This window comes from Phyllobates terribilis, unplaced genomic scaffold (assembly GCF_046119375.1).
Source record: "Phyllobates terribilis strain yellow unplaced genomic scaffold, ASM4611937v1 Scaffold_3__8_contigs__length_932513732, whole genome shotgun sequence".
In the NCBI taxonomy this organism is placed as follows: domain Eukaryota; kingdom Metazoa; phylum Chordata; class Amphibia; order Anura; family Dendrobatidae; genus Phyllobates; species Phyllobates terribilis.
The window spans coordinates 223307944-223452122 of NW_027362763.1; the positions used below are offsets into that span (position 1 = coordinate 223307944).

Below are 144179 nucleotides of genomic sequence, written 5' to 3' on the forward strand. Positions count from 1 at the left end.
ACATCTCCGAATGACATGATTCAGATGAATCTGAGAGATCCAATCACTATAATGAGGCAGCAGAGTTACTCTGGACTCCATCTGGCCTCTGTTCAGCGGTGTCCTTCTTTTCAGAGGTGCACAAAACTGTGGCAGACCGTGCTTTTATGCACGCCTAATAAAAAGATGGACACCGCTGGATCAAAGGCAAGAGAGCATCCACAGTGCCTCCATCTGCCTCATTACAGGGAATCTTCCGCCGGGGGTTCTGTCTGAATCATGTATTTCAGAGATTTACACGGAAACCCCGTGAGCTGAGCCTTACTGCAATCTTTGGGAGGCAGAATGAACAAATCAACAGCAGGTGAAGAATTGGTTTTATTTCTTTGTTACGCCATTTATCATGCGGTATAAGTGATTAGACGACTTTATTCTTCGGGTCAGTGTGATTACAGCGATGCTAGATTTATGTCTTGTTTTTATGTTTTGCTGCTTTTACACAATAAAAACAATTTAATAAAAAAAAATAATTGTTTTTGCATTGCTATATCCCGAGAGCTATAACTTTTTTATTTCTCCACTGAAGGAGATGTATGGTGGCTTGTTTTTTTGCTCGACAAGATGACATTTTTAGCTATACCATTTTTTTTTACATTCAATTTTTGATCGCGATTTATTCCACTTTTTGTTCGGCAGTATGATGAAAAAGCATTGGTTTTTGCCAGTCAGTGATACCAAATATGTGTACTTTTTTAGTGTTTTGCCGCTTTTACAAAATAATTTTTTTTTTTTGTAGAAAAGATAATTCTTTGCATCACTCTGTTCTGAGCTGTAGCTTTTTTATTTCTCTGCTGACAGCTGTATGGCAGCTTGGCTTTTGCGGGACACATGACATTTTCAGCGGTACCATTCTTATTTACATTTAACTTTTTGATTGTGTTATTCCTCTTTTTGTTCGGTGGTATGATGAAAAAGCTTTATTTTTTTTACATGTTTTTTTTTTAACGGCGTTCACAGAAGGGATTAACTAGTGGAACAGTTTTCTAGATTGGGTTGTTCCGGAGGCAGCGATACAAAATATGTCTACTTTGTTTATTTTTGTTTTTACATTAAATAAATATATTTATTGGTATAATATTTTTTTTCATTTTTTTATTCTTTATTTTATGATTTTTATATTTTTTAAATTTTTAAAAACGTTACTTTTTTACCTTGTCCCAGGATGGGACATCAGCTTTCCATTGTCTGATCGCTGATCTAAGGGTATGTGCCCATGATCCGGAGTAGCAGCGGTTTGGACGCAGCTCACCTGCGCTGCGTCCAAACCACTGTACAGTAGAAGCACAGAGGATCGAATTTATAGAAATCCCATGCCCACTGTCCTTATATTTGCGTAAACTCACCGGCGGCGGGCCTTTAGGAGCCGTAGCATGTCAATTTCTGTTGTGGAGACGCTAGTCTCCGTAACAGAAATTTCCAAAATAGAATGGATAGGGTGCGGTAACTCAGCATGGTTCAATGAACACATGCGGATTTACCTGCATGATCGGACATAGCGCTTTGGATGCAGCGAAAATATGCTGCGTCCAAAGCAGTGCTAATGGCCTGAACGTGGGCACGTAGCCTAATACTCTGCAATTAGATCAGTGCATCGCACACAGGCAGGAAGCGTGTCAGCTCATGATCTATGCAGTAACTTACAGGCCACCATACCTGGGTGACCACACGGCCATCTTTCGGCCTGGGGACACCACGGGGACCATCTTAACAACGCGATTGCAATCGGAGCAGAGCGGGAGACCCCTCCCTCTGCTATGTTGCTTGAAGTCGCTGTCACTATTGACAGCGGCATCAAAGGGGTTAAATGCCCTCGAGGGGTTAAATGCCCTCGATCGGCGCTAGCACCAATCATGGGCGTTTCTGCAGGGTGTCAGCTATAATATATCACTGATACCCGCTGATGATCGCACTGGTTCTGCGAGTGAGCCGACGAGATCATACCACCGGTTTGAGGGAACGCACCTCTCGTGGTGCGTACATGTATGGCAGATGTGGTAAAGGGTTTAAATGACCCACTAAAGGGTAGGGGAGTGCGTTAGCGAGTTCTGTTACCTTAGTCTCTGACCCATTCCTTTGCTTGGCGACAAGAGGGGGGGGCACCATTGGCTTCATCTGCCTAGGGCACCAAAATACCTTGTCCTGACCCTGCCTGTACATATACCTATATTATAAAGGTGGCAGCACTCCAAAATGAGGACATAGGGAACTTGCTGTAGCCCCCACATGTTTATATGGGATGTAGAGCTGAAATCCACTTTTCATCATGTCTTAGAGCTGCTATCTTGGTTTCTTTCCTCCTCGTGGATTGAGCCATGTCCTGATGATGTGAAGCCATTGAGTCTTAGTTTTGCTCTTTGTGTAGCTGTGTTTGTATGTTGTGTGTAACTTTCATGTCACACAACAGCCAGGAGAGAGAGGGCAATGGCTGGTGAAACTGCAGAAAGTGATCTCCAGGCAAACTCCTGCACGTTTTCACCCACACTTGTAACCCGAACTGTACGTGGGAGTGAAAGCCTGAGGCTCTCGCCCTCTAAGGTAAAGTCCCGGTCTGGAGGAGGAGGAGGGTGAGCAGGGCAGGGCACAGCTCATGCATTATTCAGGCCCAGAGACGCCTCTCCCTGTCCTGTGAGTTGACATTTTCTTACTTTGTTAGGGACACTGTGAAGACAGCGGCTGAGGATCTGGGAGCAGAGCCACCCACACACCAGGCTTTGGAGAGGACCTTAGGTTCCCAGAGGCTGCTCCAGGTCAGAGAGAGAAGAGAACTTTCAGGCTGTGACGTCACAATGCTCCACTTCTGGGGAACATTCACACTCTCTGCGTTCTAGGATTTGTCCACATCTCACAGTGTCTGGATCTCAGATCTTCTGGCTTTCGCTTTTTGCTTCTTGAGGCCATTGGTGAGAACCAGGGCAATCTGTGAACTTCCTCAGGCTTCTTGTACTTGTTTTTTTTTTGGTTCTACAAGGATGAACCAGAATCCAGGTCTCCCCCCACCAGGGCAGCAAGTGATCCATGTCACCCAGGATCTGGATACGGACTTGGAGAACTTGTTTAATTCTGTCATGAACCCAAAACCCAATTCCTGGAGAAAGAAAATCCTACCAGAGTCCTTCTTTAAGGAACCAGACTCAGGCTCCCACTCCAGGCAATCTAGCACAGATTCTGGAAGTCACCCCCCAAGGCTTGGGATCCAACACGTCCGATCTCATTCGTCTCCCGCTTCCCTACAGCTAGGTCCTGGTACCGGTACTGTCCCTAGCCCAGCTCAGCAGCATGCCCACCTCCGCCAGCAGTCCTACGATGTGACAGATGAGCTGCCCTTGCCACCAGGCTGGGAGATGGCATACACCCACACTGGCCAGAGGTATTTCTTGAAGTAAGTGGATATTCACATTTTGGGGGGTTACGTCGTTGTTTAGGGTTCAGACATGATAAATACCAATATGTAGGCTGGAGGATAAGAGAGGGAATTGCATTAACCCCTTTCCACCCACAGGACTCTGCTAAGGAATGTTGCTATTTCCTTTCCTGCCAGTGGATTATGCAATCCCATAAACCAGGGGTGTCTGTACAGTGAAGTTTTAACTCCTTAGCGGATGGACACAACTGAAGAACTGCAAGCCTTCACCATAAATCCGATCATGCACTGGATGAAACAGAATAATTATAAATTATGCATGCGGCATACAGTATACATGATGCAACCAAAGAATGCTATGGTTTGTTTTACTTAAAGTTGAGACATTGTTCTGGCTATTTTATGGGAAAACCATAGCTGAGCCATAGCATTTCTTGTGTCTCACTAAGAATGTGAATGTATCATATGTTTTACTAATATTTATGTGAGGTTTCAGCTACAAGTATAATATAGTACAAGGATTGGATACATACAGTTATCAGGCTGTGTAAGAAGATCCCGGATTGTTATGGCTAGTACTGGCTGAATATACTGAATGCAGATCTAGTGATTATTGTACATTGTGACCATGTCAGTGCAGGGTAAGCCATTATATCTGTATTCCTTTCATCCAGCACTGCAGTATAATCTGGGTCCTTATCCCTACTTATCAGTGTGTACTCACCAGTGCAAATCTTGTGCAAGAATTTGCTGCACACAAAGTCAAAAGTTAGGTACAAAAAGCAAAAAATTTAATTCTATCATAATTATAATGTATGTTTTTAGCAGGTTAATAACATTGTTATGACAAGGGCGGACATACGATATGTGCAATCTGTGCAGTACACAGGGGCCTATGAGCTAAGGGGCCACTTCCACCTCCAAGGCAGCAGGCAGTTTCTTTCCCAGACCTATCACCAGGTGCATGATGATGACCTATTGGACTGCAAAGGACCCGTATACTGTTATTGCACAGGGGCCTCTTCTGTCGGTGTCAAAGGCTTGGTATGTTTCTCCAGAACATGTCATGTTTGTATTCCATAGGGAGTAATAATATAGTGTTCATAGTTCATCAAGTATGAGGAGTGGAAGTAGGCAATTTAGATGTCTGGTCACAATGTCGCATTACAGACCCTGTCGCCTCTTAAGAAGTTGTACTTTAATCCAACAGATTCCTGGAAGTGGGAATTATATCAGCCAGATCTAAGTCTAGACTTAAGTCTAGATATGCAAACTGTATTAACATCATTGCCTTCTTTTAGAGACCGATTATTACCACCAGTGTCCTCTATGCCAGGAAAGTGTCATTGTGCTCCAGCCTGGCCCTAAAATAAGGTGCTTGAGTAACATATTTGACCGAACAGGTTATCAGGCTTTATGGTCATCTCATGGAGTGACTAGATTTGATTTTAGATTACTGTGACGTGTCAGCTGTTGTTCTCTTGTATCTCTCAACCTTTAGTTATATAGCACTGGGAAGTTGTACAATGTCAAACAACAGCTGAAAAGCTACAGGAGCCTACCTTATTCTCTTCTACAGATTATCAGACCATGAGTGGTGCAGTTGTGGAGCAGCACACAACTCTTGTGTGTTATCTGTCATTTTTATCTAGGACTGCAGCTAAATCTGCAACATTATCTTCGTTCTGAGAGTTCGGCCAGATTTTAGCATCTGTCATTTTTCTTGTATGTAAAAATATGTCCAATGGTAGGTCCGTGGGCGGACATACCATTGGTGCAACCTGTGCAGCCACACAGGGGCCCTAGAGGTAAGGGGGCCACTACCACTTCCAAAGCAGGTGGAATTGTGCATTATGATGAGCTATTGGACCCCAGAGGGCCCATATACTGTTCTTGCACAGGGACCTCTTCTTTGTGTCCGCTCCTGTGTTCATCAGTGTTTTGTATCCGAGTTTCATCAGTGTTTGGTCTGTGCTAGTTTTCACTGTCAGTGTTTCATCGGGGAGTTTTACTGATGAAAAAATAAATAAATGACAAAGCTTCTCCTCTCTATTACAATGTTAACCACTGCACAGACTGTACATGGACACCATCCGTGTGCTGTGATTTCATGGACCCATAGACTCAAATGGGTAATTTTGATCAGTGACTCGGACATGTCTCCATGATTTCACGGACCTATAGACTCGAATGGGTAATTTTGATCCATGACTCAGATATGTCTGCGTGATTTTTTGCGGTCTACACCATACACAAAAAAATACAGACATAAGCCACATTGTCTACAATGGGTACATGTCCTATATCAATAAAAAACACAGATAGAACACGTATATGACTCAAGGACGTCTCAATGAGGCGTTAAAGAGGTTGTCCACTACTTTTACATTGATGGCCTATCTTTAAGCTAGGTCATCAATGTCTGATCGCCGGAGTCCGACACCCGGCACCCCTGCCAATCAGTTGTTACTGGTGTCCATGACCGCCGGTCGAAAGTACTTACTTGCGGAGCTGGCCGTCTACTTGTAGTGGCCGGGGCTTGTTACTGCACATTCATCTCCTATTGGTTTAAACAAGCCCCGGCCACTAAAAGTAAGTACTTTCGACCGATGGCCGCCGACACCGATAACAGCTGATCAGCGGGGGTGCTGCGTAGGACCCCGACTGATCAGACATTGACGACCTATCCTAAAGATAGATCATCAATGTAAAAGTAGTGGACAACCTCTTTAATGAATGAAGAAACTTTACAGAACAACTGCCGATGTCGGCGCTACTACATGGGTAAATAAATGCTTGTAGCATGATGGGGCCGGCTCTGCCTACACTGCGGGGTGGAAGGATTTTCTGGTTTGCTGTCTGTCAGTGTTTACATGCAACAGCTGACAAAGTGGTCTATAGGGAGGTGAGGCGGCCATAACTGGCAGATTCTGCGCCAGCTCTGTATTCTCCGGAGCTTTACAGCAGCAAACACTTCACAGTGCAGTAGATGTGTGCCGACTTCTCTAACCTCTGACTCCTCACACATTCCTTCCCACCTCACCACCTGCGGTAACAGTACAGTATGACATGAGGAACCACCGTGTTCTCTGCATACTCTCTGCAAACCCGTACCTTAAGGCTATGTGCCCACGATGCAGAAATGAAGCAGAAAATTTCTGCAGCGTTTCTGCATGGTCTTGGCAGTCAAAAACGCTTGCGGATTTTACACGCTTTTTTGATGCGTTTTTGTAGCGTTTTTACATGCGGATTTGACTTGCGTTTTTCAAGTTCATTGGGACCTCAAATCCGCATGCAGAAACGTACAAATAATGGACATGCTGCGGATTTTTCCGCAAGGAAAATCCGCTGCAGAAAAATCCGCAGCATGGGCACAGAAAATGCAGATTTTCATTGGGGATCATGGGGCACGGATTACCAAGCGTTTTTAAAGGGTTTCTGCTGCGTAAATTCCGCATCAAAAACGCTTGAAAAACGCATCGTGGGCACATAGCCTTACACTTACTAGTCTCTATTTTTTATAGAAAGTCTACATCCCACCCTCCAAACATCCTGACAGCTGCCCAAGCTCCACCAACAGGGCACACGCAGGTAACGAAATAGGATCTTGTTGCGTGGACATGTAGTTCATATGTGCAAGCATGTTTTATTCATATAGTATATTAGAATACATATAATGGGAACAGAGACTTTACACAGTAATGTCATAATAGTAGTGAGGACACCAAATGTCCTGCAGAAGGCACAAGCAGCTGGTGTTCTGCTGACAGAGCCATAGGGCAACTACTCAAGACTATTGGGAAATTGCTTTTCATGCTTCAGAGCCTAGGTGCACTATTGGCACACCCAAATAAATCACCGAAAGCCTAATACCTTGAGTTATTAAATCATGTAAGCTATGTTGCTGTTCAGCTATTTCATAGGATCTGCCAAAGCTTGCCACCATAGCAGCTCAGCTGTCACCCTCATTTTCTACCGATAAGGATGAGTTTCTCACATGAAATCCGATTTGCTGGCAATCCTTGTTATTATTACTCCTGTGAAATTAATAGTGGGCCACATTATGGGTAAATAAACTCATCTTTCATTTTCTAATGCCATACATTGGGGTGTTTGCCATTGTACCTACCAATTGCATCAGGTTAGTGCATTCTGTGATTGCTTATATTTTTACACTTTAAAGGGAATCTGTCACCAGGTCTTCACTACCTAATCTGAGAGCAACATAATGTAGGGACTGAGATCCTAAATCCAGCAATGTGTCACTTACTGGGCTGCTTGCTGTACTTTTGTTAAAATCACAGATTTATCATCAGGAGATTATTCCTAGAAGACTACCAAACCTGCCACCAGGTTTTTCTCCTTATTTATGATCTCTATATAGCCTCGCCCCAATCACTGATTGGCAGCTTTCTGCCTATGAACAGTGAGCACACAAAGCTGCCAATCAGTGATGTGGGCGGGATTATACAGAGCTCAGCATTCAGAAAACTGCTAGATCTGCAGCAGAAAAAAACTGTGATTTTATCAAAACAAGTGATGCATAGTTAGAATCAGGGTCTCTGCCCTTACATCATGTGCTGCTCTCATATGGGGTAGCAAAAACTTGGTGACAGATTCCCTTTAAGTTACACTTATAAGCATTCTTCTCCTCTGATCTAGGCTTCTGGATGTCAAAGTTTGGGACAGTCAAATTTGCCATCATGTAGGTTTTGTTGACTTGTTGTAAAATGTGCTGTAAAGATGAAATACTCTCAGTAGGATAGACAACCTGTGACATGCTGTAAGCCATATTCACACCACAAGCCAACTGTTTTTGGCTGGCAATGTACATGGTGTTATCCAATGAGAGGTTGGCTTGAATACAAGCTATTTATACCTATTCATTTACTGTCTCTTTAAGCTTAGAAGGCGCCAGTCAGTGGTGTAATGAATGGAAAATCACATTGACTTCAAAGGGAGTTTCCATGCCATAGTGCCCTGTCCGGCAACAACAAGGCTTAATGAATAATCTGACAAGTATTTCATAGGAGTCAGTGAAATGCAAGTGTCCCAACCTACATCCCGTGCTTAGTTTTCTTGTATTTTATATCTCTGAGATTTCACTTAGAGCTACATTCAGACTAAAGACTACTTAGAACGTGTTTGATGTCTAGTCGAGAGGTAAAATATCTATGAGACAATACCAGCATGTGTTTGTAAGCTAATTCCACCCTAAAAAAAGAAGGTCAAAGCACATAAAGCTTACTCCACTCCATACACAAGAACCTCTGGACCATCCTTGATTGCCAGAACCCCTCTTATCTGAATCCCTTATTAGCACTAATGGAAATTCTAATTGTTTTTGGAGCTATTTTTTACTAGATTAATGCAGCATACAGAGTCTCCTTGCTTTCGTAATAAAAACCCATAAGCACGCTAAGTATTGTATAATTATGGAGCTTCCATGATTTGGCATTGACATATCCTTCCTAAGAAGTTTTGCTTCTAGGGCAAAATCTCCATGTAATATGACACAGAGAAAATATTCTCTAAAGGCCCTCATACATAATTAGACTGGAGGTGGCCAAGCCTGCCAATATCTGTCGACCATCTAATGTGTTTGGGGGCTTCCCAACTCTCTCTCGACAAATGATGTTGGGGGAGAGAAGGAACTGGCCTGTTGTATTTCAATGGCCGATTCTTCCGTTCTGCTGGGGGATGAGCCATTGCCAGAAAAGTCTTGCAGTGTCCCATTTATAGAGGACACATGAATGCTAGGACAAGTTAGCTATCTAATGTATATGGTGGTCTTGATAATACATTATCAAAAAACAACCTTTTACAATTTATACATTAAAGTTGGACATACCCATCAGTCGTGGATTTGGCCGTCCATCTAATGTTTGTAGAGAGGGATTGAGCAATTTGAAATTTAATGGCCAATCATTTTTTTCTTCCTTTATATAAGCTGCTGCTATAGATTAGAAGCGGCAACTCTCTTCTCCCCATAGCCAAGCACAGCATCCATGTGTATGGGGGAAATAGTTGTGGCCCACAAGCATATATGGGCCACCTTTAAAGTTGATCTTCCACCAATACTCTCTCCAGGTCATCCAGAATTTCTGAAAACTTTACATATTAAAAATTGTTCATTGTGAACTAGTGTCTCCAAGTTAGTGACTTTATGTGAGCATGAACTCTCTGGACTAGGACATTAATATATCAGGTTTCTGATGATCATTAGTTAATGGATCAGACCCGCATTGTGCATATTCTGACAGGGTTGAAGAGGAAGAAGCTGGTCTCTCCTGTAATTGAAGACGATACAAATAGCAAAAATGACCAGCACATCCAAACTAGTGTGAACAGGAGCCATCTGAAAAAACTATTCAACTATAGAAAACTGTAAAGTTGCACCCTGAATTGCTAGGAATGATTGCTCTAAAGCATTGAAACTGGAAAAGTAGGAAAGCGCTACATAGTGTAAATAAGAAATATTTCCAAATTAATCTGTAATATTAATATGAAAAATTACAGTAAAAGGAAGATACTTAGCGCATAGATTGACCAATATATATGTGTGCCCAAGAGCCAGCGTCAAGGCATCCTTCAATGTTGGGTCCCTGTCCTGTTTTGTCACCTCTCCTGGGCTTATAGAAGCCTACAATTTATGGGGCAGGAGTGAACCAGCTATCTACCTAAAATCACCTCAGGCTGATGGGGGGAGGGAGTGCACATGCCAAAAGAGGATTAGATACAAATAGCAGAAATGACAATGAGAAGTCAATATGGTGGGGAGGATGTGCCCATTGGAGAAGCTGAGGCCACAGATAGCCTGTATGATCCATACATGTCTAATGTTATCAGGTTGTGCTATTCTTCTAACATAAATATGTATCTTGTATCCTTAGGAACATCTGAGTAACTGTCTAATAATCTACGCTATAAACAGTATGTGCTCAGCCGCGGCTCCTGGGTGGTAAGGATGGGTGATGTAGGGGCAATGCTCTGTGAGCAGACTGTTAATTCATTTATCATTTCTACAGAGATAAGAATCCAATATACTGGGTTCAGCCCACATATCCCCCCTGGCAGGAATGAACTATTATGAAATCAGCTGTAATATTTTTAGAGCTGGTTATATTTTCGTTATTCAAAGTTATTGTAACACATAGAGATAGTCCGAGCTTTTTCCATGGGAATCCATATCTAGCGAGGCCTGGAATGACTACTGTAGATTAATTTATTGGTTACACTGTCTCCTTCTGATCGGTTCTCCAATTATAACTTTCTGGTCAATTTATGATACAAAGGCTGTGACCACAGGAGAATAGATATATCATTCCTATAACCATTACTGCCATGTATATTGTATTGCCTTGGGTGAATTACTTTCAGGAACACAAGAACGCCTTGGGGAGGAATGCATCCCTGCAAGTGACAATAGCCATGCACTGACACGAGTGATTGATTAAGGGAAATATTATTACTGCTCTATGTAGGGGTCTTAAAGTGCTTTTGTTTTGCCTTCTAGATCAGCTAATTAAAGGGTTTCTTAACTTTCAGACAATCTCATGAAATGCCCTCATTAATAGGCATGAGATTTTCTGACTGTGGAGCTTGCTTGTTCATGACTGGGAAAAATGGGGTGAAACAGGTTGGATTTTAACATAGCAGAACCCTTTTTCTGTTTTGAATAAGTGATTAATATTTACGGTGTTTAACATGCTCTGCAATTTACCATCCATACTTTTTGAATGGGCAATTCTTTTTCATTGCTATTCTGCCAGCACTTTAGGTGCAGGACTAACTTTTCCCTCTGTATTGATTCTTCCACTGTCCAATGGCTCGCCTGCTCTGAAAGGTAACCTCTCTGTTATTCTTGCATGCAGTTTGATCGGCAGGTGAGCAGAAAGACAAAGGCTCGCACCCACTCCCTATATTGTGTCTCTGCATCTCTGCTGCCAGAGTCGGATAACACTTGACAACAGGCAGTGGGGAAGTAAATGTTTGGGACATAAGCTGGACATACAAATGAAATAGCTGAAATTGGTCGTGCCAAAATTGTCAGGTCCTACTGGCTTTTGTCTAATGGGTCTTAAGACAACATCATTTTAAAATAAAGTGATTTGCAGACTGATTTGTCGAGCGCAATATTTATCAAATGAGATCAAGTTGTGGGTGCAGCAGCCATGTACAGGGGTTGGCCGGTACAGAATAAGTGATAACTTTCTGATTGGTGGTTGTCCCTCCTCCGGGACTTGCGTTTTGGAAGCGTTTTGGAATTTTATTCCCAAAGGGGAACTTTTACAAGATGGCAAGGAAAATCAGACGTCCAACCACCACTCCGTTCATTCTTTATGGGGCTATTAAAGAAAAGCCGAGCTCAGGGAGTGGCAGCCCCATAGGAAATGATTGGAGCACAGGTCGAGAATGTGCACTAGCACTCCATGCCAACAGGGATAAGAGTTCCCCAGTTTGGTGTGTGTCCCTCCAGAGATCAATTAGTTACCACTTATCCTGTAGATAGGTGATAACTTGCTTTATCTGGACAACTCCTTTAAGGAATGTGTATATTGGGTAAATAGAAATTTCCTAACTAACTAAAAAAAAGAGCCAGCTCCAAAGTCCCCCAACACAAAGAAGTTCAACTGAAATGATTCAGTACCTACAAAGTTCTGAAGCTTTGAAGATAAAGGACAATGGTTCCCTAAACATGAAATAAACGCTAAAAGTAGATTATTTGGTCTTAAATTAAAAACCTCCAAAACAATGGCAGGAATGGTTTTCGATAGCACGATGTCATGCTTTTAAAAGGAGAAGTTGTGTCATGGATCACAAAGTAGAAGCTGCGCTAGCAATTTTTTTTAATACTAAACCAATATCACTGCAATCAATAAAATGGAGAATTAAAGATATTTATCTCCCTTTATATTTTCATTGATGATGTTGTCTATTGCCTTTCTGGGTGCAGTATCTCTGATCCGCATTGCAGGGTGGGAAAAACCAAATGCCCCAGACTGGCATTCTATAATTACACCAAAACTAACATTGGAGGCCAGGAAACAACTGCAATGCACAGTTGCTGAGGCTTCCAGGACTCACAGTTTTCTGTTTGAAGTAGAGAGGAATGTGATGAAGCCGCTCATCACGCAGCACATGTTGTCTCTCCGAGCACCAGGGGAGACATATAGGGGCAGTGGTCCATCCTAGTCTTTACTGCAGATTTTTGCCCTTATACATAGAGTGATCATACAGCTGAACAAGGCCTGTATGAAGCAGCCATACTGTAGAACATGTGTATTAGGCTTTCTGTGCACTCAGCCTGCAGTATACATCAGGAGCTAGTCCCCATAGGCCGTCATTCACCAGACGGAGGCCGAAAGTGTGTCCTTTCGGCCTTTATCTGGGGCTACTTTAAAGAAACATAACATGAGATTTACGTTTCTTTACAATGGGTATGAATGGTGGACTGATGCCTGACTGTGGCCACCATCAGGCGCATACCCTTCTGAGCATATGTGCCCAACAGAGGCAACCACATATTGTGGGCCTAGCCTAACCTACTAGGTCATATTGTCTGCATACCCTCAAATTGTCTAGCATGATACAACTGGTGGCTGAGTACTTGCAGGCCTTCAGTAAGATGATCACTACGCTCATTAAATACAGTTGTTTCTGAAATAAAATAATGACTAGACACATGGCTTGAAATGATTTGTTGGTATCTTCAGATTTAGGCCTCATTCACACATTAGTATTTAGTCAGTATTTTTGCATCAGTACTTGTATGTCAAAGCCAGGAGTGGGACTTACAGAGAAAAACTATAGTTGAACTCTTTCTGTGTTTTGAAGACACTCCTGGTTTTGGCATACAAATACTGATGAAATACTGATATGTGAATGAGGCTGTAAGGTGTAACAGCTAACCATGGAGTCTTATATTAAAACTTGGAATCGGAGCCCAGTCGACAATAATAACCAGATAAATAGGTCATCAAGGTCTTTATTGTTCCATGTATTTTCTTACCCTTAGTGTCATGCCCATGTTCATGTTATCATTGCCCATATGCCAGTTTTCTAGCGTAACAAAAGAATTGCTAATTTTTGTGACTCGCGTGTGCAAAAAGTTTGCAAATGGTTTGATTTTCCTCCAACATTTAAATGGACGGAGTGATGCCAACCAACAGATTAAATATAATTTATGCCAGAAATTGGTATATGTGATACAAGGAAGAGGTGCCAGCTACAGCTCAAGATGTCAGAAATTATTGGAAGGCTCGAGTGAATCTTAAAGGGAATCTGTCACCCCCATGCACTTATCTGACCTTTAATATGGGCATACAAGTGATAGAAATGTGAATCTATACTTACCTGTATGCCCCATATTAGAGGTCTTGTCACTATGAAATGTCTTTTTATTCAATCAGGTTTCTGATGCTTGCAGGCCTGGGGCCCTAAAGAAATCCCCACCTCCTGTGTGAATTATAATGTTTCCCCCCCTCCCCTGCACGTCACAGTACCATTTGATGTGCAGTTGTCACATCCAAACCCAGGCACTGTGACATGCAGGGGAGGGGGGGAAACATTATAATTCACACAGGAGGTGGGGATTTCTTTAGGGCCCCAGGCCTGCAAGCATCAGAAAGCTGATAGAAAAGACATTTCATAGCAACAAGACCTCTAATATGAGGCATACAGGTAGGCATGGATTTACATTTCTATTACCTGTATGACCATAATAGAGGTCAGGTAAGTGCCAGAGGGTGACAGATTCCCTTTAATAAATTTGGCGCACCTTACTCCAGCGGGCTCTTGTTCAAGACTGGCGTATGAAAGTGTAATCTCTATAAATTCCAGATATGTCTCCTCCTTCATCATCCTCAGTGATCAGTAACCAGCCCTCACCCCTCAGCTGCTAGTACATCTGCTATCTCCACAGCCCTGAAAGTTACACCCATATTGAGATATATAAAGGCAGAGATACACAGTATATATGTCTCATTCATGGCTCCATCAATCACTTTCGATTTCTTGGCTGTGATTCCTGTGACACATAGCAACATATTTACATTATTATTTACATCATATATACATTATTATATATATGTATGTCTTTGATATATACCGTATATATAAATATATATTTATATAGATATATATATATATATAAGTACACTGTATATATGTCACTAGAATCACAAAGACATTTTATAATTTTATATAAAAGTGCTATATTGTGAGTTCCTCAGTGTAAGGACCACAAATCCTTAGGATTAGGGGGGGAATATCCCGCACTTTATTCTTCTGATATTCTCTTGTGCTACATTACGTTCCCTAGTGAGAGTCAATGACTAAACTATCTGGGGAATGTTGTGATTTCAATAAAGCTCCAAGTGAGTCACAGCTTCATAATTATTTTGGACATTGATGGATTCAGTTTGCCTGAAAGCAATGATTTAATAATTAAATGTATGTAAAACTGTTGGAAACTGTGGTGAAGCGCTTCACCAGAAATATTAATCAGCATATTTGTAGAAATAAAGCAAATGTTTAACACTAAAATGAGGCATCAGATGAGCAGGACAATCAAGAGTAAACTATTTCTAAGCCAAGTGCTACCTACTCAGATAAATGACTTCGCCAAGGTATCTCCATGATCATACACAGTATGAGGACAGGGTTGAACATGGTTGAAAGCCAAAGTCCTAGCTGACTAGTATCAGAGAGAAATGGCATAAAAGTTATATTTTAAAGGCAGATTTTGATGGGGGAAGCTGCATAGGGAAAGCTACATGATAAGTAGATAAATTGCTATCCATGTAATATACGTTCTCAAGCCCACCACCTCAGGGGCTGCTCTTCATGAGACAACCCCTTTATGGCTTCTTAATAAGATTCGGCTTTGTTTCCAGTTGTGTTAAAGATTTTGTCACATTTAATGGAAAAAAATATCACAGCATACAGAGATATAGTCTGTAAAATGACAGACACCATGAAGGAACCGTTGTTCTCCGTCGTGACCGATCTGGTACACAGTCTTTTTCCGATGTCGATGAATGATACATTTCTTGAGCGTTTTCTTTATTATTAGAGGTCCTTTACGGTTTTATTTAGATTTGGTTTGCAGTTACATTTGGAAACATCTTTACATCAGTTATTAATATGATTCACGTTTATAAAGTTCTAAATGACATTAAAAGCGTTGTCCTGGTTCAGAAATGGGTAAAATTGCAAAGCTATGTACTTGTAAAACAAGCAACTTTGCAATTTATCTTTTATTAAAGTTCCTCTCCGTTTTGCAGTCAAACGGCTCGTGCAGACGACAGTAGAGTCGGTCCAGTTTTGCTAATCACACTCTGGTCAGAGTTTGATCAAAGTGTGATCATAGTGTGCTCTGATTTTCTCGGATGAGGAGAAGATGGAAAATTTTCTTTTTTCCATTTTGTGAATGTGCAGAAATCGGCCTGTACTCAGATATCATGCAAGTGCAGTCCAATGGTTTCCACGCACTCATTGACTTGCATGGCTGAGTGCTGTCTGAATATTGGATCAAACTCAGGCATGCAGCAATTTTTTTCCTCTAACACTCTGTCCGAGGAAAAAATTGTACATGTGCACGGCCCCATAGACTAACATTGGTCCGAGTGTGATCCGATCTTTTGTCAGATTGCACTCGGACTGATAATACGGCCATGTCCCAAGCCCTTAGAGTGGCTACTTACCTGGGCAAGGAGCGCATGGTGCGAGCAAGCTCTATTCTTTAGCGCCACCATATGACACTCTAAAGCTTGTCGGATTGCTGGAGCCGGGCAGCTTCAGTCCCCTGTGCAGAGCACTCAGTTCGGAGCAGTGTGACCATGCTGCTTGTCTGAACTGTCAGTCTTCAGGAGGAGGCCAGGGACTGGTGCACTCCTTCAGTTACAACTTGAGAACATCCCTTTAATAGAATTATACTGAAGTACTAATACTATGAAATAAAAGAGCTCTTTAGGGCATGTTCACATCTGCATTAGAAGGTATGATGTGTTCTGTTCTAGGATAAGGAAAGGGAATACATGAAGAAGATGGATCTGTCAAATGATGGACACAAATGGCGCCAAACTCCATTAGTCTGGGCTTTTATTGTGGTGTCTGTCATTATAACTTAGAAAATAGGGTTCTTCTTTCTGTTAGAAATGGAATCTCCTAATAGGAAGCGTTTTTGGTAGAGAAGGGGTTACAGAACAATAATAAACTTGTACACGAAGTGCTGGAAAAGTTGGAATTTAAAGCTCATGACTGGAGGACATAGAGAGCCGTGTACATAGAGCCCTCATTGTTCTTCCTATTTGTCTCTTGCTTAAATTTTAATAATTATTGAGTTGCTGGTGATTATTAACTGAGATTATATTTAACATTGAGGAAAGAGCTGCATTCCTGGGCTATAGAGGACAACACCATGCTGGCATCTGTTATCATAAGTTGGCAGGACATTTCCAGGTAGTCCGGGAAAGTTGTTTGCTTGGCATACACAACATCTACTTAGGTTTTCTCTAGCAGGGGCAGAGATTCAGTCTTATTTGGTAATGTCTTCTGATTGTCTCTGTAAATATAGAAAGGTGAGCTGTTGAGGAGCCATCTTTGAAGGGAGCTTACGGTATATCCACACATCTAGTAGTTGACATCAATTTCTACTATTTTTACTTGCATTGATCTTTTACATTTGAAGCTATTACGTGTCATACCAGGATGGGGGTTTGGGTCGATCTGTCATACTCGTGGGTTGTCCGGGAGAAGCAGGTGTTTCATATATTTTGTAAAACTTCACTAAGAAATAGTAGCAAAGGAGTAACTTGTCATTCCTGGCCTACAATGCAGAATGTGTAACGAGGTCACCTACTTTCTATGTGTCTTCTATAATACTGGTCTCTTAGGTTCCGGTGTGGCCTTTGTTCTCCCTCCATCAGCTGGGACTATGTGCAACTTCAGCTTCAGCACTTTCTTTAGCTAAGTCCCTGAATAGGAAAACAAGAGAATATTAAGAAAGTGTATTTTTTTTAGATCATTCTTCGACACCCTCAATTTTGTATCTGTGGACTCTGCAGTTCCATTTGAAGATGCAGCATCCTGGCTCCACGCATAGGAAATACTACGGAAGCTACACTTTCTGGGAAGTTTCTGGGGGCACCAAAAAGTTTTTCTAACACTTCCAAGAGACCAGAAGGTCTCTTTTTCTAGGAGATGCCAAAGTATTCCAGAACAGTTGTAAACTGCCATGGGTTCTCGAACCATGCACATGTACAGAGAAATTGCCCCTGTGCAAGAACAGTAAATGGGCCCTTTGCAGTCCAATAGTTCCTCCTGCTTTGAAGCTGAAGTGGACCCCCGGAAGTAATGGGCCCCTGTGCTGCCATCCAGCTGCACCAGTGGTATGACCACTCCTGCTTGTGCTGTACTTTCAATAGAAAGTACAGTATATGATCCAAACCCTAAGGCCATGTGCACACATTGAGTATTTGGTGAGTTTTTTACCACAGTATTTATCCAAAACCAGGAGTGGGTGATAAATACAGAAGTGGTGACGTGTTTCTATTATACTTTCCCTCTGATTGTTCCACTCCTGATTTTGGCTTACAAATACTGATGTAAAAAACTCACAAAATACTCAACGTGTGCACATGGCCGATGTGGTTGATGAGTGGTATTTGATTTGGTAGAAATGAGGAAAGTCAGACTTTTGTAGATAATGGTTTGGGCTGTCGTAGACTTAATTATGGATGTGTGTTACCACAGAGCGTATTTTATAGAATAACTCTCTGTCTAGTCTTTGGGGAGTGTTTTATAGAGGTATTCGGGAACAACTGCAGTGTCTGATCTTAGCGTTGCTTTAAGGGCCGTGCAGCCATTTTGCAGGGCACGTATATCTTGTTCTCCGGTGCTAGGGTTCTATTTTAGTCATGACTGTAAACTTGCTGTATAAAGAGGGGCCATGACCGCTCTCTGTTAACATGCTGTAACTTGACTCTAGCTGCTGAACTTAAAGTCACGGATTGGGTTTACTGACGCTGCCTAGAAATGCCTGCTTTAACAAAGTGAGCTTTGTGTTGTAAAAACAAGTTTTAGAGAGGCACGGAGCCTGCTTTTTTAGGATATGACACACAAAGCTGAGATTTTATTTATTTTTTCCTGCTCGTTGGGTTCTCACACATCTATGTGGTATTAACCTGCATGTTTTCTCTCATTCTGGTTCCTCCTCTTATACGGTGGCACTGTGCTAAAAAAAATATAAAGTTAACCAAAGCCTGAAAATCCCACCAATTTCAAGAAGATACTGAGAACAGTATAGTACTGAGAACTGTGATAATTGTTTTATATAATTTATTTATTTATTATGTTTGCTTATATAACGCAATCATATTTTACAGCGCTTGAAAAACAACACTGCCCCCATTGGGGCTCACAATCTAATTTCCCTTTCAGTATGTCTTTGGAGTGTGGGAGGAAACCGGAGAACCAAGAGGAAACCCACACAACCATGGGGAGAACATACAAACTCCTTGCAGATATTGTCCTTGGTGGGATTTGAACCCAGGACCCCAGTGGTGCAAAGCAACAGAGCTAACCACGGAGCCACCATGCTGCCCGATATAGCAGCAACAAATTTTTGAATACTGTACTCTTATCAAAGTGACACATTATATTGTTTATTTTAGGCTTTTTTTTTTTCTTACCACAAATCCTGAGCTACAGCTCATATAGTTCCTACAGATCTGTGCATCCATATACTGGCGCAATGTTCCTGTGAAGCCCTGTATTGTTCTCTAGTATCAATAACTGTGTAATATTGCATGCCGCTTCATACAATGATACAATAATATTCAATGGACCTATAGTGTGTATAAGGGGGCACCAGCCAACTGATCGTCGGGTGAGATGTCGATTGGGCATGTTTGATTTTGGACTGCCATAGCTTTGTTCTCCCAGAGATAAGCTGCTGGCAGAGATGTCTGTCGGCAGCTTTTTCTTAGAAAATACAGGTGGGGTCAGCCGAGCTCATTTGTATGTGAAAGATGATGGTGAGAATGACTGTCCAAATCTTCGGCTGACAGCCATCTAATGTGTTTGGTCGTCTTATTCCTCTTGACTGCTTCATAAATATGTACATTTGTATTTGCCGAACATGCACGTTTATTGGCATGGGGATAAGGGAGCGACTGGCAGGTTTACATGCTTTAGATAATGTACCTACCTGCCTGAGAACAATGATCAGCCAGCACCAAAATTACTCCAGGTTCTATATAAAATCCCAGACACATCCGTTTTATTATATCACGACGGCTCATTCTGAAACAGGATCTCCAGTTGGGCCAACTCTTGTTTCCTTCTATACATGATGATAATTCTTTCTAATTATTGGTAGACTTTTTCTCTATGATTCTACAACCTGAATGGTTTCCTTTTCGATGTCTTGAGTGTTTTCGCTGTTAATTCATCTATGTGCCATTCATAAATAGTCACATTGGGCTTTATACAGAAATGAATTGCCGGAAATAAGTGGTTATTGTCAAAGGCGAAAATCATGAAGCAATCTGTCATGACGATCATACCAGTGGCCTACAGCAATAATAAACTCACATGATATAAACTAGAAATGACACTGCATTTTTTTACCCTTACAATTTCTACTACCACTACGTGGCTTTAAGGAGACAAGAAGTTGTCCTACCACTTCTACATATACAGTCAGAATGGTGTAAAATAGAAAATAAAAAACCCTTACTGACCTCCGACGCTCCCGCTCCGATGCTTCCCGGGTGCCGAGTTGACCTCTGTACATCCTGCTTGGCCTAAATGTGTGACGGCAGCAGCGACAGCCTGTGACACTTGTCTATCAAGACAGAGCAGCAAGTATACAGGGACCCCAGAAGCATTGGAACGCAGGAGGCATGGGACCGCGTAGGTGAGTGTTACTTCTTTCATTATTTTACACTATTCTGTTGTAAATACTTTCATGCCCAAAAATGACAAAAGTATTCTCGGAGTGATACCTTTATTGGCTAACCAGAAAAAAATATATATATATATGCAAGCTTTCAGAGCACAGAGGCTCCTTCTTCAGGCATGACTACAAATGAATAGTATTTATTTTTTTATGTAAGTGATTGAACAACCCCTTTAAATTCTGTTAAAGGGGTATTTACATCTCAATCATTTATGTCACATGAATATGCCTTAATGTGACCGTCCTGCTCAGAAACATTGCACAATAAATGTATAATGGATAGTGGAGTACACAGACACTTCTGTCAGCTCACAGATCGTCCAGCAGAGAACAGGGGGATGTCTCAGACCTCCAAACTATAACGTGTACAAAGCAGCCAGAGAAGTTGGCAGTCATTTTATACAAACAAAGAGGGGACTGGGAATCAGGAACACCAGAAACATAAGGGGGCATATGGGACCTTACTAATGGATTATGCATTTATTGCAAATTTTTAATGTGAACTGCTGTGGTTACTGTGAATGCTTGATATGCTGTTCTTGGTGTTTCTCTGATCTGGCTCTATGATTTTCAGGTGCCCAAATAAGTCATATGAACTTGTCTACATGTATACCTGAAAATTGTGGACCTTTCATATCTTTGTCTAGTATGACCACTAATGAACCCCTAGTGATGCATTGTTATAATAGCAGTCACATTTGTAATGATTGCAAATAATACCAGTCGAATTTGAGATAATCGATTTTGCTATTTAGTTCTCAAAGGAACACTTCAATTACGGTAAATCTGATCTAATGCTTGATTTCTATTGTAGGAAATATGGGGGTTGTACATGACAGGAAATAAAAATCAACAAACCATAGAGCATTTGTTTTCTGCTGTCCCCCGCGGTTCATTCTCTATACATTATTATTATTATTTCTTTTTAGAGCACCACTGATTAAATCGTGCTGTACATGAGAAGGGATTAAATACAAATATAAAATACAGTGAACAAACTAACAATGACAGACTGCTACAGAGGGGAGAGGACCCTGCCCTTGCGGGTTTACAGTCTACCAGATAATGGGGAAGGAGACAGTAGGTTGGGGGGTTGCAGCAGCTCTGGTGGTGGTGAGGTGGCAGTGGGGTCAATGCAGGCTATAAGCTTTCAAGTTCCATCTGAAAGTTCAGAATGTGGTGAATAGTGTTGAGCCACCCCCGTAGTGTTCGAGTTCGGTTCGGTTCGTCGAACACCCGTGTGTTCGCCGAACTGTTCGTCGAACTGTTCGTCGAACACCTTCGAACACCATTAAAACCAATGGCAGGCAAACAAAAACACATAGAAACACATAGAAAACACCTTCAAAGGTGTCCAAAAGCTGACAAACTGCTCAGAAGACACAACTAACACATGGAAAAGTGACAAGTACATATAGTCATGCGAAAAGAAAAGAGGTGGAGGAGTAAAAGGAGGGGGAGACACAGATATAGGCATGTCATGCCCTTCTAAAATCCAAAAAGTGAGAAGCCGACACGTTCAGTCCGCTCCTGCCCGTGCCACCTCCGTGTCGCCGGGTTTGTGCCAGAGCCGCGGTGAACCCTGACGGCCAGCCCCCCTCTCCCAATACTGGTGCCTGTCCGCTGGTGGGTCGAGCGAGCCCCCCTGTGGTGGAGGCAGCTCTAAGCTTTTTAATTTAAATTGTCTCTCTAATTTGAATAAATACACTTTAAATCCATTTACAAGGATCTATTGGAGGGCAAGTCTCATGCCAGCAGCCGCGTAATTCCAGCTCCAGTAGCGTCCACTAAAGCTGCTGCAGTTAAAAAGCTTTTATAAGGATCGAGCTCGGCTGTCCACCGCAAGGCATCCTACTGCCAGTCCAAGCCCCTATGCCTTGGGGTGCCTCCTGATGCTCTTCACTGAGTATCCCGTGGTCCCGAAGCATTTCCTTTGAAAAAATGAAGTGTCCAAACTACAGGTGGTGTAGCTTGCTTAACAGCCGGGATAATCCGCTGACTAGCAGACCCTGCTACTAGGCACAAAGTATTTCCTGGGCTAGATGCAGTTAAAAATTTGTAATTAGATACTCTCGTTGGATGCTGAGAAAGCATTCCATAGCGTCTCCTGGCACGCCATATATGATTCTCTTAAAAAGCTTGGGGTAGGGGACCCTTTTATAGCCAAAATCACGGCCCTGTATCGCAATACGTCACCTAGGCTGAAGATAAATGAAACTGTAGCACCCTGAGGGCTCGGTTGCTACAGAGGTATTGCACCTCACCCAGAGGTGTGATATCTCACTCTCAGGTAAGGATGTAGTGTGGATCAGGACCCGACACCTGCATGCATTACACCACATTGCCGTGGGGCAGGGCGACCAATATGCCCCTGAGATGGGCACGACAGTCCCTGTCCCTGGCTGGAGTGGGGGGAGGGAACACTGAGGAAGGGGAACCCTGTAGTGCAGGAGCAGGGAGGAAGCAGTTCCTGGGTGCATTGAGAAGGGAGTATAAAAGGTGGGCACCATCTTAGTTCAGTGCTGAGAAGTCTGAGTAGAAGTGGCAGGGAGCAGGGGCTCTGCATGAGCTCTGCTCCGGAGGCGGGCCTAGTAACAGAGGCCCAGGCCTGGAAGAGGGAGAAGGAAGGAAGAGGAGCGGAGAAGGCTCCAGGAACGAGGAACGAAGGGATCTCAGGGGTGCAGACGGGCGAGTCGCCACCGCACGCCCGAATCCACCTGCGTGGAGGGGTCAGGCCAAAGGGGGTGACCGGTCCCCGAAACTAGTGGAGGCAGGAAACGACCCTCAGCTAGAAACAGGAGGCTGTGACATTTTATGTGGCGCAGCCCCTCGCTACACCCGCTAGGAAGGCACCACATAGGGTCAGGGAAACTGGCGCCAAGTTTACCAAGAGGAGGCCCGAGGCAGCCGGACAGAAGGGTTGGTAAGAAAGGCCAGACAAAGGACACACAAAGGGGGTCCTGTGAAGCACTCCAAAGTTATCTGGGAGTTGTCTGAGCCCCTCACCTGGTGAGCACAGTACGACGTGGGCAGCCGTTACCTGCAGACGTGGTCTGGATAATAAGAACTGTGAGTAAAGGCCCTGGACTGCATCACTGACTCCGTGTCATTACTGCTGCTGCCCTGCACCATCACACCCATCCTCCGCATACACTGCCCTGAGGCTATACTCCTCCCGTGGGGAGTTATGCTACGCTCTGCTGCACCCACAACACCAGCCTCAGCGGTCTGCCCTGGAGCGGCGGTTCACTCTGACCGCAATCCACGGGTGGCGTAGTCGGACATTTAAACTTCAAAACCACATAAATAGTTCCGCCACTGGTTTGACCGCCCTGAGCCACGGAACCGGGTTGCCGCCACGGAGACTACAACCACCAGCATCCACCAAAAAGGGTCCGGCTCCGGGTGTCCCAAGGCCCAGGGGGCGCGTCAGAACATTTTCATCACCTTTCACAATCACCAATGGGACAAGGCAGGGATGTTCTCTGTCCCCTCTCTTATACATCCTAGTGACGGAGCACCTGCTCTCATCAATTCGCCATAACCCCAATATTAGGTGGATTGAGGTGGGAGGCACCGAGTACAAGTGCTCTCTATTTGCTGATGATGTCCTAGTATATATCACTCAATCACATATATCCATCCATGCTGTTATGGCTGAAATTGATCACTTTGTTACATGGTCAAATTTTAAAATCAATGCAGCGAAGTCTGAGGCCCTCGATGTCTCCCTCCCCAAATCCATATAGGATTCCATCCAGTCCAACTTTCCCTTTGCGTGGCCCTCACAGGGTATCAAATACTTAGGAATTCCTATTCATAGAGACCTCTCCCATCTATGTTATCTTAATTTTGGGCCCTTTATTGAACAACTCCATACAGACCACGGTTGGCAAGTTAGAACTGTAAGATTCACTACGTGAACCACTGGTGTTTTGTGGAAAAGCACATGTACACTGTGTTCCAAATTATTATGCAAAAAGTGTTTAGGAGTGATAAGGGAAGAATTTGTTTGTTTGTCAGTTAAACTCATTGATGGTGATGTGTGTCAGGGCTCTTTATATCACTGTAAGCAATTGCAGACACCTGTGCTAATTAGTTTGGCAGGTGTGTCCAATGAAAGGCAAGACTACTTAAGAAGGCTGTCTCACATTATTAAGCAGCCTACATTTTCTGCCAAAATGGGAAAGAAAAAGGATGTGTCGGCTGCTGAGAAGCAACAAATTGTGGAGTGTTTAGGTCAAGGCATGACTACAATCAACATTGTGCGATGATCAGGATGAAGTGTCTTGGCAATCAAGAAGTATGTAGCTGATTCACAGTACACACGTGTGCGTGCTGATAAGGGCAAATTGAGGACTCTTTCCTACAGGCAATTACGTCAGGTTGAAAGAGCAGCGGCAAAAAAGCCTTGTCATAGCAGCAGACAAGTTTTTGAAGCTGCTTGTGCCTCCAACGTCCCCCGAACAACAAGATGCAGGGTCCTTCAGAGGTTTGCAGCTGTGCATACGCCATCCTGTCGACCTCCTCTATCCACTTCACACAAGCAGAAACGGCTCCAGTGGGCCAAACATTACATGAAGACTGATTTCAAAACTGTTTTGTTCACGGATGAGTGCCGTGCAGCGCTCGATGGTCCAGATGGATGGAGTGGAGGATGGCTGGTTGATGGACACCCCACGCAAACACGGCTACAGCGCCAACAAGGAGGAGGTGGAGTAATGTTTTGGGCTGGAATCATGGGGAGAGAGATTGTCGGCCCCTTTAGGATCCCTGAAGGCGCTAAAGATGAACTCCATAATGTATGTGGATTTTCTCAAACAGCACTTCCTGCCATGGTTCAAGAAGAAGAACCGTGTATTTCACAGCAAGATCATTTTTCTGCATGATAATGCACCATCTCATGCTGCACATAAAACATCTGCATCTCTGGCTGATATGGGCATAAAAGGGGACAAACTTATGGTGTGACCCCCATGCTCCCCTGACCTCTACCCCATTCAGAACCTTTGGAGCATCATTAAAAGGAGTGTCTATGATGGCGGGAGGCAGTTCACATCTAAGCAACAGCTCTGGAAGGGTATTCTGTCCTCATGCAAAACAATTGAAGCAGAAACCATCCAAAACCTGACAAATTCAATGGACGAGAGAGTTCAGAAGCTCCTTTCGAACAAGGGGTCCTATGTGAAAATGTAACATCACCTAGAATAAAGTTTTGAGTTGAAAACTGTTTGATTTCAGTTTCTAACAACCTGCTAATGCTTATAATTTCAAAAATGACCATTTTTTTGGTCTTTATTAAAATGAAAAGGTTGATCGAAAAGTTTGGGGGATCTAAGAGTGTGGCAACCCAGTAGTCATGATTACTTCGAATTCTGACAATATGAGGGTCATGCTGCAGGTAGTGCAGCAAGAAGGCACTTATGTGTCTTGCGCATCTCGGAGCCCCAAAATTATTTTCCGGGCTAGATGCAGCTAAATATTATTATTAATTTTAAATCTGGTGAAGCTTTAGTATAGATGGCCTAATAGGATCAGTGCTGCACACTGCTACAAAGCCCAAATTATTTTCCAGTCAAGATACAGATAAACATGATTAGTAATTTTAAATCTGGTGGAGCTTATTATAGATGGCCTAATAGAATCAGTGCTGCACACTGCTACAAAGCCCAAATTATTTTCCAACCAAGATACAGATAAACATGATTAGTAATTTGAAAGCTTAAAACGGTTGGTAGGGTGATTTTAACCAATCATCAAGCTTTTACTCTCCCCAGGATGACACAGGGGTAGAAAAGTCATTTCGGATCCATGATTTGTTCATCTTTATGAACGTGAGTCTGTCTACATTACCAGTGGAGAGCCGCGTGCGCTTATCTGTCAGCACACCACCAGCAGCGCTGAACACACGTTCAGACAGAACGCTGGCTGCGGGGCATGACAAGATCTCCAAGGCGTAAGTGGCTAGCTCCGGCCATTTATCCAGATTGGAAGCCCAAAAAGAGCAAGGGTCCAGTGACACAGTCGTGGCTTCAATGTTTACTTGGAGATACTCCTGTACCATCGTCTCTAGGCGTTGACTATGTGTCAGACTTCTTGTCTCCTGTGGCCTTGCAAAGGATGGGCTAAAAAAGTGGTGAAATGATTCCGCAAAATTGATGTTACCAGCAGATACTGTGGTTCTGTTACGGTTTGAGTGCTGAACACTTGACGGTCCCACGGTTGGCAAGTTGGAACTGTGAGATTCACTACGTGCACCACTGGTATTTTGTGGAAAAGCACATGTAAGATTCTGCAACAGTCTCTGCTGATACTCCTGCATGCGTGCATCCCTTTCTATGGCAGGAATAATTTCTGCGAATTTACTTTTGTACCGGGGATCTAACAGTGTGGCAACCCAGTAGTCAGGATTATTTCTAATTCTCACAATTCGAGGGTCATGTTGCAGGTAGTGCAGCAAGAAGGCACTCATGTGTGTTGCGCATCCAGGAGCACCAAGTCCCTGTTGTGTTGGTGGCGAGGTAACAATCATGCTTCCTTCCTCTGTCCTCTCCCCCCAACCTTGCACAACAGAAATGTGATCAAGGTCTCCCTCATCTGATGAGTCTTCCATCAGTTCGTCCTCCACTTCTTCCTGGGCTCCTGCACCTTCCTCACTAGTTTGGCTGCTACCATGCGCCCTGGTAAAACCATCTCCCCCACCCTCACATGCCTGCCGCCTTGGTGCTGCCGACCGTCTGGACCTTGCAGATGTTAGCCCTTCCGCATACAACTCCTCCTCCTCTACTTCCTCCACCTCCTCTTGTGCCACCACCTGACTCCGAATTCTGTTTAACATGTGCTCCAGGCTATACGTCAGAACGTATTGCACCAGGGCTTGTCGGTGCTGCCACAGTCGCTGCAACATGTGCAGAGTTGAATTCCACCGGGTAGGCACATCGCATTTTAGCCGGTGAAGTGGCAGGCCCAACGACTTCTGTAGAGATGTAAGTCGCTGAGCTGCGGGATGCGAACGGCGAAAGTGAGCACACAGCGACCGTGCCCTCTGCAGAAGGCCATCTAGTCTGGGATAGTGGGCTAAAAATTGCTGGACAACCAGGTTCAACACGTGAGCCATACAAGGCACGTGTGTGACATTGCCCCGGCGAAGGGCCGCACCCAGGTTTGCAGCATTGTCGCACACGGCCTTCCCTGGTTTCAGGTCCAGTGGAGACAACCATTCATGAAATTGGTTCTCCAGAGCTGACCACAACTCCTCAGCTGTGTGACTCACATTTCCCAGACATTTCAATGTAAAAACCGCCTGATGACGTTGAGCCCTACTGCCAGCATAGTAAGGAGGTGTGCAGGATCCCTTCTGCGCAGTTAGAAAGCTTGTGGCATGACCAGACAGGCTTTGGGTGCAGGTGGAAGACCGAGAGGAGGTTGAGGAGGCAGAAGCAGTGGAGGAACTTTGACATAAAGAGGATTGACGCACAACTCGTGGGGACGGCAAGACTTGGACAGCAGCCCCTTGTCCTGCTGTCACCATAGTTACCCAGTGCCCAGTCAGCGACATGTAACGCCCCTGTCCATGCCTACTCGTCGAAGTGTCTGTGGTGAAATGCACCCTGTCACACACAGAGTTTCTCAAAGAAGCGGTGATGTTGTGTGCGACATGCTGGTGGAGCGCAGGCACACCTTTCTTTGAGAAGTAGTGCCGACTGGGCATCTGGTACTGGGGCACTGCGACGGACATAAGGTCTCGAAAATCCTCTGTGTCCACCAGGCGGAAAGGCAGCATTTCTGTAGCCAAGAACTTGCAGATGGTGAAATTCAACCTCTTAGTTTTCTCATGGCTAGGAGGAAATGGTCTTTTACTTGTCCACATCTGAGGGACCGAGGGCTGGCTATTGTGGTTAGACGGGGTTGATAAGGGTGTCCCCGGCAAACTGCCGGTCTGTGAGAAAGATGCAGGCGGACATGTTAGGTTGCCTTGATCCAAAGGTGGTGCTATCGATGTCGGACAGCGCTCAACACCAGCTGGTGTTACCACCTCCAAAGAAAATGATGACCTGCCAATCACGCTGGCTGTTGCGGGTAAAGAGGTGGCAGGTCTGCGCCCCAAAACAGGTGTGACTGCTGTCCCCCCAGTCACAGAGGATGAAGAGGCCGCGGATGCACAAGATATGGCAGACGGTGGTTGGCCCGGCCGGCTAGGCCGCATTGTAGCACACTGAGCTTCCCACTGCAACTTATGCTTCATGTCCATGTGCCGGTTCATGCATGAAGTACTCAAACTATGTATTTTTTGGCCTCTACTTAGCTTTTGCTGACAAATGTTACAGATAACACGAGTTGGGTCATCTTTATCGATCTGAAAAAATGCCCAGGCTATGCAAGGCTTAGCACCCATGCGACCTGAAGAGCCACCACGACTCGTGGTGAGAGGCAGAGTTGTGTTTGAGGATGCAGTTGTTGACGTGCTTCCAGTACTACGTCTCTGTCCAGGAAGGCGCAACCTGACCTCGTCGTCACTAGCATCTTCCTCCACCTCCTCTGCTGACCTCATCTCTTGGCTGACTGTGGGTTGACAGTAAGTGGGATCTCCAACCTCATCATCATCACCCTGTGCGTTATCACACCCGTCGTCCTCAGAGCCAACCTGTTCCTGCCCTGACAAAAAACTAAAGTTGTCGCTCCAATCAGGTATTTGAGTCTTATCATCGTCTTCCTCATTGTCTCCACCAACAGGAGTTACAGTTTGGGAATGAGGGTCTACATTATGGTCAGAACCTTCTGCGTCTGGTCCTGGATCCGACTCATAAAGATTCTGGGCATCAGTGCAGATCATTTCCTCGTCTGGATTCACAGAAGCGCTGGAGTCGACCTCTGATTCCCAGGCTATAGTATGAGTAAACAGCTCTGCAGACTCAACCATCTGTTCTACCTCATACTCAGACGGGCAGCTGGAGATTTGGGAGCTGTGAGGAAGCAAGTGCGATTGGGGTGACACCTTTGAGGACTGGAGTATTTTTGATGTTGAAGTTGATGTGGAGGAGAGCCCACTTAAAGGAGCACTTGATATCTGTTGAAGCACCTGCTGTTTTTGTGCCTCATCTGGAATTTGTAGCGATTGGCGTGGCCGTAAGAAAGGGATCTTATCACATTGTCCGCTAAAAGAAGTAGACATTTTAGTTTGGCTGGAAGATGGTCTTTCTTCTGCAGATGTTACTGTTGCTTTAACACCTACCCCACGGACACAACCTTTTTTCCCCTTCCCAACACGCCTATTCCCCTTTCCACCAGCAGCAGGCCTTTTTCCACTCATTTTGGTGGTTAACTAATTAACAACTCTGGAGTTGTTTGCACAAAAAAACAATGGATGGAAACCGAGCAGAGCTGAGTGGCCAAACTGTGGTATTAGGCCAAAACTATTGGCTGGGTTAGATGCAGAAAAAAATTATATTCAATTTGCAACCTGATGGAGGTCAGTATAGATGGACTAATAGAGAAAGTCCCACACACTGCTAGAAGGCCAAATATTTTTTCAGAGCTAGATGCAGAAAAAAATATATTCAGTTTGCAACCTGATGGAGGTCTGTATAGATGAATTAATAGAACAAGTCCCACACACAGCTAGAAGCCCAATATTTTTTCAGAGGTAGATGCAGAAAAAAATATATTCAGTTTGCAACCTGATGGAGGTCAGTATAGATGGACTAATACAACAAGTCCCACACACAGCTAGAAGCCCAATATTTTTTCAGAGGTAGATGCAGAAAAAAATATATTCAGTTTGCAACCTGATGTAGGTCTGTATAGATGGATTAATAGAACAAGTCCCACACACAGCTAGAAGCCCAATATTTTTTCAGAGGTAGATGCAGAAAAAAATATATTCAGTTTGCAACCTGATGGAGGTCTGTATAGATGGATTAATAGAACAAGTCCCACACACAGCTAGAAGCCCAATATTTTTTCAGAGGTAGATGCAGAAAAAAATATATTCAGTTTGCAACCTGATGGAGGTCAGTATAGATGGACTAATACAACAAGTCCCACACACAGCTAGAAGCCCAATATTTTTTCAGAGGTAGATGCAGAAAAAAATATATTCAGTTTGCAACCTGATTTAGGTCTGTATAGATGGATTAATAGAACAAGTCCCACACACAGCTAGAAGCCCAATATTTTTTCAGAGGTAGATGCAGAAAAAAATATATTCAGTTTGCAACCTGATGGAGGTCAGTATAGATGGACTAATACAACAAGTCCCACACACAGCTAGAAGCCCAATATTTTTTCAGAGGTAGATGCAGAAAAAAATATATTCAGTTTGCAACCTGATGGAGGTCTGTATAGATGGATTAATAGAACAAGTCCCACACACAGCTAGAAGCCCAATATTTTTTCAGAGGTAGATGCAGAAAAAAATATATTCAGTTTGCAACCTGATGGAGGTCAGTATAGATGGACTAATACAACAAGTCCCACACACAGCTAGAAGCCCAATATTTTTTCAGAGGTAGATGCAGAAAAAAATATATTCAGTTTGCAACCTGATGGAGGTCTGTATAGATGGACTAATACAACAAGTCCCACACACAGCTAGAAGCCCAATATTTTTTCAGAGGTAGATGCAGAAAAAAATATATTCAGTTTGCAACCTGATGGAGGTCAGTATAGATGGACTAATACAACAAGTCCCACACACAGCTAGAAGCCCAATATTTTTTCAGAGGTAGATGCAGAAAAAAATATATTCAGTTTGCAACCTGATGGAGGTCTGTATAGATGGATTAATAGAACAAGTCCCACACACAGCTAGAAGCCCAATATTTTTTCAGAGGTAGATGCAGAAAAAAATATATTCAGTTTGCAACCTGATGGAGGTCTGTATAGATGGATTAATAGAACAAGTCCCACACACAGCTAGAAGCCCAATATTTTTTCAGAGGTAGATGCAGAAAAAAATATATTCAGTTTGCAACCTGATGGAGGTCAGTATAGATGGACTAATACAACAAGTCCCACACACAGCTAGAAGCCCAATATTTTTTCAGAGGTAGATGCAGAAAAAAATATATTCAGTTTGCAACCTGATGGAGGTCTGTATAGATGGATTAATAGAACAAGTCCCACACACAGCTAGAAGCCCAATATTTTTTCAGAGGTAGATGCAGAAAAAAATATATTCAGTTTGCAACCTGATGGAGGTCAGTATAGATTGACTAATACAACAAGTCCCACACACAGCTAGAAGCCCAATATTTTTTCAGAGGTAGATGCAGAAAAAAATATATTCAGTTTGCAACCTGATGGAGGTCTGTATAGATGGATTAATAGAACAAGTCCCACACACAGCTAGAAGCCCAATATTTTTTCAGAGGTAGATGCAGAAATAAATATATTCAGTTTGCAACCTGATGGAGGTCAGTATAGATGGACTAATACAACAAGTCCCACACACAGCTAGAAGCCCAATATTTTTTCAGAGGTAGATGCAGAAAAAAATATATTCAGTTTGCAACCTGATGGAGGTCTGTATAGATGGACTAATACAACAAGTCCCACACACAGCTAGAAGCCCAATATTTTTTCAGAGGTAGATGCAGAAAAAAATATATTCAGTTTGCAACCTGATGGAGGTCAGTATAGATGGACTAATACAACAAGTCCCACACACAGCTAGAAGCCCAATATTTTTTCAGAGGTAGATGCAGAAAAAAATATATTCAGTTTGCAACCTGATGGTGGTCTGTATAGATGGATTAATAGAACAAGTCCCACACACAGCTAGAAGCCCAATATTTTTTCAGAGGTAGATGCAGAAAAAAATATATTCAGTTTGCAACCTGATGGAGGTCAGTATAGATGGACTAATAGAATGATGCTATGCCCAAAAGATTTTACTTCACTAGGTGCAGTAAAAAAATTGGTATTCTATACACAGGTGGTATATCTTGCAACACAGATAGGCTACTCCACTGACTAACACACTCTGCAATAGGCCAAAAAGGATTAGCTTTGCTAGATTCAGCCAAATGCTATGAAAAAAACTTGCACAGCACTGGCACAGACCTGCCTGGCAAAAACTGATAGGAACTGATGTAACCTAGTCCTGAAAAGGACTCCAATTACAATTAGTCTTTACTCCCACAATCTATCTATTTAAGAGCACAGACCTGCCTGATAAAAGTCGTAGGAAATGCTGTAACCTAGTCCTTAAAAGGACTGCAATCACAACTATTCCCTACTCCCAAGCTATCTGTAGATTTGTGCGAAAATTGGCTTGAAATTAACAAGGTATAGCGCACACAGCAACAGCGGTGCCGTCTAACACGCAGCTGCAGCAGTGAGAAAATGGTGGCGACGGGGAAAATGGCTTGGTCTTATAGGGCAAGGACATGTGACATACACTGCCAATGACACATGCCCTTGCTTGTGTGAAAAAAAGCACTTCGCTCCGTGTGTGCGCTGCTGATAGGCTGACAGATTGCACCTCCCCACTGTAAATGCGGGAAAGAGAAAAAAAAATGGAGATCTTCATTGTTCCTGCAGAGATCCATCCCCTGCCCCTCCCCCCGCCCCGCTGTACACTCAAACTGCGTATTAACATTAATTTTCATCATTACTGAGAAAAAATCCAGTTATGATTTTGGTGCACGAACAGTTATCGAACATAACCTCGAACAGCCGAATTTTTCTCAAATTGTTCGTGTTCGCCGAACGGCTCGAACACCGCCCAAAACAGCTCGAATTTGAGATTGGCGAACAGTTCGAGTAGAACAACGCTCATCTCTAGTGGTGAATAATCCAATGTGTTGGGGCACAGAATTCCAGCGGATGGGGGATACTCGGGAGAAGTTTTGGAGGCGATTGGATGAAGAACGTATTAGTGTGGAGGATAGGAGGTTTTGGGAGGACCAGAGATTACGTGTGGGAAGATATCAGGAGATCAGTTAGGAGATATATGGGGAGACAGATTATGGACTGTTTTGTAGGTCAATGTTAATAGTTTGAACTGGCTACGTTATGGAATTGGGAGCCAATGAAGGGATTTGCAGAGGGGAGGAGTAGCTAGGAGAGAGGTAGATTAGTCGGGCATCAGAGTTAAGGACGGACTGGGAAAGTGTGAGAGTGTTAGCAGGGAGGCCACAGAGGAGGATATTTAAATAGTCGAGGCGGGAGATGAGGGCATGCACTAACATTTTAGTAGATTCAGGATTGAGGAATGGACAGATTCAGGAAATATTTTTGAGTTGGAGGTGGCGAGAGCTTGGATGTGTGATTTGAAGGACAGTGCCGTTGAGGATTATTCTGAGGCAGTGGACTTCCGGTACATAACACACTGTATCAATTTTGCCTGAATTGTATTTTTATATAACAAACCTGCCTCCATGTACATTCTGTTCTGTCTGTCAGCTGCATATTCCAGGGCAGGAGAAGCTGAGCAGATTGATTTATAGCTTTGTGGAAAATGATTTAGTACAATTTATAATTTATTCTTCTAAATCCCTACTCATTCTGGTCTTAAGAGTTAAGTGGGCGGTCTTACCAGTGACTGGCAACCTTCTCTCCATGTGTATCTATACAGAAATAATTGTAAGATCTGCCAACTGGACTCCTGATCCAAGAATGAGCATCGATTTACATAATAAAAAAGATAACTTGTACTGAATCCTGTTCCCTTTAAGACTTTAGTAAAAATCTGCACATTCTTTAAATTAAAGGGATTGTCTGGGTATAGGTATTAATTACCTATCTAAAGGATAGATGATCAGCAGCAGATCGGTGGGGGTTCCAAACCCGATGCCCTCACAATTTGCTCCGACAGCTGCTGAATGTAAGCACTTTCAGTAGAAATGCTGAGGGCAGCTCCATTCAAAGTGTAGTGACCGCTGCCAAGTATTGCAACACATTTCCGAATCTTTTAAAGCCGCTGCACTTTCAGTGGTGCAGCACTCTGCATCTCCATTCAAAGTGCTTACATCTGACCGCTGCTGGAGCAATAACAGCTGATCGGTGGGCATGCCAGTTGTCAGACCCCCACCGGTCCGCCATTGATCACATATCCTCCAAATAGATGATCAGTACTTAAGCCCAGACAACCTCTTTGATTAGTTTGTGAGCCATTTCTGATTAGAAAAACCTTTTTAGACCTAGCCTATCCAAGTTTTTATGTTAGGGAATGAGATATTTTTCGGTAAATCAGTAATTATCTAATCTAATAATATACCAGAATATTGTCCTTAGGTTTTATGTATAGAATTTACTACTGGGCGGCTGGATCTATAGAGAGATCTATGTAGGTAGACAACTAGCAACATAACATTGCACCTTATTTACAGCCCAGAACGAGGTCCGTGCACTGCTTACAAGCGTCCATGTAACATCAGAAGAATTCACAGAGGCATCCAACCATTCTAGATTTCCTGTTACACCTCTTGTTGGTTCAGATTCATGCTGGAACAATGCTCCAGACTTTCATTAGAAGTACGGCTTGGCCTCTTCTAATGTCTAGCTTTTCTACTTGTCTTCTCAGACTTTCCAGAGCTTTGTACACCCATCCTGCTCCAGGGTAACTGCTTTGGTGGGCCTCATTTCCAAGTGCAATATGGTTTTTCAATAAATATGACACTTGCACTTTGATATTCCCCCAACTGTGAGGCCTGTCTTCTGCTTTACTAAGGAGCATTGAAATGTGTCTGATCCAAGACTGGCAGCCGGAGCAGAATGTTGTGTAACTCTCTCTTCATAATAAGAGAAACAGGCCAGCACGTCTTCTCCATATGGCGGTGTATTGTTTTAGTGTCTCGGAGTCTGATTGCCGGCTGCCAATGGAAATCTGCTGCACGCTTTATTACTGTAGGTCAATGCTGTAATGCCGCATCTCTTCGCTATCTGCTTTGGACCGCTTTTTCCGTTCGTTGCCTGCGGACAATTTCGTGGTTAGACCTGACTCACTTCCTGCTCCAATATATCCTAGATTAAGTGAAAAAACCTGTTTGTTTCCCTCAGAACTTATGGGTCTTGCCCATAGTTCACTGGACTGACTTTCAGGGGGTTATAAAAGGACAAGAGCGCCTTTGAAACAGCATGTGTTAGAAGTGAGAGCCCTAGCGTGACTAGCAGATATAAATTGTATGGAAGCAATTAAACTAGAAGGAAATGTCATGCCGGCCAAACTAAAATCTACAAACCCACAGCTCTGATTAATGTTTTTTTCCTCTTTTCTAGTTTTATAAAAAAGGGAGTCATTTAGGAGGTTGGACTTAATCAATCCCTAATGCTCTGCGAGATGCCAGATATAGGGAAGCAGTGTCTGATGGCGGATCGTATTATTTGTTCTTGTGTTGTGTTCTGGTCATTGATATCACTGAGGGACTTTTTATCACTTTGTTTTCGCTGATGTTTTCCAGATTTAGTTATTCTTATGACTCTTTATAGATTTTTGTTAACCAACTGTATGTTAGGAGGTCCTAAGACCCAATATATTTTCATAAGTTACACTTTATTTTTTGTTTGGGCAATTATGTATTACCCATAGACTTCTTCTGTCTCATTTGTCGCCAGGGCTGTGGAGTTGGTAAGCCAAACTTCTGACTCCACGACTCCGACTCCACAGCCCTGTTTGTAGCAAATGTTTTTTAGGGCTATGTCTGTTTTCTTTTTTTATACTGTACTGGGAAACCAGTGTTGCAGAACATTTTTGCCGGCAAACAAATCATCGGTATCAACATCACTCCGTGTAAACAGAGGATATGCTGCCGATAACATGGCACGGTATGGGGACAGAACATTCGTATTGGTGATCATTCTGCTCCCATCAGTGTTCGTCGGCCTGTGTAAACAGTGCAGTAAAAAGTGTCAATCAACTTGTATACAGTCTATAGGTGTTGTTAACAGCCCAAAATCAGCCTGTCAAAATGGACCTGAACTACAGCTATTCACTGGATCTATACGACAGCCTCACTCTTTTCAGTCTGGTTGAGTTTGATTAAATGTGCATATAAGTGGGCAGCCCGGTGGCTCAGTGGTTAGCACTGTTGCTTTGCAGCGCTAGGGTCCTGGTTTAAATCTCACCAAGGGCAACATCTGCAAGAAGTGTGTATGTCCTTGCTGTGTTTGCATGGGTTTCCTTCGGGTTCTCTGGTTTCCTCCCACACTCCAAAGACATACTGATAGAGAATGTAGATTGTGAGCCCTAATGAGGACAGTGATGGTAATGTGTGTAAAGCGCTATGGAATACGATTGCACTATGTAAGAAAAGCATAATAAATAATACACACGAAAGGGCAATATGCCCAATGAGACATGAAGACAGGCTGACATGGACCAAAATTACGGCAGTTTATAGGTTAATAATCTTATTGCTAAATTTATTTTGTCATAAGGAATTACTAAATAAAAGGAACAGTATTTTTTTCAATCATTGTTACCAAAAACTTACGTTTTGTTTTTTTCTTGATGAATGTGGGCTTGGGCATGTCTACATTCTCCAGTTTTGACCACTGAAAATCTAGCCCGTTTGTAAAACTAAAATGATATAAGGCTGGATGAAAGCAGATCTGTTACCACATTTTACAATGCAAGTTGCATATGTTATTTAACAGATCATCTAGACCAGATGATGATGGTGTACTTACTTTGCAATCTAAGTAATCGCTGTGTAATTCTTTGTGAAAGTTTCCCTGCCTTATATTATCATGCATTTTATGAGTCCAGCTTTAGCTCTGGCTGGACTCCTAAAATGCTAATTTTGATTTAAGAATTGTAGAGCCATTCTGACAAGAAGCTTCAAAGTAAGTAGACGATCTATTTAAGAACATATGCCATTTATATTGTTAAATATGTTGACAGATCCACTTTAAAAATATTTTACATTAGTAGTTATTATCTACCTATGTAAGGGTTATCATATAATTGTATAGTGTTTTCTGGGATGTTACGAAAGTATGGAATGCTACACAATGAAGAATTAACCATGACTTACCTGATTTTTGATAGTAGTCACATTTTGGGGGTTTAAAGGCTACCTATGTATTCTACTTTTAGCCTCATTCAGAAGGTTGCCTATATGGCCACGTTCACACGTTCGGTATTTGGTCAGTATTTTACATCAATATCTGTAAGCCAAAACCAGGAGTGGGACAATCAGAGGAAAAGTATAATAGAAACACGTCACCCCTTCTGTATTTATCACCCACTCCTGGTTTTGGCTTACAAATACTGGTGTAAAATACTGACCAAATACTTAAGGTGTGAATGTGGCCTAAGTGCCAATGTACCACTTATGGATGTTGATAGCCATTTTTGGGATCTTCCGACTACCAATGGTGGAATAAGAGATGGAAGGATCATCATCTCCTGGGCTCAGTGGTAACGCTACAATGTGATGACTAGTGACTAGAACAATATATTTTGTCTTCTAGTGTGTTGAGTCACGTTTTGTTTCTTTTATCCTCTTTTGTAGTGTGTAGGTGGTCATGAGAGCTGATGGTGTTACTGATTGAATAAGTTTAGATGTTTCAGCCCTTCAGATTATCTCAGCTACTCGTCTTTCATCAGATAACATGTTCCATATTCCGATTTTGCAGTTTGTGATTGGATATACAGTGCAAAAGACAGTTCCTGCCAAGGAATGTTCATCCTGGCCATTTTCCAAGGTTTTTGTTTAAGGAGAATTGTAGCAAAAATAGAAGTTGGTTAATATGAAATAACTTGTGATAACATTTTACTAAATGTTTATGCTTGTCGGGGGCACCATCGGATAGTTTTTTTTGCCTTTTATTATGCTTGGGTTCATACTTTTGAAAAGCCTTTTTGTATGGAAGCACAGTGTGCTTTCTCAAAGTAATCGATTGGATTTTGGTTCTTAATGGTGGTAGTTTGGGGGTGTATCTTCAAGCATCGTTTAGTGGACATGTCTTCATAGGATTGTAGGGAGATCACTAGCTCAGGATATTGACTCATAAACCTTTCCATCTCCTGGTAAATTGACTTCTGAAAGAACAATATAACTCCTCGTTTTTTTTTCCAGTTTTATCTTAAACAAGCAAAGGACTGAATCATTTTCCTACTAAAAACAGGAAACTGCAAAGTACAATGAAAATCTATACCATTCCCAAAAATAATATTGACTAAGTTGTGTTGTAGCCAGATCTGATTTAACATTTCTTGTCTTTGTGGCACAGTTGCAGTCTCTTAGTCTTGCAAATTAGTTTGTATGGAACACATTATTATGTATAAAGTTATCTTTTTGGCTAGAAATGTATGTGTTTGGAATTAGATCTTCCACATAAATCCTACGACGACTAATCAAGGTCTACCTTGACTACTTAAGTCTACCATGGTCTACCTAGACTGCCAGAATGTGTACACTGAGAAAACAAGGCTCAATTCTTCTGGCCCCTTTGACAATAAGGCCAATAACCAGACCATTTATTGTGCTGAAGTGCCCATACATATAGTAGCAAAGTAGGCCAAAAAGGCTGATGCCAGGACCTGAAAACTACCTTACGTGTATGAGGGTTTCCTGCCTCTCCCCTGACATCTGATGTGGATGGGGAGAAGAATGATCAGACATGTTGAATTTCAACCCTTGATCCTTTAGTTCTCAAAGGAGATAAGTCTCCTCCAGAGTTGTCTATCAGTGGCTTGTGTAAAGTACAGACCAAAAGTTTGGACACACCTTCACATTTAAGGATTTTTCTGTATTTTCATGACAATGAAAATTGTACATTCACACTGAAGGCATCAAAATTATGAATTAACACATGTGGAATTATATACATAACAAAAAAGTGTGAAACAACTGAAAATATGTTGTATATTCTAGGTTCTTCAAAGTAGCCACCTTTTGCTTTGATAACTCCTTTGCACACTCTTGCCATTCTCTTGATGAGCTTCAAGAGGTAGTCACCGGAAATGGTCTTCCAACAAACTTGAAGGAGTTCCCAGACATACTTAGCACTTGTAGGCCCTTTTGCCTTCACTCTGCGGTCCAGCTCACCCCAAACCATCTCGATTGGGTTCAGGTCTGGTGCCTGTGGAGGTGGCACCCCATCACTCTCCTTCTTTGTCAAATAGCCCGTACACAGCCTGGAGGTGTGTTTGGGGTCATTGTCCTGTTGAAAAATAAATGATGGTCCAACTAAACGCAAACCAGATGGAATAGCATGCCGCTGCAAGATGCTGTGGTAGCCATGCTGGTTCAGTATGCCTTCAATTTTGAATAAATCCCCAACAGTGTCACCAGCAAAGCACCCCCACACCATCACACCTCCTCCTCCATGCTTCACAGTGGGAACCAGGCATGTAGAGTCCATCCGTTCACCTTTTCTGCGTCGCACAAAGACACGGTGGTTGGAACCAAAGATCTCAAATTTGGACTCATCAGACCAAAGCACAGATTTCCACTGATATAATGTCCATTCCTTGTGTTCTTTAGCCCAAAAAAAGTCCCTTCTGCTTGTTGCCTGTCCTTAGCAGTGGTTTCCTAGCAGCTATTTTACCATGAAGGCCTGCTGCACAAAGTCTCCTCTTAACAGTTGTTGAAGAAATGTGTCTGCTGCTAGAACTCAGTGTGGCATTGACCTGGTCTTTAATCTGAGCTGCTGTTAACCTGCGATTTCTGAGGCTGGTGACTCGGATAAACTTATCCTCAGAAGCAGAGGTGACTCTTGGTCTTCCTTTCCTGGGGCGGTCCTCATGTGAGCCAGTTTCTTTGTAGCACTTGATGGTTTTTGCAACTGCACTTGGGGACACTTTCAAAGTTTTCCCAATTTTCCGCACTGACTGACCTTCATTTCTTAAAGTAATGATGGCCACTCGTTTTTCTTTACTTAGCTGCTTTTTTCTTGCCATAATACAAATTCTAACAGTCTATTCAGTAGGACTATCAGCTGTGTATCCACCAGACTTCTGCACAACACAACTGATGGTCCCAACCCCATTTATAAGGCAAGAAATCCCACTTATTAAACCTGACAGGGCACACCTGTGAAGTGAAAACCATTTCCGGTGACTACCTCTTGAAGCTCATCAAGAGAATGCCAAGAGTGTGCAAGGCAGTCATCAAAGCAAAAGGTGGCTACTTTGAAGAACCTAGAATATAAGACATATTTTCAGTTGTTTCACACTTTTTTGTTAAGTATATAATACCATATGTGTTAATTCATAGTTTTGATGCCTTCAGTGTGAATGTACAATTTTCATAGTCATGAAAATACAGAAAAATCTTTAACTGAGAAGGTGTGTCCAAACTTTTGGTCTGTACTGTATGTGGGAGTCTAGATACCATACATGTTTATGGGGAAGCCCACACCAGCATACATATGTATGACGTAGCCCAGAAGAGCATGTATGTTTATGGGGGAGTCAGGAGAGATAACTGGACACCTGTTGAAGGTTTATGGGCACCTTAGAAAGTTGTTCATTAGTGTTTTAATCAGTGGAGCAGGGATTTAGAGGGGTACTAATTTCTCCTTCCAACAGGTGGTCTCTTAAAACACCCATTTCTGGTGCATTATAGGCTTTAACGCTCAACTGGAGAGGTGGGGTTTTTGTCACGCAAGTGGTGATGTGGGGTTTCCTATATCCCAGTGTTTAGAAATCTCTTATTTTTACAGAAAATGCAAATATCACGTTTGTTTTAATTGTTTTCTTATTGGCGATTGATTACACATGAGTATAACAAATTTTTGACACCCACAAATGGATGGAAGCTAGTGAGACACGTATCCTCATACCAGCATTTTTCAAAGAATGGCAGTCGAACAAAAATTCCCTGGGGTGTGGCAAATCCCACCTCACCAGTTGAGGGTTAAGTCACTGAGAATCCTTTTCTAAATTGGAGGTTTCTGGTTTTCTCACTTTTTACCCTTCTTATGCCTCAGCTTCAGAAGATGCACATGTCCTACACGGATACAGTAATTGTAAAGCAAGAATAATGGTAGAGATTACTTAGTGACAGTTTACCCATTTTATAGGAGCCAATGAAGCTATACCAGGCTTTCTGATATTATTACAAGCGGTGGGATTAGTAAGAGGCTGTGTTTTTCCGTTCGTGTCTTCACAGGTTTTCTCTTTGCTAAAAATACATCAAAGACCTAAAATGGAAAAACATATTTTTTTGAAAGAGGAGCCCTTATATAGAAACCGATGCCGAAAACCTGGGAGAGATCAGACCATTTCTCAAGAGCATCTGGTACTTTTTATGTCACACTGAGACATGGATTAAGATCAACTAGTAAAGACGACCTAACTGATTCATGCTGCTGGGATATCTGTTTGAACTTTTAAGATTACCAGAAGCTCCGCACCTGTTCAGGAAAGAAAGCTTTATCCTAAAATACTACCCTCATGCATGATCCAGGCGTCAAAGAAGCCTCTCTGTATACCCTCTAGGAGAAAGAAAATGAAAATACCCGAGGCTTACATATTGTAGTCGTATGTAACGAAACATCTACACCGAAAAACCTGAGAACATTAAATCTAACATGAAAGTTCTTGAGTCATTCTCTTCTGATATCTACTCGTTGTAACTCAATATAGCTCCCATTGTAGCTTACAAAATAATGGTCACCCAATCTTTCACAGACTACTGAATAGAAAAAAATGTTCTACACATTCTCCACTTGTAGGCTCAAACACAGCAGATTTGTTGGAGGAGTGTGTGACTGTTCCATAGTTCTGAACGGAGTTTGTAAAAATCCATGAACATGCTGCAGAAACCTATTCAGATAGATCATTTCAGAAATGTCTGTACATCGTAGCAAAAATTTGCGATAAAGGGGCCAAATATTTATCTGGATTTGTTTACTGCTCCCCCAGCTGAAACATCCAAATGTTGCTATCACTCTCCTATAGTATAAATATAGGCTTCAAAATTGTCATTGTATTTTCTCTATATGGCAGGTAGTCTCTTTTGTCAGCCACACTGTGAAATCTGACAGCTGGGAATTTACCGGAGCTGACATCTATGTGTGGCCACAGGTGGTTAAACTATCCCTATGACCCTTAGATGGGCCATATAGATGGCATTGCTTGAACTTCTCAAATTCTTAAAACAGTGTACAGTATTTTGTCCATCACTGCCATAAAGGGCATTTAATACTCTGTTCAGTTTATTTTTTTAGCTGATCTGCTTTACCATACTCTAAAATCCTCTACAAAATGCTTGAAAAGCTCTTCTTATTCATTTATATGTGAAATCCACTTTGCTGTTGGTATGAGGAGCTTTTTAGTGTTTTTTTTTCCCTGAGGAGGTTTCGAAAATTGCCTGGTGGGAAAAAAAATTCCTTGATGTGGCTCCTGATGGAATATATTTCAAACTAGGCACTGTATAATCCAAAGACTGTAAAAAAAAAAAGTTGTAGAGAAAAAAACTCTTCCAAAACTCTTCAAAACCTCTTCAAAACTGCTTAAGGAAATGCTTCAGGAAATGAAAAACTCTTGAAAACTTCTGTGAATATAGCCTGTGGCTATGTGTGTACTGGGTCTTTTTGCTGACTTTTTGGAGTTGAAAATGAGCAAAACCTCCAAGTTTTTGATGAGTTTTGCATTTTTAAGGAGGATTTGGAGAAGTTACGCTCAGTTTCTGCTTCAAAAACTAAAAAAACTTAGTGTGCACTTACGCTAAAAGTAAATATGTTAAATTCTGGGATTTTACAATCAGGACTCTGGCAATGTGGACCTCTAATGAGGATTATTGATATAACCACTTTTCGGCTACGTTCACATGACCATATTTTCGGTCTGAGTGCTGTCAGTGTTTTTCACGGACAGCACTAGGACTGGAAATACGGTCATGTGAATGTAGGCTAAGGGCTTGGGCACACAACCGATTTTCTCGAATAAGTGCTTTCTGTGTATTTCACGGATATCACTCATACCTATGATACTCTATAGGGCTATGCACACGTCCGATTTTTTCCTCAAGCCAAGTGTTCTGTTCCGTGGAAAAAATATGATTTTGATCCAAGTATCAGGAATGCAAGTCTATGTGTCAGTGAAAAAATCAGACATGACTCGGATGACATCCGAGTGTGGTCCGATTTACACAGACTAATAAAATGGAGAAGGTGGAGAAACTTTTTTTGTTTCTTTCCACGTCCGAGAAAAACTGATACCACTCCTATCAGAGTCTGATCAGAATAATCCGACTGTTTCTCTCGGATGTGGAGAAATCGGTCTTGTGAACCTACCCTAAAATTGATGATATCAATAATCCAATGTTATTCAATATGGTTTTTCAGATGACCGTGGGTTTTTTCACAGACCGAACGTCTGCTTGAAAAAAAAATGCAACATGCTCAATTCTCTTCCGTATTATGGATGAGACAAGCATATTCCAGTTTATAGTTGTGCAAAATAATCGGATCCCATACCGTTCATCTGTATAGCATCCGATCTCTATGGATACATTACAAATCTTTATAGGAAACTGTTTTCAGTCTTGTACATTGTAATTACCTTCTAATGTATAAAATGGATGCCACGTGGATTGCATATAAAAATATAGTCCATTTTTTTCTGCATGAAAAATGGACGATTTTTTTTTATACGCTTGTATGAACTTAGCCTTAGAAAGTTGAAATCGGTGGTTGAACTTGACCGAAAAGGACCAATGTAAGATTCGCCTAGCTCACGTCCTTGTCATGACCGTCAGAGCTGCACAGGTCAGTGTGAATTGATTGCTTATTATTAATGGCCTCACAGTTCTGCAGATATATGCAGCCATGAATATGTGGGTCCACACCGTGACTGCATCCCGGGCATACAGCGTGCTCTATGTGTGACCCTACGCCCAGGAGATGAGTGCACGTAGAGTAAACTTATTTACCGAAAACCTAACCTAGACACGTCTTTATCTTGGACTTGCTGCAGCTGGGGCAAAGACTGGTTCTTACAAGTAAACTCTGCTTTTTCATGTGTTTTTAATGGCAATGGACCATTTTTCCCAGCCATTTGCAAACAGTGTCTGTCTGGCAGGATTTCCTGGATACAGCAGACAGAGGGATCGCTGAGGGCCAGCGTTTTGAACTTCTTGTGATTAGCTCGGTTATGGAGGCGGTTTTGCTTTTTTTTCTTGGGTTATGACCATCTTATACCAAGGATAAAGTGCTGTTCAGGAAAGAATCTTCATTATGTCAGGACCATGAAAGACTTAGGCGCTTAAGATCTCCAGTATAAGCATCAGAACAGCATTTTCTGGTTATAAAATCTGAGAAACAAGAAAATGATGTTGTTGTTTTTTGTTTTTTTTTATCAAAGATCATTAATCTCACTGGTTATCGATGCATAATGTAAGGTGCGACTTCACTGATGAGAGGATTCTAAGGCGCCAGATAATCTGAGCCTGCTGGATCCTAAAATGGAAATATGGAGTCTAAAGGGGATCTGGCCGGAGGCTTCAAAAAATAAACAGCATAGATTATTAAATACATATCTTAGACCTAATGAGGCTGCTGTACTTCCTTTGAAAATCCATGTCAGGTTGACCTCAAAACCTGTTTGGAAATTTTTCCTACCTGATATCAAAATGAGCATTTAATGAGTCCACTTCATAGAATGATCCTCTTAATATCTGAATAATGCAGTCATTCTGAGATGAATTTTCAAAGTAAGTACACCAGTCTGGTCAGATTTAAGAGATTTATTTAATTATGTACGCAGTTTGCATCGTGAAATCTTGTGATGATATTAATGTTGTGCTACGTCCCTGGGTCACATATAGGGTAACTCTTTCCGGATTGGGAAATGAAGTGGTTAAGTGTTTCCCAAGGTTTGGGCTTTGAGAATGATTAGTGTTCATGCTGTGCCAGGACCTGCTTTGCACACATGCATTTGGAGTGCTGGTGCTAATTTTCCACAGAAGGGGACTTGCTCTGTCAGACAGATGAACTCTCCAAGACCTCTTGTATTATCTGCTGGAAACTCTGAGTAGAGGGAGAACTGAGCCCTCACTGACTGGGAAAAAGCCCCTTCACAAGTGTCAGGAATCCAACCTGCCAAACACCTTAAACTGAAGAGCACAGGACCCCCAGTTAACCCCATCAGGCCCAGATCGCACAAGACACTACGTTGTCTTCCTCTTACAATGCAGCATCTCTCGGGCTCATTCAGCCGTCAGTTTGTCATGTATTCTGTGTTTCACGGTTAAAACTTGTAAGGCTACATGCACACATTGAGTATTTGGTCAGTTTTTTACCTCCGTATTTGTAAGATAAAACCAGGAGTGGGTGATAAATACAGAAGCGGTGACATGTTTCTATTGTACTTTTCCTCTGATTGTTCCACTCCTGGTTTTGGCTTACAGATGCTGAGGTAAAATACTGACCAAATACTGAACGTGTGCACGTGGCTTTATAGTCTATGTGGCTGTTCACATGTCGTTGTATTTTTCCGGACCGAGTGATCCGCACCTAATCACAGAGACGTCTGATTTTGATCCAAGTCATGGATCAAGCTCATCAATGCCAAGTCTATGGGTCAGTAAAAAATTAGACCGCACTCGGATGCCATCCTTGTTCTGTCTGATCTTCACTGACTCATAGGGCAGGTGCACACAACCTTTTTCTCTATAATCCTAGAAAAACGCTCTAATTATTCTGATCAGAGTGGGATCAGTTTTTCTTGGAGATGTAGAGAAAAAAAAAGGTTTCTCCCTTCTGTCAGTCCGTGACAATTGGACTGCACTCAGATGTCGTCTAAGTGCGGTCCGCTGTTTTCCAAGGATCCGTAGGCTTGCATTGCCGATTTTGATCTGACACTTGAATCAAAATCAGACACGTCTTCGATTTATTTCCTCCGACCACTCGGTCCGAGGAAAAAGACGGACTTGTGCACAGCCCCATAAAATATCATGAAAACCACAGATGTCACTCCACCTCAGTCGTCTGCACGAGCCCAAAGGAAAAGCTGGGAAAAAACGCCATCAGTTTTTCTTTGGCTTTCAAGAAAGCTGATGAAACTCTGAAGACTGACACTCTGACGAAAATCTAATTGCTCAGAAGAAAATGAGACCGTTCTTGCGTACAGGAAAAAATGTCTGATGTCTGAATGAGGCCTTAGCTGCAAATCAACAAGAATCATTTATTTTGCGCTTTTCTCTCACATTGGACTCAATGCACATGAATTGATAGAAATGTTTTTCCTCTTTTTCAAAGTCATCCCAGGAGCTGTGGTATGATCAGACCCTGTTCCTGTACGGTCAGACACAGCCATTACACAGTACACAGCAGGGGCACATTTATAAGATTCTCAGCACAAGAACATTCTATTTAACACCTCCAATTGTGAAACTTATTATTATTCCAAAATCTATTGATTAAAATGTACTTTGTTTGGAAAACCTCTTATATCAGTATTTTTGCATTAGTATTTCATCACTATTTGTATACCAAAACCAGGAGTGTCTCCGAAACCCAGAACAGGTGTCAATCTTTCTGGCTTTGTCATACAAATACTGATGTGTGAATGAGGTCTTATTATGTACAGGCCTTACTTTGTACTTTACGAAGCCACTGTGAATAAGACTAAGCTGCAATACAAAGTGCAGTCGCTACTAAAAGTACAGAGTTGTACGGAGTAGTATATTGCATATAGCAGTAATACCAGGAACAGCCACTGCTGACAGTATGGCGCTGTGCCAGGTAAACCGTCAAGGGCCACTTCAAACCCTTCTGATCGGCAAAAGGTGCCGAGATTTGGACCCCCACTGATATATTGTTGGCTTTACATAAGAATAGACCAGCAATTTTAAAGAATTAGAAAACTCTTTTAATAAATATAAAAAGGTTCCATCCACTTATCGATACCAGTGCCGGTGTTGTATCTACAGGGAGCAGCTATGTGGAATATATTCTCTTTCTGCATCACAATAAGGAACAATCATTTTTGAGCCGAGGCTATATTACATATTAATTATGCTTTTCATTGTGGTTCTGAAGAGTCTTGTGTAGGTCCAGGCGCCATTGCCTTCGGCCATGCTCATTTGATGTGATCACTTTGTCTTTTTTCCCTCAATTTCTGGAAAACATAGTAATTTTCCAGTGATTTCAGAATATCAGAGCAGAAAACAAAGTGTAATTGCAGCGTGAGAACATGGCCTTAGAGTGCAGCAAATGCTCCATGTTTTATACTTGCCGCTCTAGCCGACAGAACATCAGGCCAACTGTCTCACGTGGAGTGGCCAACACTGGAGAGAGACCCGTAGCCATGTGCGAGCTCTGGATGGAGACATCGGAAGCACTCAATCTGGCTGCCTAAGTGAGGGTCTACAGAGGCTGAATGCATGAGACTCCTGGGCCATCCCACCTCCAGTGTTTGGTGATCCCATATATATAAATGTACTATATACCGTACATTCGAGACAATGGATTTTGTACTTTAGCTTCTATTTATGACTCAATTAATGTAACTTGGGAAGTTAAGGCTATGTTCACATGGAGTCTTTTTGCTGAGTTTTTGGAGCAGAAATGGAGCGAAAAAATTTTTGAGCAATTTTGAGATCTGGAGAGTTTCTGCTCCAACAACTCCTCAAACAACTCTGTGCGCACGTAGCCTTATTCTGCTCATTACTTTTCAGAGGTAAAGTAACTACTTGGTCTCTTTAGGCTATGTGCAGAGTTTTTTAAGGTGCTTTTAAATAAGTTTGTTGAGCGGAAAGCACTTCAGAAAACTCTTTCTTTTACGGAGATTTAGAAGGATTTTTTTGTTTCCTGAAGAGGCTTAGAAGAAGTGTTTTCGAAGTTTTTTTTTATTCCTGAAGAGTTTTTTTGGCAGCCTTCTGATTGGACAGTGTCTTGCTTGGAGCAGATTCCATCAGGACCTGTTTCGAAAAAGTGACATGAATTTTTTTATTTTTCCACCAGATGTTTTCAAAACCTGGAAAGGAAAAAAAAACACTCACATCACTGAACATATCAACAGCAAAGTGGTTTTACAACAGACATGAATACGAAGAGTCTTTCAAGCATTTTTTAAGCGATTTTTGAGGCCTTTATAATAAAAAAAAATCTAAAAACTCCATGTGAACATAGCTTTATGGTGACTTTATTAGCTCACATCTCTGCTAATGAGGTCCAGACATTAGCAGTCTGTTTCAGGGAAGGAACACAATATGAATTGTCTATTTCAGTTTCTGCCCCTTTGTTCTTACTTCTTGGGCCCTGTCCAGATCTTAAATGTTAAATTACCAATAGAAATCAAAGGGGGTTTTGTTTCCCAATGTGTCATTGGTTACAGTGTTAAGTCTGGAGCATTCTGTATACTAACAATGAACTCAGTCAATAGATTTTTTTAACCAGCTCTTATCTGGAGATCTGCAAGAAGCCGGTTATTTACTGCCCACACCATTCTCTTCTCTCTGGGCAGAATGATCTGGAAGCCATAGCTTTAAAAACTGAACTCCAGCGTGCAGGCTTGTGATGAACAGCAGAACTTACATTTCTGAAAAAAATATTCGTTAAACTTTTAACTCTTTCCAAATCACTTGGATAATAGAGTACACAATGCAAAGCCACAAAGCACAATTACATTAGGAAGCCAGCCAACTGTAAGGCTATGTTCACACATCATGGTTTTTTGTTTTTGCGTCAATTTTCTGCAGCAAAACCTGATCTCTCAAGGGCAGTTTGTTCAGGATTTTTCTTGCAGTTTTGGTGATTTTTTTTGGTGCGTTTTTGATGCGTTTCTTTTTTCTCACTGGCCTTCTGTCTCTTTTTATGCATGTACATAAAGTTCAGTAAAAAAAAAAACAACATTCTATTTTGGTATCAAAAACGCTGAAAAAAGTTACCTGCGTTTGTGGTGCATTTTTTTCACCACCCATTACTTCCTATGGGTGAAAAAAATCTGAAAAAGCGCTGAAAGAAGTGACTTCCTTTATTTTCCAAAACACCATGAAAGGCACAAAATCCTGAACAAAAAAAAAAACGAAGAATTCTGGAATCTCGTAGACTTTGCTGGTACTGCAAAATGCAGCTGAAAATTTGCATAAAAAAACGCATCAAAAAACCATGATGTGTGAACACAGCCTTATGGCACCAGTCACCGAGAGTCACAATGAGAGCAGAAATGGTTAAATAAAATGTTAAAAATCAGGAGAAAACTCTAAAGTTTTTAGGGTTATATTGTATAGAGTGAATACGTGAAGATATATAATTGCCATATCATATGTGTCCATTACTAGCTATACTGAAATGTGCCTGGTGATTCTCCTCTAGGAGTTAGTAATCGCTTTGAAGAGGATAAATCCATTTCTAAAGTTGGAAAGTCTGACAGCTGCACTCGGGGACTGGTGCAAGGTTCCCTCCAGTTGTTTTCAAGGGTACAGTGAGGAGCCACCCAGAGTGCTTTGCAACAGCTGTAAATGTGTGATGAAGGAAGAAGTGTATAAAGTGTGCCAACAAAGTATTTTAGGAGCAGTCTAAGAATAGCCACAAACAAGCAGACCTGCTGGAATCTTCACCTCCATGCTGGGACAGGCCACACTGTACGGAGGTTATTCGGGGGTTCTCGAGTAAAAGCACAGTCCACCAACAGTGTTTAGTGCCTTGCTTAGAAGAACGCAGGGAAATGTTACAAGACAGTCCACCTAATGATGTGAGCATATCTGATATGAACTGTGCATTCAAAAGATACACTTGGCTGTGTATTTAGGTATAATATTATATTTAAATAAACATTACATACTTTACATTTACAATGTATCACCCCAATTCCGAAAGAAGTTGGGACACTGTAAACTATAAAGAAAACAAGAATACAATGATTTGGAAATCTCGTATAGCCACATTTTATTCACAACAACATAGAAAAGATCAGAAATTGAACATTAGACATTTTTCCATTTCATAGGAAAAAATTAACTCCTTTAAAGATTGATGGCAGCAACACATCTCAACAAAGTTGGGACAGGGCCATGTCTACCATTGTGTGGCATGGCCTCTTCTCTTTACAGCATTGTGTAAATATCAAGGAAGTGACGAGACCAATTGCTGGAGTTTTGGGAGAAGAATGTTTTGTCTGATGTAGGATTCTCGCTGCTCAATAGTCCTGGGTCTTCTTTGCTGGATTTTTCATTTCATAATGTGCCAAATATCTTCTAATGGTGAAAGGTTTTCCGGCCAGTTCATCACCCAAACACTTCTGTGAAGCCATGTTGTTGTGATGGATGCGGTATGTGGTTCTGCAATGTCTTGATGAAATAGGCCAGACCTTTCCTGAAATAGACATCGTCAGGATGGAGCATATGTTGTTCTAAAATCTTTATATAATGCTCAGCATTGAAAGTGTCATTCAAGGTGTGTACGCTGCCCATGTCATAGGCACTAATGTAACCCCATACAATCAGAGATGCAGGATTTTGTAGTGGATGGTCCCCCTCCTCTTGAGTCCCCTAGCATCTGTGGTTTCAATAAAGATTTTCAAACTTTTATTCATCTGACTACAGAACAGTTTTACTTTTTGCCTCAGTCCATTTTCCATGAGCTTTGGCCCAGAGAAGACGGCAGAGTTTTTGGATTGTATTGATGTATGGCTTCTTCTTCACATGACAGACCTTTCACCCATAGCTCCCAACCGTCCCGTTTTCGGCGGAACTATCCCGCTTTGAGGGCTCAGTCCTGCGTCCCGTCACGGCTCAGCTGTTCTCCCAGCTGTGGAGGGTGGTGAGGGGGTTGCGGCGGTGGAGCAGCGGGCACAGGTAGTAGCCGACTGCTGCAGCTACCACGTGTGCCCACTGCTAAAGAAAATTAATATTCACTCTTCTCCACGCCCATGGGATTGGAGAGGAGTGAATATTCATTCTCCTTAATAGCGCACACTGTCAATCGCAGCCACCGTTTTTTGGCTGCGGCTCCGCGATCCTGTGTGCCCGCTATTATGGAGAATGAATATTCACTCTTCTACACTCCCATGGGAGTTTTATCAATTTTTTAGGGACTTCAGGTTTTAGGTAATGTCACTGTTGTGCCAAATTTAAGCTACTTCTTGATGATCATCCTCAGTGTTCCATGTTATATCTAATGCATTGGAAAAAAATGTGTATGCTTGTTGAAAGTTGTAAGTTGTTTACCTACCGTGGCTTTTGCTATAAAATGCAACTAAGAAAATGTCAGAACATTCTACTAGAACTGCAAAACTTTATATGGAGTTAATCAGAATCACTGGAAATTATGAGAGCTGTGTACTGACTACTATGTAACATGAGTTTAAATGTGAATGGATAATTCTGAACACACCTACATGCCCAATTGTAAGAGGTTGCTCACACTTATGCAACCACATTATTTTACTTTTGTTTTTATCCACTCAAAATTATTTCAGTTTTTTTCCCAAATTGATTCATACAGATTATAGGTGACATTAAAGATGGAAAAAAATCTGAAATTCTTCTTTTTTTTCTTTTACATGACAAAAGTCCAGCATTTTAACGTGTGTGAAGACTTTTACACTGTATACGAACTATTGGTCGAAAGACTGCAAAAAGAATCAGTAATGACCTCTCAGCCTTTGTGCTGTAAATACAGTGATTTCTATCGCTCTCTAAATGTTAAAACAGAAAATTCCTGGTACAAATTTTTACATTTCTTTGAACGCGTCACTTGTGTGTAACAACTTGTTTTCCCCCAAGGATAAGCTTCTATGTACTCTTCAACCCACTGAATTTAACAGCACAGTGAAAATACTGATGAATTTGGGTCATAGATAGATAATGCTGTCACTGGAAAGTTGGAGCTTATAGTTATTGTCCATAGAGATCAATGGGGTAAAAATATATCTAGACAATCCAGACCTCAGCCTACAGTACATACAATACAAACTTGTTAGGTCAGTGGGCATGTTCAAAGGCAAACCATCATAACCAGTAGGTAACATTTTAAGAGATCAAAGTCCAATATCGCCAAGAACATTTACAAATTGGCTTAACCCTCTTTCAGTCTTTGTATTGTATATCTAGTGCTGACCATAGACAGAAGTTAGAGCGTACCAACAGGTATCTGGCCAACTATGATCTGGAGAAGATGAGCTTTTACTGCTGTTCTTTATTCTGTTCTTGAGATATCAGCTAAAACATACCACTATTAATAAAGCCCCTATGCACTTTAGATAGTTCGGCCATTCGTTTGGCCGGAAAAAAATTTGCCCAAGTCTCCTAAACACAGACGTGACCACACTGTTGAGAACTCCAATGTTCTAAACGAGAACGTTGGTGTCAGACATCTCTGGCGGTGGGATATCCCTTAGGCTATGTTCACACGTTGCATTTTTGCTGCGTTTTTTTATGCAGGAAAACCTGCTCTCTTGGCAGAAAAGAAGCAATTTCAAAAACGCAGGTTTTGGTGTGTTTTTTGCTGCATTTTCGATGCGTTTTTCAGGATCCCAAAGTTGCATTGTTCAATATCACACCTTGGTCGGCCACAGGCATTGTTCAATCTCCCACCTTGGTCGACCAATGTTTAGTTTGTAAGCATTACTAATTTAATTAAACTGTACTAATCCAAACTGCCACCTCAGGTGACCAAGACGATAAACTTGGGAAAATCACAAAAATACATGGGTTTCACATACTGCTGTACTTGCTTTTTTTCACTAAAAACGCAGCAAAACTTGATGCCTGCGTTTTTGCAACGTTTTTTGCACCACACATGCCAATGGTGAAAAAAGTGACATTCTGCATTCTGCAAAACCCAAGGTTTTGCAGAAAATACTGAGGACAAAAAACCAAGCTGTGTGCATGAGATTTATGAAATCTCATACACTTTGCTGGACCGTAAAAGGCAGGTGAAAATCAGCATAAAAAAAACGCGATGAATGAACATAGCCTTAAAGAACAAAAGGATCAGCACTTCGTCCATTCTATAGATCCTTTTCTAACCTAGGGGCTTCCTACACTTTATACTGTCAGCCGAACCCTTCGATATCGCCATTAGTCTAATGTGTGTGGACCTTAAGAGTGAGCATGCTCACATGGTAGAAGGCATAGGAAGCCTTCGTCCCGTCAAAGCCTTTAGCTGTATGGCAACCCTTAGGAGGAAAGATATACATGAGAATACAGTTGGTTCCAGATAATCTGTGGTCATTCACATAGAAGTCCACACAGTCACAAAAGGCGAGCTAGAATCGTGAGCCGCTCTCGTGTGCTGCGGCTGTATCATGCTCAAATCAGCAATTTTCTGTTCATTTTGTGATTGCTCTCTGCATCTCCCTACATTGGTAAGATTACTATGCTTTTACTTAACCAGTAATTTTAGCTTGTTACCAATTTTCTTCAAAGGCCACCTTAAACTGGATGGCATGCTTAAAACAGGCTTGTTATTGATTTCACTCCATTTGAAGCATTGCTGGCTGAAGGGACGTGTTGTGCGAGCAGGAAGTCAGAATGTTCCTATGCCGAGTCCAGCCTGGAATACACACGGATTTACCATTGGCACAGACTACACCTCTCATGGATTATTTTTCTATGGAAGCTCTTGATTTTGTCATTTTGTGCTATACGTGGACAGATGTAGAATCATGCGCCGTACGAGTCATAATTCGCTTTCTATTGGAGTTACAGGGAATGCTCTCACTTTAGTTACGAAATTGAAAGATTTCTTCATCACAATCCTTTTTATTTTGTCTGCTGATGCACTGATGAAATTTAGCTTTGATCTCGTTTTATAGTTATGGCATTAAGAAGATGAAAGAAATTTTCTGGTTAAAAAAAAAGAAAAAAAATATTTTTAAAAGCCATGTTAAAGGGTTGGTTCTCATCTTCTTTTCCTCAGGTGCACCATGGGAAAAGCACAGGGACACTGAGATTGGGCAGATCGAAAGTATACATCCTTCAAGGGCTGCACACTCCTTACCTGGCCACTCTGAGACTGCAGGGTGGTCGGTAACCTAGGCAATGAGCTGTTCACTATAGAATGAAAAATCCCTCTGTTCTTAAAGGGCATTTGTCATTAGGTTTTTGCTACCTCATCTGAGAGCTGCATGATGTAACAGCAGAGACCCTTACTCCAGTGATTTATAACTTACTGGACTGCTTGCTATAGTTTTGATGAAATTACAGTTTTCTCTGCTACAGAACCACAAGTTCTCCTAATGTTGAGCTCTGTATAACCTCGTCGACACCACTGATTGACAGCTTACTGTGTATAGGCAGAAAGCTGCCAATCAATGGTGGGGTTATACATAGCTCATGAATATGTATGGAATACTACATAGCAGCTGGTGTACTAGTCCTCTAGTGATAATCTCCTGCTCATAAGACTGTGATGGTATCAAAACTAAAGCAAACAGCCCAGTAAGGGACACATCACTGGAATCAGTGTCTTTGTCTCCACATTATGCTGCTCTTGGATTAGACGGCAAAAACATCTAATAAGATTTTAATAAGAGGTAAATTACAAAATTGCTGGTTTTTTTTACAAGCCCATATACATTAGAATAATGTTGGCCGAACCCACGATATTGACGGGTTTGGACGATAATGTGTATGGGGTTCTCAGCCAAATGCCGTTCGGGGGAGATGTCAATCAGACAATAGCATAAGCTGATGTATCCACTGACCGCTTTCTAATAGATACATAGGAGCGCTCCTGTTTATGGGAGAGTCTTCTGAGATGACTGACTGTTCAGCCGACAGCCATCTAATTTTTATGGGGGCCTTGACTGTTTCAGGATCATACAGTTGACGACATCTACAAATACAATCATTAAATTTTAGATCTATAGTGTTCCTTCAATATTGTCTCTTTGCACACTGCTGATTAGACATTTTTCCCACCCAGGTTTCTTCATCTTGTGATAACACTAGATGACGAATACAACGGGGACCTGGGTGGACAGAAATCAGGAGAGGGTGGAGCAGCTCATGTCTCGACACCCTTTATTTTAGTCGTGTGACTTACATGTTTGTTGGCAACAATTCAAGTTCCTGACACTTTGTGCCATTTGTTTGTGACTTCAGATTGGCCACTGCCACTATTCTGCCATTGTAATATAAAAAAACTTGAACAACTGTGATACTTTTATCTTGCAATTTATTTAAAGCAGAATTGTTTATGGTAAGGTCTCCATACACATTAGATATGTGTCTACATCCTCATACAAATTCCCAAAAGGGAAAAAAAATCTCTGCTAGACACCAAAACATGTTTGGCCAGCTATCTGTTGGTACTTGTCCTCTGGAGCAGTGGTTCTGGACCTTCTGCCTATGGCCAGCTGTAGGTACTGTCTGCAGACACTGGGGAGAACAGAAGAATTGGGCATGTTGAAATCTAACATGCCAACAGTTTTTTTTCCCATTATTTGCCAATCGGGCAAGTTTGGACACCACCATACAATCATATAGAGCAAATCATTTTCTACCACCATACAATCAGTCTGCGGATTTAGACAACTCTCATTTAATCTGTTCACACCAAATTTTGATTCTATATTTAAAAACTAAAGTATGTTAAATGCTTAATCCCCATTATTTAGATATACTTAAGATATATAGGCATATGTAACCTATGCGTTTAGCATATGCAAATATAAAGCTTTATGGTTACGTAATTCACCCATTGATTGTAATGAGTAAAAATAACATATTCATCATCGTCTATCACATGTTCTTTGGAGGATAGAGTAGCATGGTGGATGACAATACTTGGACTTTCAAGGGACATATTGACATAAAGGTGGTCAAATATTCTCTTTTGGACTATGTTGGCCCATTACAGTCAATGGATGACCAGAGAAAAACATTTGAAAAATGATATATTGAATAGAGTCCATTACATTGTTTTATTTGTCCACAGTTTTCCATATTTTATACAGCTCAAAAACAAGAGGTAGACTGTTTCTGTAAAGAAATGGGAGGTATTAGTGCCATAACTCCCACTAGATCAGCTGTGAGAAAACAGGTTACTTATAAGAGAGCTGTAGAATGGACTTATAAAATAGTTTATTGTGGCAGCCGGACATACATAATGATACATGTACACTTTATAAAAATAGAAATAATAGCATCTATAGATGGATCTTATTATCTAAGGCTCATTAGGCTCATGGCACATTTGGCCTCCTTGTATGTCTACATTATAACTTTCTCCACAGTTGTTCCAGTCTTCAGATGGCCATCTGTGCTGTGAAGAACCCTGCCCATAATTGTTAACTATAAATACCGGTAGTTACAAAGCATTATAAGTATTCATGCTGCACATGTTGCCTACTGCAAAAAATACAGTCATATGAAAAAGTTTGGGCACCCCTATTAATTTTAAGCTTAATATTTTATAAAAATTGGTGTTTTTGCAACAGCTATTTCAGTTTGATATATGTAATAACTGTTGGACACAGTAATGTTTCTGCCTTGAAATGAGGTTTATTGTACTAACAGAAAATGTGCAATCTGCATTCAAACAAAACTTGACAGGTGCATAAGTATGGGCACCTCACCAGAAAAGTGACATTAATATTTAGTAGATCCTCCTTTTGCAAAAATAACAGCCTCTAGTTTCTTCCTGTAGCTTTTAATGAGTTCCTGGATCCTGGATGAAGGTATTTTTGACCATTCCTCTTTACAAAACAATTCCAGTTAAGTTTGATGGTCGCCGAGCATGGACAGCCCTCTTCAAATGATCCCACAGATGTTCAATGATATTCAGGTCTGGGGACTGGGATGGCCATTCCAGAACATTGTAATTGTTCCTCTGCATGAATGCCTGAGTAGATTTGGAGCGGTGTTTTGGATCATTGTCTTGCTGAAAGATCCATCCCCTGCGTAACTTCAACTTTATCACTGATTCTTGAACATTATTGTCAAGAATCTGCTGATACTGAGTGGAATCCATGCGTCCCTCAACTTTAACAAGATTCCCGGTGCCGGCATTGGCCACACAGCCCCAAAGCATGATGGAACCTCCACCAAATTTTACTGTGGGTAGCAAGTGTTTTTCTTGGAATGCTGTGTTTTTTTGCCGCCATGCATAACACCTTTTTGTATGACCAAACAACTCAATCTTGGTTTCATCAGTCCACAGGACCTTCTTCCAAAAAGAAATTGGCTTCTCCAAATGTGCTTTTGCATACCTCAGCCGACTCTGTTTGTGGCGTGCTTGCAGAAACGGCTTCTTTCGCATCACTATCCCATACAGCTTCTCCTTGTGCAAAGTGCGTTGTATAGTTGAACGATGCACAGTGACACCATCTGCAGCAAGATGATGCTGCAGGTCTCTGGAGGTGGTCTGAGGATTGTCCTTGACTGATCTCACCATTCTTCTTCTCTGCCTTTCTGATGTTTTTCTTGGCCTGCCACTTCTGGCCTTAACAAGAACTGTCCCTGTGTTCTTCCATTTCCTTACTATGTTCCTCACAGTGGAAACTGACAGGTTAAATCTCTGAGACAGCTTTTTGTATCCTTCCCCTGAACAACTATGTTGAATAATCTTTGTTTTCAGATCATTTGACAGTTGTTTGGAGGAGCCCATGATGCCACTCTTCAGAGGAGATTCAAACAGGAGAACAACTTGCAAATGGTCACTTTAAGTAGCTTTTCTCATGATTGCATACACCTGGCTATGAAGTTCAAAGCTCAATGAGGTTATAAAACCAAAAAAAGTGCTTTAGTAAGTCAGTAAAAAGTAGGTAGTAGTATTTAAAACAAGAAACTGATAAGGGTGCCCATACTTATGCACCTGTCAAATTTTGTTTGAATGCAGATTGCACATTTTCTGTTAGTACAATAAACCTCATTTCAAGGCAGAAACATTACTGTGTCCAACAGTTATTACATATATCAAACTGAAATAGCTGTTGCAAAAACACCAATTTTTTATAAAACATTAAGCTTAAGATTAATAGGGGTGCCCAAACTTTTTCATATGACTGTATATATACGTCATATGTAAAAAAGTAAATTATTTCACTTACTAATTTACTTCTTATATATTATACCAGGTGCTCCAATAGAAACTAGTTATCAACTCTGGTCCAGAGTTTGGAAATTCCACTTCTGGTCCTGTGCACGACACAAGAGAAAACTTAGTGTGTCGGCACATGATGAGTGCTGCGTATGAATGACTGATCGTTTCAGTAGCCAGCCACCTTCTTTGTCTTTGCAGCGGCTGGAGAAATGAAGGAGGGCTGGCGATAGCGAAGTTGACTGGCGACAGCGAAGTTGACTGGCGATAGCAAAGTTGGCGGGCGATAGCAAAGTTGACTGGCGATAGCAAAGTTGGCGGGCGATAGCAAAGTTGACTGGCGATAGCAAAGTTGGCGGGCGATAGCAAAGTTGGCAGGCGATAGCGAAGTTGACTGGCAATAGCGAAGTTGGCAGGTGATAGCGAAGTTGACTGGCGATAGCGAAGTTGGCGGGCGGTAGCGAAGTTGACTGGCGATAGCGAAGTTGGCAGGCGATAGCGAAGTTGACTGGCTATAGCGAAGTTGGCGGGTGATAGCGAAGTTGACGGGCGATAGCGAAGTTGGCTGGCTTAGCTATTGAATTGAGCTGTCAGTCCCCTTCTCAAATAGCATTGATCACATACCAACACTGGAAACCCGCTTCCTAATCCAGGATTGGAGGAGATGGCAAGTTAGATAACTTACTTTTTAATGCAAATTGACATTAATTATCTTTCATTGAACAACACTTTTAAAACAATCATTTTCTTGAGTTTGTTTGATTCTACTTTTGGCGTCAGCAATGGAAATTTGCTAATGGATGGGCGAAGCCTAGTTCTCTGCATCCTAACCTGTAAATATTCCATGGTGGACACTTTATATTCTACCTGTCTTGCTTCTCGCTCCCTTGGGTCTAACACACTTGATTGTAGGTTTCAGCGTAATCGGCATCATCATTCTATTTACAGCAGTATAACTAGGTCACCGGTGAGGAGTTACTGGTTCTTCTTGACACTCCAGCTGGGAACAGTTGAGCCTCGCACAAATGCGCTAATGTGACTTGAACTGTTGAGAGATATAAGTTACGTCCCAGATATACAAATATAGAATAGAGTGTAAAAATAACAAAATAAGGGCTTGTTCAAGCAGGAGGCCATGCGGTATAATTACTACTTTGTGTAAGGTGCAGGTTGAACTGTTGCAAGGTAGCTGATCATATCCCTTTAGTTTTGACTCTATTCAGAAGGGTCTCATAGCAAAACCCATAGTAAATTAAAGGACTTGTCTTATCTAACTAAATGGGTAATATTGCAAAGCGCTTATAAAAACAAGCAACTTTATATTTTGCTTCTTATTAAAAAATCTTCTCTGCTCTAAAAAACACATTGAATTTTAATTCTGTAGTATATTGCTTGTGGCCTTGGTTAAAGGCCACGTCAAAGGCAGCTGTTTTTTAGGCAATATGGGTGCTTGCAAGCTGTTAGCTATTCAGCTTACATGCACTGCTCTGAAGTTGGCTGGATCGCTTCTCCATTGCTGCAGATGCAAAGCTGTCTCTGCCAACAGCACACCGCCCCAGCGGCATGCAGGAAGCCGGGACGCTGTGGAGTGGTGTACTCATGAAGATAATAACTTGAGACAGCCCCTCTAAAGAGAACCTGTTACGTTCAAAACGCTATTTGCCTGCAGATGTGGGATTAAATTGCAGGTGTGTAGCATTAAAATCCTTACTGGAGCCACGGCTACAGGGAGAAAATGAAGTTATATCCTCCCTGTAGCCACTCAGTTTCAGTCATCGGGGTGGTGCAGGAAGCGGTTACATTCACACTCACTATGTGTGCCTTGTGTGTGTGCAGAGCCTGTTGTCAATCAAACTGCTGGGGAGTAATTACAGTGCAGTCACTGTATGCTGAGCTGTGACTGTAACCGCTCCCTGCACCGCCCTATGACTGGAAGGGAGCGGCCACACCGAAGATATATGTTTATTTTCTCTCTGTAGCCAACAAGGCGGCGAGACAGGATTGTTTTGGGACACAACAGGGTTTTTTAACCCTATCCTAAAGAGAAGCCAGCTAAATCTTATTGTGTTGTGTTGGGCTGTGAAATGAGACATATGCTGAGGTGATGAGGCCTCACAGTAAAGGTTATGGTGCTAGTAAACACTGCCACACACCTAACCTCCTAAGATTGCTTGTGTCCCCTTACTCAAGGGGCCAGCTACTACATGGCCAACCCCATATATGACATGAGCCCTGGGTGAGAATGGAGCTGGGTGAGAATGATAGTGCTAGTGGAATGTTGGCACAATGATGGATACTGTCATAGCTTTATTAAACACCATATTATTCCTAGAATGAAAATTAAAAATGGCAACTTAAATTGTCACACGTTTCAGTTAACTGTGCATAAATCAATTGTACAAGCAAATATAGGAAACTTTGTAATATATTTTATCAGCGAAATATGCTACTTTCTCCACCTAAGAGATACTTCTTCTCTACCCCCTGACTCCTGAACACATCATTCACTCTGAAATACGGCTAAAATCTGTCTTGCTAAAGACAAGAATAACTGCCAGCTCACTATCATCAGATACAGCTGCCTATTGAAGTCTATGAAGGAGAAGGAGTGAGGAGCAGAGTGAGATGGAGAGACCCAAAGATCACGTTGCTACTTTCTACTTAGTGTTTGTCACACCCCAGTACTGGATGCACACTACACTGCTCAGTACTGCTCTATAACGTTCTACATGTGGCTGATGATTCCACACCCCAGTACTGGATGCACACTACACTGCTCAGTACTGCTCTATAATGTTCTACATGTGGCTGATGACTCCACACCCCAGTACTGGATGCACACTACACTGCTCAGTACTGCTCTATAACGTTCTACATGTGGCTGATGATTCCACACCCCAGTACTGGATGCACACTACACTGCTCAGTACTGCTCTATAATGTTCTACATGTGGCTGATGATTCCACACCCCAGTACTGGATGCACACTACACTGCTCAGTACTGCTCTATAACGTTCTACATGTGGCTGATGATTCCACACCCCAGTACTGGATGCACACTACACTGCTCAATACTGCTCTATAACGTTCTACATGTGGCTGATGATTCCACACCCCAGTACTGGATGCACACTACACTGCTCAGTACTGCTCTATAATGTTCTACATGTGGCTGATGACTCCACACCCCAGTACTGGATGCACACTACACTGCTCAGTACTGCTCTATAACGTTCTACATGTGGCTGATGATTCCACACCCCAGTACTGGATGCATACTACACTGCTCAGTACTGCTCTATAACGTTCTACATGTGGCTGATGATTCCACACCCCAGTACTGGATGCATACTACACTGCTCAGTACTGCTCTATAACGTTCTACATGTGGCTGATGATTCCACACCCCAGTACTGGATGCACACTACACTGCTCAGTACTGCTCTATAATGTTCTACATGTGGCTGATGATTCCACACCCCAGTACTGGATGCACACTACACTGCTCAGTACTGCTCTATAATGTTCTACATGTGGCTGATGATTCCACACCCCAGTACTGGATTCACACTACACTGCTCAATACTGCTCTATAACGTTCTACATGTGGCTGATGATTCCACACCCCAGTACTGGATGCACACTACACTGCTCAATACTGCTCTATAATGTTCTACATGTGGCTGATGACTCCACACCCCAGTACTGGATGCACACTACACTGCTCAGTACTGCTCTATAACGTTCTACATGTGGCTGATGATTCCACACCCCAGTACTGGATGCATACTACACTGCTCGGTACTGCTCTATAACGTTCTACATGTGGCTGATGATTCCACACCCCAGTACTGGATGCACACTACACTGCTCAGTACTGCTCTATAATGTTCTACATGTGGCTGATGATTTTTATGGTCTGCTACATACAGAGAGATGGTAGAACTAAAATTCCTTATGAATCAGTGTAGTGTATAGGAAGCATCATATCAGTTGGTGTCCACCCACTAGCTCAGAGAAAACTGACAATTAGAGATATCACCTGAAAAGGAGAAAACTGATGATAAATGTAAGGTGGTAGTCATAATAGTGTTGTTCCTCTTGTATACACAACATCTTATTCCATAAAGTCACCAGTCATGTACTCTTTTATTATGATGTCTGTATCTTGTTTTCATGGATCTGACTAGTCTGTATTAAATGAATGATCAGGGGAGATGTCCTTGTGCTGTGTGGTCCTTGTAACACTGCCAACTTTAGATATTTACACAGAGTAAACCAAGAAACTCTCCTGACTCTAGCTGCATCTTGTATCTTCCTTGTATGTGGAGTAATAGTAGTGTTATCTTATGTTCTCCTTTTTCTGTTTTGTTTGTGTTAGACGCTCAGTCATGTTATGTTGTGTCTTTGAAGGGCTATTTATGTGGGTTGCAGAGGAAAAAAAAGGAGACCAAATTCAGTGCAATCCGATAAACTCAAATTGTTTACTTTTCACAAATTTACACAAATTTTCGGTTTTTAAACTGCATCAATAAGAATTTCCTAATACTCCTATTCTCAGAAATGGATGCTATTGCCCATGGAATCAGGTAACAGAATTTAGGTTTTCACTTACTGCCAATGTGGCTGCGGAGAACCCTGTAGTTTCCTGCACTATTACCTGATACATTGAGCAATTACAATGATGTAAGTCCTGAATATTTGCAAGTTTAGTATAATCCCTAAATTAGTTTTACCAAAGTAGAACCCTCCTTTTAATGACCATAGTGTTCCAGACTGGATCTCGTAGTTCAGTCTCTTTTCTTTTGTTAATAGTTTACTTGGCTGAACCATTATTGTTATTGTACTTCCCCCTGCCTGATTCATTATCTTTCATTCTCGCTGGCAGAATAGCCGGTTTTTCTCCATGTCCTAGAGGTGCGGGCAGGCTGGGTAGAGTTTCCGTCTTTTCATCGGGTAACGCTTGCAGCTGTTAGGTAACCTCCTGCTAGACTAGGTGTGTTTATGGATCTGCAAAGCTCAGCACAAGATGAACAGGCTTTAACATGCCTTGTCACCCAACAGTCACAACTGATCTATTGCGCCAGAGACATTGATAAGACATACGGAAACTTGACTTCACCTCTTTGCACACTTTCACGGTGTACTTTGGACAAATGACAATATTAGCAATTAATCTAACAAATGTTGACACAGGATATTTTCCTGTTTAATCTGATTAATAACGCAGACTGAGATGAGGAATGAGATTACTTGACTCCAAGTTCAGACTGGTTGCAAGAGGTACACATTGGTATATCTACTGTCATAGGGTTAGTACACGCTTAGGTTATTGACTTAGAGTATTGAAGGATCTGTGCACATGTAAAATCCAAGTTCCTGGCATTTGTGTCCCACTTGTGTAGAAGCTTCTGTACTGTTCAGCCCCATAATACTCAGACAGTGACAGATCAGTAGAGTAATATACAGTTTGACTCTTGTAGGTGAATTATTCATGATTCAACTATTCTACATTGGCGCTTTGGAGTATGCATTAATGTGCTCATGCCAGCAGGAGCCACAATTTAATTTAATTATGAGGTCTGCCGTATTATACATTCATCCATGATCAGGCTATGTTCACATGTTGCGTTTTTGCAGCATTTTTTTTTTTTGATACATTTTTTTATGCAAATTTTCAGCTGCGTTTTACAGTGCCAGCAAAGTCTATGAGATTTCAGAAATCTCATGCGCACACCTTGTTTTTTTTTCCTGACTGTTTTGTCAAACAGCTGCGTTTTCTGCAAAATGCATCATGTCACTTATTACAGTGTTTTTGCAGCGTTTTTTACCGTAGAAAGCAATGGGTAGTGCAAAAATACAGCAAAAAAACACAGATATCAGGTTTTGCTGCGTTTTTGCTGCCAAAACCTGAGGAAGTTGAATCAGGTTATTTTTTTATGCGCTAAACGTTATCAGCATGCACAAGAGACAGTTAAAAAACTCAGCAAAAACTCAATAAAATATGCTTTTTTTGACGTTGCTTCTTACTGAAAAGAGAGCAGGTTTTGCCTGAAGAAAAAAAACGCAGCAAAAACGCAACGTGTGAACATAGCCTTGGATGATGCAGGTGCATGTCTCTTATATGAGATTGTCCGTGAGTGTCTTCAGGGAAAACCAACCTGTCTCACCTTTCTATAAATCACAGTCAATATTCTGTAGCATTCAGGTAAAGCCAACGAGCGGCCAAAGAGGCTTCTAACGCAACAATATTCTCTATCTCTTCAGAGTTTTTTATGAAAATGAATGTAGGAGAACCTCTAATTCTACCATCCATCTCAGATCTTGCCTTAATTACAAAGCGTAAGTGCGGGGCTGTACTTTCTGACAGTGCGTACAGGACACAGTGAAGGTACAGAATCCACCTCTGTAAACTTTAATGTGTAATGGTTTTGTTTTGAAGCCATACGATTGCACACATCTCAGAAAGGGAAATGGCGCAGTATATAATCCTGTCATTACTTCTGGTGCTCCACAGAATGACACATCGCTTACTCAACTGCAAAGTCAATAGATTTCCCAACTCCTGCCGGTGCTTCTGCTGGATGAAGTGGGTGTCTCAGCAGGATCCTGGCACATTGCAGGCTGTCAGTCAGTAAAGTGCAATAAATGAGTCAAACCTTCATAAGTTTGAGTTTTCTGACATCTCCTTCACTAAGTTACCCAGAGGGTGGTCATGCTTTGATGTGACTGAGTCATGAGATCAGCTCTATTCTCCAGTGACAAAGCCCCTATCTTGGCACCAGTGGCCATTACTTTGGGTGTCTGACTCTAAAGCTAATGTTATCTGTAATTGCAACATGTTTGCATAACAAAAGCCTCAGACTTTTCATGTGTACATTGCTTTCTGTTTCCTGGGGCTGCCTATACAGAGAAATAGTGATTTGTCATTAAATAAAAGCTGCAGCTTCACAAACGACAAGAGTTTACTCCAATGCAACGTAGAACAAATACTAAATGCCAAGTGATCGTTAAGGCCGGGATAAGATGGCCAAATTTCCGGTCAATGTGCTTAACAGACAGCACACTAACCCAATAATAACCTCTGCACAATAGAGATTTTTCACACAAACCTGTGATTGGGGTGAACAAAAATTGCAGCCTGGTGTATTTTACATTTTCCTAGACGAGTGCTTGTATATGCAGGCAGCTCCAGCACCCGCCAGTTACCCAGATGAGCACATGGAGCTGCACACTGAGCTAGTCTGGGTCACAATTTGCAGACGTTTCTGGCCTTTTATTTCATTTGTGTGTCTAAAACCAGCTTAAAGGGGTTATCCACTACTAGGACATCCCCTTCTTGATCTAAATGTTTGGCACAGATAAAATAAAAAAGCCTATAATCACCTCCCATGTTGGCGCTGTTCCAGCGGTGTCGGCGCTGTTCCAGCGGTGTCGGCACTCGCGTTCCCTGGGCTCTCGTGCAGTTGTTAGGACAAGTGAGCCTGGCGCCCAATCATCGCTGGCATCACTGTCCTCGACTTCGGACAAATCGAACATCAAGAGGAAGTCAGAGATCAGCCACAGCCCTCACTTCCTACTGATGTTCGATTTGTTCGAAGGCGGGGACAGTGACGACAGCGTTGTTTGGGCACCATGCTCACGTGTCATAACAACCGCACAAGAACCTCGGGAATGCGAGTGCCGACACTGCTGGAACAGCGCCAACATGGAAGGTGAGTATAAGCTTTTTTTATTTTATCGGGGCCAAGCATGAGGTATGAGAAGTTGTGCAAGTAGCGGGCAACTTCTTTAAATATGATAAAATGAATGTAAAAAAATAATTAAATTTAACACCTAACGGACTTGTCCATATGCTCCCAGGACCTCTTGCTAAGAGTAGAGATTAGCTAAAGAGCAAGTGGTAAAATACGACATTTCCTCTAGAGCCCCACAGCTTGCTGGAGCACAATCGGCTTTGTCTTGGGGATCTCAGAAGCCAAACGCGCTGCCTGCAGCTGTGTCACTCATATTACCGAGGTTGTATAATTATAGACAGCCCCTTAAAGACTAGAAATGCAAATTGGGACAATAGATAATTACTTTCCTTTAAAGAAATGCATATGTATTCTTTATTATTTTGTTTTCCAACCAGTTATTTGCTCAGTATTAACTTTCTTTCTATTTTATTACAGTCACATGGAGAAAATTACAACATGGCAAGACCCCCGCAAGACAATGACACAGCCAGTGCCTCATATGAACCACCATCCTGTTACCACGTCTACCCCAATAAGTCAAAGATCACTGGCGATGTCTCAGCCCAACCTAGGTATGTTTTCCAGACATAGTCTATGTAGGCAAGAAACACTTTTTAGCACCGATATAACGTTTGCCAAAGTTTGTGACTTTTCTACTCCAGAAAAATGACATAAAATGATTCATACATTATATTTTATAATTCTATAGGTCCTTATTTGTCAGAGCTTCATAACTGGCTTTGTTGCTCATAGCAACCAATTAGACCTCAGCTTTCATTTATTCAACTACTTTCCAGAAATGAAAACTGAGCACTGATTGGTTGCTATGGGCAATAAAGACAGTTTTACTGCTGGACAGTTTTGATAAGCGAGGCCCCTATAGACTTTGTTGCCTGTAGTAACCAATAGCAGCACAGCTTTCATTTCTTAGAGTGCTCTTGAAAAATAAAAGCTGCAGTGTGATTGGTTGCTGTGGACAGCAAAAAAAAAGTTTCTTTTTTAGACATTGTTTATAAATCGGTAAGATTACCTGTATCCAGGAATCGCATAAAACACATGACTTCACTATGTGATCCCTGACCGCTCTTCTGTATATTTCTATATTCCATATAAAAGTAACTCATAATTCATGAGCTGGTTGATTTGTCTTCCGCCTTTGGACTGTTAGGCTATGTTCCCACAATGAGCTTTTGGTGCGTTTTTGATATTGCAAAATTTCTGCACCTATTATTTAAATTAGGTTACTTGTGTTTTTTCATTGCGTTTTTGTGTGCTTTTTTTTATGTTATTATTGCATTTTTGACACTGTTTTTTTTATCTCTTTTTGGCTCTTCATGCTTTAAATAAAGCTGCCTTGCTTTTGATAATTCATGGTATTTGGCTTTGACAAAACCTTATTGACATACTTAGGTTCGGATTACATGCACCGCACCTAATGCAAGTCTATGGGGAAAATCCACACATAAAACTCAGCGTACCCGCAAGAGAAATTGACATGGTGCGGATGTGAAATACCCATGGCAGGTCAGTTTACACAACAATAAAAAAAAGCACAGTGGGCATGAGATCTCTATAAATCCCATCCACTTTGCTGGAACTGTAAGACTCTGCGTTTTGGACACAGCAAAAATATGCAGCGTCAAAAATGCACCACAAATTCATCATGGGAGCGTAGCCGTAGGGCTCGTGCCCACAAATGTAGGAATCGGATGAGTGCTATCCGTCATTTTGACAGAGAGCACTCTTTCCCATTTTATTCTATGGGGCCGTGCACATGTCTGATTTTTTACTAAGACCGAATTGGTCCCAGGAATAAATCGCAGCATGCACGATTTGCCTCCTATTATTGAATTGCACTCGGCCATTCATATCTATGGGTCCATGGAAAATATTGGACCGCACTCGGATGACATCTGAATGCTTTCCGATTTTCACAGAGTGACATTATGCAGAAGAGAAATTGTTTTTTTTCTCCACATCCTAGAAAATCAGATCTGACCATAGTGTGACTAGCGAAATCGACACGATTTTCTTCTCGAAATGAGAGAAAATCGGTTGTGTGACCCTAGCCTTAGAGAAAGTAGTATAATCCCTGGCCTGCAGTTGTTTATGGCTTCAGATGTCTCATACTTATAACCAGACATATATTTCCAATTGCATTGGTCTTGCCAGCATCCTAGTAGACTTTTCAAGAAAATACTGAAAAATGCAGATCAAGTTAAACTAATTTCTTGGCCAAGACCCCAGAACCCACTTTGAACTGTTCCATCTTGAAAAAAATGGCAGCCTACACCTATGTCTTTATCCTCCCGATTCTCTTCCTAGTCTTGGAAGTGGAACATATCTTTCTTTTGAAGGTCTGCCATCCCCTGGCTCAGAGAGATTGATCCTCTACATATAATGGGGAACATGTGTGTCTGGAGCTGAAATTCTTATTTATAACATGGAAAATGTAGTGTGCTTCGTACTGTCTGGCCCCCTGGCTCGCACTGCATCTTGGCATTGATCGAATATACAAAAGCACTTATAAACATTTTATCAAAATAATATGAATGTGACTAAGCAATACCACATCCTTACATGACTGTGAGCAAATACAAACCTCAGGGGACAGGTCACGTAATCTTTACCAAAGCCGCGAAACCTGATTTCTTCCCGACTGTTTGCTTCCTTCTACTGCGAGCTGTTCTCAATGACTTTTCGAAAACACGGAGTGTTTATTCCAAACCCCATCTGTTAGCAATTAGGTGATGTTAATTTTGGATGCCGGTAATGACTGTACTGCGGCTTTTGTTTTTTTCGGATGGTTAAAATACCAGATTAAGTGTCGTTTCTTTTGAAGTAGACCGGCAGAGTAAAAGTGAAAAATATAGACATGAAGAACAGAGTCCATAGTAAACTGCAGTAATGTGAGGTCTGGGGAGCAGCAGGTTCTAGGCGTCATATTTTAGTGTTCTTCTGAGCAGTTGTTTGTATCAGTTGGTCCTAACATCGGTGGGTGATCTCATTACACATTCCACTCGGGAACATTATAAAAGTGAGTAATACCATGCTTCAACTCCAAATGGTCTGTATGGTGATGATCTATGGAAGACAAATTGAGGAATGTTTCTTGCCGTTGGCATCATTACAGCAGGTTACAGTACAAGTTTAATTGTTGTACTGGAGATCAAAGTGAAAAAAATGTTTTAAAGAATGATAAACCAAGGGTTGTCCAGCGTGTTGGAGTAATCATCCATCTTTAAGACCCCATACACATTAGATCATAGTTGGCCAAATTTGTCAGTTATCTAATGTGTATGAAGACCTTCAGATTCTCCCCAATATTTGATGGCAGTGAATTGAAGGATAGATTTGTTCACCCTGGAGATAAGCCGCCCACAGAGGTGGCTGGCTTTTGCTTAAAGAGTAACTTGTTAGTATTTGTTTTTCATAAATCAATAGTATACATGAAAATAATAAACTTTGTAATATATTTTATTAGAAAAATCCTCTTCTTTCGCCTCCTTGACTGATGATTCAACCTCAAAATTGTCATTTCATTGAGAAAATCTGTTATCATTGAAAACAGATTTTCGCATTACGGAGATAGAAGATGACAATTAGTTCCCATAAAGTTCTATGGAGAACTGTAACAGTTGTTGCTGGAGAACTTGTAGCACAATGTCTCTGTCTGACTCCAGCTCCTCCATTTTCTTCCCTTTTTTATAGAATTTTAAAAACACCAGCTGTCATCGTTTCTCGGTAAAATCAAAATCTGCCTTTCCTGATACCTATGAATTGAGAGTGAAAGATCAATCCAGGAGGAGAAAGAAGCAGATTTTTCTTATAAGATATAATATAAAGTTGCTTATTTTTATGAGAACTACTTATTAATTAAAAAATTGAAATGGCTGTTACTGTTAGAACCTTGCTGTTAGGTTTTTTTTCCTTTGCTGGTCACATGACCTTGTTGGCCTATTTAGTCCTGCTCCGGCCTTCTGGCTTTGCTGGACTTCATTGTATATCTACTTTCTAGCTAGCCTGTGCTCTGTATCTAACTCTGTTAGTTTGCTTGGTCTACGGACCTCTATGTTCTATCTATTTTGTTTGTTCTTCTGTCTGCTACTATTTCTGTTAGGAGGTGTCCCATATTCCTCCCAGTCCTTAGTACTTGTAGGGATTCCCTCCCCACATCTATAGGTCTTCGTACAGACTAGATTAGGACTTTAGCAGGTCTGATCGCAGGATCAGGTTCCCTGTTACATCGTAGGGATTCTGCTGAGTCTCATAGTAGGGACAGATCTCCTCTCTTTCCTTAGCTTTGGTAGCAGAACATAACAGTAAGTCCAGCCAGCAAATTCTCTAAGGAAAGATTTTTCTGTTCCATCATGGTGTCGGTTCAGGATTTGGCTCATCGCCTGCAGGGACTCTCTCTGGAGGTGGCCGAGCTCCGTCAGCACGTGAGTAACTGTCCTGGAGCACATTTCTTGGAGCCTAAGGTATGTTTGCCGGATTTGTTTTTTGGTGAACACCGAGAATTTTTTTCATTTAAAAATGCTTGCTTATTGTATTTTCGTTTGAGACCTAAGTCCTCTGGGGATGAATCCCAGCGCGTAGGGTTCATAATGTCACTTTTGCGCAAAGAGCCTCAGGAGTGGGCCTTTTCTTTGCAACCTAGTGATTCATGCTTCAGATCAGTGGATAGTTTTTTTTCTGCTTTGGGACTATTATATGATGATCCTGACCGTGTCGCATCAGCTGAGACTGAGTTGAGACGTCTAAAACAAGGATCGGGTAATGTGGAAAAATATTGTACACATTTTCGTCGTTGGTCCACTCAAACAGGGTGGAACGATTCTGCTCTGAAAAGTCTATTTCTTGCTGGGCTCAGTGAAAGGGTTAAAGACCTGCTAATTGCTTATCCTACACCTGAGGATTTGCAACAGGCTATGCAATTAGCTATACGGGTGGATAGAAGACTGCGTGCTAGGGTTAATGAGAGCAAATCCTCTGCTATGTCAGTTTCTGGTTATGATAATGTGTGTACTAACAGTGGTGAACCGATGGAGATTGGATCGGTGGCACCTCGCTCTCAAGAAAAAGACCGTCGTTTTTCGAAAGGCTTGTGTTTCTATTGCGGAAAATCTGGTCATTTGATTAAAGGCTGTGAGCTTCGTATGAAGAAAGAAAAAAAAAATGGTCAGTCACGCCCGTATTGCCTGTTTAAATTCCAAGGGTATATTTTTAGCTGCTTCCACGATTGCTCAGGAAAAATTAATGGAATTTCGGGTGTTTGTTGATTGCGGGTCTACACTGAATGTAATTGATGGGGGATTCGTGGAAAAACTCAATTTAAAACCTGAACCTTTGTCATCCCCCATTGCTGTGGTTTCTGTGGATGGCTCCCCTTTGAAGAATATTACTCTCAAGGTCAGTGAATTTCCTCTCACTATTAATGGTGTTCACCATGAGAAATTGGATTTGGTAGTGTTGAATAACTTGCCTTCTCCAGTAATATTGGGTTTGCCCTGGTTAAAATTTCACAATCCTGTACTGGATTGGTCTACCAGTGAAATTAAATCCTGGAGCCATAAATGTTATGACAAGTGTTGTAACGGGCGTATTGCAGCTTTGGATAGGGGAGAATTGCCTGTTCCTATTCAGGATTTTTGGAGAGTTTTTTCTGAGAAGGAATCGCAGGTTTTGCCTCCCCATAGAGACTATGATTGTTCTATTGAATTTGTCCCTGGAGCGACTCTTCCTAAGAGTCGTTTATTTAACCTTACTATTCCTGAGAGGAAGGCTTTGGAGGAATACATACAGACAAGCTTGGCCGCCGGTCACATTAGGCCCTCTAAGTCTCCTGTGGCGGTTGGATTTTTTTTTGTAAAAAAAAAGGACGGCGGTTTACGTCCTTGTCTGGATTTTCGTGAGATTAACAAAATTACGGTACGCAATCCTTACCCACTGCCATTGATTCCTGATCTGTTTAACCAGTTATTGGGGGCCAAGTGGTTCTCTAAAATTGACCTTAAGGGGGCATACAATCTGTTGGTCATGAAGGAGGGTGATGAATGGAAGACTGCTTTTAACACTCCTGTGGGTCATTTTGAGAATCTGGTTATGCCTTTTGGTCTCACTAATGCTCCTGCATTTTTTCAGAATCTGATTAATGACATCCTTAGACCTTTGATCGGTAAAAATGTGGTTGTGTATTTGGATGACATTTTGATTTATTCGCCAGATCTGGAGTCTCATTGGCGGAGCGTGCGTGAGGTATTACAGTTATTAATGGACAATTCGCTTTTTGCTAAGCTGGAGAAATGTGAGTTCGCTGTACAGAGAATTAGTTTTTTGGGCTACATTATCTCCAGCAAAGGTTTTGAGATGGATCCGGTTAAGGTTCAGGCTGTGCAGGAATGGCCTAGGCCTATTGGTTTGAAATCGATACAGAGGTTTTTGGGTTTCGCCAATTACTATAGAAAGTTCATAAAAAAATTTTCTAGTATTGTCAAACCTCTGACTGATCTCACCAGGAAAGGTGCTGATGCGGTTCAGTGGTCTTCTGAGGCCATTGAAGCTTTTGTGTATCTCAAGGAGAGGTTCACCTCTGCTCCCATCCTTATGCAGCCTGATGTTACTAGGCCGTTTTTGGTTGAGGTTGATGCTTCCTCTGTGGGGGTTGGCACAGTATTGTCTCAGGATAACGGGGATGGATTACATCCCTGTGCCTTTTTTTCAAAAAAATTTTCGGAGACTGAATTGAATTACGATATTGGTAATCGGGAATTATTGGCTATTAAACTCGCATTTGAACACTGGCGCCACTTCTTGGAAGGTGCGGAATTTCCCGTTCAGGTTCTTACGGATCATAAAAATCTGATATATCTTGATGCTGCCAAGCGCCTGAATGCCCGTCAGGCTAGGTGGGCACTGTTTTTCTCGCGGTTTAATTTCTCCGTTACTTACATCCCTGGTACTAAGAATGTTAAGGCGGATGCCTTGTCTCGCAGTTTTTCTCCCATAGTCGGTGCTGAGAAAGAGGAAAACATTTTACAAGAAGGTGTTGTGATAGCTGCTTTAGACTCCGTTTTGGAAGATGAGATTCTTAAAGCTCAGGAGAATGCCCCATCTAACACTCCTCATGGGAGGTTGTTTGTGCCTGAGACCTTTAGGAGAGATTTGTTTGTTGAGTGTCACGAATCTCGGTTGGCAGGTCATCCCGGAATCTCTGAGACCAAGAGACTGGTGGGTCGCAGTTTTTGGTGGCCTGGATGGCAGAAGGAAGTCATTAAGTGGGTGCGCCAATGTACTATATGTGCTAGATCTAAGTCCTCACATACTCCTGCTGCGGGGTTGCTTTGTCCTTTGGAGGTCCCCAGTGCTCCTTGGACACATTTGGCTATGGACTTTATAACTGACCTTCCCCCCCTCTGAGGGTTTTACTGTCATCTGGGTGGTCGTGGACCGCTTTAGCAAGATGTGTCACTTGGTTCCCTTCGTCAAACTGCCCTGCGCTAAAACTCTCGCTAAGGCCTTTGTCAAGGAAATTGTCAGACTTCATGGCGTTCCTACTGACATTGTTTCTGATAGGGGTCCTCAGTTCGTGGCTCGTTTTTGGCGTGCCTTTTGTGACAGGTTGGGAATTCATTTGTCGTTTTCGTCCGGATATCATCCTGAATCTAATGGCCAGACAGAAAGGAAAAACCAGGATGTTGAGCAGTTCTTGCGTTGTTTTGTGGCAGACAATCAGGAGGGGTGGTCTGAGTTTCTGCCACTTGCCGAATTTGCTCTGAACAATCATACATCTTCTTCTGCTGGTTGTTCGCCTTTTTTTTGTTGTTCTGGGAGACATCCGTCGTTTGGGTCGTTCTCCAAGTTGGGATCTGCCGTGCCTGAGGAGGAGAATTTTTCCGGTGATTTGGAAAGAGTTTGGACGGATGTGCGTGGTAATCTTCAGGAGGCCAACAGAAAATCTAAAGACTACTTTGATAGGAAACGACAGGAGGTTTTGTTCGCTGTTGGTGACATGGTTTGGTTGTCCTCTAGGAATCTGCGGTTGAGGATTCCTTCTAAGAAATTGGGTCCCAAGTTTGTAGGGCCCTTTAAGGTGCTTCAGGTTGTCAACCAATCTGCTGTTAGGTTGGAGGTTCCTACCTCCTGGAGAATTAATCCGGTCTTTCATGTCTCTCTGTTAAAAAAAGCTGTTGTGTCGGATGGTGACGCCTCTGCCTCTGTTCCTCCGGTGGTGGAGGACGGGGAATATGAAATTTCTCGCATCCTTGACTCTAGACGGTATAGAGGTAGTTTGCAGTATCTTGTGGCCTGGAAAGGTTTCGGACCCGAGGATAACTCTTGGGTGAGGTCAGATGATGTTTCCGCGTCCAGACTTATCAGAGCGTTTCACAGGAGATTTCCTGATAAGCCTGGTCCTAGGGGATCCGGAGGATCCTCTTAGAAGGGGGGGTACTGTTAGAACCTTGCTGTTAGGTTTTTTTTCCTTTGCTGGTCACATGACCTTGTTGGCCTATTTAGTCCTGCTCCGCCCTTCTGGCTTTGCTGGACTTCATTGTATATCTACTTTCTAGCTAGCCTGTGCTCTGTATCTAACTCTGTTAGTTTGCTTGGTCTACGGACCTCTATGTTCTATCTATTTTGTTTGTTCGTCTGTCTGCTACTATTTCTGTTAGGAGGTGTCCCATATTCCTCCCAGTCCTTAGTACTTGTAGGGATTCCCTCCCCACATCTATAGGTCTTCGTACAGACTAGATTAGGACTTTAGCAGGTCTGATCGCAGGATCAGGTTCCCTGTTACATCGTAGGGATTCTGCTGAGTCTCATAGTAGGGACAGATCTCCTCTCTTTCCTTAGCTTTGGTAGCAGAACATAACAGTTACTCTTTAAACATCCCCCATATATTGGCTGAACCCATCAATATCAACGGGTTTGGCCAACAAACTAATGTGTATGGGGGTCCCTGGACATTTGATTGTCGGGATTTCACGATCAGGTATGTCCGATTTAAGACTGTGGATCCTAGAAATAAGCTATGACCAGACATGTCTGGTGGCTGACTTATGGTGAACGTAGGGGTGCTCGGCCGAACAAGCATTCCTGTGTATGGAAAAGCTGGCCGAGATGACTGCCAGCCGAACCATCATTCAGCCAACAGCCATTTAATATGCATGGCGAGCTTTATTCTTCTCTACTCATACACACCACATGAACTCTAGACTGAACTAGACCCCATTATTGACAATGCCAATGAGCAGCTTTAAAATGACTCTGTAGTTCAAGCACTGGTGTATTTTTAATGGTAGTCTATCTGGCAAACTGACAGTATAACCTAAGCACCGGAGGGGATATTGCTGTTCAGATGATTTATTCTTCTCCCGACTGTCCGTGAGTAAGTCTTGGATGAATTCGCCCATTCAAGTCTATGGGTGGGTAGAAAAATTTTTCTCTCATATATTTCCATTATTAACTTAGGAAACTGTGAATTTTTAAATGTATATGTATGATAACAGATTGAACACGGACATCACACAGATGTCACACAGATGTAAAAAACGGACACACACGGATAACAAGCAGTTGAAAATTTTCTACGTTTTCTGGATGAAACTCAGACGATTTTTCATATGCTCGTTTGTCCCTGGCCCTGGTAATAGGATATCCTGCAACTTTACTAAATAGTGTAGGCTTTTTTTTTCTTATCAGAGACAAGAATTCTAAAATGGGATAGTTTTGTAAAGTATTAAAAATGTAGAAATCCAGGTTTAATACATCTGAGCTGTGCACGCATCCAGGTATTGCACCTGCTCTATTTTATCAGAAGCAAAATGGTCAGGAAACCCCAAAACAATGAGCAGTTTCAGTAAGTGGCCCTGGATGTTATAAACACATGCAACAGACTTTTCCACATCCTGCTGCTGGAAGGAGGAGAATGTCCTATTGTTTAAAGAGGATATCATGAAATAATGGTTATGTTGGCTTCATAGACTGCTAGATGAAAATGGAAAATCTCCTTTTTATTTTCCCACCTTTTAACCTATCTTTTCCACCAGCAGTTGCCAGATTCTTATTCGATATATTTATTTTCTGTCTGCGTGCTAAGTCTGCTGGGTAGTACATGGCTTGTCGCCAGCACACCAAAACAACCCCACCAAAAAGACTAAATCAAAGCCGTTCTGCTTTAAAGCAAATGGGATTGTGCTCACATTTTGGGTTCATTCACACAACCATACAGGGTTGGACTGGCCCACCAGAGAACCGGTAAATCCTCCGGTGGGCCCTGGCTTCTCCTTCAGGAGAGTTCATAGTGCAAACCTTGCAGCTGCTATGGATCTTTTGAGCAGGGGAGAAAGGTGGGCCATCAGAATCAAATCCTCTGGTGGGTACAATGTTCTTCAGTCTGACACTACAACCATATTTTCGGTCCATGTGCTGTCCATGAAAAAAAATGGGCAGTGCAGATAGCTAAATCTGCATGTGAAAAAAATCGCAGCATGCACTAGTTTCTTACGTGTGTCGGATGAAATTTCCCATTCAAGTCCATGGGTGCGAGAAAAAAATTGGAGCCATAGTGCAACATCCATTTTTTACGGATACATTGCAGTTCTGTAACATAAGAAACTGTAAATGGTCCTGTAGATGATTAATGGCTGCTGTAAAAAATGGATTATATGTGCACTGCACGCGGATGACAAATGAGAAAAGAATCGTCCCGCTTTCCTGGATGACATTCTGAATGATTTCTGATACGCTCGTGTGACCCTACCCTTCAACATAGTCAAGATCTGTGCTCGCTGTCAAAAAATGAAAACGTCCACATCCTGAGAACCCATCCTGAATGTGTCCACGGCGCATTAAATGTATCTTCATGATGCAGCCAGAATGGCTAAACCCAGCCTAACGAGTGACCTACAATGGTCAGTTTTGATCTCCTTTAGGTCCTGGACACCTGCAAGATGTTACCAATACTTCTTCATAGTTATGGTTGTTTTTAAGATATGTTCACCTAAAGTAGATATGTTGCAAAAACATATGTGAATTGTGCCCTATCCTTAAAGAGACTTTCCATAAAAAAAAGGATTAGCGTAGTGGCGGGCATACGATTGGTGCAACCTGCCCAGGAGGTAAGGGGTCCCACTGCCAACTCCAAAGCAATGAGCAGCTTCTATCACAGACACATAAACGGTGTGTTATGACAAACTATACGACTGCTATATAGAATATTTTTGCAGCGGGACCCTCATGTCTGTTTTCACCCCTGGATTAGAGGATATTTTTTGCTATTTATAGTGGGCATATCACCACAACATGTTAATCTACAAGTAAAGATACTTCCATGAAGTTGTTCAAATGTTGTACTCTCTAAAAGATATCACTTTGTTTAAATATAAATAGTCCTTACAAAAAATATAACAAAAAGCTAAAATACAAAGAAAATGAATAGAAATATATAAAAAAGAAATGAGGTTCAACCTCGACTTTTTTGTTGAAACAGCATCATTCTTGTCTATGGGCTGATCTATTAGCCCATTCATTTGCTAGCTACAATGGGCAACACAGTCTATAGACAAGCATGATACTGTTCTGAGAAAAAAAGTACTGATAACTCTTCAATTCTGGAAAACCCCTTTAATTTTCTTTGCTGTACTTTATTCTAGAGGAGTAACGGCAATGAATTTACCGGACTGCAGTCACACTTTATGACTCCAGAGCTGCAGATTTCTGGGGGTGTCTGAACTGTTCACATCCTTTGGATTCAGTAAATGCATTTGAGGCTATCCTTAGTTTGTATTGTGTTTATTTTTAGCAAAAATATTACATTTTCACCAAAATATGTCATAACCAGGACCCTCAGTAACATTTCCTGCTCAGGATTTCCCCTCTTACTGCCAAGTGTGGCTCCATACTGAAATATCTAGGTGCTGCTATTGCCATGGTCATCAACTCTTCCTATGGTAGACTGTAGCTTTCTGGACTCGTACACGTGTTGGCATGTGCTGCCACCCTCAAGCATAGACTATAATTGCTTTCCTCTTTACGCCCAGCAGTTTGGGCAGTATAATTATTCTGTATAGTCTGTATAATATATATTTAATATCAGTACAGTAAAACATTGTTATTAACGGAATAACTATAACTAATCGGTTGCTTTTTGTTTCCAAAATGCTTCCATGCTTTGAATCTTGGTAAGTAACATTTACTTGTCGATATAAAACTATATGTTGTCTTTCCTTTATGTTCTATTTATGGGACTAAACAAAATCACTTAAACTACCAGAAAGCTTATGTAAAAAAAATGACAGTGCAGCTCTTGGACCTTTAAAAATTCCCACCCTAAATTCAACTGTACTGCTTTATTTTGGCACATGACCATTGTTCATTTCAGTGGGGAATCCGTGTCACAAGCTGGTATCTTCACTCATCAAAGTAGATGACCTAACTAATAGCATTTACAGAAACATACACTGTACCCACACCAAATCATAACTGGACTGTGCATAGTGGGACATTTAAAACCAAAAGAAATGAACTGGAGTATAAGTTGGTATACATGCAATGTTCACACTGGCCATTAAACAGACAAAACCTAAGATAGAAACAATATGTACATATACCCTGCTGTAAGTAAAAGCAATATAAATAACATAGGGCACTTAGTAAACACTATGTTTGATGAGTTGGGCCCTGGTCCTGTTCGGCCCTTTTTCACATTGAGTGCACTAGGCACTCTTATGTGTTGCATATAGTTTTTTTCTGCATTTACCTCTTAGATATATACATATAGTGTGAGATGTCATTTTCGCAATCCTTTTTGTACAGATTTCTGTGTATTATTGCCCTTGGGATTTCAGAAAACAACAAAGAACTAGATTTTCTTGTCTTCCCTTGGAAAGCTTAGCTGCTTCTCAGAAATCTGTGCAACATACGTCTCTTTGCTGGTGGAATGAAAAGACTGAGAACAGAGGCCAAACTCTTGTTTCTCTCATCTGCAGTGAAATAAGGGTTGTAAAAAATAAAGTGAGTTTTTCTGTCCATAAAACCACAGACATATGTTTTCCATCAGGCTCTCTACTGTCTGACACCTGACATTGGATAGTCCTTATAAGTTAACGTGAAGACAAACAAATGGTGGGTAGGAGCGAAGAAAATGGCTCTCAGCTGAATTCAGCCTGCTGTCACAAGCAGAATGAATCCTCCGTTGAAGGCAATCTGTCAGGTTAGCACCTGGCTATAGGTCATCTCCTCATTAAAACCTATGCCGACTGCTCCTCTAAAATACTACTTTTATTCCGTCATTCAGAATTGACGTTTCCATAAAAGTCTCATCACATTTCATTTTTCTTTTTACTTTGTAACACTTTGACTATATGACACCCTTCTATATATGAAGATAGCACTGTGAATTATGGGCAGCTCATAAGGATGCCAATAATTTAATAGTCATCTACTAAATCGTGCATTCCCTGATATACGAAAATTCTTCTAAAATTATCCAACAGTTTCAACATTTTCTAACTTCTTACTCGAATAGAATTTCAGATGTCATTAATTGTGTTTGCTTTGATATTGTAATTAAATTCTTTCACATTAACATGGCAACCTGCATGGACACAGTCCATTGTCCATCATCCCATCTCAATGCTGAAATCCCTGGAATAATGGATGTGAGGGATTGAGACCATGATGGATTCTCGTAAGATTTCTTCCCTGCAGAATCATGACATTTACTCTATACTTCAGACTTCTGCCAGTGATTAATGCTGTAACATGCCCTACATTTCATGCTAAATGCATTGTTATGAAATGGCAGTAGCCTGATTTGTAGCTCATGGACCTCAATGCAAAACTCCAACAGGGACCCCATTGATACCAGATGTTTAATAATATTGGTTTCTTATAAGCCAAAGGGACTCCATGGCCCGGGTTGGAGAACAACCCGTTCAACCACAATAGTTACACCCCTGGTATTCTGCAGCAGCCAATGAACTAACACACCCACATATACAGATGGAGGCCAAAGGACAAACTTTCAGTCTCTGTCTTGCAAATGCAGGAATAAGGATATGTGAAACGTATGCACTTAGAGCTTTCCCAGTGCATAAAGCAGACTGCTAACATGGTGTGAAAAAAGACTTTGTGGATCTATTTATTTCAATGTAAGAAGCACTGTTGGAAAACTTCACCAAAGTGAAAATCAGATGTTTCATCAACTGTTGATGTCAAAAGGGTAATAGATTTAAAGGGGTTGTCTGGCCTTAGGGTACAAGTTTGCACTCACTCTATGTGACTGTAGACATGTGAGTCCTCACATCTCGTGCACTGCGAGCTGTGAAGATTCTCTGGTGCCGGCATCGGGAGCGGCGGGCGAGTGACCACATACATAATTTCCATACATGCGGTCATGTGCCGATTAGATGGACTTAGCAAGTGTATTGAGCAAGGCAGGACACAGTCTTGTTGGAATGTGGCCGGAAGTATACAAATCGCCTGGAAACAGCCTCTGCTTCCGAAGTACTGCACACTGAGGATTCACAAGTCTGCAGTCACATAGAGTGACTGCAGACTTGTAGCCTAAGGCCGGACAACCCAGTAAGATTTTATACTCATTTGTCATGCAATTCAAAGTAATAGAAAAGCGTAAAAGGTAAGGGTAAAAGTATCCTAATATAGTGTGATTAGGGGATCTAAATACATTAGAGATTTATTCCGACCACTGACATCTGTCAATGTGTATTCAGGGAAAACGGAGTCTTTTAAAACACCCAAGCTACATGGCCAATAGTGGACAAGAAAAGTGAGAGAAGGAGAGCTCGCTTTGGGCATGCTCGCTGCTTTCCCTGTAGTAGGATTAAGAAGCAGTGCACTACTAAGAAAGGTCTCCGTTGAGAACTTTCCATGTGTTGTTTTTTTCCAGCTTTCCAGGGTGCAATTTAATTATCTGGTCACTCCCATAGATATAGTTTCAAATGCTAGAGAAATATGTGGCTGGGATTAGCTGAGGTTCGGATTGTATACGTCTTTGGTGGGTGGCCTGGGGACACGCAAAGTGTTTCCTTGTTGATTCTACAAAGACGTAACTCTAGCCCATCAGCTTATGTAAATGAATGCATTAAGTTCTATTCTAGCTTCAGCACATAATTATTATTATTACTTGTAATATCACAAAGCGTCTTCTGTTCTTTGCCTGCCAAAACTTTATTAATCAACCAAATGTTTGTTTAACATTGCTTTACCTGTCTGTGCTTGCCTTATGAATATCTGTTGCAAATCCCATATCCACTGGGTAGCCTTGTATACAGGGGAACATCATACATGTAAAGCATTATATGGCATAAGTATGTTGGCTGATTTCAATTTATTTATAAAACCTTTGTGCTAATGGCGGAATGTTCAATCTCAACAATAAACCATAACATTCTATGGTGGGAGCACTCCTTTAAGTCCAGTCTGGAGTGTTCATGGTATCAGAATGTCATGATTCTCATTCATAAATGAACATAGTAAGTACGATCACATAAGAACCCATATAACGTGTCCCATCTTATTTGTGGCACATACAAAACATCATTACCACAGGCAGATGATGGTTAGATCTCTTCTTAGAGGACATAATGATGATGTTTTTAGATGTCTTCTTCACACGACTTTTTTCATTGTCTACCATTCCTGAGAGCTTTGCTTGTGAAGGTGTCCACAAAACTTGAACTTTGATCACCTCTTAACTACTGTTAGTAAAAATACATTTTCTAATTTTAGGACAAAAATAAATGGAATGGAAGAGAAAATAATTCCTGTTTGATCTGTGAACTCTTTTATCCTCCTAGTCAATTATACGCAACATGATTCACGTAACAGCCTTTACTCTCACTGCTGAGTACACCCCATGATTTCTACAGTTCATTGTTTCATAGATTATTTTTAGTACTGGTTATTATAATGGAAGTTTCCATAAGTATTATCACACATGAATATTTAGTTATCTCCGATTGACCCATCTTCCTTCTATTCTAGTTCTGAATCATCAGCATCAACAACAGATGGCTTCCAACCCAGCCATATCTCAACAGACTCACCCTTCCCAGAGTCATCAAGCTGCCCTGATCAATTTGCCCAACGCGCTCACCACCCAACAACAGCAGCAACAGAAGCTCCGACTCCAGAGAATCCAAATGGAAAGAGAGCGGATCAGAATGCGACAAGAAGAGTTGTTGAGACAGGTGAATGCATACACTGTCATGTATGGTTAGTGGTGTTTCAGTGTTACATGGTCTGTACCATTCGTGCCACCATGGTTGCAATGCAGTAAAAAAAGACATGCACCTGTTCCTATAATTAGATGGCCCCTTAGATGAAGCCAGTTACGCAGATGACACGGATGTCAGGAAGGTGACTAATATAGGGATAGTACAATATTAGGGAGCGATAGAAACAATGATGGTATACTGTTACTGCTTTATAGAGAAGGCAACACACAACTTGTAGTACAGCCTGCATATGTATTGAACTGTACAGTGTTGCGTCCAATGTCGCCAGCATTCACGTGGCACGCCAACTGATCATCCAAACATATGCTGTATTGCGTGATATATGCTACAGCAACGCACAGCATTGTGATGATCAGATATAGTTTGCTATCAATACAGTGGCAGACCTTTAATTGTAGCAAAACTACTTATTTGTAAAATGGAATTTAAATAAATCACAGGGGAAAAAGTTTAGAAAACTGAAACTTAGTTTTAGTTAGTTTGTACCCATTAACCAATTCTCCAATAATCAGTAGTTTGTATGTCTAGTGGTAGCTTCACTCTATTAATGCAAGCACAATTAATAATAAAGTACATGTAAGAATACTTCAATTATTGCTTATGTCCTTTAAATACCCTGTTCACACTCAAATATTCATATTCAAATAAATTTAATGAGGAGTTTATGGCAATAATTTTTTTAATGTATTAATTATATTAAAGGGGTTGCCCAGGTCACTTTATGTGATTGCAGACTTCTGAATCCTCACAATGTGCGCACCACATGCTGTCAAGATTCACCGATACCCAGCGGCAAGAGTGGGCTGTCATGTGACTACATGCCGACTAGATGTGTTCGGTGGCGCTCAATTTACTTGTATTTAAGCGAGGCTGCACATGTCTAGTCGGAAGGTGGCGCTGTGAGGATTCTCAATCTGCAGTCACTGAGTGACTACATACTTACATCTCAAAACTCAACAACACCTTTAAAAGGGACTGCAATAATTTTTTCCCTAGAGCAGTCAGATAGACAGCAGACTGCAAACCGGTTGCCAGGACCAATTTTCAATAAAAAATGGCCATCTTGTAGGTCACTCAGCTTCCCGGGCAGAAAGGCTTAGTGACGGACACCCAGCTACAAAACCATCTCCTTAGCATGGGGCACCCTTTATTTTGGGACCCTGATTGGGGGAGGGATGCACAGGGGGCACATGCAACCACTTTGTTACTACCATTAGGTTATCTTAAAGATGTCATCCTGTCCTGGTGACATATTCTGTGGCAATACACAGCATATTAATGACCTTTGACATCTACCTTCTATAAAATTAATACTAAATAAACACTACACTCAACACGTTGATGTAGTGGATAAAAGTTTTGGCCATGGCCTTTATTTAAAATTCTTAAAGATCACCAAACTCATATAACATTTACTTCTTTTTTTAAACCAAAACCGTAGCTTAGCCAATGCTCAAGCCCATTAACCTAAAATACGTGTTGTCCATTGAGTTGCCTGAATGACTGTCCCTGAGGAGGGAGGGTGGGGCAGCAGTATTCAATGCGGCCACGAGGAGTGACACAGCCTCTCGGCGCCGCCATTTTATCCCCCCGTGCTCGTCCTGTTTACACATAGTGGAGCATAGGGGATAAAAGATAAAACACAGTCTCCCCCTGTTACATACCTATGACTGAAGCCAATCGCCAACTTTACACCCCATGTACGTGCCGGGACCACTTGGCGAGAAACCTCTTTTCCTGTCCATTAACCCCTTCAGGAGACGAATAACAAATGATTTATATTTTTGATTTATGTGTATGATTTTTGTTTACTCCCTGGTTTCTGGGATCAGATGTGGGATTGCTTCATACTTTACAAATGCACTTTTCCGGATTTAACATATTTGGAAATTTGACCCCATTATTTGAGTTACTTGACGTATATGTAGCAGGCATCGTCCTTCTTCCCAAATTACCGCTATACACAACCACCGGGCTGCTAATCCCTCACTCTTACTGTTTTATCCTTAATGTAACCTGTCCAGAAATATGCTGAGTTAGTACCTGGAGCGGTTGCTAAGTAACTGGAATGAGGCGGAAGGGTTTGGGTGAAAGGGTGCGGAATTCCTTTGGCAGGTCTCTCCGGTCTCCTTTTAACCTGACAGCAGCTAGTAGCCAACCACTCCAGCCCTGACAGCTGCTGTGTACGGAGCAGACACACCCAGCCGGGAGAAAATACCAGCTTCAGGAGATTTGCGCTTTGTTAGGTGAAGTCTCAGACTCCCTCTGGAAGTTAACTAAACTATGTTTATATGCAAATCTACAGTTCCAGCTGTTACGGTATGCTAAGAGCTGTAATTTTGCAAAAGTCACAGTTTGGAGATCATCTCCTTTTGGCTCATGTGCATGATTATATTGTACGAGTTGTACAGAGTAGTAATAATGCAGTAGGAACGTGTGGCACCCTACTGTACCTCATGTCACCTCCAATTTCATACGAGGAGTTTTCTAGACAAAAAATTGTGCCATGGACAGTTGGATACTTTATTATGGAGCTATTATTTCTAGAAACATTGCTTGTACAGCAAAATATCTATGGTAGCATACTTGTGCCATATAGTGGCACAGAGATTGCCTACGGGGACATTGAGATATCTTGGGCATTCCCCCTCCTTGGGCATTCCGTTGCCAGAATTCAAATTACCAAAAATAATGCCTTTGCTTTGCTCCTTTAAAAAAAATAATTTGGTTTTCACGTACATGTTCTGTCCCAGTTTATCACAGATAAAACACATGCCCATTATAGTCTATGGGGCTTGTTCACAAGTCTGTTTCTTTTGGGGATGAATTGACTGCAAAAAAAATGGAGACATGTCCTTTTTTATCTAATTTGCGTATCAAAATTACTATTGAAGTGAATGACTCAAATAACTGCATAGCCCTTGGAAGCTATTCATATGTCATCTAAGTGCTGTCCATTTTTTACAGTGTTAAGCTTTATTCACACATCAGTATTTTTGAACCCCATTTCATCAGTATTTGTATGTCAAAACCAGGAGTGTCTCCAAAACACAGATCAATTGTCAGTCTTTCAATTTTAATTTTTCTCTGTAACTTCCACTCCTGTCTTTGGCATACAAATACTGATGAAAAATTCTGACCAAATACTGACGTGTGAATAAACCCTAATGTGTAGGAGATATTGTTTTTAATAGAAGGACAATGGATGCCAAATCTTGAGTTTGAAACCCAGTTTTGGGCTCCACATTTTAAAAAGGGCATTGGGAATTTAGAGTCAGTTCAAAGACGGGCAACTAGATTATTACACAGAATGGAAGGCTTCTCCGCCGATGAGAGGTTGGAAAAGTTGGACTTGTTTAGCTTAGAAAAAAGACGACCCAGAGGCAATCTCATTTACTATATTTTTCGGACTATAAGATGCACTCTTTTTCCTCCAAATTTGGGAGGACAACATGGGTGCGCCTTATAGTCCGAATGTAGATTACCGGGGTGTGGCAGCAGCAGTGGAGCGGGGTCACAGGAGGCAGGAGTAGGGTCGCCGATGCAGGAAGGCGGCAGTGGCAGGAGTGCTTCTATGCTGCGGGCCCTGGGCTAGGAGGAGGGAGTGTCCCGGCGGTGTGAGGCAGGAGTGGAGTTCTCACTGCGCACATTGACCTCGCGGTGGGCCTCAGTAAAATGGCACCGTTGTCGGCGCATGCACAGATTTAGATCTCAGCTCAATGACAAGCTGATATCTCAATCTGCATATGCACCGTGTCTGGCTCCATATGTGGGGACTCTGCTCCTGCCTCGCACCACCGGGACCCTCCAGGGCCCGCAGCATCACCCCAGTTTTGCTGTCAAATTACGTAAATGTGATCCGACTCCTTTGACCCAACTCCACTGCACCCCCCTTACCTGGTAAGCTACATTCGGACTGTAAGATGAACTTGTGACCCCTGACATGTATGATCTGGATGACAAGTTAAAAATGCTCTTGTCCTATTTTCCTCCTTTAAACCTCTAAACTTGGGGTGCATCTTATGGTCCGGTGCATCTTATAGTTCGAAAAATACAATATATGTATAAATACATGTGTGGTCAATACAAATGACTGGCACTTTTCTTACGCCTTCCAAAGACTTTACAAAGGACCAGGGGACATACATTACTTGTAAAGGAAAAGCGATTCCGGCAGCTACATAGGAAAGGGTTCTTTACAGTTAGAGCAGTCAGACTGTGGAATGCTCGACCATAAGAACTAGTAATGGCAGACACTATAACAGCTTTTAAAAAACGGCTGGATGATTTCCTCACAACAAATGGCATTATGGTTATAAATAATCTAGTGATAGAGAATGTATAACCGGAGGAGAAAGGTTAAACTTACTGGACCTAGTTTTTTTTTTCTCCCGATGTAACTGAACTCTGTGTGCACTGGAGTCGATTGTAGTAACTATATAACTATTTACACACTGGGATTGAATACACAGAAGATTTCCCACCTGGATTTTCTGGACAGAATACACACTATGTGACACAGTAACAGCATTGTGGATGGGATTTTTCAAAATCTTATTCACACACTGCAGAGAAAATCCACAGCTTGAATTGAGCGGCACTGCAGATTTTAAAAGTGCAGCATGTCATTTCATGGTGTGTATGCAAAGAAAAGAGTTAAAATATTCAGCAAATCCTCAACATTTCTTTTTGTGGTTGTATCCGTGAAGAGTTTCCACAACAAAAAAACCACAGAGGAAAAAAACACTGAATTTCATTGCAAAAATGCTACAGATTTTCCCACACATTTTTACGTTACAGGATGAAATTTGTTGCGAAATCCACAGCATAAGATGACATATGTTGGATTTCAAATCTGTATTTGCTGTGGATTTTTTCTGCAGTGTGTAGTTCATTCATAAGATCTTATCCATAATGTGGTTATTGTAAAATCAGACAGAATATCCACTGCACGAATGCCCAGTGTGATGTCAATTATAACATTTCATCAGGGAATTCCTTATAGTAAGGGAAGATGGAGCTGCTGGGGTACAGCAATGGGGTGGCTGTGGTGCTAAATTATGATCCTCCTTATGAAGAAGTTGGTTCATCTTCGAAATATGTTGAGAATAAACCGCATGATCTGATCCCTCATCATGTTTTACGGATTTCTTGAATCTAGCACAGCAGAGCAGACTAATACTCCTATCCTCCACCAATTGTTCTACACGGCTGGATTTCCTGACCTGAGAGTCCTGCAGCAGCTGTCACACCTTGATTTTTCAGTTGTGGGTTAAACAAACCTAAAAGGTGTGCAATTCCCATACCTCTCACCTAGACCAATTTCTCCACCAGATAAGACCCTATTGTGCTTGGTGTCTCCCCATCTTTCTTTCTGTGGTGACATAGCCAAAAATTTCCCAACTCTCCCCCAACACATGATGCTGGGGAAAAGAAGCATCCAATGGCCAATCATTTTGATTGGGGAGTAGATAAATAGCAGCCAGAAAAGTTTTGTAGCAGCTCTGTCATAGAGGACACAGGAGATCTTGACCAAGCCAAGCCATCTTGTGTAGGGGGGTAGATAGCTGTCAGCAGAATGATCGTTTGGTCGACAGTTATCTATTGCGTATGTGGGCTTTAAAGAATTGTCCACGTTCATGAAATTAGATCCCAAACACTGTGAAACACAGTGGAGGCTCACCCTCCCTGGGACCAGTGATGGCTCTCCACTGCTGCTCTGGTCTCTGTTTTAGATGCAGGGGTGAGATCATGTTGACAGCACATATGACTGATGTACCTAATCTCTGAGCTCAGCAGCTCAGCCAAGGTAGACGGTGTCAGTGTCTGAGCTAAGTGATTGGCTAAAGCAATGATGCATGCTGTCAACGTGACATTACCTCTGTAGCCAGATCCCTGAGACTTGAGGAGCCGGCGCTGGACCAGGGAAGGGTGAGTACCTGCTGGGTTTTTATATTTTAGTTATTTTACCAGATTTGGCTTCCACTTTCCTGAATGTGTACAACCCCTTTAACAGACCAGCTGCTTTATATATCACAACCAGACCAGTGAATTAAATATGGTGGCATACCAGGCGGAAATGTTTAGGGAAGACTTGTTTAGCTATTAGGTTAGCAACCCTTTTACTGCTCTAGGCCAGCAAGCAGATTGTGAAAGGAACACGCGATTAAAAAATGGAATAGCAGCTGCTGCAGTGCCCAAAATAGAGGGAGAAAAACTTGTTTGAACTTGTTAAGACCTCTAGTGCATTTTTATCTAATACATTCATGAGGCAAACTTACAGTGCAATCCAATGACACCAAGCGATGTACCCTGAGCCGCCACAGTTATTATTGACTTAAAGCTGCCATGCAAGGAACATTCAGAGAGAGCTAGCGTGTGGATGAACAATTCATAGTTTTCCCAGTTTATTTACTGCTAATACCTTAATTATTTGGATTAAAGGTGTGTTATTTTACTGATGTCAATTCAAAGTAAAACTGTGTACCTTTAAGAAATACAAGCACTTAGGAAACTGCCATACCCTGAGCCGTGTGTAGGTTTCATTAGGTAACTTTTTTTTTTTACAAAATATATTAATTTTAATAAAAACAAATATATTTGTCATTCCTGATATTGTGTACAGGTTTCTGGTTCTTCCATCTAGACTGATTTAGATAATATTCCTATTGATTACTAGAGCATCAGAGCAAAGTATGTGAGGTCTCATATTGCTAAATTCCCATGATGAGCTTTTGGTGAGGTTTTGATGTTGCAGGTTTTCTGCACCTTTTCTGCAATCATTAAGTAAAATAGGTTACTTTCATTTTTTTTTTTTTAAATATGCACCAAAAGTTCATTGTGGGAACGAACGTAGCCTTAAAATAATTTTCCGACCTTAGGCTACAAGTCTGCAGTCACTCTATGTGTATCCTCACATCGCACGCACTGCACGCTGTGAGGTTTCTCACGTGACCACGAGTATGCGATATGCATATTTTCAACCACATTCCGACTAGACTTGTCTGGCCTTGCTCAAAACATTTGCATTGATCGAGGCAGCGCTCATCTAGTCGGCATGTGACTGCATGTATGCAAATTACATACTGGTGGTCACACGCCTACTGCTCCTGGTGAGAATCCTCGGAGAATCCTCAGAGCGCTCATTGCTTGCATAGAGTGATTGCAGACTTATAGCCTAAGGCCGGAAAACCCCTTTGAGAAGTCAGTATTTTCCCCATATGCCAAAAAATGACCCTATTTCCATCAGTGTGCTGAATCAGATTTTCATCAGTGTGTGTTCTGTGTGTCAGTTTTTACCATCAGAGCTTGGGAATCCTCCATCAATTTTTTGTTTCATACGAGAAAAGCTGATGGAGGTTTCTCAAGCTTGTTCTATCAGATACACATGAAAGGAGGACAGAACTAGGATGCTTCTATCAGTTTTTAATGGACCCATGTACTTGAATGGGTGGGTTTCATCTGTGACTAGGATAAAAAATGGACTATTCTCGGGCCGCAAAATCCACACGTGTGAGCCATATACAGTAGATGATAATGGAGCTTATCTATGTGTGTTCCTATCTAATAGAACTATTGCATGTGCTTTCAACTTCGTGAGCCACCGTGTAATGGGTACATTTACCCATGTTTTACTGTGAAACACGGACGTCTGAATGAGGCCTAATTGTGAAACGGATCTTTATTACACAGCAGTGCACCCAAATCAGTGGCCCAGGAGCCACATGTGGCACTTTGGTCCCTTAATTGTGGCTCATTAGCTCACTCATGGTAACTAGATACTGTTGTGGTCCAGTGACACCAGGGATACCACAGGGTTATTAAACCATGTTCAGAACCATATGGCTGACAGCTGACAATAGGGTATCTCCCAAATAACTCCTGGGAGAAGATATAGGCACTTGGCTCCACAGCCTGAAATGCCTGGCTACAGTTTGAGCCAGTATCAGCTCTGCCATTTGGCTTCTTCACATTGTTTTTTCCTTGTTTGTTTTTTCCTATGTTCCCCTTCTTTTGATATAATTAATCATTTTACTTTCTTAATGTGTTGTTATATCTGAATGTTCCCCATCTTTGGATATACATTATGGCATCACATCACAGCTGTAAACCTATATATCATTGTCATTTTGCAGCACATCCCCCCAAATAAACAGGAGATGTGCTGCTGATCATACACAAAATTTGGGGGAACAATCATAGTTAGGCTATGTTCAGATATTCCTTTTGTCTATTAGGTTCTGAGGAACATATAACGGAATTAATGTCCAGAACGGATCTTCTGCATTACAGATATAAATGGAAGCAGAGCGACCTTATTTATTATTTTGTGATCAGTCTGAATTCCATTGTGTGGCAGTTTTTAGAATTGAAAAAAATAAGTTCTACGCGATATTCTTTTCTTCCTTTTCCTAAAACGGACACATAATGGAACCCAGAGGGATCCCATAATGATCAATAGGGGTTGCTCTATTTCCACTTGCAATCATTATGCAGCAGATAAGTTTTGGACATTGTTTCTCAAAAACAGAACAGAGAAATGAAATGTCTGAAAAATGTGAACATGGCCTAACATTCGTTCATTTTCCTATACTTTGTACATGTAGATGATTTGCTGTAATAGAAGTGCTCTATAATGCAAATAGACTCCTATGTTTATACAGAAGTGGACCCCCTTGATGTTTGTATTGTGCTCTCACAATGCTGAGATGTGTATTGGCTTCTTGACCTTTCCTGCCATATTCACAAGGCAGTACAAGTAAATAAGCCCCAATACAGCACCTCCCCAAGAAATACAATCCTTATCTCATCTGTGCTGAGCTCACAACCTCCCAGATCAGGAGACAGGAGATTGCTCTTTGGTCTAGCTGGAGAGTTACAGAGAGTTGATAGCCACCAAGAGCCTCTGGCTATGTCCTGAGTATCCTTACATACCACCATGAAGAGTCTGATGGCCAGAAAATCCCCTCCAGTTATGTAGCTGTTTGCATTAGACTTTTGCAACGTTCCCCATAAGGGCTCCTACCTATAGATTGCCATCAGAGAGTTTGGTATCACTTGTAAATTATAGTCCTTCTTTTGTATCTTCTGAAGCTTAGAGGGTGATTCTGCCATAGAAGTCATAATAACTGTGACCATAATAAATGTCCCCATTCCCCTCTTCTGACAAATAAATGTATGGCTATGTGCACACAGGATTTTTTTGAGGTGGTCAAAAACCACAAGTTTTCGAGTGGATATTGATTCAAGAAACTCTTCTTCTTTTGGGAGTTTTTGCAGGAATTTTTTATTTCCCAGTTTTAATAATAATAATAATAATAATAATAATAATAATAATAATAATCTTTATTTATATAGCACCAACATATTCCGCAGCGCTTTACAATTCAGAGATTCATATACAACAGTCATAAGTAATATAGCTAAAGATAATACAATAATTAAAGCAAAAATAATGACGACCCTGCTCGTAAGAGCTTACAATCTACAATAGTACAGAGTAATAGAGTTTTGAAGAGTTTTCCGAGTGTTTTTGAAGAGTTATTTTCCTGAAAAAAAATTTTCCTGTCGTTTGTTGAACAGTGCAGCGTGTACCTCGAATCATTTTCCATCAGGGGACACTTCAAAGAAGTAATTTTCTTCCATCAGGCGATTTTCAATACCTGAAACAGAGAAAAAACTGAACATAAGAACTGCAAAACTCTTTTGCAATAGAAATAGTCTTTCAAGTGTTTTTCGAGCCATTTTTAGGTGTCTTATGAAGTGGACCCGCTCCAAAAGACTTCGAAAAAAGTGTGCATACACCCTAAAGCAGCTAATTTCTTCCATTTGTGTCTTAGATAGCAATGGCTTATTGTGAGGTTGATTAGATAAGAGATGCAAAACTTTAAATTTTACTGACTAGTTTCATCGGTAAGAACGGGAGTAGAGGATGAAACATTTTGGTCATCTAAAAGGCTTTTCTGGTAATAAAACACTGGTGCTGTGTCCTTTGGAAGCCATAAGCGTTGTATGAAGGGGCTGTGGTACTCCAGTGATCTAGCGGCACAGCAGAATATGGCTACATGTGTATGTCTGGCACCGCTGTTCAGCCAGGTTGTAACGATTCCAACAATCCACGAATAAGTCAAAAATGTTTTGGTCCCAGTACGAACCCTTCAATTTTATATATACAGTGGGGGAAATAAGTATTTGATCCCTTGCTGTTTTTTTAAGTTTGCCCACTGATAAACACATGAACAGTCTATAATTTTAAGGGTAGGTTAATTTTAACATTGAGAGATAGAATATTAAAAAAAAATTAAGAAAATTACATTGTATAAATTAGATACATTTTTTTGCATTTTGCAGTAAGAAATAAGTATTTGATCCCATACAAACCATTATAAGTTCTGGCTCCTACAGACCAGTTAGACGCTCCTAATCAACTCATTACCTGCATTAAAGACAGCTGTCTTATATAGTCACCTGTATAAAATACTCCTATCCATAGACTCAACTAATCAGTCAGACTCTAACCTCTACAACATGGGCAAGTCCAAAGAGCTTTCTAAGGATGTCAGGGACAAGATTATAGACCTGCACAAAGCTGGAATGGGCTACAAAACCATAAATAAGACGCTGGGTGAGACGGAGACAACTGTTGGTGCAATAGTAAGAAAATGGAAGAAATACAAAATGACTGTTAATCGACATCGGTCTGGGGCACCATGCAAAATCTCACCTCGTGTGGTATCCTTGATCATGAGGAAGATGAGATATCAGCCTAAAATTACACGGAGAGAACTTGTTAATGATCTCAAGGCAGCTGGGACCAAGGTCACCAAGAAAATCATTGGCAACACATTACGCCTTAAAAGTTTAAAATCCTGCAGTGCCTGCAAGGTCCCCCTGCTCAAGAAGGCACATGCGCAGGCCCGTCTGAAGTTTGCCAGTGAAAACCTGGATGATTCTGGGAGTTATTGGGAGAAGGTGCTGTGGTCAGATGAGACAAAAATTTAGCTCTTTGGCATTAACTCAACTCGCCGTGTTTGGAGGAAGAAGAAGGATGAGTACAACCCTAAGAACATTGTCCCAACGGTGAAGCATTGTGGGGGAAACATTATACTTTGGGGGTGTTTTTCTGCAAAGGGGGCATGATTACTGCACCGTGTTGAAGGGAAGATGAATGGGGTCATATATCATGAGATTTTGGCCAACGACCTCCTTCCCTCAGTAAGAGCATTGAAGATAGGTCGTGGCTGGATCTTCCAGCAAGACAATGACCCAAAACATACAGCAAAGGCAACAAAGGAGTGGCTCAAAAAGAAGCACATTAAGGTCATGGAGTGGCCTAGCCAGTCTCCAGACCTTAATCCCATAGAAAACGTATAGAGGGAGTTGAAGCTCCGAGTTGGCAAGCGACAGCCTCAAAATCTTAATGATTTAGAGATGATCTGCAAAGAGGAGTGGACCAAAATTCCTCCTGACGTGTGCACAAACCTCATCATCAGCTACAAAAAACGTCTGACTGTTGTGCTTGCCAACAAGGGTTTTGCCACCAAGTATTAAGTGTTGTTTGCCAGAGGGATCAAAAAAATACTTATTTCTCACTGCAAAATGCAAGAAAATTATCTAATTTATACAATGTGTTTTTCTTGATTTTTTTGGGGGATATTCTATCTCTCAATGTTAAAATTGACCTACCCTTAAAATTATAGACTGTACATGTCTTTGTCAGTGGGCAAACTTACAAAAACAGCAAGGGATCAAATACTTAATTCCCCCATTGTAAATTTCTGCTCTGAAGAATTTTTTTGATTTTTTGTGATTCATCTGTTTACATGCGGCTAGCACGTGACCACTGCAGTAGTCATGTGCCGTATTTCTGGCATCATGGCTTCCTCTGCTGAGCGGTGATGCTGGTAGTATGGCATGCAACTGCTGTGGCCACTGATTGGCTGCAGTGTTCACCAAAAGGGATTGCATGTAAACAGAGAAAATGAGTATTGATGGTAAGTCAACTCTGGATCATCAAGAAAAAGAATAAAAATGTGAAAAATTTCATGAATTGGATTACCACTGCAATCTTGATTGTTACCCTCATCATCGTCCACCCCCCCCCAAAAAAAATGAACTCATTATTTTTATAGTAACTTTCTTTCAAATAAACTATATAAAGATTTATCATGCTGAAAGGATGCTCATTAAAGGGGAAGTATACTATTAAAGTATATAATTAACGTACGGCCTAGAAAACTGGGTGGAATAATGATGTTAATGAATGGAGTATAATGAGGTAGATTCAGATAACGTGAGTGCAGGGCACGTGCACGGATACTCCCGTGCTTAGGTTTATGACTCCTTCTCCATGACTCATGTGTCTGCCAAAGTATAGAAGATGATGATACACCACCTCTGTGCTTCACCCACCTATTGTCTCCAGGTTTTGGGACAAATGGAAACTAATTATGGCTCTTTATTGTGTACAGTCAAATTAATGAATTTGGATTTTTTTCTCTGACTAAAATACAGTATCCTGGCTTAAAGCAATCCAGTCACCTGTGCAAGGTTTGGTAACTTGTAAAAATCGGTAACCTAATTATAATATGTAAATTACTCAACAGTCTGTATGAAGTTTCGTCTGAACTTGTGATCATTTCATCATTTATGTAAATCTTTTGGACATGAAAAGTCTTTATTTGATGCACACGTGTCCTAAAATTTTATTTTTCTGTATCCAGGAAGCTGCTTTGTGCCGACAAATTCCAATGGAGTCTGAAAACATTGCCCCTGTTCAAAACACAGTAAGCCCCCCTACCATGACCCAGGACATCAGATCCATAACAAACAATGGATCAGACCCTTTCCTCAGCAGGTAAGTTGATCGGTACAAAGTAGATATGGCCTAGACATAGCATTGAATTCGTATTTGCTAACTTCCGTTCAATCTGCTTTCCTCCATAGTGGACCATACCACTCAAGAGAACAGAGCACAGACAGCGGGCTTGGCCTGGGGTGCTATAGCATACCAACAACACCTGATGATTTCCTTAATAATATGGATGAAATGGATACAGGTAAGCACAATTAAAACTTTAATAAAATGGCATATTTTAATTAATTGTTTGGAAAAATAGAAAAATATCAATTAGATGTCCCTCAAAATAACTCAGGCAGTGAGACAAACAGTGATCTATATATGAAAGTGGGGATTAGTGACCACTGTCCTCCCATGGCTACCTGGCATACAAGTGCTGTGCCACACTCCAAACAAACAAGTGTCTGTACCTCCCGACACAACCTACATGTCACAGGGATACCGTGACAGAGAGGGGTTTCCTCTATTTCAAGGATCAGAAGATTGCAGCGTTTGGCTACATGCACGCCTGCACTGGTTAGATCTGCTTTGCTTTCCAGTTAGCTATGCAGATTTCCCTTGTTCATTGGTTGTAAGAGTTAAACTCTCCTGCTTGTCTCCTAAATCCTTCAGTCCAGAGTTATCTCAGCTGTTCTGATTTTCTCCACTCCCCTCTTGTATAAGTACTCACCTCTTAGCTTGGGTAGTTGCCAGTGATAGCTTGCTATATCTTGGAATTGGTTTGGAGCTGTGAGCCATGGAAAGAGAAGTTGTTTAGGAGTCGTCACTGGAGATTGCTGGTTGGAAGTTTGTCTGGTGGCTTCCTTTTTGGTTTGACTCTCCCTTCCTTTCCCTTTATATACCATTCCTTAGTCTGGGTGCACTTAGAATGATTGCCGTTTTCTTTTACCCTTGTCTGTTTCCCTTTGTGTCTGTATTATAGAGCAGGACTAGCGTTCCTGCTGCCCCACTCACTAGCCAGGGCCGTGCTTTGGACAAGACAGGGATAGGAACAGGATTGCCGCCCAGGGTGAAAGAACCCGTCTAAGGAGCTCAGGGTTGGGCCGGACCTTTCAGGAGTTGTTCCTCAAACCTTGCCTTAGTGGCAGTGCTCCACTTTTCATCAGTCTCGCCATGCTGTCTGGCTCCTTGGTGGAGTGTGACACCGCATCCATATGTCATTAAGGTTTTTTTTTCAACCTTTTGGCGAACTGGAGAAGAGCCTTCCTCTGGGTCAACTAGGATTTGATTAAAAAGGGTGAACTGAATGGGCAGGTGCTCAGTCCCCACAGAGCAGATATATTGTTTGCAGCATATCTCAGTTAGCGCAGCACTGTGTGCAGCAGTGATTGTGAATAAATGACCCAATCATCTGACAAATGTGTGTTGCTCATTCAGTGACTGATTGTGGCATGCCTACACGAGCCAGTGATTCGGAATGGGGGTTCTTACAAATGCCCATCCTGTAGATTGCTGCCCCATGTGAGGGGAATTTACATTTTAGTACTATATTTTGTTAAAAATGCTGAGCTTTCTACACTCCTAACTCCTGCAATTCTTCACAAAAGATAGCTTATAGGAATAGTGGTAACAATGGAGCGCTGTCAAGAAATGCCCCCCAGGTCTGTCTTGTTTTTCCTGGCACTTTGCGGGTTAGAACTTTGCAAGTTTCTTCATATAATGAAAATAATTATAAATACAGATCTTTTTCTCCCCCTTAATTAGCTGCAGGGTTTTTCTTCTATTTTTTATGTAACAACATTGGACATAGTAGAGTTGGGATGGCACGTGTGTATTGTGTTGCAAAACTGATAGGGAATGTAGATTGTGAGCCCCAATGGGGACAGTGCGGATAATGTCTGTAAAGTGCTGTGGAATTAATGGCGCTATATAAGTAAGTAAAATAAATAAATAAATATATGGCTGTTCTTCTTGTGCACCTTTTCCTACAGCACATTGGTATCTATTTGACCATTTAAACAGGTTGTTTGGGATTTTTATATTAGAAGACTTAGACTGGACCATCAAATTATGACACCCCTGTTTAGCGAATCCTTCATTGGTTATCCAGAGTGTGCTGTCCATACCATTGTGGCGGTGCTTCATACTGCAGCGTAAAAGGAACCTGTCATGTCCCCAAACGCTACTAACTTGCAGATATGGGGTTAGTTTCAGTCGTATTGGTGCGACCAATGCGGCTTCAGTACATAGTGAGTGGTGGCTGTAACCATGACTTGGAACATTAACCAACAGCCATCTCTGTGGCATATCAATGCAGAGCCGCCTGTCAATCCAAGTGCCTATTAACCTGCAGATTAACCCCATATCTGCAGATTAAGGCTAAATTCACATGTCCAGTAATCATCCGTTAGAATAGATCCAGCAGCAATCGGGTTGAAAAAAAAGTTGAGCAGACACAACTTTTTTGTCTGTCTGAAAAAAAAAGATTTCAACTGGATCTATTTTTTTTTTAAACATTGAAGTCTATGGAAAACGGATCCATTAATTAGCCATCCGTTTTTCTCCCATTTGAAAATGATCTGTTTTTTTACATACTGAAGGTGGAAAAATAAATATTTATTAACATACACTACTGTTCAATGTTAAAAAAACGGATCCAATCGAAATCAGTTTTTTAAGCCGGACAAAAAAGTTGCGTCTGCACAACTTTTTTGTCAACAGATTGCTACTGTATCTGTTCTAACAGATGATTACTGGACATGTGAACATAGCCTAATCGTATTGGGTGCATGACAGCTTCCCTTTAATCCATTCATGTGAACAAGGCTGAGCTGTTGATGGATGGGAGAGACAGTCACAGATCATTACAGGGCTGTGGAGTTGGTAAACCAAACCTCCGACTCTGACTCCTCAATTTCCATGACACCGACTCCTACTCCGACTCCATGACTCCGACTCCCTCATACATGGCTCATGTTTAAGTCATAAATTTACTGTAGCACAGATTAATCTCAGCTAAAAGTCTAGACCCTTAGATCATGAATAGGACAGACATTTATAGGACATTTCATAACTTTCCCAAATTCTTATGAAAAAAATATTCCCCACAAACTGCATTGAACTACTGTACCCAATTTATTATATATTTTAAGAGTTGGAGTCGGTCCATTTTATAGTGACTCCAATTCCGACTCCACCAAAATGGACACCGACTCCGACTCCACGACTCTAACTCCACAGCCCTGCATATATATTATCTATGCGGATGAAAGGCAATCAATTGAAAATCCCAGAAACCCTTTAAAGTGTAACTAAACTTTCAAAAGTTTTATTGTATGTTGTAGCACCTTAAATGTCCTGTATGTCAGTGATAGGTTAGGGTCCTGAGACCTCCACGATTCTTCAAAAGACTGTATAGAACTGTATAGAAGCACTGATCTCCTACATGAGCATGCACACAGCAATGTTCCCATCCTTATAGAAAGTCTGTGGGTCTGTACATCACTATGCACATGCTAATGTAGGAGCTTCTTCTCCCTGCTGAGTACTTTGCATAGTCTTTTGACTGATCGGTGAAGGTCTCTGGACCTGCATCCCCATGGATCTACAGGACTATTAAAGTTCTACAAACAAAGTTATCCACAGTTATTTTTATAATAAAATGCTTATTTCTATCTACAGGTGAAATTCTGTCACAGCCAACATTGAACCTGAATCCACAGACACGTTTTCCAGACTTTCTTGATGCTCTTCCGGGGACAAATGTTGACCTGGGAACACTTGAGTCTGAAGATTTGATTCCGAGTCTGAATGATGTGGAATGCGTGCTGAACAAAAATGACACCTACCTCACCTGGCTGTAGACGCTGGTGCTCAGGCTGACCTGATCCTGGTTCCTTCTCTTTCTGATAACCTAGCTTTATGTTTTCTCTTGTGGAAATATATGATGAGTTGTGCTGCCGAACAGCCTACAGCCGTAATTCAACAGATTATTGTCAGAAAGAGATATACTTGTTCTTGTATAGAGTTTCTAGATTGTATCACCACTACACAAAGGCTGTGAGATTCTCTACAACAACCTGTGGCGTATCTATACGAGGCCATCCGGAGTCAGACCTGTACATGGTCTTAATTGTTTAGGACACTAGATGATTAGTTACAAGATAATCATACTCAACATTGGGCAGTATACTTTATTTATAACTGTAGAACATATTGCATTTATCCCTTTTAATATAAGCTTTACAAATCATTGTAATTTTCCAAAAAAAATGTGCTGGAAATAGAATAACAAGTAGATTTTTTTTTAATGCCATGCTACCTAGAATCTTTTTTTGTGTGTGTGATTTTTTATTTTTCTTTCTTAAGCACAAACATTACGTTTAGAGTTGTTCTTCAGTATATTACTGTATAGCTTGTAGATAGGAAAAAAAAACATTCTTCCAAGTAGCATTATGTTCAATAACCCTGAGACACTACAACGTTGACCAGTCTTGGTACTAACTACCACCTTTATTGTAAGATTTTTTTTTTTAACAATGTGACTACAATCTTTTTTTATTTCCTGTTATTTTTAATGCATATTAGATTTTATTGTTTATTGTATTAAGCACTGTTTTTTTAACTAATTGTAACTGATGAATTCAGGCCTTTTTTTTATAATACAATGTAACAGTATCTCTGAGACTATCAAAGGGAGTATTTTAGATACAAAATGAGGTCTTTTCTTAAGTGGGTTACTGAAAATATCGCAAAAATTGGAGGATGATTAAGAAATCCGTTTCTGTATGATATATACTGGAACCCACTTTTATGCATTGTTGTTACTTATGTTTGATATGATAAAAAAATATATATACTATTTGTCTATCCTGACCTTCCAACAGTGAAATATTATTCATTAGCTACAGTTGGAGAGCAGGGACTATCTGCAATATATTGTATATTACGTTGGAAATGTGGGACTGATGAAGCATTGAAAATATCAGTTATACAGCATTGTCACAAAATGCAGATGACGTCCTAAAAATCCATAATACTTTTTGAATCATTATAATATTTATATCGACAGACTAAACTTTATTTGTAACTTTTTGAATAAACCCATTTTAAAAGGCATTATTGATCAAAGTCTCTTGTGTCTACAAGAGCTACTCTTTGCACTTACGGCGGGTATATGAGCTTGCTCCCTCGATGTGGTCTTGCAGTACGCCTGCTCGTTTGCAGGCATGTTTTTGGGTAGATGGCTCACATTTTGAAAGTGCAGTTACTGGAAACCAGCGACCCACAAGAGGAGTTTTATAATTAGCATGGAGATGGATATAAATATATCTAATATTAACACTTTTTGGTACTGTAGATCCATATAAAATAATCTACCGTATTCATAATCTTGTGCTACTTTGCATTTGGACAAACTTCAGAGAGGTTTAGCATTTTATCAAAACTAATAACGTTCACTTTGTCAAGCCTAGTGCAGGATCTGAACGGGCATTGCATGATATTGAAGGGGTTCTCCACCTTGGACAATGCCTACTACAGCTGTAAGAATCTGATATTAAGTGTTCAGTTTTCCAGCAGCGCCACCACAGTGGAAATGAAGTATTGCACAGTGTCTATTTACATCAATGGATTGTCTGTGTATGGTCAGATAGGACAGGTCCTCCTGGGAAAGAGATACTCTTTTCAACTGCTCTCAACTTTCACCCAAGAAATGAGGATCCTTGATGGATGACATCTTCCCCTCTATTAAAACAGTATTTCATAATAGGACATATGGAAAAGTGTATTCTAAACTGGAAAACCCTTTTTAGAAAAGAGAAGGCCAAGGACTAGGCACAACGTAGTGCATCAGATTCGTAGTTCGGCTAATAGAAAGGAATTGATGACAAGTGGAAGCGTATGCCTTTACGACTTCACAATAGGAGTTTCGAGGCTCAACCCAATGAATGTCAATTTTATGAGCCCTGAATTTTGCAGCTAATAGCTCAAGAGTATGACGATATCTCCATTGTGAAGTATTAACTGTTAGGAAATAGATGCCCTTGATGGTTCCCAGGTCAAGGGCCAATGGGAACGTTTACATGGAAGGAGATATGACTGTAAAGAACGATATGAATGCATTGTATTAGTTAGAGCTAAAGCTACGTTTTAATCATCTAGTGGGGATTTGAAGGTGAATAACTTATGATATCAGAATTCGATTGTAGAATTGAGTACTAGGTAGCAAGGTTACATTGAGGATTGATATTACATAGGTTGCTAATGGAAAGTGGGTATAAGCCATAGACTAGAGAAAGTAATGTCATTATGACTTATCAGATAAATCCTGTCCATGTAGACTGCATCTGTCATTAATGAATTAAACAATTTGTAATGGAACGTTTGATACTTCATTTTCTAACTTTATTACTTTACTTTTTACGGGGTTAGTGTTTTACAGCATGTTGCATGGATTGTCAGCAGTTCAGGCTTTGAAGGTTGAAATTCTAAGGAAATGTACTGATGTCAGTACCACAGAATTACAAGAGAGCCGAAGCATTTATAGTCGTGCAATATGAGAGGGCTGAAAATAAGTCTGAGATCATTGACAGTATATTTGGCTCAAGTTTAAATGCAGTTTGATATGTTTCCTTCTGTACACCAACGGAACAACTGTACCCTGACAACAAACAGAACAACACACAAATAAAACCGCAACCAAAGTAGATGCCACGTTGCAGTAAAGGAGTGAAAATAATATGAAAATGTGACATTTCCAGCTCCAGTCCACACAAGCACAATGTGAACTGCTATACGCTCGTATTTCTGATATAGGGATACTTGGGACAACGCACATGCATTGCCATTAAGTTCCATGAAAAATGCAACAGTCGCTAATAAAACATTCTTTCTATAGACAATGTATAAACTGCTCTCATTTTACTATTCAGGTACACATGGACTTGGTATCAAATCAAGTTACTTTCATGCCCCGACTAAGGTCTTAAAGGGGTTTTCAAAAAAGTAAAAGACAGTTCACCCATCCCTCACCATTGTTTTTCTAATACTTTTCTGTCCCCCCACCGGTCTCTGTACTTCCTGCTCAGTCCAGACCAAAATGTGACTGCTTTTGCCATTCATTGGCTACAGTGGCCACATGTGTTCTAGGAGAGCATGAAGCCCGCTTCTTCCTGCCCGGTCAGGACACGTGTGACCACTTTAGCCAGTTATTGGCTGTACTACCGGTGTGTTGGTCATCACTGCAGCAAGTGACTGGTTGAACATGTCCATCTGGATTGAGCAGGACTGTACAGAGGATGGCAGGGACCTGGGAATTGTTGGAATGAGAATAGTGGGGGATCAGTGATTATTTTTTAGTTTAAGGATCTAGACAACCCTTTTATTATCAGTTATATATTCTACAGTGTTCTCAATGGTGTCATGCAGCTGAACAAAATGGCAGTTGTGGACTAAAACCTACCCGTATCTTTTATTAAAGACTACTACTGAGGATGGCATACAATGTTTTAGGAAGTTGGTAACTACAGTATGTGCAGGAGCAGACACAGATAGAAGAGGACCCCTGTGCAAGAACAATATATGGCCCTTTATATGTCTGTGATACAAACTGGTTTCTGTTTTGGAGGTGGAATTGGGCCTTCTTGGATCAATGTTATGTCTGCCCCTGAGTAAGTGTTCATCTTTCGCCCCTGCGTGTCTATATCAACCATATTAATGGATGCGTAACATTAATAAACCCTCCAGTTCTCTCATTTGAAATTGCTTGTGATGAATTTAACGGGGATGTTTTCTCATGCCCCATACTTCATGAATGTGTAGCAAATGTCACATGCCAAATCCCATGTCATTCATTAGACCCTTAGAATGTTTTTCTTCCAGGAGTCCCCTTTGATGGACCCATGGTCTGACATACATGTTAACATAAGCTCACCTCACAAATGTAGCTTTGTATCTCCTGGTCCTGTGATATCATCAAAGTAGGAAGTGGTTATGTCTGATCATAGAGAATAGAGTAGCCATCAAAAGACTGTAAAGTTCATGTGATCAACATAACAAACCACTAGACAGTGGGGCCTTGGGCACTTAACCACTGGGAACACTTGTGAGAGGGCCATGGAGAGGCAACAACAGTCACTCATGGCAGATTTCCTGGTGGTGAGATAGTGGCTCTCACACACTCCTCGTTAAGGATCCCTTAGCCAGGCCCAGACTGGACCACAGGGGAGCAGGTGAACTCCCGGTGGGCCCTTGTGCAGGAGTGGTGTTCCAACTCACTAGAGACCGCAACAATGGTTTTTTGAAAACCAAAAGGAAAAAAAAAAATTTGGGGGTGACCTCAAGATTTCCAATATTTAGGCTATAGCAAAAAGTGGGGAACTATTATTAAAACTTAGCATTTAATCAACGATGTAATCAATAACAAAGACACACATTAAATATAAAATCCCAAACAGAGCTGGGTATCTCATGACTCCATATTATTAGTGAGTAAAGGTCACAAAAAACCACATGCACTTTGTGCTTGTCTGGATATAGGCTTACAGTAATGTAAACTCAATGTGCCTAATATCAATCCATATGACAATCAAATGCGGTTATACACCTTATAATTGAGAATCAAAATACAGGAGAGGTCTCACCCAATTACTTTAGTTATTCACTGGTGTCTTAGATGAGTCCTCTGAAATGAATAGGAGGGAGGGCATAGTTCCAATGCCTATATGCCATCCTTTTTTTTATTAGATAAAAAGCCAAGGACTACGCCAGATGCGTTTCCTCCTTCTCTGTATTCATCAGGGGAGTGTTATGTATTCATCATGTGGTCTCCGCCCTATGTCACGGTTAAATGGAGCCTCCTACCTATGCCTTGCAAATTTCCCGATCTATTTTAGTATGTATGCTCTGGGCGATCCCTGAGGCGCGTTACATCCGGTGCTTGGAACGCACTACTTGGTTGTGTTCCAACTCAGTCCAACTATATGTTCAGTAGCTGGTACAATTGACTTGTTTCACTATGTAAAGGCATATAAAGACGGGAAGCATTTCATCATTCAATAAAAAACAACTACCCAGTGTATTATATAGCAAGCAGAGGTACATTTGTGAATGTGAGTAATGTAATATTTGCATGTGCAAAATAGTGGGCCCCCAGAGTCAATGTTACTGGTGGGCCCTTGGGAACACAATTCAATACTATCCTTAGCTGTCCACTCCTGACTAACCACACATTTAATGTAATTGAGAATTGATGAAATAGTATTCATTAACGCCATATAATCATCATCAAGGTTGTTCTTGTGGTAACAGTACATCTTGCCTTAGGGAATCAAAGTCTAACCTTAAGTCAAAACAAGAACATTTGGTATTTGCTTGTCCCCAAAGTTTGATATTTCTAAATGTTGGTGATCCTGGGATCTTCTGCTTTCCTCTAATGGACAACATCCAGTAGTTGGGATAGGAAATACTGCAACTGCCAGCTCTTGGCAACCACAGATATTATCCTACTTGCCTCAAAAAGTGTCATTGTTGTCTTTGGTGACAAATCAGGTGTTCCATATTGTGTATGAAAATTTAGATGTGAGTCTATGTTCAAAACAGGTCTTATACATGAGACCCAATGTGTCTATTGCATATATAACAGGGTTGTTAGGGGTTTAATTATAGTGGGTGCAGGGGTGGCATTCTCACCCGTGCCCTGGAGCCAGTGTGACGAAATGTTCCTTTGGCCCATATGAGAATACCGATATTATTAAAGACCCATGATATTCATGGCCTCGTTGGAGCTTGTGCATTTGCTTCAAGTTACGCCATTCAGTTTGGTCACTGATACAAGTTGTTCCTCAAACTGGGGAAGAGGCGGCCACAGAACAAAAAATGTGGGATCTTTAGGGTTAAATGCAGAACTGCATTTGAGGCAGTATATTTTATCATTTTTGGGTTACAAAAAGTAGTTTTACATGTGGAGTTAAGCTTTAAGTGATTGAATGTGAAGTTGCACGTTACAAACACTATTGTCACTATTGTGTAGCCCTGTGCTGACCGGCACTACATCAGTGCAGTGTATTGTTGAGGTTTTATTGCATGAAATGATTTTTTTTAATTTGTAACATGTAATTTTTAGACACTACAGTTAAGCAGAATTGTTCTGTAATTTGTGCATTTTTCTTATGTACTTTATACTCAAGTGAGTAGTTTGTATTTCATCGGCATATGAACGTATGCTGCCTATGAAGCCAAGGGTCGCGTGGATGAAACAAATTGCTGATTCTCATTGTATTTCTTTACTTTTATTATACCAGTTTATTTAAATGAATATCCAGCTCTGCTTCTTTGTTTGGGCAACTATGCAATAAACCCTCCAAAAAGTATTTTGCCTCATTTCTTTCTTGCTTTACATTTCTATTTGCTAAAAAGAAACACAAAACCTTAATGGCTATACCTTGGCAACATTTGTTTGTAAAATGCATCTAAAATAGAAAGTTTGAAATGGTCATGATTAAACGTTGTAATATTTTGTGTCTACAACCCCATGTGGACATAACATATTACAAACTACTACTGATCCTCCATTCATTCCTTCCATCACTCCTGTATTCTTGCTAACATTAGCAAAAAGTAGGGCACAGATCAAAGGAAATATGACTGCGGGATCAGACTACACATGGTTTGGTATACAACTGGATGTACATGCACTCCACATTAAAGTCTAAAGGAACCCAAGATAAAAACAAAATGAGCAAATACCCTGTAGTAAGTATATGAATAGTAATAGTACATGTAAATAACATAGGGTACTCAGTTGACATTAGTTTGATCAAAAAAAAGCTTAAAAGCCATCCAACCATGACAAGGTGTTCCCAATCGGGATGGTACCCAACTTTTTCAGTTCACCTCACTATATGTCAGAGTCGAGCAGTACCAGGTCCCGACTGTTGAGGCACCTGCCCGTGGACAGCTATATAAACAAAATGAACAGCCCAAAAAGGGGGATCCACGCCCCTGTTTGTACAAAGTACTATAAAACAAAAAAAATTGAGTCGAAAGATAGCTGCAATGCATAGGTGTGCATTCACACTGTGGCATATGTTCCAGCTCAATTTTTTTGGTTTTGATTTATTAAAGTCTGAAGTCACACAACTGTTTCTGTGTCTTCCATAGACTACATATGCACCCAGTCCTTAGGAAGGTTGTCAACCGCCTGTAAATTATTAGAATACCTTCGTATACTGCAGTGAGCAGTGATACACTTACGTACTTAAAGGGTTTGTCCTGGCAAAAAAAGTTAAGTGAGCTGAAAGTATAAGTTTTATAACTTAATAATATAGTTTAAATACGCCAGGTGCTCATAACTTCCCAGGTCTCTGGTTCCGGTAGCTCTTGGTCGTGTACCTCACACAGGACAGCATCTCCTTTGTCAGTGTCAGCATATGAACAGAACATTGTGTGAAGGGGGCTGACTGACTGCTTATTTCAATATCTGAGACAGCCCCCTTCTCAGTGACTGCAAATGCATACACATAGAAGGAGGTTGGCTTACCTATTGAAGTTGCCAATCCTCTTAACACAAAACAGGACCGGAAGTGAAGCTGCTGGGACTGGAGCAGGATCAGGTCAACCAAGGATAACTATCAACCATTTCAGATCAGGACAACCATGGATATCTAAAGTATCAAACTTACTATATGGACAATCCCTTTAACTTGAGTTCATGCATAGTGTGTGACTTAGACAGTAGCCTATTCATTTTAACAGTACATAAGCTTATTATTTAAAGAAAAACTTCTTTGAAGCGACCACCTTTTTAGTTAGACCAGATTGTCTGTAACAAAATTGTGATTTTCTTATATTCTTAGTATATGGTCTCTTGAGAAGACTGCTACTTTAGAAGACCATTTTAATGTAGTGTTGTGTGGTCCTCTCTAAGAGGTTTCAACGTATTAGAAATGTTACATACAGACCATAAATGTTACCAGAGCTACTTGTACAGAACTGCTTGTCACATCCAGCACATCCATGGATGACATAAACGCACAACTTTCAAACACTTACAATTCCAATTGTAGGACATTTTAGTCCAGGAATTCCCCAAAAACTGCAACTTTTTGGGGAGTTTTGATAAATTCACCCCTTTTTGGTCCTGTTTGCGGGATGATTCTCGCAAAATAAGGACTTTTGATAAATAGGATACACCTCATAATGAATATACTACATAGACACATAGCATGGCATACAGTATATCCACAGAATTTGCCAACAATGTCTGATAGATGTGGATTCCTCCACTTTGACAGGCGCAATGACAATTTTCAGAGCTTCCATATGAATTAATAGAGAGAGCCAGCATGCGCAGCCACCTCTCTATTCTGGACAGCACACAACAGGGTCCCATTCTAAAAGTAAATTTGTCTTCAGGTTTTTGCCTCATGATCTGAGAACAGCATGATGTAGGGACAAAGACTCTGATTAAAGTGATGTGTCCATTACTTGGCTGCTTGCTGTAGTTTTGATAAAATAGCTGCTTTATCAGATTATCAGCAGGAGATTAAAGAACTAGTAAACTTGCTGTTATGTAGTTCTCCATATTCATGAGCTCTGTATAACCCCCCCACCATAAACCACCAGTGATTGTCAGCTTTCTGCCTATGCACAGTGTGCACAGAAAGCTGACAATCAGTGATGTGGGCGGGGTTATACAGAGCTCAGCGTTCAGAGAAATAGTAGATCTGCAGCAGATACAACTGATTTCATTAAAAATGCAGCAAGCAGCTCAGTAAGTGACACATCGCTGGAATCAGGATCTTAGCCACACATCATGCTGCTCTTAAAGGTAGTAGCAAAAACCTGGTGACAGATTCCCTTTAAGAGAGATGATGGAACCTGCAACTATTAGTAACTATGGCTTTATCTGTGGATATGCCATAATTGTTCGAGATGTGAATAATCCTTTAAATGTAAACTTTTCTAAGCATCGGAGTCTATCAAAGAAAATTCATTGCAGAAATCTTTTTACCACAACGCAGTATTCTCAGACAAGTTTCTTAGAAATGATTATTTTCATCCCAGACACATAAAAAGTATCATTTACAGCTCTGGCATATGTTACATCCAGAGAAACCACAGGGCAGGGTGGACGTCTGTAAACTGTAAGACATTAAGAAGCCAAAGACCAAGCCTAAGGTTACAGACAGGACATTCATAGAAATCTAAGAAAATATATTCTAAATAACATATTTCTGGTTAGAGGTTAGGAATAATTTGCTTGCTTTTCCCTTCCAATTCCTTGAAAAGATATACATTCTATGATTTTCATGTGCTGAAGTGCAGGTACAGTTGCAATTCAAAATAATTTAACCTACATTGTAAATTAGGTTTTGTAGCAAAATTTACAAACCTTCTGCTGTTTGCAACAAACCAAATAAGAACAATTTAAATAACTCAAACAACTAATATCACAAATGGTTTCTCTAAATGCATCACAAAATGCTACTTTTAATGACGGTTACAGTTTCAGAATTATTCACCCCCTTCATGACTTCACAAAATGTGTCTTTAGTACTTAGTAGAGTATCTTTGGCTGTTATAACCTGTTACAATTGTGCTGGATAGCCAGACACCAGCTTCTAGTAGATTTCATAAGGAATCTTAGCCTATTCCTCATGGACAAAGATCTCCAGTTCACTAATATTCTTGGGGTTGCTTCAAATTCCACCAAATATTTTCTATGGGGCTCAAGTCAGGCAGCTGTGATAACCTCTCTAGAATCTTTTAGAATTCTTTCTGAAACCAAGCATTGGTGAACTTTGAGGTATGCTTGGGATCATTGTCCTCATCGATGTCCAATTATGCCCAAGCTTCAGCTTCATCACAGAAGGCATAACATTTTCTCCTAGGATTTCCTGATATTTTATTGAATCCATACTGCTCTCCACTTGCTGCAGATTTCCAGTGCTATAAGAAGAAAAGACCCCAAGGCATCACTGAGCACAGGGCCGGCTCCAGGTTTTTCTGGGCCCCGGGCGAAAGAGTCTCAGTGGGCCCCTTTAATATATACCACGATTCATGATGCACAGATACCACAGAGAAATATATATATATATATATATATATATATATATATATATATATATATAGTACAATGCAAAGATTTCACTTCTTACATTACATGCACGATATCTATTGTAAATTCCACAATAGCTCAGAAACCAGTGAATCGCTCCACACAGAATACTGGCCCCCATATAAGGCCCCATACGGAATACTGGCTCCCATATAAGGCCCCATATGGAATACTGGCCCCCATATAAGGCCCCATACGGAATACTGGCCCCCATATAAGGCCCCATACGGAATACTGGCCCCCATATAAGGCCCCATACTTAATACTGGCTCCCATATAAGGCCCCATACGGAATACTGGCCCCCATATAAGGCCCCATACGGAATACTGGCCCCCATATAAGGCCCCATACGGAATACTGGCCCCCATATAAGGCCCCATACGGAATACTGGCCCCCATATAAGGCACCACACGGAATACTGGCCCTCATATAAGGCTCCATACGGAATACTTGGCCCCCATATAAGTCTCCATACAGAATACAGGCCTCCATATAAGGCTTCATACGGAATACTGGCCCCTATATAAGGCTCCATACAGAATACCCCCCACATAATGCCCCATACAGGCTGTCCCCCCTTATAATGCTCCATGCAGGCTGTCACCCCTCCTCTTTATAATGCCCCATGCAGGATGTCACCCCCTCTCTTTATAATGCCCCATGCAGGATGTCATCCCCCTCTCTTTATAATGCCCCATGCAGGATGTCACCCCCTCTCTTTATAATGCCCCATGCAGGATGTCACCCCCTCTCTTTATAATGCCCCATGCAGGATGTCACCCCCTCTATTTATAATGCCCCATGCAGGATGTACCCCCCCTCTTTATAAGGCCTCATGCAGGATGTCACCCCCCTCTCTTTTTAATGCCCCATGCAGGATGTCACCCCCCCTCTCTTTATAATGCCCCATGCAGGATGTCACACCCCCCTCTCTTTATAATGCCCCATGCAGGATGTACCCCCCCTCTTTATAAGGCCCCATGCAGGCTGTCACCCCCTCTCTCTATAATGCCCCATGCAGGATGTCACCCCCTCTCCCTATAATGCCCCATGCAGGATGTCACCCCCTCTCTCTATAATGCCCCATGCAGGATGTCACCCCCCCTCTCTTTATAATGCCCCATGCAAGATGTCACCCCCCCATATTATGCCCCATGCAGGATGTCACCCCCCCCCCATATTATGCCCATGCCTCCATACATTAAAAAAAAAAAAAATCAAATACTCACCTCACTCCTCCTCACCTGCTGCCCGCTGCTCGGGTCCGGACTCCAGCGTTGCCGGCGTCGTCCCGCTCTGCACTCCCTCGTCACCGCGCCCTCTGACCTGAGACGTCACAGGGAGCGCAGAGCAGGAAGACAGCGGATCTGTGGAGGCATGGGGAGAGGTAAGTATCCGGCTGCCGGGGCCCTGAGCAAGCGGCGGAGAAGGGCGGGCGCTGACACCGCTCTCCTCTGCCCATAGCCCAGCGGGGTGCGCGACCGCCAGTGGGCCCCCCTGGCTCAGGGCCCCGGCACTTGCCCGGGTGCGCCGGGTGCTGACGCCGGCCCTGACTGAGCCTCTGCCATGCTTTTCTGTAGTCAGTATGTTCTTTCCTGCACATGCTTAGTTTTTTCAACAACAGACATTCCGATAATCTGTAGGCCCAAAAATTTCCTATTCTGTTTCTTACCTGCACAGAACAGAATTTTAAAACTGGCCAAAACTATGACCTAATTAAAAGATTTGAGCATATTGGAGTTGAATTTTCTTAAGTTTTTGGTTAGTAGAGGTGTACAACTTCAGTGTTTGTTAGTATGCGCCATAATGTACAAACTGAAATCTCAGTATCTGCTGCTACCAAATCTTACTGCAGGTCTTTTGCAGTCACCCAAGCTTGCTCTTTCAGCCACATCCAGGCTTTGTTGCCAGTGTTGCTGTTAGGCTCACTAGGTGAGGTGGATCCTTAAAGCCCAAGGACACGGGCATCGGTGCAGCAGGCAGTTGAGGCATGCGGGGAACAGGTAGCCGAGGTACAGGAGACTGCAGACAGGAGTCCCAAAACAGGTAGCAGAGGTCCTAGAGACCGCAGACAGGTAGCAGAGGTCCTGGAGACCGCAGACAGGTAGCAGAGGTCTACAAAAAAAAGTACTGAAAGCCACAGGCGGATAGGAGACGTCCTGGAAACTGCAGGCGGACATAGCAAAAGTCCTTTAAGACCAGGAACAGGTAGCAGAGGTACTAGAAGCCACAGGTGGACAGGGGACGTCCTGGAAGCCACAGGCTGACACTTAGCAGAGGTCCTGGAAGACCAGGAACAGGTAGCAGAGGTTCTGGAAGCCACAGGCGGACAGGAGATGTCCTGGAAGCCGCAGTCAGACATTCTGGAAGACCGGGAACAGGTAGCAGTGGTATGAAAGCCACAGGCAGACAGTAGGCCTCCAGGAAGCCGCAGACAAACTTGTAGCAGAGGTCCTGGAAGACATGGAACAGGTACAAGAGGTGTTGGAAGTCTCAAGCAGACAGGAAGCTTCCTAAAAGTCACAGTCGGACACATATTAGAGGTTCTGGAAGACCAAGAACAGGTAGCAGAGGTACTGGAAGCTGCAGGCCAACATGAGACATCCTGAAAGCCGCAGGCAAACACAAAGCTGAGGTCCTGGAAGTCTCAGAAAAACAGGAGGCATCCTGAAAGCTGCAGGTAGATATGTAGCAGAAGTTCAGAAACAAGTAGCAGACAGAAATCCTGAGTAATTAGAAAGTTTGAATACCAAGACACAGGTGTGTGTGTTAGTAGGCCTTACATAGACCCTGGCCCTCTGAAGGGATATAAGAGTGCTGTCCCTGGATAGTAAGGCTAAGAACGCTGTCCCTGGACAATAGGAATAAGAGAGCTGTCCCTGGGTAGTAGAGCTAAGAGCATTGTTCCTTGGTAGTAGGGCTAAGAGTACTGTCCCTGGGTAGTAGTGATTAAGACAGCTGTCCCTGGTTATTAGGGCAAAGAAAGCTGTCCCTGGATAGTAGGACTAGGAGAGCTGCCCCTGGATAGTAGGGCTAGGAGAGCTGTCAATTGATAGTAGGGCTAAGACAGCTGTCCCTGGGTAGTGGGGCTAAGAGAGCTGTCCCTGGATAGTAGGGCTAAGAGAGCTGTCCCTGGATAGTAGGGCTAAGAGAGCTGTCCCTGGATAGTAGGGCTAAGAGAGCTGTCCCTGGATAGTAGGGCTAAGAGCTGTCCCTGGATAGTAGGGCTAGGAGAGCTGTCCCTAGATAGTAGGGCTATTGGAGCTGTCCCTGGGTAGAAGGGCTAGGAGAGTTTTCCCTGGATAGTAATGCTAAGAGAGCTGTTCCTGGTAGTAGGGCTAAGGGCATTTTCTCTGTTAGTAGGGCTAAGAGAGCTGTCCCTGGGTAGTAGAGCTAAGAGAGCTGTCCCTGGGTAGTAGGGCTAAGAGAGCTGTCCCTGGGTAGTAGGGCTAAGAGAGCCGTTCCTGGATAGGAGGGCTAAAAGGGCTATTTTTGGGTATTAGGGCTAAGTAAGCAGTGACAGACCTCAGAATCCAAGATAGATAGCTCCCTATGCTAAGTACTGGCTGTGTCTGCTCTGACTCAAAGATGGAACCACACAAAAGTGCTCGCTGACTGCATTCACTTTTTGTGCTGGCTGACTGCGTTCACTTTTTGTGCTGGCTGACTGCGTTCACTTTTTGTGCTGCCTGACTGCGCTCACTTTTCGTGCTGCCTGACTGCGTTCACTTTTTGTGCTGCCTAACTGCATTCACTTTTTGTGGTGCCTGACTGCGTTCACTTTTTGTGCTGCCTGACTGCGTTCACTTTTTGTGCTGACTGACTGCGTTTACAGCATTCACCTTTTGTGCTGTCTGACTGTGATCACTGGAAGCCGCAGTCAGACATGAAGCAGACATTCTGGAAGACCGGGAACAGGTAGCAGTGGTATGGAAGCCACAGGCGGACAGTAGGCGTCCAGGAAGCCACAGACAAACATGTAGCAGAGGTCCTGGAAGATGTGGAACAGGTAGAAGAGGTGCTGGAAGACTCAAGCAGACAGGAAACTTCCTAAAAGCCACAGTCGACACATATTAGAGGTTCTGGAAGACGAGGAACAGGTAGCAGAGGTACTGGAAGCTGCAGGCCGACATGAGACATCCTGAAAGCCACAGTCAAACACAAAGCAGAGGTCCTGGAAGTCTCAGAAAAACAGGAGACTGTGATCATTGCATTCACTGTTTGTGCTGGCTGACTATGTTCACTTTTTGTGCTGGCTGATTGTGTTTGACTGCATTCACTTTTTGTGCTGGCTGACTGCGTTCACTTTTTGTGCTGGCTTACTGTGTTTACAGCGTTCACCTCTTGTGCTAGCTGACTGTGTTCACTATTTGTGCTGGCTGACTGTGATCACTGCATTCATTGTTTGTTCTGGCTGACTGCGTTCACTGTACAGGCTGACTGTGATAACTGAGTTTGTGCTGGCTGACTGCGATCACTGTGTTTGAAGTTTGTGCTGGTTGACTGCATTCACAGTGTGGCTGTGATCATTGTGTTCACCGTTTGTGCTCACTGTCTGCGATTTCTGCGTTCACCGTGCTGACTGACAGCGATCACTGCATTCACCATTTGTGCTGGCTGTTTACGATCACTGCGTTCATCATTTGTGCATGTTGATTGCGATCACTGTGTTCACCGTTTTTGCAGGCTGACTGCATTCACAGCGTGCATTGTTCACTCTGACAAAGATAGCGCCTGCTCCTTGTACTGGCATGGCCGCTCTTTTTACCGAACGCTGCATCTGCCCAGATTCAAAGATCACATCAGATCCTGTGCCGGCTCTGCTCCCTCTGCTAATCACTAGCTGTGTCGATGTAGAACACATTGAGTACTTTGTAGAGGGGGTGGCACCAGCACATGGGGCAGCTGCCATTTTAGATTTTGACTCCAGTGTACATTTCAACACTACTTGGACCGGCTCTCCACTTTCCCCGTACGGAGAGCTGGTCGGAGCAGTGTTGGAGTGAGTCCTGACCTCGTGATCCTAGATGAATCCTAGACTTCACACCGTTTAACCAAGCATGTCAAACTCAAACACACAGAGGGACAAAATTAAAAACTTGGACAAAGTCACAGGCCAACCAGTATAATGTGCCCCACATAGACCTCCATACATAATAATGGCCCCACATAGTCCTACATACAGAATAATGGGCCTCACATACAGGGCCGGCTCCAGATTTTCGTAGGCCCTGGGCGAAAGAGTCTCAGTGGACCCCTTTAACACATACCACGATTCATGATGCACAGATATGACAGAGTGATATAGGTATAGTACAGTATAGAATAAATATGACCACCCATGCTGTGCCCTAAATAAGCCCTACACTGTGCCCCAGAGTAAATAATTGCCCCTCACTGTGCTCTTTGAACAAAAATTACCCCACATCGTCTCTTATGTTACATAGTGTCCACATTGTCCCCTCCTATAACATATTCCCATCGTACAGTTCCACTTTTTTTTTTTTACTATGACTACCACCATGCTGTATGCCCTGGTGAACTACAACTACCACATTTTCCTCCATTATGAGATATACCCAAAACACCTTCCATCTTTATGGACTATGACCTCCACATTGTTTTCCCCCAATGCTGACCCCCCACTATGCTTTCTCTCCATATTGAGCCCACTCTTCACACTGTTCCCCCACTCATTACTGAGCCTGTTCTTTCCACTGTCCTTCCAATGCTGCCCCTTCTCCATTCTGATCCCCATACTGCCCAATCTCCAGTCACAGACTCCCCATATTGATCCATCTGCACACTGAGTCCCCCCTTTACTTCCCAATCTCCACACCAAATCCTCACATACTACCCCAACTCCATACGGAGCCGCCCCCCTTTTTCAGACCAATCTCCATACTGTCTTATCTCCACAAAGTGACACCCAACACTGCACCATCTCCATATTAAGCCCCCTATGCTGCCGCATATCATACAGAGTCCCCCTACACTGCCTAATCTCCACACAAAGACCCCATTACTGACCCATCTTTATAAAGAGCATCCCTATGTTACCAATTGCCATGCTAAGCCCTCTATACTGCCCCATCTCCAAAAAAGAGTCCTCATATGCTTCCCCATCTCCATATAGAGCACCCTATCCTGCCCATCTTGATACAGAGCACCCTATACTGGCCCATATCCAAACAGAGTCCCTCTATACTGCCCTGTCACCATACAGAACGCCTATAGTGCTCCATTTCCATATAAAATCCCCCCTATACTGCTTCATCTCCATACACAACCCCCTATAGTGCCCATTTCCATTCAGAATCCCCCTACACTGCTCCATCTCCATACTCAACCTCCTATAGTGCCCATTTCCATACAGAATCCTCCCTATACTGCTCCATCTCCATACACAACCCCCTATGGTGCCCTTTTGTGCCCATTTCCATACAGAATCCCCTTACACTGTCAAATCTCAATAAAGAGCCCCATATACTGCCCCATCTCCATATAAAATACACTTATACTGCCCCATTTCTATATAGAGACCCCTATACTGCCCCATCTTCATATTAAAGTGCCCTATATTTCCATATTGAGCCCTTTATACTTCAGCATCTCCATAAAGACTCACCCAGCTGTAATATCACATCCCCATACGGGCCCAGGTCTTCAGCTCTACGAGCGCTTACTGTCTCCCGGCTGCTGCACCCATGCTGTCCGGTCCTCTGCAGCACTTTCATGATGTCTGCAGCGTAATGAGTTGACCTCATCACGCTGCATGTCAGGTAGGGAGAAGATCCTGGAAGTGTCGGCTCTTGCATCTTCATTTGCATTCGCGTCTGACGCCTGCCCTGACCACATAGTCCTGCATACAGTATAATGACCCTACATAGGGGTGGTGGTTCTGGTGTCGCGACCAAATAAAACCACCATGCGGGCCAGATTTGGCCCAGGGGCCAGAGTTTGACATGTATGCTTTAAACCATACACAGGTAAATGGACTTACAATGGTGTCTCATTGGTTACTTTCACAGTGGATACTGGCCGGAGGAGCGAGCTTGAGGCAAGAGAAGTCTAACTAGCTGGGTCAGTAACTGGAGTAACAGAACAAAGGACTGAATCAGAAATCAAAAGCCAAAGTCAGAGTGATTAACCGGGAACAATTACCAAGAAATCAGTCAGACCATAGTCAAACTGGTCTAAGTGAGGATAAAGGGAATAACAGAATCTGAAGAGGGGTGCAACACATGTATACTGTATAATATGTCATAAATAGTGTTGAGCGAACATGCTCGACACTGCTCGGTACTCGCCCGAGCATCACGCTACTCGGGATGTTCGGCGAGCACCGAGCATTTCCGGGTTACTCGGACGGGAGCTCAGGTCTCCGCCCTGCATGTTTGGCGCTCTTCACAGAGCCAATGAACATGCAGGGATTGCCAGCCAGTCACGGTAAAAAAATCTCTATTATCCTGCTTTTGGCATTTTTTGCCGTAAAAAAAAAAACTGTAATAGTGTCTCCCTGATTGTTCAGACACAAATATATCTGTTGAAAATAGTCTTGTGTAGGCCCGAGAAATAGAAGTGTGGTTTTGCAGTTCCACGGGTCAAATCTCTGTATTATCCTGCTTTTGCCATTTTTTGCCATAAAGAAAAACAGTAATAGTGTCTCCTGATTGTTCAGACACAAATATATCTGTTGAAAATAGTCTGGTGTAGGCCCGAGAAATAGAAGTGTGGTTTTGCAGTTCCACGGGTCAAATCTCTGTATCATCCTGCTTTTGCCATTTTTTGCCATAAAGTGTAACGGGTCCGGGAGGCGGAACCTCTGAGCTACTATACAAGGGGGCGGCCCTTGTAAGGGAGCGGGTGGCAGTCTCTGGGTGAACGGACAGGGAGTTACGGCAAGTGATCAGGGCAGTCTCTGGGTAAGGGGTAGGTACGACCTGTGATGGCAGAGCCTCCGGGTAGGCTAGCAGGCAGATGGTAGATGTGTGCTCCCAGGTGAGCAAGCGAGAGTCTCTGGAATAGCAGGTGGTCACGGCACGTGACGGCGGAACCTCCGGGCTGGCAGGCAGGTAGGTAACGGAGAAGCGCTCCCAGGTGAGCGGGCAAGAGTCTCTGGAATAGCTGGTGGTCACCGCACGTGACAACGGGACCTCCGGGCTGGCAAGCAGGCAGGTAACGGAGATGCGCTCCCAGGTGAGCGGGCAAGAGTCTCTGAGATAGCTGGTGGTCACAGCACGTGACAACGAAGCCTCCGGGCTGGCAAGCAGGCAGATAACGGAGAAGCGCTCCCAGGTGAGCGGGCAAGCTGGTCCATAGACAGACTGACCGGAGTAGTAAGGCAGACCGTCGGACCTCAGGCAAGCAGGCAGGTAGCTGATATGCGCTCCCAGGAGAGCGGGCAGGCTGGTCCTTAGACAGACTGACAGGAGTAGTAAGGCAGACCGTCGGACCTCAGGCTGGCAGACAGGTAACAAGTATTCAGGCAGGAATCAGGCAGGTAACTAGCAGGAAACTGGCAGGAAACTGGCAGGTAACTGGCAGGTAACTGGCAACGGGACCTGAGGGCTGAAGCACAGGTGAGACACAGGTGCAAACAACATTGCTCGGGCACCTCCATTTTGGAGGAGGTGCCTTATATATGATGAAGTCCTCCGGCCATTGGCCGGGGACTCCTTAGGACGGCGCGCGCGGCCCCTTTAAGAGGAGGGGAGCGCGCGCGCGCGCGCCCTAAGCACAGGGGCCGGGAAGGAGCGCGCGCTGAGAGCAGAGCGGGAGGAGGACGCCGGGAAGGAGCGCGCGCTGACAGCAGAGCGGGGAGAGGACGCCGGGCACGGAGCAGAGCGGTGAGGGGAGCAGCGTCCCTGCCTAGCAGAGGGCAGGGACGCCAGCGCTACAGTACCCCCCCCTTTAGGCCCCCCCTTTTTTAGGCCAGACAGAAATTTAGCTAGGATGAGAGGGGCATGGATGTTCTCCCGGGGCTCCCACGTTCTCTCCTCAGGACCAAACCCCTTCCAATCTACCAGAAAAAAGGTCTTTCCTCTTACCCTTTTGGTGGCAAGAATGTTCTCTACCTCAAACTCGTCCTCAGCAGAAACCGGAGCAGGAGGCGTACCTGTAGACTTGGAAAAAGAGTTAAGCACCACAGGTTTGAGGAGAGACACATGGAAGGAGTTAGGGATCCGTAAGTTGGCCGGGAGTTTCAATTTATAGGCCACCGGGTTGATCTGACTGATGACCTCCAGTGGGCCGATGAACCGAGGCCCTAACTTATAGGAAGGGATCTTGAGCCGGACATATTTGGACGAGAGCCAGACTTTATCCCCAGGGCGGAATTGAGGAGGGTCCAGACGTTTTTTGTCAGCGTGTCTTTTCATACGCTCGGATGACAGAAGGAGTGCGGACCGGGTACTCTCCCATATGGAGGAAAATTTGTTAACAAGAGATTCCGCAGCCGGATTGTCCGCCGAGGTGGAGACGGGAAACGGGATCCGAGGATGCTGACCGTAGACTACAAAAAACGGGGATTTGGAGGAAGACTCGCTCTCGTGATTGTTGTACGAGAATTCGGCCCATGGCAGGAGATCCACCCAGTCAGAATGGTGGGCATTAACGAAGTGCCGAAGGTAACTGGTCAGGTTCTGATTGATCCGCTCCACTTGACCATTAGACTGTGGGTGGTAAGCGGAGGAGAAGTCCAGGGTGACGTCCAGCAATTTACAAGTGGCTCTCCAGAAACGGGAAGTGAACTGTACCCCACGATCCGACACGATGTGACGGGGCAGGCCATGAAGACGGAAGATGTGGCGGATAAAGTCTTTAGCCAGCTCGGGTGCAGACGGAAGACCTGGCAGTGGAATGAAGTGAGCCATCTTGGAGAAGCGGTCAGCGACCACCCAAATGACCGTACAACCGGCAGAGACGGGTAGATCAGTAATGAAGTCCATCGCTATATGCTGCCAGGGGGCAGCAGGTACTGGCAGAGGTAGGAGGCGGCCGGCCGGCAGGTGTCTCGGAACTTTGTTGCGGGCGCAGGACACACAGGCAGAAACAAAGTCTATTACATCCTTGTGCAGGTTAGGCCACCAGTAGTGCCGGGTAATAAGCTGGAGGGTCTTTTTCTGACCGGCGTGGCCAGCTAGTTTAGAAGAATGACCCCAGTGTAGGATCTTCTCCCGATCAGGTACTGGTACGAACGTCTTACCAGGAGGAAGACGATTTAGACTCACGGGAGCCACCTGCATTACTCTGGCGGGATCGATGATATGTTTCGGATCCTCCTCGAGATCAGACACCAGAAAGGACCGAGACAAGGCGTCCGCCTTGACGTTTTTGTCAGCCGGGCGAAAATGAAGGACAAAATCAAAACGAGCAAAAAACAAGGACCACCGGGCTTGGCGCGGGTTAAGTCTCTGGGCATGCTGGAGGTAAGCCAAGTTCTTGTGGTCAGTGTAAATTATTACCGGGTGAAGAGCCCCCTCGAGCAGGTAACGCCACTCCTCCAATGCCAGTTTGATGGCCAATAACTCTCGGTCTCCTATGGAATAGTTGCGCTCAGAGGAGGAGAAGAGTTTAGAGAAGAAGCCACAAGTTACCATCCTCCCGGAAGATGATTTTTGAGTAAGTACCGCTCCGGCTCCAGAGGAGGAGGCGTCAACTTCCAGGAAGAACTGTTTGTTGCCATCTGGGCGATGCAGCACCGGGGCGGAAGAGAAGGCCTGTTTAAGGGAAAGAAAGGCCTCCTCTGCTTCGGGTGGCCACTCTTTGGGATTAGTACCTTTACGGGTGAGCGCAGAAATTGGGGCCGTCCGGGAAGAGAAGTGTGGTATGAAGAGGCGGTAGTAGTTGGCGAAGCCCAGGAATCGCTGAATGGCCTTCAACCCCTCCGGTCGGGGCCATTTCTCGATGGCAGACAGTTTCTCAGGATCCATTTGTAGGCCGGTCTGAGAGATAATGTAGCCCAGAAACGGAAGCGAGGTCTGCTCAAAGAGGCACTTCTCAAATTTAGCGTAGAGATGGTTCTGCCTTAGCCTGAGCAGGACCTGACGAACGTCCCTCCGGTGAGTCTGGAGATCCGGAGAGAAGACCAAGATGTCGTCCAGGTACACCACTACGCAGGAGTAGAGAAGGTCCCGGAAGATGTCATTGACCAACTCTTGAAAGACGGCAGGAGCGTTACAGAGACCAAAGGGCATTACCAGGTATTCATAGTGGCCGTCCCGGGTGTTGAATGCCGTCTTCCATTCATCCCCCTGACGAATACGAACCAGGTTGTACGCCCCACGAAGGTCCAGTTTGGTGAAGATCCTAGCCCCCCTCAGGCGATCAAATAATTCTGGAATGAGCGGGAGGGGGTACTTATTCTTCACCGTGATCAGGTTTAGGCCTCTATAGTCTATACAGGGACGGAGAGAGCCGTCCTTCTTTTTGACGAAAAAGAAGCCTGCTCCCGCCGGGGAGGTAGATTTCCGGATGAATCCTCTGGCCAGATTCTCCTCAATATATTCGGACATTGACCGGGTCTCAGCAGCGGATAAAGGATAGATACGCCCACGGGGAGGAGTAGTACCGGGTAGCAGATCGATGGGACAGTCGTATGGTCTATGTGGTGGTAATGTCTCTGCCTCCTTTTTATTAAAGACATCTGCATAAGACCAATAAGGAATCGGAAGTCCAGGTAGATTAGCTGGGGTAGGAGAGGGACGGACGGGATGGACGGGAACCAGGCAGGTTTTATGACAGTCTTGTCCCCAGCGAAGGACCTCTCCGGTTTGCCAGTCTAGCACGGGTGCATGTCTCTGGAGCCAGGGCAGACCTAGCAAGAGGGCGTGAGAGAGTCCAGGCAGAACATGAAAGGAGATACTTTCAGAATGCAGCATTCCCACCTGCAGGGTAATGGATTCGGTGATGAGTTGAATGGGGCGAGGTAAGAGGCCCCCATCCACGGCAGCGACAGACAAGGGTACAGCCAGAGGTTTGGTGGGGATGCGGTATTTCTCAACCAGGGACTGTGAAATAAGGTTCCCGGCTGCTCCAGAGTCAAGTTGGGCTAGTTCGAAATAACGGTTCTCCCCGTAGATGATCGAAACTGACAACAGCAGGGATGGAGAGGATTTATTCTTGTCTAGGTGGACCTCTCTGAGCGAACCTAGACACAGGCGTTTCCCGACCTCTCCGGGCAGGCACGGATCCGGTGCTCCTTACTGCCACAGTAGAAGCAGCTCCCCTCGGCACGGCGTGAGTCCTGACGGGTTTTGACCATCTTGGTCTGGTCGACCTGCATAGGCTCAGGAGAGTGTACCTGGGGAGAGATGGAGGGAATGACGGGTTTCTGGAAAGTAGGAGCTAAACGTGGAATCCTTCTCTCACGGGTGACCTCTTTGGCACGCTCCTGGAACCGTAGGTCAATCCGGGTGGCAAGGGTTATTAGATCATCGAGAGAGGTAGGAATGTCCCGACCAGCAAGTTCATCTTTAATACGACCGGACAGACCCTCCCAGAAGACGGATACCAGAGCGTCGTTATCCCAGGCCAGCTCCGAGGCAAGGGTGCGGAACCGTATGGCATATTGGCCCACGGTGAGACCCTCCTGACGGAGGCGTAGCAGAGAGGATGCGGATGAGGTCTTCCGTCCGGGTTCGTCGAAGACTTTCCGGAAAGCCGAGAGAAAAGCAGGCAAGTTGGACACCAGGGGGTCTCCTCTCTCCCATAGAGGATTTAGCCAGGCCAGGGCCTCCCCGGTGAGATGGGACATGATAAAGGCAATTTTGGCCCGGTCGGAATTAAACTGATGGGACAAAAGTTCAAAGTGCAGGGTGCACTGATTTATGAAGCCCCGAGCCTGGACGGGGTCGCCTCCGAAGCGAGGAGGTGCAGAAAGCCGGGGTCCGGGGTAGGATACCATAGTATTAGTGGGCAGCGGAGCTGCCGGATTGCAAGATATGGCACTGGCGGAGGTTGTTGGTGGATCAGACAGAGTGTTCAGGCGAGTATTAACATTCCGCAGGTGACCCAGGATGGCCTCCTGTTGGGACCTCTGACGGGACAGTTCAAGACAGAGGTCCGAGAGCGAGGGAGCTTGGGTGCCACCGGGTTCCATGGCCCGAGCAAACTGTAACGGGTCCGGGAGGCGGAACCTCTGAGCTACTATACAAGGGGGCGGCCCTTGTAAGGGAGCGGGTGGCAGTCTCTGGGTGAACGGACAGGGAGTTACGGCAAGTGATCAGGGCAGTCTCTGGGTAAGGGGTAGGTACGACCTGTGATGGCAGAGCCTCCGGGTAGGCTAGCAGGCAGATGGTAGATGTGTGCTCCCAGGTGAGCAAGCGAGAGTCTCTGGAATAGCAGGTGGTCACGGCACGTGACGGCGGAACCTCCGGGCTGGCAGGCAGGTAGGTAACGGAGAAGCGCTCCCAGGTGAGCGGGCAAGAGTCTCTGGAATAGCTGGTGGTCACCGCACGTGACAACGGGACCTCCGGGCTGGCAAGCAGGCAGGTAACGGAGATGCGCTCCCAGGTGAGCGGGCAAGAGTCTCTGAGATAGCTGGTGGTCACAGCACGTGACAACGAAGCCTCCGGGCTGGCAAGCAGGCAGATAACGGAGAAGCGCTCCCAGGTGAGCGGGCAAGCTGGTCCATAGACAGACTGACCGGAGTAGTAAGGCAGACCGTCGGACCTCAGGCAAGCAGGCAGGTAGCTGATATGCGCTCCCAGGAGAGCGGGCAGGCTGGTCCTTAGACAGACTGACAGGAGTAGTAAGGCAGACCGTCGGACCTCAGGCTGGCAGACAGGTAACAAGTATTCAGGCAGGAATCAGGCAGGTAACTAGCAGGAAACTGGCAGGAAACTGGCAGGTAACTGGCAGGTAACTGGCAACGGGACCTGAGGGCTGAAGCACAGGTGAGACACAGGTGCAAACAACATTGCTCGGGCACCTCCATTTTGGAGGAGGTGCCTTATATATGATGAAGTCCTCCGGCCATTGGCCGGGGACTCCTTAGGACGGCGCGCGCGGCCCCTTTAAGAGGAGGGGAGCGCGCGCGCGCGCGCCCTAAGCACAGGGGCCGGGAAGGAGCGCGCGCTGAGAGCAGAGCGGGAGGAGGACGCCGGGAAGGAGCGCGCGCTGACAGCAGAGCGGGGAGAGGACGCCGGGCACGGAGCAGAGCGGTGAGGGGAGCAGCGTCCCTGCCTAGCAGAGGGCAGGGACGCCAGCGCTACATAAAGAAAAACAGTAATAGTGTCTCCTGATTGTTCAGACACAAATATATATGTTGAAAATAGTCTGGTGTATGCCCGAGAAATAGAACTGTAATTTTGCAGTTCCACGGGTCAAATCTCTGTATTATCCTGCTTTTGGCATTTTTTGCCATAAAGAAAAACAGTAGTAGTGTCTCTTGATTGTTCAGACACCAATATATCTGTTTAAAAGAGTCTGGTATACACCAGTAAATTATAACTGTGGTTTTGCCGTTCCACGGTAAAAAATCTCTATTATCCAGCTTTTGGTATTTTTTCCGTAAAGAAAAACAGTAATAGTGTTTCCTGATTGTTCAGACACCAATATATCTGTTTAAAAGAGTCTGGTATACACCAGTAAATTATAACTGTGGTTTTGCCATTCCACGGTAAAAAATCTCTATTATCCTGCTTTTGGCATTTTTTGCCATAAAAAAACTGTAATAGTGTCTCCCTGATTGTTCAGACACAAATATATCTGTTGAAAATAGTCTGGTGTAGGCCCGAGAAATAGAAGTGTGGTTTTGCAGTTCCACGGGTCAAATCTCTGTATTATCCTGCTTTTGCCATTTTTAGCCATAAAGAAAAACAGTAATAGTGTCTCCTGATTGTTCAGACACAAATATATCTGTTGAAAATAGTCTGGTGTAGGCTCGAGAAATAGAAGTGTGGTTTTGCAGTTCCACGGTTCAAACCTCTGGGCCATTTTTACCTAAAAAAAAACAGTTTGAGTGTGTCGCTCACTGTTCAGCAGCAAATATATCTATTTAAAATTGTCTGGTATACCCCAGTAAACAATAACTGTGGTTTTGCCATTCCACGATAAAAAATCTCTATTATTCAGCTTTTGGTATTTTTTCCGTAAAGAAAAACAGTAATAGTTTCTCCCTGATTGTTCAGATTGTATAAAGGAGTCGGGTGTAGGCCAGAGAAATAGAACTGTGGTTTTCCTCTTCCATGGTTCTAATCTACTTTTTATTACCCTTTTTCCATTGATAGTGCGAGTGTAAGCTATTTTACTTCCTTTACAATGGGCAAGGCGCATGGCAAGGAACGTGGAACTGAACGTTCTGGTGATGGTGCATGCAGAGGACGGGGCCGTGGCGAAGGTGAAAATGTGCCACAACCAACAGCCACATCTTCTCGCTCCCACTTCTTGACCGAATTACTAGGGAAGCACAGAACAACACCAGTATTGCGAACTGATCAGTGTGAACAGGTTATTAATTGGATAGCAGATAATACTTCCAGTTACCTGGGCACCACCACCTCCGGTCTGTCTTCCACACAGTCAAATCTTAGTAGCCGTGAGTCTCGACCGCATACTCCTCCTCACCCTGATGCTCCTTCCTCCCACCATGCCGAGTGTCGTCAGACAGCAACTGATCCCACACTTGGACACTCTGAAGAGCTGTTCACTGGTCCATTTCCAGATTTGTGCCCCCCGCCTGCTCCGCTTGAAGTGGTGGAAGAGGAAATCCCATGTAGCGATGCCCAAATATTTGAACAGCCACGACCACAGGAAGTCGACACTGGCAATTTGTCACAAGAGGTGGACGATGACGAGACACAATTGCCAGGAAGTGAGGAGGAGGATCGTGGTGCGCAAGTGGAAGAGGAGGAGGTGGTGGATGATCTAGTAACTGACCCAACGTGGCAGGAGGACATGCAGAGCGAGGCCAGCAGCACACAGGGTGAGGAAGGCAGAGTACCTCAACAGGCAGGAAGGAGCAGTGTGGTGGCCGCACACAGAAGGCAGGCAACAGTTCCCCGTAACACCAACACAAGGGACATTGCCAGTACAACCTGTAGGTCTTCCAGAGCCTGGAATTTTTTTAAAGACTCTGCTGATAACCCCAAAAAGGTCATTTGTTCCACCTGCCATGCCAGCATCAGCAGGGGTGACAAAACTACCAGCCTGACCACCACCAGCATGATCAGGCACATTGCAGCAAAGCACCCGACTTTGTGGGGTGAACCCCAGGGTCCATGACCAGTGTCAGCGGGTGTCACCACTGCTTCTTCCACTGTTGTGCGTGCAATAGAACCCCCTGTTGTGTGTGCAAGGCAATCCCCTGTCCATACTGCATGCAAAGATGCCCCCTCCTCTCAGTCTTCACTTGTTATTGCAGTTTCTCAAGAAACAGCATCAACGTCCACATCCACGTCCCACCGCAGCATTCAATTGTCCATATCCCAGACCTTTGAACGAAAGCGGAAATTCGCAGCTAACGCCCCACAGGCCACAGTCCTAAATTCGCACATTTCACGACTTCTTGCGTTGGAAATGCTGCCTTTTAGGCTGGTGGAGACGGAATCCTTCTGCAACCTTATGACGGTGGCCGTCCCACGGTACTCGGTCCCCAGCCGACACTATTTTGCCCGGTGTGCCATCCCCGCACTACACAAGCACGTGTCCCAAAACATCTGCCGTGCCCTCAACAACGCAGTTACTGGGAGAGTCCACCAGACAACGGACACGTGGACAAGTGCTTGTGGCCAGGGACGGTACATCTCCCTGACGGCACACTGGGTAAACATAGTGGAAGCCGGGACCCAGTCGGACCTTGGGACGGAACACATCCTCCCCACACCAAGGATTGCGGGCCCTATGTCAGTCGGAGTTGCCCCCACAGTGTACAGCTCCTGCACATCATCTTCCTCCTCCTCCTCATGTTCAGCCTCCATCTCAGATATCACCACATCAGTTACAAGCTGGAAGCACTGCAGTACTGCCTCTGCCAAGCGGCAACAGGCTGTGCTGAATCTCATAAGCTTAGGTGAGAAACCTCACACTGCTTGTGAGTTGTGGACAGCTGTGAAAGAGAAGGCAGATCTGTGGCTGAGACCGCTGAACCTACATCCAGGCATGGTAGTGTGTGACAATGGCCGTAACCTGGTGGCGGCTCTGAGGCGAGGCAAGATCACACATTTACCATGCCTGGCTCATGTGCTTAACATCGTGGTTCAGCGGTTTCTTAAATCGTACCCCGAGTTGCCAGATCTGCTCATCAAAGTACGCCGCCTGTCAGCTCATTTTCGCAAGTCGGCTACAGCTTCTGCCGCCCTTGCTGAGTAGCAGCAGCGTTTGCAGCTTCCGTCACACCCACTGGTGTGTGATGTCCCCACACATTGGAACTCTACCCTCCACATGTTGCAATGGATTTGTGAGCAGAAGAGAGCAGTTGTGGAGTACCAGCTGCAACAAGGCCGTCTATATTCAGGTCAGACTCCACACATAAGACCTCAGGAGTGGACCTGGATGTCTGACATATGTACCATCTTGACAAACTTTGAGGAGTCCACCCAGATGGTGAGTGGCGATGACACCATCATTAGCATCAGCATTCCACTTGTCTGTCTTTTGCAACGCTCTCTGCAGAGAATTAAAGAGGAGGCATTACAGCCAGAGTATGATGAGATGGATCAAGAAGCCGTAGCATTCGATTACACACAGCCCAGTCTCATCTCATCCCAACGTGCATTGGGGGACAATGAGGGAGAGGAGGAGGAGGAGGAAGAACAGGAGCTTGTATCATGCGCTGTAGACGGTAGTACCTGTACAACTGTCATACTGTCGGTTCAGCGTGGGTGGCCTGAGGACAGGGGGGAGGAGGAGAGCATGGTCAGTCGTCATCTTGGTGAGGACACGGAAGTCTTGCCCGTTACCAGTCTGGCGCGCATGGCTGACTTTATGTTACGCTGCCTTAACCGTGACCCTCGCGTTGTCAAAATGTTGGGTGTCAGTCAATAATGGTTGGTGACACTTTTAGACCCCCGCTACAAGGAGAACTTTCACTCTCTTATTCCTGAGGTGGAGAGGTCTACAAAAATGGGGCAGTACCAGAAGGCCCTTGCTGCAGAACTCTTAAAAAAATTCCCATCTGAACACGCTAGCAGCAGAGGTCACAGTTCGTTGCCCAACCAAGGTGTACATGCGAGAGAGACGCAACTCCAATCCAGCAGAGGTACGGGAACACTGTCAACGTTCTGGGACAGTTTTCTCAGATCCTCCCTTCGGACAGACCCTGAGGCGCGGGGTACTCTCACAAGGAGTGGAAAGTTTCAAAAGATGGTGAGGGAGTACCTTGCCAACCGTACCAGCGTCCTCCGTGATTCCTCTGTGCCTTTTAATTATTGGGTATCCAAGCTGGACACTTGGAATGAACTCGCTCTGTATGCCTTGGAGGTCCGGGCCTGCCCTGCCGCTAGTGTGTTATCGGAGCGTGTTTTTAGTGCCGCTGGGGGAATTATAACTGATAAGCGCACTCGCCTGTCAACTGACAATGCTGACAAGCTGATTCTTATCAAAATGAACAAGGTCTGAATTGGGCCAGACTTCTCATCACCACCAAATGACAGCAGAGTAACATAAAGTCGAATCCACTGTGTTATTTCGGGAGGTGTATTCACATGCACCGCTTCACACCCACACATGGCTATACGCTTCCTCATTTCGGCTGTTTTATGTTCTTCTCCTTATCCTCAGCCTCCACCACCACTATACCACCAGGGTGACCGTGGTCCGTGTTTCCATTATTGAAAGTTCCTCCGTTCTTATTTTTGTCAGCTTTTGCTTGGAAGGCATAAGCAAAGACTGTGTGAGACCCACTCCCCAATAATGGGAATAATATTTTTAAGATGCTGTACTGTATGGCTCTTGGAAGGGCCATTAAAACCGTCTTGTAAAGCTACTGGGACCTCCACGTCTCTTCCGAGGGGCATTAAAACCATCTTGTTAAGCTACTGCAACCTCCACCACTTTTCTAAGGGGCATTAAAACCGTCTTGTTAAGCTACTGCGACCTACACCACTTTTCCAAGGGGCATTAAAACCATCTTGTTAAGCTACTGCGACCTCCACGTCTCTTCCAAGGGGCATTAAAACCGTCTTGTTAAGCTACTGTGACCTCCACCACTTTTCCAAGGGGCATTAAAACCGTCTTGTTAAGCTACTGCGACCTCCACGTCTCTTCCGAGCGGCATTAAAACCGTCTTGTTAAGCTACTGGGACTTCCACGTCTCTTCCGAGGGGCATTAAAACTGTCTTGTTAAGCTACTGCGACCTCCACCACTTTTCCAAGGGGCATTAAAACCGTCTTGCTAAGCTACTGCGACCTCCACCACTTTTCCAAGGGACATTAAAACCGTCTTGTTAAGCTACTGTGACCTCCACCACTTTTCCAAGGGGCATTATAACCGTCTTGTTAAGCTACTGCGACCTCCACGTCTCTTCCGAGGGGCATTAAAAGCATTTTGCTAAACCACTCTGAACTCCACAGCTCTTCCAAGGGGCACTGAAATGTTGTTTTCAATTAACTCTATCCTCCACGACTCTTCGAATGGGCATTGCATTTTCTCCTAATTTTTGGCAGCTTTTGCTTGGAAGGCATATGCAAATACTATGGGAGACCCACATCCCAATAATGTGAATAATGTTTGTATTATGCTGCACTGCATGGCTCTTGTAAGGGGCATTGCTAGTTCCTCCGTCCTAATTTTTGGCAGCTTTTGCTTGGAAGGCATAAGCAAAGACTATGGGAGACTCACTCCCCAATAATGGGAATAATGTTTGTAATATGCTGTACTGCATGGCTCTTGTAAGGGGCATTGCAAGTTCCTCCGTCCTAATTTTTGGCAGCTTTTGCTTGGAAGGCATAGGCAAAGACTATTGGAGACCCACTCCACAATAATGGGAATACATAGGCAAAGACTATTGGAGACCCACTCCCCAATAATGGGAATAATGTTTTTAATATGCTGTACTGCATGGCTCTTGTAAAGGGCATTGCAAGTTCCTCCGTCCTAATTTTTGGCAGCTTTTGCTTGGAAGGCATAGGCAAAGACTATGGGAGACCCACTCCCCAATAATGGGAATAATGTTTTTAAGATGCTGTGCTGTATGGCTCTTGTAAGGGGCATTAAAACCGTCTTGTTAAGCTACTGCGACCTCCACCACTTTTCCAAGGGACATTCAAACCGTCTTGTTAAGCTACTGCGACCTCCACGTCTCTTCCAAGGGGCATTAAAATCGTCTTGTTATGCTACTGCGACCTCCACGTCTCTTCCAAGGGGCATTAAAACTGTCTTGTTAAGCTACTGCGACCTCCACGACTCTTCCAACGGGTATTGCGTTTCCTCCTAATTTTTGTCAGCTTTTGCTTTTCAATGCATAGGCGAACACTAAGGGAGACCCACTCCCCAATAATGGGTAGAAGGTTTTTAGTACGCTGTAATCCATGTCTGTTTCAAGGGGCATTGCAGTTCCTCATAATTTTTGGAAAGCCTTCCATTCACTGCTTAGGCCAACAGTGCACAGGAGACCCAGTTGCTATAAATGGAAAAAATGGTTTAGTTAAGGCCCTCTGACCTCCATGTCATTTCCAAGGAGCATTGGAGTGCCTCTAAATTTTGGGTAGGCATTGCACTCACTGTATGCCCTATAACTGTGTAGCCGAACCACTCCTTTTGGTACAGAAACATATCCTACAAGACATGTGTGGTTCACTGGCCTGATATTGATGTGAATGGTCCCTGTTCCTCCTGCTCTTTCTCCTTTGCCACCACCTCATCCATCATTTATCACCTGAAGCTTTGTTTTAACGGGAGTCATAGAACTGGGATAGCAGCAGGAAAACATCCAGCAATCCTCGGAGGTGGTAGGATATGCGCCAAAACGCTGACCACCTCAGGCCTAGCCACTACTACATACATGCGCTTGCATTCCAAGAAAACAAAGCAGATGCTAACTTCTATCATCATCATGCTCCTCACCTTGGCACTCTCAACTCCCCTGATGGAGAAGCCAGGGCCCACCGGAGGAGTCTGGTTCTCTGGTGGGCTCGTCCAATGCTGCCCTAAAGCAGGCCAGGCTAAGAAAAGTGTGTGGGAAGGTAACAGGAGAAATAGGGGCGGTTGGGGACCGTTTATGGACACCCGGCCGCCCCCAGGCGGCTGGGGACCGTGCGTGGACACCCGGCCGCGGGGCGGCTGGGGACCGAGTATGGACACCCGGCCGCCCCCTGGTGGCTGGGGACCGAGCGTGGACACCCGGCCGCCGGGCGGCTGGGGACTGAGTATGGATACCAGGCCGACGACGCAGCCATGACATGGTGGCCGGCATCTGCCTCCACATGCCTAAAAGGCCTAATTTCAAGTGCAAGCAAGCTAGCAGTATGGTATTGAAGCCTGGGGGTGCGTGGGTGGCAGGTTGAAATAGGGGTGGCTGGGGACTGTTTATGGACACCCGGCCGCCCCCAGGCGGCTGGGGACCGTGTGTGGACACCCGGCTGCGGGGCGGCTGGGGACCGAGTATGGACACCCGGCCGCACCCTGGTGGCTGGGGACCGAGCGTGGACACCCGGCCGCCGGGCGCCTGGGGACTGAGTATGGATACCTCGCTGCCGAAGCAGCCATGAGGTAGTGGCCAGCTTCGGCCTCCTCCAAACAAAAAGGCCCCATTTCAAGTGATAGCTAGCAGTATGGTATTGCAGCCTGCGGGAGGGTGGGTGGTTGGTTGGCTGCATATTTGCGCTTGCATTGCAAGGAATGGGGGAGGTACAATTGAACACTGCCCTGGGACAAGGACTTGCATGGGGATAGTTGCAAGTCTGCATCTTCTGATGCGGCAAGGATCACTTCTGATGGGCACACTTTTAGGCAGTGACCTGGGTGTCAGAGATGCTTCCAGGGATCTTCCCTATGCTGTTCCCATGTCTTTTCAGCACTGTATGCATGTGTCACACAGCACATGGCCAGATAAGATTGTAAAATGTTAAAATGACATTTCCCGGTGAATGCATTTGTCACGGTTGACAGCAATACAAAAGTGCAAAAACGCATAAAAAATGCTACTTGTGAACATAGCCCAAGGTGTGGAGGAGTATTTTTTTGGGGGGTTATTTATTTTACCTTATACACAAGTCTTTACCCTGGAAAGGAACTTCCTTAACATATTTCACAGGAAAACCGTTTCAGTTTAGTTTTTGAACGTTTTATTGTGAGCCTGTAAAAGTGGCTTAATACCTCTGACCACGTTGTTGACAGCAGTGACCTGGGGGTCAGAAATGCTTCCTGGGGCGATCCCCATGCTGTCCCCATGTCATTTGAGCACTGTCACTATCGTTTTGGACACTTGTTAGGCTTTTAAAAGACTGCCGGGGGTGCCACCGCAAAAATGTTCGGGTCTCCCATAGACTAACATTGGGCTCATTGCTCGGATCGAGCACCCAATTATCACGGTGAGCTCGGCCCGAGCTTCGAGCATCTAAGCATTTTAGTGCTCGCTCAACACTAGTCATAAACTTACTATATTACAATTATTCTAATTATGCAGTATATATACAGTATATTGTAAGGCAGCAGCTTTCTCGTCCATGCGGTAATTAGGCAGTGACCCAAAAAGTTCAACATAAACGTCTTTATTTTCAAAACTCACAAAATAAATCCAGAACTTTTATCCCCGGTACGCAGCCTGAACGTCTGTATCCATCCGTTGCTGTGGGCGACTGCACCTCTGTATCACTCGAGGGTGCGTCAGTAGCTTTGCCTTCTCTGGCCTGAGTTCAGACTCAGACAGACCTGTCCTGCATAGAGCCTCCTGCTCTGAAGATTGCAAACAGAACACTGACATACCCAAACCTCAGCTGAAATTTTAAATGAGTTTCGATGACATGGGCCATGGGAGAGATCCGTCCCACTACCAATTCTATAGATCTCTCCAAAAATAAAAGCCCATGTCAGGATGTCTTAAATTTGACTTGGTCAAATAATATGACCAAATCCACTCTTTTATTTTGCAGTGTAACCACAGGCATGGCTGTAATTACAATGCTCTCCAGGGCGTTCAGTGTGCATCTATGCGCATCCTGGGGGACACGTAACGACCCTCGAATATGATGCCCCTCACTGCCTCACAATATTTCACTATTATATACAAACTTTATATCATGTTTGCTCTTTTTTAGCTCACCATGGATAAGGCAACAATATGCTGAGGCAGGCCTTTAACCCCTTCATGACCTTGGGATTTTCCGTTCTTACGTTTTCATTTCTTGCTCCCCTTCTTCCCAGAGCCATAACTTTTTTTATTTTTCCATCTATATGGCCGTGTGAGGGTTTGTTTGTTGCAGGATGAGTTGTACTTTTGAACGACATTATTGATTTTACCATATAGTGTACTGGAAAATGGTAAAAAAAATTTACAAGTGCCGTGAAATTGCGAAAAAAGTGCAATTTCACAATTGTTTTTGGAGCTTTTATTTTACCATGTTCACTACATGAAAACTGAGCCTGGTTTAAGTTGGTATACATGTAGCACATAAATGCACATTTACACTGGCCATAAATAAGAAAAAACATACATGAAGCAAAATGAACATAAACCCTACTGTAAAAAAAATACAAAGCAAAAGTACATTTAAATAACATAGGCTTCTTAGTAACACTGTTTTTGATCAAAAATAGCATAAAAGCCATCCCACCACGGCACGGTGACCCCATTCAGGATGGTCCTACTCTGTCAAAAACAGTGTTACTAAGAACACTATGTTATTTAAATGCACTTTTGCCTTCTATTTTTTTACAGCAGGGTTTATGTTCATTTTGCTTCTTGTATATTTTTTCTGATTTATGGCCAGTGTAAACATGCGTTTATGTGCTGCATGTATATCAACTTAAACCAAGTCTTTTTGTGTTTTTTTCTTTATATTTTTGCATTCTGTGCAAGCCAGAATGTGGCCTCCCTTCCTTGAGCTGGAAATCACATTTAATAGCTTCCCTGGGCTGATGTCCACAGTTTGGGACCTGGTCTGTTGTCTGCCCTTATTCACACACTGAGGTAAACTTTGACACATGGTAAGGTTTTAAATATTAGATAGAGTAGGACCATCCCAAATGAGGTCACCATGCCATGGTGGGATGGCTTTTATACTATTTTTGATCAAAAATGCCATGGGCCAGCGCAGGGGCGGACACAGACTGTAGTGGGCCCCTGTGCAAGAAATTTTGGGGGGCCCCCCCTGCCCTTCATAAGGCAACAAAGTTATGTAAACATAACCCCCCATGTGCATCTCTCACCCCCCCATGTGCAGCTCTCATCCCACCCATGTGCAGCTCTCACCCCCCGTGCATCTCTCATCCCCCCCATGTGCATCTCTCATCCCCCCCATGTGCATCTCTCATCCCCCCCATGTGCATCTCTCATCCCCCTCATGTGCATCTCTCATCCCCCCCCATGTGCATCTCTCATCCCCCCCCATGTGCATCTCTCATCCCCCCCCATGTGCATCTCTCATCCCCCCCCCATGTGCATCTCTCATCCCCCCCCATGTGCATCTCTCATCCCCCCCATGTGCATCTCTGATTCCCCCCACTCCTAGTTAATTAATTGTATTTAAAAAAAATAAAACTTGTTATACTTACCCCCATGCAATCCCTGCAGAATCCTGGCGCTCGTCCACGTCGCTGCCACCAGGTTCTCCTGACGTTCGGCCATGTGACGGCGCCACATACATAGCCATCAGCTTTTGTTTTGGCCAAAAGATTTTTAAAGCCGCCACCACGATAAGGTAGACTCTTCTGGGCGGGCCCTACTCTAACCTATTAAAATTTTCTTAAAATATCCAATACTCTTTTTAGATATATTTTTATTTAGTTTTCTTTAAGGGAATGTGTCATATACATTTTTTTTTTAAATGACCAATAATACCACATACAGGGAATACCGCCACACCATGACCAGACCACATATTACCACAACATAGTGACCGAATAATACCACACAGAAGGGAGAAAAACTGCCACACCATGACCAGACCACATATTACCACTACATTACTAATATTACCACCACATTACTAATATTACCATAAGTGTCATTATACACGGGAGCTCTATACATGGTATGTATAACGTAAGTGTCCAGGTAATCTAGTGATCACCAGTGAAATTATACACAGGAGCTCTGTATATAGTGTCAGTGTACAGGTAATACAGTGACATTATACACAGGAGCTCTGTATATAGTGTACAGGTAATACAGTGATCATCAGTGACATTATACACAGGAGCTCTGTATATAGTGTCAGTGTACAGGTAATACAGGGATCACCAGTGACATTATACACAGGAGCTCTGTATATAGTGTCAGTGTACAGGTAATACAGTGATCACCAGTGAAATTATACACAGGAGCTCTGTATATAGTGTCAGTGTACAGGTAATACAGTGATCACCAGTGACATTATACACAGGAGCTCTGTATATAGTGTCAGTGTACAGGTAATACAGTGATCACCAGTGACATTATACACAGTGTACATGTAATAGACTGACTCACCGGTGACGTCTCTAGGTGAAGTCCTTCATCTTCGCTTTTCTCCTTCATCCAGCACAGACCGCCATCACTCGTCTCTGCATAAAATAACACAGTTATCTAGAGCACATTCCCCAACTTCTACATTACGCAGCTGAATACAGACGTGCATCCACCATCAATATATGGTTAGTTATTAGGCAACCTACCATTCCAAATATAAATTGTAATCCACCACTGTGCCCCCATTAACTGTAAATAGGCACTTAATATATAATTTAATTAGAACCTCTACTCTTTCCGCCAATTTGTTACCAGTCACACTCCTGCATCCGCAACGCCCCCTACTCTATACTTCCTGCTCCCCGCATTCAATATTTACATGCACCCCCTGCCCCAATTCATTATATCATGTCCGTGCTCTCCCCACCCCATCATCATTTATCATTTACTCTCCCCCACCCCACATTCGTTATGTGCAGCTCATTATCCCCCTACTCCCAATTCCCCCATGTGCAGCTCTCATCCCCCTCCATGTGCCCCTCTCTCATCCCCCTCCCCCCTCCATGTGCCCCTCTCTCATCCCCCTCCCCCCCACATGTGCCCCTCTCTCATCCCCCTCCCCCCCACATGTGCCCCTCTCTCATCCCCCTCCCCCCCACATGTGCCCCTCTCTCATCCCCCTCCCCCCCACATGTGCCCCTCTCTCATCCCCCTCCCCCCCACATGTGCCCCTCTCTCATCCCCCTCCCCCACATGTGCCCCTCTCTCATCCCCCTCCCCCACATGTGCCCCTCTCTCATCCCCCTCCCCCACATGTGCCCCTCTCTCATCCCCCTCCACCACATGTGCATCTCCCATCTCCCCCCACACATGTGCATCTCCCATCTCCCCCCACACATGTGCATCTCCCATCTCCCCCCCACACATGTGCATCTCCCATCTCCCCCCCCCCACACACATGTGCATCTCCCCCCCCCACACACATGTGCATCTCCCCCCCCCACACACATGTGCATCTCCCATCTCCCCCCCCCACACACATGTGCATCTCCCATCTCCCCCCCCCACACACATGTGCATCTCCCATCTCCCCCCCCCCCACACACGTGCATCTCCCATCTCCCCCCCCCACACACATGTGCATCTCCCATCTCCCCCCCACCACACACATGTGCATCTCCCATCTCCCCCCCACCACACACATGTGCATCTCCCATCTCCCCCCCCACCACACACATGTGCATCTCCCATCTCCCCCCCACACACATGTGCATCTCCCATCTCCCCCCCCCACACACATGTGCATCTCCCATCTCCCCCCCCCACACACATGTGCATCTCCCATCTCCCCCCCCCACACACATGTGCATCTCCCATCTCCCCCCCCCACACACACACGTGCATCTCCCATCTCCCCCCCCACACACATGTGCATCTCCCATCTCCCCCCCACACACACACATGTGCATCTCCCATCTCCCCCCCACACACACACATGTGCATCTCCCATCTCCCCCCCACACACACACATGTGCATCTCCCATCTCCCCCCCCACACACACACACACATGTGCATCTCCCATCTCCCCCCCCACACACACACACATGTGCATCTCCCATCTCCCCCCCCCCACACACACACACACATGTGCATCTCCCATCTCCCCCCCCCACACACACACACACACACACATGTGCATCTCCCATCTCCCCCCCCACACACACATACACACACACACACACACACACACATGTGCTTCTCCCATCTCTCCACTCCTAGTTAATTGTATTTTAAAAAAAAATAAAACTTGTTATACTTACCCCCATGCGATCCCTGCAGAATCCTGGCGCTCGTCCAAATCGCTGACAGCAGGTTCTCCTGACTTCCGGCCATGTGACGGCACCGTCACATGACCGGAAGTCAGGGGAATCATCAAGGCGCTGCTGCAACAGCGCAGCTCAGCGCTGAAATGTCCCGGACCCGGCGCATAGCATGGGGCCCCGGAGAGAGACGCACAAGAGGGGGGCCCCCGAGGGGGCCCCTACCGGCCGGGCCCCATACTGGAGTCAGGGCAGTCATGCCCTGATGGCGGCCCTGCTGGAGGCTGGAGGGGCCCCCTCTCCCTCGGGGCCCCCGTTCAATGAACCGGCTGCACGGGCGGTAGTTCCGCCCCTGGGCCAGCGTTAGTAACGGACCAGCAATGACAAGCACAGGGGTCTTCTGCAGAACCCCGGCTGTCATGTAAACCCATTGGCGCTCCGTAATCATGTGACAGGGGCACCGATGAGCAGGGTTTATGATGCGCTTCTGGTGCAATCATGTTAAATGCAGCTGTCAGATTGACAGCAGCTTTTAACATGTTAACAGCCGCGGGTGGATCCAACCGTGGCTGTTAGGGGCACATGTGACATGACAGCTGGTCAAATCAGCTGTCATGTGCTGGAAAAGACGTGGGCTCAGTATCAGAGCCCACATCAAAGGGGAATACACGACCTATGGCGTACCTATACGTCATAGGCCGTGAAGGACTATATCTACTAAGGTGTGGGTGGAAATCTGTGCTAAATTAAATGTGTTCCACCAAACTTCATGTGGATATAAACATGGCATTTTTGAGTTTTATTCATATCTGAAGAAGGCTTGTTCAGCTGAAACGTATTTTATATACTATATTTAGTGTGCATTTAATATTTGGCAATAAATAATCACATTCAATGTACTCACTGGTAAACATAAGATGTTGATCCTCTGTGCCATGGATATCATCTGTGCTCTTCATTTACGGTAATACACTGATTGATCCCAGAACTATGTTTGGAGAATTACTGGGAAAATATTGATATTGGCAGCTGGCGACTAGATTTTATTTAAGTGATGTATGGAGCTGTATTCTGATCTGCGCAACCATAGAAGGTAACAGTCCAATTAGATAATGTCATCATTCAATGAAAATTACCAACACTAAGGTCAAATAGCACTGTTGACCTTTTTTATCCTCCCCTCTGTTTTGGAAAGAAATCTCCAAGTTGCTGTTCATCTCTTACACTTTACACTTCTCAGTAGACACATCATTGAGTTTTCTCATAATATGCTAATAACCATACAATACTGCCATCTGTCAGTGCACTATAATATTACATCAGTATTAATATGGCTGGTAGACCCTGCAGAAAGAAAGCTCCATTGAGCTAATTTATGGAGTGCATCATACAATCCCATGTTACACTTCACTATGTGCAGACATCTATGTCGTAAACTATTAAAGGGGTCTCCTAAGTTATTCATTTACTTTAATTATTTAGACAGCATAAAAATAAACAAGTTTACAGGTAACTTGCTTTTTCTATCTGTGGTCATTCTCTTGCAATGAGAGCTTTTATCTTACACAGTGTACAGCTGGATTCCATAGAGCTTTGTCACTAGTGCATGCCCAGACCTGGGCCAAGAGTGCCGAGTAGTTACATTCCAGGGAGGAGTTAACTCCTAACGTACTACCACCTATTTCCAGCCCATTATTTTTTATACAACAGTTAGCTGCTCACCACCCTCCCTTTTAGCTCTTGACAAGCTGCTGTTATAAATCTTACTAAATCACCACCACTGCACCATCGGCTTCTCCCACAGTAGTTCTCCTAATCACGGCTCTCACTGTCCTGAACTGTGTACTTGTTCAAATGTTCTCTTATGTAATGTTTTACAGCAGAGGTTGTACTAATCTTTATAGGTCTACAAATACTACCGCTCTACTGGTCACCAAAACTGTCACACAAGGAGGAGGAGAGCCCACCCTGCCATCAACCATGAAGTAAGGAGATTGTAAGGAGACTGTATAGCTTTGAGCTGCTAATGAGACAACTTGAGATTACCCTTTTAAGCATTGTTCCTGATCTGTAATCAAAGGACCTGACAACACACAATGAACCTCATTAAAGAACTGGCACAGGCTGGGATAATGCTCAATGTTCTTTATGAATATATATTAGGAGTGGCAAAAATGCTGCGATCAGTTGTGGCTTCTGACTGCTCATCCAATTCAATGTATAACAATTCCCAGCAGGTCAGTTTTAATAGGCTCAGTTTTTATAGTAGCTGTCACTTACTGAACCTGATCATCTGAAAATTCCCCTGCATTACTGGCAGTAGGGGTGTAATGATGAAAGGTGGCCTGAGAGAGACAAGTATGTATATAAATACCTCCCAACTTTCAAAGAAAACTAAGAGTGAAAGACCATGCAGTGTGCGTAGTGCACCGCAGCAAAATTTTGGGCCACACTCTTTACCAGACCCCTAGCCACACCCATTTACCATTATATTCTCTCCAATTTGATGCATAAATTATAGACTGTCTCAGCATTTTCATTCCTACAGCAGTTGCTTTGCAGATAACCTCCACTAGGGGGAGCTTATGACACTATATATTCATTTACTGTCTGCAGCCGCCAATGTGGTGACTGTAGGCAGCCAGAATGTTATCATGTAAGGATAAAAACATAATAGTACCACATTAATGATTCTGTCACACAGTGGTTTTTAGGAAGAATGTCTCTACGGTCAGATACTGGATGTAAGTCAGTTGGAAATTTTTAAATTACCTACTACTCACTTGTGTTATATATATATATATATATATATATATATATATATATATATATATATATTTATATATTTAAAAATGAATTGCTGTTGTCTGTTTTCTAATATCCTTTCTTTATGCAGGGCCAAAAAAACTGGACCAAATTTGCCTTATAGATAAATTAAGCACTTTCGAAGGTTTTACAAAGGGTTTCAGCCACTACAAACTACTGTTATTGACATAGAGTATTCGCCAAAAGGTGTTCAAGATATTAGCCAAAATATGAAACACGAAAACAAATATTAATTTATGGCCAAATGACTAGACCAATTTGCACGAAACAGGGAAAAAAGATAAATTAAGCAGTTCAAAAGGTTTTACACCGGGTACCAGTTCTCTAGCTGCCACCATTCTCTACCAGATATTTGACAAAAAATGGAACACAAGAGCAAATATTAGTTAACGGCCGGACAACTGAATCAGTCTGCCCCAAATTTAGCACATAGGTAAATCAGGCTCTTGGTAAGGTTTTACACCCTGTTTCAGCTCTCTAGAACCTAGCGTTATTGACATACTTGTATATTCGCAAAAAAACAGAATACAAAAGCATTCTTGAGATATTCACCAAAAATCAAAAGACAAAAGCAAATATTAAATAACGGCCAAAAGACTGGACAAATCTGCGCCAAATATGGCATAAAAAAATCAGGGAATTTGAACAATTTTACTTTTGGTTGCAGTTCTTTAAGACCTACCATTCTCAACATATTCAGCAAAAAAAACAAAATTTAATTTAGGGCCAATGTGCCTCAAATTTAGTGCATAAGTAAATCAGGTACTTTGAAGGTTTTATGAAATCGTATAACACCAAAACCATGGATATTAGTGCTGACCGAGCGTGCTCGCCACTGCTCGGTACTCGCCGGAGCATCTCACTGCTCGAGATGCTCAGCACTCAGCGAGTGTTTCTGGGATGCTCGGGCGGGAGCACAGGTCCCCGTCCCACATGTTTGGCGCTCTTTAGACAGCCAATTAATATGCAGGGATTGCCTGCCACTCACTGTAATGCCATAGCCATGTTGGTTGTGGCATTACAGTGATTGGCTGGCCTCATAGCGTCATCAGGTCTATATAAGACCTGGTGCCGCTGTGTTCGTCACAGTCTACCCCGGAAACAGGCAGAGTAGGGAGAGGTGCTGTTGAGTGAGGGACAGAATTGGCGGTTTAATAGTTAGGTATAGGTATTCCACAGCTATATATATATCCATCTGAACTAATAGTCCTTCTGAGGACTAATCCAGCTGCATATATTACTGGTGATAGCAGGAGTTAGGCAGGCAGGGTTTGTGGACAGTATATACAGTACAATAGGGTCCATTGCACATTCTGTCTGCTGCTGCTGTTACAGATATCCATAGCCCTACATAGCAGGGCTTTTTTTTGCTCTTAATCCTGATTATTTGCTTAAAAAGCAATACAGTACACCATTTTACTGCTCCATTTGACTGTTAGCAGAATACAGCCAGTTTTTTTGTGATTTTATTCTCATTGCTGTATTGTGGAAGCAGAGAAACTTTTCCATCATCAGACGTGATCCCATATTACTGCGGTAATGATACAGAGATTTTGTGACGCGTGCCAAATACTACCCTCCATTTAAAGTCAGCCAGGTGTGTTTTGTTGAACCTATTCACACTTGGTCGCTGACCAATATTATACTACAAGGCCACTGGCTAAAACCGTGGTCGTCACACGTGATCCCATATTACTGCAGTAATAGTACAGACATTTTGTGGAGCGTACCAAATATTACCCTTCATTTAAAGTTAGTCAGCTGTGTTTTGTTGAACCTATTCACACTTGGTCGCTGACCAATACCACATCTGTAAGGCCACTTCCTAAAACCGTGGTCATCAGACGTTATACCATATTACTAAACGAGAAAGAGAGAGCAAGGGACATAAAATGCACCAAACACAAAATAATTCAGATAGGTACACAGTATCTTGAAAAATTCATACAAAATTTATTATTGTTCTCAAAAACATTAAACACTACCATAAAAAACATGATAAAAAGAGCATGTAAGACAGACAAGACAAATAGATAGGAAAAAATCCCCTTACAGAAGATAATATAATATAATCCAGAATAGAAAATCATTAACCTGTGCAAAATAATCAATAATTATGGTACATAATCTAAATCCACCTAGTAAAAGAATTTTAGCATGATTTAAATAGAGCAATCAATAAGGCAGCATGCTGCCAGGATAGGGGATAAATATAAAAGTACCAATAATATATGTGCACAGTTGACTTCATACCCCTGAGGAAGCCATAATCATATGGCGTAACGTGTAGGTTTTGTATTATTTACATCTCCTTTTTCTTCCTAACTGTGCACATATATTATTGCTATTCTTTTACTAGGTGGATTTAGATTATGTACCATAATTATTGATTATTTTGCACAGGTTAATGATTTTCTATTCTGGATTATATTATATTATCTTCTGTAAGGGGATTTTTTCCTATCTATTTGTCTTGTCTGTCTTACATGCTCTTTTTATCATGTTTTTTATGGTAGTGTTTAATGTTTTTGAGAACAATAATACATTTTGTATGAATTTTTCAAGATACTGTGTACCTATCTGAATTATTTTTTGTGTTTGGTGCCTTTTATGTCCCTTGCGCTCTCTTTCTTGTTTACTTATATGGGGACGTTGGCACAAACGTGCTTTTTGCCATATTGTGGTGCTAGGTCAGCCAATCTATCTTTTGCTTATACCATATTACTGCAGTAATAATTATGACATTTTTTGGAGCGTGCCAAATATTACTTTCCATTTAAAGTCAGCCAGCTGTGTTTTGTTGAACCTATTCACATTTGGTCACTGACCAATACTATACTACAAGGCCACTAACTAAAACCATTGCCGTCACACATGATCCCATATTACTGCAGTAATAATACAGACATTTTGTGGAGCGTGCCAAATATTACACTCCATTTAAAGTCAGCCAGCTGTGTTTTGTTGAACCTATTCACATTTAGTCACTGACCAATACCACATCTATAAGGCCACTTCCTAAAAGAGTGGTCATCAGACGTGATCCCATATTACTGCAGGAAATAATACAGAAATTTTGTGGAGAGTGCCAAATATTACACTCTATGTAAAATGGCCAAGCCGCGTGGCAAGGGACGGGGAAGTGGACGTGATGATGATGGTGCATGCAGAGGCCGAGTCCGTGGTCATCATCAAACTGTGCCTGCTGAGGGAGCACAACAGACACCCACATAATGTCGAACTACCTTCCTGTCCCAATTACTAGGGGACTGCGGAACACAACTATTGAAGTTAGAGCAGTGTGAAAAGGTTGTTGCTTGGATAGTTGATAATGCTTCCAGTCAGTTTTCCACGACCACCACCATCTTCCACACGGTTCAGTCTCAGTAGCCCTGAGTCTGGACCACATATCCCTCACCCTGATCCTCCTTCCTCCCACCATGTTGAGTGCCCAGTTACAAGTGATCCCACACTTGGACACTCCGAAGAGGTGTTCACTTTTCCATTTATAGATTCGGGCTCTTCTCCTGGCCCGCTTCAAGGGTGCAAGAGGAGATTGTGATGCCCAAATATTTGAGCAGCCACGGTCACACGAAGTCGACGGTAGGAAAGTGCAATTACTGTCGCAAGAGGTGGATGATGATGATGATGAGACACAATTGCCACCAAGTCAGGAGGAGACCCAGGGTACAGAAGTGGATGACGAGGTGGTGGACGATGGAATCACTGACCCAACCTGGCAAGGTGACATGCATAGCGAGGATGGCAGCACAGAGGAGGAGGGAGGTGTAGCACCAGGTGTTCAGTTGTCTCTACCCCAGTCCTTTGAACACAAGCGTAGATACGCAGTGAACGCCCCACAGGCCACGATACTAAACACACACATTTATCGAATGCTTGCACTTGAAATGTTGCCTTTTAGGCTTGTGGAGACAGAATCTTTCCGCAACCTGATGGTGGCAGCCGTCCCTCAGTACTCGGTCTCCAGCTGCCATTATTTCTCCCGGTGTGCCTTCCCCGCATTACACAATCATGTGTCCCAGAACATTACCCGTGCCCTCAACAACACAGTTACTGGGAAGGTCTATCTAAGCACAGACACATGGACAAGCACTTGTGGGCAGGGACAGTACATCTCGCTGACGGCACATTGGGTCAATATAGTGGAAGCCAGTTGGACCTTGGGATGGAACACGTCCATCCAATGCCGAGGATTGCGGGCCCTTGGTCAACCACATTTTACAGCTCCTGAACCTCCTCCTCCTCAGCCTCCATCTCCGAAATGACCACATCAGTTGGAAGCTGGAAGCACTGCAGCACTGCCTCGGCCAAGCAACAACAAGCACTGCTGAAGCTAATATGCTTAGGTGACAAACTGCACACCGCTGCAGAGTTGTTAACAGCTATAAAAGAGCAGACAGATCTGTGGCTGTCACCGCTGAATCTATAGCCAGGCATGGTCATGTGTGACAATGGCCGGAACCAGGTGATGGCTCTTAATCTAGGCAACCTCGCACACGTACCATGCCTGGTCCATGTGCTCAACTTCGTGGTTCAGCGGTTTCTCAAAACCTACCCGGACCTGCCTGAGCTGCTTGTCAAAGTGTGCCGCGTGTGTGCCCATTTTCGAAAGTCACCTACATTTTCCGCCTCCCTCGCCGTGCTTCAGCAGTGTTTGCAGCTTCCAGCTCATCGACTGGTGTGCGATGTGACCACGTGACTTCCTTCCATCCTTGCAGATGTTGGGAAGGATTTGTGAGCAGCAGAGGGCAGTTGTTGAGTACCAGCTTCAACACACCCGTTG

At 43.1% G+C, this 144179-nt stretch overlaps 1 protein-coding gene across 1 annotated transcript; it reads left to right on the forward strand.

Moving 5' to 3' along the window:
• Nucleotides 1–2606: 2606 nt before the first annotated feature.
• On the forward strand, nucleotides 2607–105424 carry WWTR1 (WW domain containing transcription regulator 1). The gene is made up of 6 exons (XM_073674637.1): nucleotides 2607–3418; nucleotides 66432–66568; nucleotides 82005–82210; nucleotides 94981–95114; nucleotides 95204–95316; nucleotides 98739–105424. Exons 1-6 carry the CDS (start codon nucleotides 3009–3011, stop codon nucleotides 98918–98920), a joined length of 1182 nt encoding a protein of 393 aa, XP_073530738.1. The 5' UTR covers nucleotides 2607–3008; the 3' UTR covers nucleotides 98921–105424.
• The last annotated feature ends 38755 nt before the right edge of the window (nucleotides 105425–144179 follow it).

Bases quoted from the DNA above. Each gene is read 5' to 3' on its own strand.
- WWTR1 (XM_073674637.1), top strand. From the start codon at position 3,009: ATGAACCAGAATCCAGGTCTCCCCCCACCAGGGCAGCAAGTGATCCAT. The intron at 66,569-82,004 runs GTATGTTTTCCA...CTTCTATTCTAG, and splicing joins GATGTCTCAGCCCAACCTAG to TTCTGAATCATCAGCATCAA. The intron at 95,115-95,203 runs GTAAGTTGATCG...TTTCCTCCATAG, and splicing joins TCAGACCCTTTCCTCAGCAG to TGGACCATACCACTCAAGAG.